At 49.5% G+C, this 119,065-nt stretch overlaps 4 protein-coding genes and 3 long non-coding RNA genes across 9 annotated transcripts; 5 read left to right on the forward strand and 2 right to left on the reverse strand.

The window, feature by feature from the left end:
- Positions 1-8,784: 8,784 nt before the first annotated feature.
- Positions 8,785-13,159, forward strand: LOC144315277 (uncharacterized). Its single transcript, XR_013381025.1, has 2 exons — positions 8,785-9,307; positions 12,878-13,159. It is a non-coding gene; the product is annotated as an uncharacterized LOC144315277 (long non-coding RNA).
- Positions 13,160-20,119: 6,960 nt separating this feature from the next.
- LOC144316426 (uncharacterized) lies at positions 20,120-30,560 on the forward strand. Its single transcript, XR_013382383.1, has 3 exons — positions 20,120-20,554; positions 22,014-22,579; positions 28,357-30,560. It is a non-coding gene; the product is annotated as an uncharacterized LOC144316426 (long non-coding RNA).
- LOC144316425 (uncharacterized) lies at positions 27,868-52,387 on the reverse strand. 2 transcript variants are annotated; one of them, XR_013382382.1, is made up of 4 exons: positions 51,618-52,387; positions 46,823-46,915; positions 41,001-41,101; positions 27,868-28,906 (listed from the first exon to the last, which is right to left on the reverse strand). It is a non-coding gene; the product is annotated as an uncharacterized LOC144316425 (long non-coding RNA). The 2 variants fall into 2 exon arrangements; XR_013382381.1 differs by lacking the exon at positions 51,618-52,387 and having other exon boundaries at positions 46,823-47,385.
- FCAMR (Fc alpha and mu receptor) lies at positions 35,727-45,866 on the forward strand. The gene is made up of 5 exons (XM_077902319.1): positions 35,727-35,784; positions 40,825-41,163; positions 42,030-42,771; positions 43,444-43,559; positions 44,190-45,866. The coding sequence occupies exons 1-5, from the start codon at positions 35,751-35,753 to the stop codon at positions 44,369-44,371; spliced, it is 1,413 nt and encodes a 470-aa protein (XP_077758445.1). The 5' UTR covers positions 35,727-35,750; the 3' UTR covers positions 44,372-45,866.
- Positions 52,388-54,936: 2,549 nt separating the features above from the next.
- PIGR (polymeric immunoglobulin receptor) lies at positions 54,937-72,577 on the forward strand. Its single transcript, XM_077902318.1, has 11 exons — positions 54,937-55,099; positions 61,293-61,389; positions 62,358-62,702; positions 64,069-64,722; positions 65,989-66,321; positions 66,881-67,204; positions 68,288-68,459; positions 68,826-68,947; positions 69,794-69,925; positions 70,054-70,121; positions 71,203-72,577. The coding sequence occupies exons 2-11, from the start codon at positions 61,347-61,349 to the stop codon at positions 71,296-71,298; spliced, it is 2,289 nt and encodes a 762-aa protein (XP_077758444.1). The 5' UTR covers positions 54,937-55,099; positions 61,293-61,346; the 3' UTR covers positions 71,299-72,577.
- A 5,487-nt stretch (positions 72,578-78,064) lies between these two features.
- FCMR (Fc mu receptor) lies at positions 78,065-94,780 on the forward strand. 2 transcript variants are annotated; one of them, XM_077902322.1, is made up of 9 exons: positions 78,065-78,281; positions 83,264-83,389; positions 85,524-85,859; positions 86,585-86,716; positions 87,680-87,902; positions 89,506-89,636; positions 89,955-90,113; positions 90,437-90,489; positions 92,974-94,780. In XM_077902322.1, exons 2-9 carry the CDS (start codon positions 83,368-83,370, stop codon positions 93,148-93,150), a joined length of 1,233 nt encoding a protein of 410 aa, XP_077758448.1. In that variant the 5' UTR covers positions 78,065-78,281; positions 83,264-83,367; the 3' UTR covers positions 93,151-94,780. The 2 variants fall into 2 exon arrangements, with proteins under 2 accessions (XP_077758448.1, XP_077758447.1); XM_077902321.1 differs by lacking the exon at positions 83,264-83,389 and having other exon boundaries at positions 78,067-78,281.
- On the reverse strand, positions 94,499-98,968 carry IL24 (interleukin 24). The gene is made up of 5 exons (XM_077902323.1): positions 98,687-98,968; positions 97,495-97,557; positions 96,513-96,671; positions 95,980-96,054; positions 94,499-95,093 (listed from the first exon to the last, which is right to left on the reverse strand). The coding sequence occupies exons 1-5, from the start codon at positions 98,855-98,857 to the stop codon at positions 95,010-95,012; spliced, it is 552 nt and encodes a 183-aa protein (XP_077758449.1). The 5' UTR covers positions 98,858-98,968; the 3' UTR covers positions 94,499-95,009.
- Between the last annotated feature and the right edge of the window lie 20,097 nt (positions 98,969-119,065).

Consider the following 119,065-nt stretch of genomic DNA (forward strand, 5'->3'; position numbering starts at 1 on the left):
AGTAGGGGGGACACTGGGGTCCATTCTTCTCTGCTCTCCCAACTCCCGGTTGGGCGCATGTGTTGGGTGAATAAGGGAATGCATTCCGGGCCTAAGGAGTAACGGGAGGCCACCTGCCCAAACATCTAGGGGCACCCAGCCCTCTCTGCAACCGCTGCCCTCAGGGAGCAGAGCACATCCCGAACAAGGTGACCATGTGGTCCGAGCTAGAGTGAGGAGACAAAGTCCAGAGGGCCTAGGGTGCCCCCCTGCGCCAGGCTTCCTTTTCAGTCAAGCAAAAACGCTCCTCATGGGGTCCCGCGGCATGACCCTCCAGAGCCTCCCTTGGGCCTTTCTTGTGGGTGCTGCAGCTCCCTGTCTCTCCATCCCTGCTCCCTGTTTCAGCCTCTCTGCCTCCTCCCTCTGCGCCTCTCCGGATTGGAGGCCTGAGTCTGAAACCAGGATCCTCCCAGGCTGGCCTCTCTGACCCTGATCTTCCACGGAGCCCGCCGCCGCAGCTTCCTGGCACCTCCAGGGTGTTCGGGGCTGAGCAGATGTGCACAGACAGATGACAGCAAGCACACCCGTCGAGACACGCCCCCCCCCCTCCGCCCCGGACACCTGTGCGCACCCTTTCCTTAGGCTACTGCTTGGATCCTGGGCATCTCCCTCTGCCTCTCTCTGTGTCTCTCATGCATCAATAAATTAATCTTTAAAAAAATAAAAAATAAACCTTCCTTCTAAAATAAACTCTACACAGTTTCTACAATTACCCTGTCTTCCTGCAATATGTCTGGGAAAGCTTGAGTTCAGTGGTTTGTGCTCAGATAGTTTACGGCAGTTTTGCTTTGTAAGAATTACGTACACTTGAGCAACACAATGGTATTTTATTTTCCTTTGGAGGCTCTGGCACAAATACGTGAAAAGACCTATCCTCCCTGCAGTATATTTTCCGTGAAAAATACATTTGCGAGGCCTTGTGTTGGCCGATCCCAGGCCCCCTCATCCACACGCGTAAAATGCCTGATGTTTTCAAGGTAACCAGCATTCTCTTCATTCTGCGACTGAAGCTGGTGAGCTCCATACCTGTAATTTATTTTTTTTTAAGATTTTATGTATTTATTCATGAGAGAGACAGAGAGAGAGGAGAGACACAGGCAGAGGGAGAAGCAGGCTCCATGCGGGGAGCCCGACGTGGTGCTCGATCCCAGGTCTCCAGGATCCTCTTGGGGCCTGGGCCGAAGGCGGCGCTAAACCACTGAGCCACCCAGGCTGCCCTATACCTGTAATTTAGAACAGAAATGTGCCAGAGACGGGGGATTTAGCAGAGTAGGGAGACAGGCTGAAGAAAATGCAAAAGAAGCATTTTAACATGTCTCTATATTTGGGCGCAGGTAACTCACTATTCACCAACAGCACAATGGATTGAGCTGATCACCTCCTCTGCCAAACAGCAAGAGGAAAAGTAAAAGAAGGGCGGTGAGAGGACCGGAACAATACTTGCCCAGCGCGATGGCTTAAGTAGGGTGGGCGATGAATAAATGAGCAACGGATGGATGGGAAGCGATACATCAGGGGGAGAAATGGTGTGTGACAAAGCAGTTGAGAGCACCGGCTGAGAGAGGGCCGGAGGGGCCCCGACCTCGACCTCTGACGACAACCATCCCGTCCACCAGCCCCGCATAACCTCAGGGAGCAAGACGTGCCCACAGTTACAAGATCATTGGATCCCGAAAGCAGACGAGGGGGTTGGGATTTGTGACTACATCTTACAGATGAGGAAGCTCGTCCATTGGGGAAAAAGAGTCAGCCAGTGACCCAGGGTCCCCGAGCGCTGCTTCCGGGACTAGAACCCCCGTGGGTCACCCGGACGCCCAGGCCAGGTGGCCTGTCCCGCTCTAAGGGCATCTCCCGGGGCTCGCCTTTGAGTCATCTGGCCACGTGGCTCTGCCCTGGACACTTCTCCCGGGCCGGGCCTGGCGCTGCCCCTGACCTCGCGGCCGACCTGCCACCACGCGGGGACCCGGGTGCCGCGGACAGACATGCGTCCTCAGTGTAGCTCGGGAAAGTCTGTCTACACCCAAAGCCGCCGGCCCGGGGCCGCCCTGCCGGGAAGGCCTCCGAACTGGGCTGTCAGAGGCCACCCGCCGGCCTGTGACGCGGAGGAAAGGAGGCCTGCCTGGGAGGCGGACACCTAAGCACTAGCTCTGGTTCTTCTCGAAGGACCTGGGGAGTTACTTCACCTCTTCCACGGCGGCCTCTTCGTGTCTGCCAAACACGGGGAACAGCAGGCCCATCCGAGCCTCCGCGTGCAGGGCCTCCTGGGCACCTGCAAAGGCGCCCTCTCTGCCCTCCTCCCTCCGGCCGTCCCTCCCCCCTGCCTCTTCTTCCTTCCCCTCTGCTGAACTTCTTCTCGCATGACCCTCCCAGAGGATCTTTCTGGAATGCTGCCGGCCTCTGGCTGCTCGTGGAATCACTAGTGTCAAATGGCTTGCCATGGCCAGAGCAGCCAGCTGCCGCTGCGTCCACACAAGACCCTCAGCTCCAGACGCCACCTCCCCCTCCAGGCCTCCTGGCTTGTCCCGCTGCCCTTCCTCCTGCCATCTCTCCCCCCACCATGCCCTCTCCTGCGCCTCCACCGCTGCAGGTATCACCTGCTGCCAGGTGGGTCTCTCCCTTCTCTGATTTTTTTTTTTTAATTTCAAGACTTTATTTACTTATTCATGAGAGACACAGAGACAGAGGCAGAGACGCAGGCAGAGGGAGAAGCAGGCTCCATGCAGGGAGCCTGACGTGGGACTCGATCCTGAGTCTCCAGGATCACGCTCTGGGCCGAAGGCGGCGCTAAACCTCTGAGCCACTCGGGCTGCCCCCTTCTCTGATTTCTTGTTTCATTTACTGTTTACATCAGTTTTCTCGGTTCCAAATCGTGGGAGCAAGTACGTCTTCAGGTTGTCTCTTGGGTCTGTATCTTTTCCTTATCGGCTTTACCGTCTGTCCCTCTAGGGCAGACCAAAGTCACGCTCCTCTCCGGGCTCCCCACCGGCCAGCAGAGCCCAGTGGGAACACGAGATGAGCTCTGGACTCGCGCCTCCAGACCTGGGTCCAAATCCCAGGTCTGGCACTTACGAGCTATGTGATTTAGGGCATCTTGTCTCTTGCAGCTGAAAAATGTATAACTTAGCTTCTTCAACAAAAGGTTGCTTCTTTCAAATGGGTTTGTCCATTGACTATTATTTATTGAGCATCTACTATGTGCCAGGCCTCTGCTTTTTGACACATACAAGCTCATCTTTTTTTCTTTAAGTTCATTTTATTTATTTATTCACGAGAGACACAGAGAGAGAGAGGCAGAGACACAGGCAGAGGGAGGAACAGGCTCCCTGTGGGGAGCCCGATGCAGAACTCGATCCCCAGAACCTAAGTTCACGACCTGAGCCGAAGGCAGACGCTCAACCACTTAGCCCCCCAGGTGCCCACATACATACAAGCTCATCTAATACTATTTCAACCTCATCTCTGGAGCCCCGAATCTTAGCCTAGAGTCCATGGGGATTACCTAAAGGAAGATCGTAAATGAATTTGCATGATGTTTGATGCATAGCAGACGCTCAGCTAGTCGGACTACTAGGTCCTCAATACACTGAGTGTGACTGACTCACTCACAGATGGTGCTGAAGATACAGCAGTGAGCAGGATGGGGTCCCTGTCCTCATGGAACATCCAGTTCAGCCCAGCAAAGGATGAGATGGACATTAATACCTAGTGACAATTGTCTTTAGGAGTATTTCTAGAGCGTGTAAGAGGACGGCCTGTACTGTGAGGGGTACAGTATCGGTGGAGACTTCTCTGAAGAAGATGAGGAGCTCGGATCTGAAGTATTACTTATAAACTTCAGGAAAGAAAGGGAAATGGGCTAAGAGGTGGAGACCGTGGGCCTTCCAGGCGGTGGAAACAGCAGGTGCAAAGATCCTGAGGCAGGAAAGCACATAGCCGGCTCCGGGAACTTGAGCTTAGCTTGGTGAGCAGTGAGGAGAGAGGGGCCAGGCGAGGGTGAAGGCGGGCGTTTCTAGAGCAGAGCCTGGCTGCCATGCTGAGGAACTTGGACTTGATGCCAGAGAGGGGGCCACCAGAGTCTCAGGCCGGGCGGGGGGAGGTGACGCGGTTAGCTTTGCACTTCGAAAGCTCACTCTGGGAGCTGTATGAAGAACGGATAAAAGGGTGAGAGTGGATTCAGGAGAGCAGAACGGAATGAAAGAGACACCAGTGCCTAGACACTGCCCATAAACCCTCCGAAGGGTCTGGGGGTTTAAGATCTGCCTTCAGGGTGTCGCCTTCAGCCCAGGGCATGATCCTGGAGACCCAGGATCGAGTCCCACATCGGGCTCCCTGCGTGGAGCCTGCTTCTCCCTCTGCCTGTGTCTCTGCCTCTCTCTCTTTCTTTCTCTCTCTCTTTCTCTGTCTCTATGAATAAATAAATAAAATCTTAAGAAAAAAAACAAAACACCTGCCTTCAGGGTCTTGAGCGAGCATCCTCACCTTCCTGAAGCACATTTGTCCCAACCATCACCTCTTGCCTCATCCCTACTCTTCCTGGACAGCCTGGTTTAGGGTAGGGGGAAAAAAAACCCGACCAAGAACTGCCAGCACCACCCCATTCTGTTCCGAAGTGTGGGCTAAGCCACAAACTGGTTTGAACCTGTCAGTTCAGAACTGCTGCAAGGCCAAGACCCGTGTGGCCTGGCTCAGAGCCCGACGCATTCCTGCGCCCACACTCACCCTGCGGAGGCCAGGGCAGAGCCAGGGCCCTGCTCCCCCCCTTCCTTTCCCGATGGCTGCCAAGGACTCAGCCTCCGCTTACCTAACCTGAGCCCAGGGCAGGGCCCCATCTCTCCTGGGGGCTGGGCGGCTCTGGAGGCGGGTTAACAGGGAGGTTCCCGGTTGGGGAGGTAGAAATAGGAACAAGGTTCTGGTCCCCGTGGTTCTGCCCACTAAGCACCCACGGTCTGTGCTTCGGGCTTAGTCCCGGCTCCCAGGCCTCAGGCCCAGGTGGTTCTCCCAAGGCCCCATGTTCAATGTTCTCCTGCTCTGCGGGGAGAAATCAGAGTGACCTTTGGCGGGGTCAGGGGAACTGCGATTTTAGAGCTCCGCTCTCTGTCTCCAACCCGGGCAAGTAGCCACGACTTCTCTGGGCTTGGGTTTCTTCAACCGTGAAATGAGGGGCCAATCACTTGGGCTGAGAAAGAAGACCGATGTAAGGGACTCAGAGCAATCCAATCCAATTCCGATCAAAAATACAACACCAGCAAAACAACAGCAGCAGCAACAACAACAACAAACAAACAAAAAAAACAAAAACAACACCAGCTTAAAAAGTATCAATAACGTCAGTAACGACAATCAGAACGATGACCTTTTGTGCCCAGGGACTCATCGACAGCCATCAAAGCCCCGAGGACCCCTCCACTAGATCTCCAGAAGCAGTGACGTTTCACCCCCGTTTCCCTCCAGGCCCTAACCCTAACGCAGTCCAGGCTGGGACAGAGGCTCAGTAGGGAAGCTTCCTCAGGCCTTGGCCTTGAGGGCGACACCTCCTACCTCCCCGCTAAGCCTCTTAGGGAAGCTCCCTCTGACTGCCGTGGGTACTTCCGAGGGAAGGGGTGGAGATAGTCACCAGCTCAGAAAGGGCAGCTGCAGGTGCCCCAGGCAGGACTGAAATAGACACAGGACCCAGAAGATTCCTGGAAGGAGTCAGTGCCAGAGACCTGGCAAGACGAGAGTCCTAAACCAACCAGAGGACAAATACAAAGTAGCGAGGGGTGACTTCCAAGTCCCAGTCTTTCATCCACCCAAGGGGATCCCTCTTCCCTAAGACTTTCAAGAGGTTTTCCATGTCTGACCCCTCGGGGGGCTCTGTCATGGTTAAAAAGTTCATGCATTTCAGCCAAAGGAATGAATCTCTAAGAACACACATACCAGTACCTAATCAGCCAAGACCACCCAGGCACAAAGCTGCCGAGGGACAAAATCACATTTATTGACTCAATGCAGCGAGGGAGAGTATTTCAGAGGAACTGTAGAGTGAAGCTCAGCAAGAGGGAAGAGGAGAGGCATCTTTTGTAAGGTTTGGGTTCCTGCTGAGTCATTTTGAGGAAGGTCTCAGGGAAGTGAGGTTCAGCTCTGAACTGATGGCTGTTTTCAATGCAGGATTAGGATACGTGGAAGTGATTTAGGGATTGGAGGAGTCGAGGGCCGTTGAGCAACTGGGTCTTCCAGCAAAGCAAGTCTGGGAGCATCGAGGGTACGAGAATAGTGGTCCCTCACATGGGGGGGGGGGCTCTATTCATGACATTTCACATCTGCTGCCGGACTTTGGGAGAAGCAATGTTTCTTGTTACTTTTGCAGCTAGGTTTGTTTTTGTTTTTCTGTTTGTTTGTTTGTATCTGTCTGGCCAACCCGACTAAGGGCAAAGCTGCTTTTTATTTTTCATTCTGAGCAGATTTTCACTCTTTCAGTTTAGGACACAGATTTTACTCTTTCACCTACCACCACTGAGCATAGGCCCTTCAGGTTGGGTGGCTATCTGCCCATCTGTCTACTTTCTATCTATAGATCGATCGATTGATCGATCGATCTACCTTCCTGTCTATCGTCATCTATCTAATGTCACAGGATGATTCAGGACTGTGCTTCTGGAGTCAGGCTGTCTGTGTTTATATCCTGGTTCCACTATTTGCTTAGCCCTGAGATCTTTGGCAGTGATTTATTGTCTCCATCTCCCAGTTTTCTCATCTGTAAAGTAGGAAAAAAATTAGAGCGCTTGCCTCTTAGGGTTGTTGTGAAGATTAACAAAATAATACATGTGAAATTCTTAGACCACTGATTGGCCCGTAGTTAGGGCTCAATAAACATGAGTGTTTTTGCTTCTTATTTTTATTTTATTTTATTTATTTATTTTTCTTATTTTTATTTTAAAAGTAACCTAATTTCTGGTTAAAGGTGACAGATTTACTCTACATGTTTTCTCCTCTCCCTTCAAAGATCCCTGCAAATAAGAAGAAGGAATCAGATGTATAAACTCGGAGCAATGAAGATGAATCAGGAAAGGGTCAAGGTCTAGGTAGGAAAAAAAAAAAAAAAGGTCTAGGTAGGGAGAGAGAGGAGGGCCTGACTCTGGGGACAAGGCTCACCCAGGGGGCTACAGTGACCAGGCTCATAGTAACCCCAAATGTGGAGACATGCTGAGGGCAGACAAATCCAGAAATAGGGGAACAAACCAGACCACCTGGCCCATAATGTTAGGGAGTATTTTATTTTTTTGTTTTTGGCAACTACATTGTAATCACAGAAAATGACCAGAGCTCAAAGAAGTAAGTCATTAAGGATGTTATCAATAGTCCTTGCTCAAACCAACACGGTCCAAGAATTTCAAGGCCACAAGCTTTCCAGACAGTTCTCGATAAAAGACTGCCAGTAAAAGCCCCCAGTGGCAACTCATTTGGGACCCCTCTCACTCTAGAGAGCTTTCTTCCCTCCTTCCCTTAATAAGACTTCACTTCACTTCACCCTTTCGTGTCCTCGAGATTCATTCTTTGGCTCCTGGAGACAAGAACCCTGCAACCCTGTAATGCAGAGACCAACAGAGAGGTCATCAGAAGATGGGAGACACCAACAGATATTCGGAAGCAATGAAGAGATGAAGGAGTGACAGTTGATGAAGCAGAGACTAGGAACAGGGTTGGGGGAGTGGGGAGGTTGCGTATCCCAGGAAAATAGAGGAAGGGCTTTCGTGCTCTGCAAAACCCAGTGGATGTGGGCCTAGCAAATGCCAAGGGGAATGAAGCCAGGAGTGAGATCTGGGTTGGAAAGCGGGGCTTTGCTGAAATCCGGTATACAAAGAGAATGCTACCAAAGCTCCAAATACGCAGGAGCCACGCACCAACCTCCCCGGGACCACAGAACAACCAACCGCCACAAATAAAACTCCCAAACAAAACCCAGCATAGGGCTTTTGCTCTTGAGACACTGAATGGTTCCAGGGAAAAGATACTCCCCAAATGGCATTTAGGCGTCAGGGTATCTGCTGGTTCACACCGACCCGTGTGAAGCAAAGCACATACGTGTACACGGGACTCCCTACCTGATGTTTTAAAATATGAGTAGACAACCAAGGATAGATAACCAGATCTTAGGAGAGCCTTTACTGAGAAAGGGAAAGAGAGAGAGAAACGATGGTAAACAAATGGATAATTTAAAGAAGGGAATTTTGGGGACACCCGGGCGGCTCAGCGGTTGAGCCTCTGCCTTCGGCTCAGAGCGTGATCCCGGGGTCCTGGGATCGAGTCCCACATGGGGCTCCCCATGGGGAGCCTGCTTCTCCCTCTGCCTGTGTCCCTCTGCCCCACTTGTGCTCTCTCTCTCTCTCTCTCTCTTTCTCTTCTCTCTCAAAAAAATAACTAAAATCTTAAAAAAAAAAAAAAAAGAAAAAGAAAGAAGAGGAAGAAGAAGAAGTCACTCTCCATCCTCTCCTCTCCCTGTCCCTGGAAATCGCAGATCCACTTTCTGTGTCTGGGGACTCGCCAGTGCTGTACGTTTCATGTAAATGGGATCATATAACATGTAATCTTTTGTGACTGGCTCCTTTCACGTAGCGTAACATTTTCAAGGCTCGTCCATCCGTACAGCACCATACAGCACCACGTCTCGGTGCTTCCTTCTTTCATTGTGTAGATATGCTACATTTTTGTTCACCCATCCATGGCTGATGGGCGATTTTGGTTGTTTCCACTTTTGAACTATTATGAATAATGCTGCTGTGAACATTCATGCAGTTGGGGGGGGGGCTTTTTGTTCATTTGTTTTGTTTGTATTTTGAGGTTTTGGTTTTTTTTTAATTTTTGTTTTTTTGTTTTCTGTTTTTTTTTGTTTTTGATTTTGTATTTGCATGGATCTATGTTTCTATTTTCTTTGAGAACACTAGTAGTGGAAGTGCTGGGTCATATGGTTAAGGTTATGCTTGACTATTTGAGGAACTGCCCTACTCTTTTCCAAGGTGGCTACACCATTTTACATTCCCGCCAGCAATGCCTGATGGTTAAGATGATGTTTTGAGATGCATTCATGACCCCTGTGACTATATAGTTCATCCAGTTTATGGCCACACTACACTTGATGCATTCTATGGTTGAGGGTCATTTGGGTTATTTCCAGTTTTATGCTGTTATATGCAACACTCTCATGAACGCTTTCCTACAGGTCATCTGGTGCACATGCCATGTGTAAGAAGTTTGGAGTCTGTGCCCAGCAGTGGAATTGCTGGGTCATAAGGTATGCACATTTTCAATCTTATTAGATAATTCTGAATTGCTTTCCAGTCTCATTGTAATAAGCATTTCACCCACAGTTTTTAAGAGCTTCTGTTTCTCTCCATCATCTCCAACTCTTGACATCAGATTTTTAAAATCTTGGCTAACCTGTTGAGTATGCAATGTTCTTTCATTGTGGTTTCTTAATTGGCATTTTCCTGATTACTCATCTTACTGAGCACCTTTTTGTGTGTTTGGGGTCCCTTCCAGGTCTCTCCTCCAGTGAAAAGTGAGATGTCCTTTTTTGGTGCTCCTCTTGATTTATTTTTATTTTTCTTATGATTTGTGGGTGTTTTTCCTAAATTCTGCATGCACATTCCTTTGTTACACTTTGTGTTGCAATTGTATTCTCTGACCTGGTGGCTTTTCTTCTCTCTTTACCTCCATAAGCAGTATCAAAGTATTCAACTATATATAGTATGTTAATGTACTTAAATGTATCGACTTTCCCTTTGGTTTGTGATTTATGTAGTTACAAAATAAAACCCTTCTTTCCCTTGAAATCATGATTCTCTTCCACTATAGTTCTTTTAAATGTTTTTTTCTTTTATATTCAAATTTTTAATCCATCTGGAATTTATTTTTGCATATGGTATAAGGAAGGACTTGATTTGCTTTTCCCCATGTAAGTAAATAATCAGCAATACCACGCCTTTCATGTATCAAGTTTTTATCTATGTGTGGGACGGTTTCTGGCATCTCTTATTCTTCTCCACTGATCTGTTTGTCTATCCTCTCGGAATATGACATTTGTGATTACTCCAGCTTTATAATAAATCACAATACCAGAGACAGCATGCTGTCCTACCCTGATCACCAATCCTATGCTTCCTCAGGGAGGGTTTTGAATATTCTTGCCCCTTTGCTCTTGCAAACAGACTTCAGAGTAAGTTGGTCACATTCCACAGAAAACCATGTTATAATTTTTACTGGAATTTCTTTGATTCTACATATAGATCAAGACGGGGAAAATGTACATATTTACAAATTTGACCTTCCTTTCCCACAAACATATGTCTATTTCTTTAAGCCTTCTCCAATATCTTTCAAAAAAGTCATATTCTTTTCTATATTTTCTAAAGAATTGCACATCTTGGAGATCTCTGGGTGGCTCAGCAGTTTAGGGCCTGCCTTCGGCCCAGGGCATGATCCTGGAATCCCAGGATCAAGTCCCACATCAGCCTCCCTGCAGGGAGCCTGCTTCTCCCTCTGTCTCTGTCTCTCTCTCTGTGTCTCTCATGAATAAATAAATAAAATCTTAAAAAAAAAAGACATCTTTAGAGTCTTACATTTTTTTTCTTTTTTGCTGCTTTTGTAAATGAAAATTTGAGATCGTATTTTTCTGTTTAAATTCAAGATTTTATTTGTTTATTTGAGGAAAGAGCATGAGAGAGAAAGAGCCCAAGTGGGAGGGAGGGGCTGCAGGAGAGGGAGAAGCCGACTCCCCGCTGAGCAGGGAGCCCAATGCTTGGCTTAATCCCAGGACCCTGAGATCTTGACCTGAGCCAAAGGCAAACGCTTAACTGCACCCCCAAATTTATTAATTTTTGTGTATTGATTTTAAACTTAGCTATTTTGCTAACCTGTCAGTAATTCTAATAATAAATCTGTAGGTTATTTGGAGTTTCCCATGTTAGTATTCATATCACTGGCAAATAATGAGAATTTTGTTTCATCCTTTTTTCATTCTTATACTTTTTCTCTTTTTTTCCCCTTGCCTTGCCGAGCTGGCTCAGATCTTCCCTGCAATCTTAATTTTGTTCCTGAATTTTAAAGCACTACTTTTAATGTTTCACTAATGATTTACCATGTTAATACTGTAACTGGTTGGTTTTTTAAAATAGATTTCTTTAATCAGGTAAAGAAAATGACTGTTTCTAGTTTACTAGGAGATTGGTTTTAATTTAATTTTTTAATGGATAAATGTCGAATGTCATCTCAAATTTTTTCTAGATCTATTGGGATGAGTATCTCTTTAAATCTCTAATGGGATGAATTATATTAAGATATTTTCCAATATAACTTCTTGCAATCTACTTATATTATTTGAAAAAAAAAAAGACAAAGCTAGATTATGTTTGGAATATTTAACCTAGGCTTTTAAAAAGTTTGTATTCAGGGGCGCCTGAGTGGCTCAGCAGTTGAGCATCTGCCTTTGGCTCAGGTCCTGATCCCAGGGTCCTGGGATTGGGTCCCGCATCCTGCTCCACACAGGGAACCTGCTTCTCCTTCTGCCTGTGTCTCTGCCTCTCTCTGTGTCTCCCATGAATAAATAAATAAAATCTTTTTTTTAAGTTTGTATTCATAAATATGAATACAATAAATATGGCTGATCTTTTTTTCTTTCTCATACTTTTTCTGTATAGTGTGGGGATCCAGCTTCCATTAATCTCATAAAATAAATTTGGGGCGATTGCCTCTCCCAGTATCTTCTTTTAAAGAGTTTGAATACATCTGGATTATCTACCTCTATCTCTTGAATATATGTCAGAACTCACCTTTATAATTGCCTGGGCCCAACATGTTCCTTAGGATTCAATTTCTTTCGCATTTATGAATCTGTTAGAGGCAGTTGCTACCAGTTGCATTTTTCATGCAGAGGCAGTTGTTACCAGTTATGTTTTTCTGGGAGTTTGTCCATTACGCCTAAGAATACAAGTTTATTGACTTCAAATTATTTATAACATTCCTCTATTATCTTTAATCTTGTTACTCTTTTTTCATTCCTGGTATTGTGAGTGCCTCTGTTTTCCTTACTTGCATCATCTTTCCAGAGCTTTGTTAATTACTTTGCTCTTGCTGTCTCTATTTTTTTATTATTTCTATATCAAGTTTTGTTCTTGTCTTCCATTTTCCCCTCTTCACCTTTACTTGGTTTTCTTCTGTGGTTCTTTTTTAATATCTCTAGTTGGATACTTACTCCAGTTTACTTATTTAGTGTTCAGCCATTCTTCTCTTCTAATACAATTGAAGTTTATAAATTTCCCTCAAATGTTAATTTAGTTTTGAAATTTAGTGGTTTTTTTTATCACTTATATTGAAATTTTTTTCTATTTCATCTTATTTCTATTTTAACATTTCTAGTATGTAAGAGATCTGTTTTCAAATTTCCAAATACATGGCTCTAAAAATATGGTATATGGCATATTTTCGTTGCTGAATTTTAACATGATTCTTTTGTGATCAGATGATAAGATCTGTTTGATAGTAATTCTTTGAAATTCATTGAAAAATTGATTTATGATTTACTATGGTGGTCAATTCTTGAAAATTTTTTTAAGTCTGTATTTTAAAAGAGTATGTTTTCTTTCATTAGTATGTATTATATTTAGTATATGTCCATTAGATCAACTTTGTTATCTTATTCATAATGATATTTTTAGAAATGCAAAGACTGGAAAAGTTTACCTATCTAACTTCCTTTGTTAGTAAATGATTAGCAATATGCTAGAGCAAATAAAGGAGTCAGCTAAGACAGAGAAAAACAAGGGACCCAGGAAACAGTCTCTGTCTCAGGCTCTGTCTCTCTCAGGAATGCAGTGACACCCCAGGATGCCGGCTATGCAGCAGGTTCAGGAGCTCCAGGAGGAAGTTTCTGCAAGCACAGGCTTGACCCCCTCCCCCATTCCAAGCAAAGAATTGAGAAATTGTAAATATTTTGGATGGCAATTTTTCAATATGCGTCAAAATCTTTAAAAGTTTCATTTCGTAAAATCATGGGAAGGTGTACAAAGATGATTGAATAAGGATGTTCACTGAATCATTATTTATGTTAAAAAAGTGATTATTAACGAATAAAGGATTGGTTGATGAACTTATAGTCTCTGTATATGATATAATGCTCTGTAACCATCTGAAACGATGTTACAAAAGATGAAATGTCATCAGTAAATAAGTCTGGGTACACCAGCAAACGGAAAAATATGACTTGGGAAAAAAGTGTTTTCAGAAGAGTTTACTTTTGTGGGAAAATACCAGGAGAGATAAGCATTCGGATATTAAAACTGGGTATCTTTATATGGTGGAGTTATAGGTAAATTTTAATTTTCTTATTTAGAAGCTATGAAACTGTATTACAACTTTTACAATAAAATTCTTTTTTTAAAGATTATTTATTCATTTGTTTGTTTATTTATTTATTTATTTATTTATTTATTTATTTATTTATTTTCATGAGAGACACAGAAAAAGAGAGAGAGAGAGAGAGAGAGAGAGGCAGAGACCCAGGCATAGGGAGAAGCAGGTTCCATGCAAGGAGCCGGATGCGGGACTCGATCCCGGATCCCGGGATCACATGCTGAGCCAAAGGCAGATGCTCAACCGCTGAGCCACGGAGGCATCTCAAAATTCTTTTTTTTTTAAATCCATTTTTAAAACAGTAAATAGTTTGTTTCTGTCCCTTCAGCACAATTGTCTTTGGGAATTGATTTTGATGAGTCGAGCCTGTTGGGAGCGGTTGGGGGCTCTCTTACTGTAGATGAGGAACAGGAACAGGGAAAATTGACCAGCAAGGACAGAGCAAAAGGCATTCCACACTGATGAAGTTTTGGATATAGGTAAGGTCCGGAGCCAACCACCAAGAAAAATTCTTGAGACTTCTTTGGTGCAAAATGGTGGTTTTAGTAAAGCCCAGGGACAGGACCCGTGGGCAGGAAGAGCTGCTGCCCCAGGCCTGTGAGGGTGGCTGATTGTAGACCTGGGAGCTGGGAGGGGTCTGGGGATAGCGTACTCTCTAAGGAATTTTGGAAGCAAGGTTTCCAGGACCTTGAGGGGGCTAGCTATGGTTGGGAAAAGGTCACTTATTATTGTTTAATAAAACCCGAGTCTTGAGGCCCTTCAGATGTGCATTGGTGGGCCGTGTGCTGGGGAATGATTGCCAACATGTATCTTGGGGGTTTAGAGATAGTGAAAATTTCTAAAGGAATTTTTATATGTTAAAGTAGACTTACAGGTTCCTGGGGGCTGGGCTATGATTGCCTTCTGCCCTTAGCAAAGTATGAACATCAAGGCAGTTGAGTCCATAGAGGAATGTCCCTCTGCCTGTTTCAGGGACTTGTCCATGTGCTACTGGGCTCGTGCTTTGTCCTCAGCTAGTCCTCTGTTCCCCCATCAACATCACACTAGGAAACGTGGGGACCAGACAAGTTTCTACAGCCAGTGCTCTCTTGACACACAGGACACCTGCCCCTCGGGGGGGCCCTAGTCAGCAAACACTGGTTCTGTGCCATGAAGGAGGAGAGAGAGGTGAGTGTTTGAAACGCACACAAAAGGGCTGATTAAAAAGAGGGGGGGGGGGGAGAAAAAGTGAAACAACTACAAAGATGTGCAGTAATAAATTCAAAATACTATAGGATTGCTTTGATATACTGGCTGAATTATGTAAGTGATAGCGGTGCAGAGTAAATAATCCGAGTTCTGAGAATTTATTGAGAGAAGCTAAGTGAAATGCAGGGAACACGGGCTGGTTCTAGCCAAAAAAAGAAAATCTTTTTAAAGAGTGTGTCATGCTCACTATGCCTGTTAGTTTCTCATTAAGTGTTTGTGGAAGGAAAGAAAGTAGAAAGGGAGGAAGAAGTGGGAGAGAAGGAGGGAGGGATGAAAATAGAAGAGACATTTCAGGAGGAAGATGTGGCTAAGCCGGTGGTTCTCAAAGCATGGTCCTTGGGCACCTGAGTGGCTTTTCTTTAAGCATCTAACTCCTGGTTTCTGCTCAGGTCATGACCTCAGGGTTGTGAGATCGAGTCCACATTGGGTTGAGAGTGCATCCTGCTTAAGCTTCTCTCTCTCCCTTGCCCTCTGCCCCTCCCCCTGCTTGCATGCTCTCTCTCTCTCTCTCTAAAAAAAAAAAAAAAAAAGTGTGGTCCCTAGACCACCACCATGAACACCAACTGGGAACTTGTTAAAAATGTAAATTCTCAGGCCTGGGCCCAGCTCTGTGGTACTGAATCAGAAATCCTTGGGTGGGGCACAGCAATATGTGTTTTAACAAGCCTTCCAGGTGATTCTGATGTAGCTAAAGTTTGAGAACTACTGGGCTAGGCAAAATCTTTGAAGCTGGCATGAGCAGGCTGCAGGTAAGGAGATTCACTTTGTTAGAGCAAAGAAGTCATATAAGGGTTTGTTGGGAGACCAGCTGGAAAATATACAGGAACTCCGTATTTTTGGAGGTAAAATAGATTTTTTTTTCACAAACAACATGGCTCATATTTATGTACAACTAATACAAAGGAAATGTGTTAAAAAAAAAGAATCACCCATCCTCTCTCTTCACCAGCATATCAATTAGCTTAATATTTTTCCTGTTCCTTTATAATGTGTGTAGATATGCATAGATAATGTTTACGCAATGGTAATGAAGTCATACATGCAATTTTGGGGATGTGTCTGCTAGTTTTAGTATTTTGTAGTGGACCGGTGTTTTGATACATTAAGCAATGAGTTTAAACTTTACTGTGGTTTATGCTGTTGTATTTTATATCTTTGCTCTTCCTAGCCTGTCTCTGGGAGGTTGTTAGAGCAGAAACAAATAATAAAATGACCAATCACTGGGTTTAAGATTTCAAAAGTTGAGATCTAGGCCAAAGACAAGAGCATTTGCAAGTATCTACACAGCCACCATCAGTTTTTCTCACCTGAGAGACTTGATGAAGTACTAGGGTTAGGGGGCTAGGGCAGGGCTGCAAAGAATCAGAAGGAATATGCATGTCTTGGGCCCATTCCCCACACTGTCTGCTCCCCCAGGACCTCGTGGATGGGAGCTGAACCACCTTCCTGAAAAGAGCCTGGAGAAGTGGTGAGTGTGGCAGGGATCCTTCCGCATAGCACCACGTGAAAACAGCAGTGGCTGCATGACCCACATCAGGCATGAGGACCCAACACGACTTCTCCAAGCTCCTCGCAGATTCAGAGTCATTTGAATATGGCTAAGACAGAGGCTGACCTGAGGAACCTCTCTGAATTAGGGAACACAGAAAAACCCAAGTCCTGCATGGATCTATGACCAAAGAAGACAGAAGTCGGTGACTATCCCGGTGGGTGCCAAGAAAGGGCAGGTGATAGCAAAGTACCAGGCACAACTACAGGGGAAAAGCAAGCAGTTGGGAGGAAGGGGGGGTGACAACAGGACAAAATTGCCTAATACGTTCCTAAGAGTCCCCAAAATGTTGCCAACCAGGAACGAAGCACTTCATGTGATGCAGGCTTGAGGAGGGACGTAAGTCTTCTGTAGAAGAGTAAAGAAAGTTAGTATTTGGCACACCTGAGTAAGTCCTCTATGATTTGTACTCGCAACAATGATGTACGCTTTTTTTTTCATGTCTTATAACACTGGATAGTAAATTAATGGACTACATCCTCGTCAAGTGACTATACTGTATTTTATTGAAAATTAGGATTGTTTCCATTTTTAACATGATACAAATATGGCACAATGGTTATTCTGCACCATTCATTTGCCACCTACAACGTGCCAGACTCTGGTACTCGGAGATGAGAGGAACACAGTCTCCTTAGTGTCTGATGGGAGAGTCCAACGTGTAAAATGGTCATCCAGCGCAACATGAACGGCATTATAGAAATCGTGTATAACTTGAATCTTCTTTTAAATTATTTCCTTAGAAATGAGACTCCAATATTGACAAGTTGCTTTCCAAAAGACATCAATTTACACTACACCGAAGCAATGCTGGTTTCTGTTATATGCCAAATTCCCTGACATGTTCTAGAAATGTTTTGCAGATTTTGTTTGCCTTTCTATTTATTTACATTGCTGTGGGGGGCAGGGCTGATTTTAAAAAGTATTTTAATTTCTCTTTTCTTATTTTATTTCTTCCATGACTTTAAAGCTTTGAAAAGTACTCCTTCAGAGACATGATAAGTACTCATTTCTATTTTCTGTTAGTTTTAAAACATGATTTGATTTTTCTTCAGTTGTTCAGTTAATCCACCTGGAATGTATTTCAACCATTAATCAGAACAATTGACTTTCTAATTGCTAGCTTAGACTATCATTCCTGTACTTATTATTTGAAGACGTTTATCAAATGCAAAATTCTTACTGCACTGGGATAATATTTTTTGAAATATTATGCCTGGTACTGCCTAGACTCTGATTAGCCTGTGGCTCTCATATATTGGATCAATGGCATCCACAGCTTCATGGAAGGGGAGGGAAGAACCATCAGGAGTAGGGGAGCTACTGTTTGGTGTTCCAGGCTATGTTGAGAAAGTAAAAAAAATTAAAAAACAAAAATGCTGGAGGAGTTTCAGATAGCCTGAGCTTAGAGAGCTGATCAGGGAGCTGATCACAGATCAGAGAGGAACATGGAATAAGATGGTAGTGAAGTTCCCACCACAGAGGAAGGGCTAAGTTCCCCCTGGTGCTGAGAGTGGATTCCGGGTATTAAGAGGGAGGAGAGAGGGTGAAGGGTCACCTGAAATGCTTGACTCCCTTCCTTACCCCAGGATGAAACATTGACAAAAGGTGGGGCTGGCAGGAGGTGAGGAGATAAAATCACAATCAGATCAACTTGGAGAATCTGAGAATTTTAGGGGCTGGCCTTCTGTACAAGCTGGGTGGAGCCTGGGGAAACTACAGGCCTTGCAGAGAAAGGCTTTACTGGTGAGATGCCAGACTGACATGATTCAAGATGGCAGACGTAGCAGGGACTGGGCCAGGCGCCAAGACCCCTACCCCCACAGCAGAGAACACAATATACAGTTTTCTGGCACTCATGAAGAATGGGATAGCTGACAGACCAGAAGAGACCTAGGTTCTGAATCAGGAAACTCTTAATGTGGTCCTCTTGTCACCAGAGGCAATAGCAAGGACTAGGGTGTGGGTGGCAGATGCCACTATGTTGCCCACGGACCAGATCAGGCCAGCTGCACCTTCGTCATCAAGTGGGATGAGGCTCTCAGTGGCAGCTACTGGGGACCAGGGATTAGCTGGACAGTATCATTGCACCCAGTAGTGCTTCCCAGTATCCCAGGAAAGGGTGACCCTTCCCAGCTGTTAGGAGTTTGAAATTTGACTTGACTGCTTTACCCACAGAAGATCTGAAAAGGAGAGAAATCAAGTTACCAATAGTCTTCGGTAAAAGTAGCTTGCCAGTGTCACCTGGTCCCTGCTATCAACAGGAGAAAGGGGAACGCTCTCACACTGTTGGTGGGGGGTGCAAACTGGTGCAGCTGCTCTGGAAAATAGTGTGAAGGGTCTTCAAAAAGTTAAAAATAGAGCTACCCTCCGACCCAGCAATTGCACTCCTAGGTATTCATACAAAGGATATGAGCATAGTGATTTGAAGGGGCACCTGCCCCCCAATGTTTATAGCAGCAATGTCCACAGCAGCCAAAATATGGAAAGAGCCTAGATGTCCAACAGATGAATGGATAAAGAAGATGTGAGCTATATATCTCTCTCACAATGGCATATTACTCAGCCATCAAAAGAATGAAATCTTGCCATATGCAATGATGGAACTAGACGGTATTATGCTAAGCGAAATGAGTCAATCAGCAAGATAAATACCATATGATGTCACTCATATGCGGAACTTAAGAAACAAAACAGATGAACATAGGGGAAGGGAAAGAAAAATAAAATAAGATGAAATCCGAAAGGGAGATAAACCATAAGAGACTCTTAACTCTAGGAAACAACTGAGGTTGTTGGAGGGGAGGGGGGCAGAGGGAGGGGTACCTGGGTGATGGGCATGAAGGAGGGCACGTGATGTCATGAGCACTGGGTGTTATATGCAACCAATGAATCACTAAATTCTATGAATAATGAAATGAAATGAATAATGTAGTATATGTTAACTAAATTGAATTTAAATAAAAAATTTTCAAAAAAAAGTCAGCATCCAGAACAGAATGCAATTATAAAACAAAAATTTTACTGAGTAATATATATATATTGAAATCACCACCACCACCACACCCCGTGCGTGCACACACACACACACCCCCACACAGGAGCCCTTTTCTGGGCCTTTTGTCCCTTTATTGATTTAAAACATATCTTTGAAGTCAGAACAGGACTTTAAGTGTGTTTGAGGCATGCTGTGTCCACAGGCAATGTAGAAGGAGATCTTTTTGCTTTTTCTTTTCTTGGCCCCCTTTTTATTTTTTTTAATTTTTTAAAATGTTTTAATGTTTTTATTTTTATTTTTATTTTTTTGTGTTTTTTTTGTTTTTATTTTTCATGTCTTTATTTTTTTTATTGGAGTTCAATTTGCCAACATATAGCATAACACCCAGTGCCCATCCCATCAAGTGCCCCCTCTCCGTGCCCGTCACCCAGTCACCCCCACCCCCCGCCCACCTCCCTTGCCACCACCCCTTGTTCGTTTTCCAGAGTTAAGAGTCCCCCCCCCTTTTAATAGGTACAGTTGGAAATTCTTTATACTTGGTGTCAGAGGAACACAAAGCTCTTTCATGTGTTGTTAACCTTGCGTGAGGCGAGCGGAGGCCCACGTGGGTAGCAGAGGAAGCCTCAGGCTGGGAGGAAGGGCTGGAAGGTGGGACAGTTTGGGACACACTGCCAGACTGGCCTCGAGAGAACCCTGCAAGGCCTCTTATTCCCTCAACGCCCTGTGTCCCGGGCCGCCTGGGACAAGTCCCCATTTACACTGCTGTCCCAACACAAGAACTAAAAATGCCCACTTTCACTTGCAAGAGTGTGCAGGGCTGAGTGCTCAGCCACGTGGCCGCCCTGGCCGTGGAAACTTCCTGCCACAGGGCGGCAGCATCTGCCCAGACTGGAAAACGTCCTGCGGCTGTGGGGCAGGTCCAGGGTCTGCGGCAAAGAAAGTGGCCCCTTGGGTAACCCAGGGCAGGGCCGTGAAACGGGGGCAGCGTGGCCTGCAAGCACTTGTAAGTCCTTGTCCATCCCCTGCCCCCGGGCAGGTGGCATGACCACGGCTGGCAGCTGTGACAGCCACGGGGGTGTGGGTGGGCAGGAGGCATGCTCTCAGGGTGCCGAATTAGGCCCTGCCTCAAGCATTGCTTGTGCGATCCCCGGAGGGGGGTCCTCTCCCCCAGCAGCTTCTGAGATCTCCACCTACAAAGACACTAGTCCCTGCACTGAAGCTGCAGGTGTCATCAGGCTCGTGAAGAGGTTTATTTTCCAGATGATACATGAAGGGTCCGCCCTCTTCTTTTTTTTTTCTTCCTGTGATGGGGTCGAATTTTGTCTGCATAAAAAGAGGTAGGTTGAAGCCCTAACTCCCGGTACCTCGGAATGGCTTTATTTGAAAATGGGGACATCAAAGATGCCGTTAGTTGGGACGAAGCCGCACAGGTGGAGCGGGCCCTCAGTCCCACTGGGCTGGCGCAGAAGACAAGAGGTCTGAGTTAGGGACCTGCCACCCCAGGTCAAGGAACGCCTGGGGAGGCCAGAAGCTGGGGAAGGCGAGGCTGGATTCTCTTTTAGAGGCTTTGGAGGGGGACACCTGGGTGGCTCAGTGGTTGAGCACCTGCCCCTGGCTCAGGGTGTGATCCACGGTCTCAGAATCGAGTCCCACATCAGGCTCCCTGCCTGGAGCCTGCTTCTCCCTCTGCCTACGTCTCTGCCTCTCTCTCTCTCTTTCTCTTTCATGAATAAGTAAATTAAAAAAAAAAAAAATCTTTAGAGGCTTCAGAGGCCTCCTGGCCTGGCCCACACCCGGCTCTTGCACTTCTAGCCTCAAGAACCATGAGAAAATTGGCTGTGGTTATCTCCTAGTTTCTTTGGGTCAAGAGCCCCGCGTGCGACTTAGCTGAGCTCTGGGCAAGGCCGCAGTCGGGGTGTTGGCCCGGGCTGGGCTCTCCCTGAGAGCTCAGTTGGGGGAAGAAGCATCCACTTTCAAGTTCACACGATTACTGACAGGAGTCAGGCCCTTGTGGGTGGCCGGACCGAGAGCCTCAGTTTCTTGCTGGCTGTAGGTCAGAGGCTGCCCTCGTGGCCTTGCCGCGTGGCCCTCCCCACAGAGCGGCTCGCAGCGTGGCATCTGGCCTCGGTAGAGCCAGCGAGGGAAGCAGTCTCCTTGCCAGATGGGTGTTAGAGAATCTTCCGCATCTTTGTCACGGGAGTGACCTCTCATCACCTTTGCTGTGTTCTATGGGGTAAAAGTAAGTCACAGCTCACCCCACGCTGAAGGAAAGGCAGGAACACACTGAGGTTGGGGGGCCCTGGGGACCATGTTCTACACGGAGGGGGGACACACACTCCTGGGGGCTGGGCTCCTGGACTGAACTTCCAGGAGCTCGTGTCTCTGTGGCTCTCCTTGGTCACTGTCTCCCCAGAAACCCAAAAGATAAAAAATTATGTTTTCCTTCCCATTCCCAAGTGGAGAGCAACTTCCCACTGGGCTGTGGGGTGATCCTCTTCCCAATTTTGCCCATTTCTCCCTGCTGCCATGGTGTAGAAGGAAGCCCCCAGGTCCAGGGGCAGGAGCGGAGTCTGAAAGCTGAAAATGGGCAGATCCGAGGCAAGGATGGGCTGTGTCTGGCCAGAATTTGATGGGTCTTATCTTCCTTTGGGGATGGGGTGAGCCACTGCTCATGCTCCCCCACTTTTCCCTTGCCTCTGCTTCTGGGCCCAAGGTCCGTCCCACTCTATGGCAGCGACAAGGGACAGTGCTGTCCTGATTGTCCATGTCTCGACATTTTCCCTTCCTCCTTTGCAGTTTGGCTGGGGCCACGGAATAATTTAGGCCAAGGACGTTTGGTGGGTGCTCCTGGGATGGGGAATTGAAGAGCCAGCGTGTCTCGTCCATCCCTTTCTGCCCTGAGTCAGCAAGCACGGAGCCCAAGGGCTTGAGAGGGCAGTGCCGCACGCAGGATGGAGGGAGCTGGGTGCCTGAGAGGGGGCTGTCCCGGGGAGAGAGCCCTCTGCCAACCCACACAGAACGTCACTTGCAGGAGAACTACAGTTTGGGTTGCCTGATCAGCCCTCGGGCCAAATGTTGCAAAGAGCAGCTCAGCGAAGCACATTTTGAAACGTCCAGAACTTGCCCTGGGATCAAGACACCTGCTGGGGTCCCTTGGATAATAACAGACTATGGATTGTGCTCTGTGCTGCGTAAGGCCTGTGACCTCGGCGGGGCCACTTAACTTCTGTGCCTCTGCTGCCAAACCTGTCAAACAGGGTCCTGCCAGTACCTTCCCATATGGCTGTTGTGAAGCGTGTGTAAAACCCGCAGAGCAGGCCAACAGTTCCTGGCTCATGGTCTGCGTGACTGGCCACCACCAGGTATGTGCTCCGGACACCAAGGCGGTGCTGCCTTTAACCCTTTCCCCAACCTGTCAGCTCAGATCCCTGGGGGCTTCTCCTTGGCCCAGGTAAAGGACCGGCCCCCGCTTCTGAAACAAGGGCCCACTTACACTCTTCCTTCTTTACCCGACTCCCTTCCTTGCGGGCATTCCTTTCCTTTGCTTAACACTAGAGGGCACGTCATGACTGGCACCATCCAGCTTGGGTTCTCACTCCATCCAGTGACGGTGGCAAGGGTCCAGCAGGTGGCTGAACTTGAGCCTGGAACGTATCCCTCTGAACAAGGAGATGGGCTCCCACCTGTCAGAACAGCCAGCCAACCAGCTAACTATCCGGACCCGTCCTGCCCCACTTGCACTGAGCCCTCTTCTTTTCCTCCTGAGGAGCTATCAACATTTAATTACGTACTTCTTTCTCTGCTGATCAAGTTACTGTTCTTCCTGCACCCCCCACACCCACCAGACTGGAAGCTCCACGAAGGGAGGCACATACCTATCTGGTTCTCTATCCATTTCTGACACCTAGCATTGTGTCTGGTGTACTTATTCTTTAAAAAAAAAAAAAAAAAGATTTGTTCATTTATTTGAGAGAGTGTGTGTGCACAAGCAGAGGGAGGGGCAAAGGGAGAGGGAGAGAGAGAATCCTCGAGCAGACTCCCCGCTGAACCAGGACCCCGATGGGGCTTGATCCCAGACCCCCGAGATCATGACCTGAGTCGAAATCAAGAGTCGGCCACTCACCCAACTGAGCCACTCAGACGCTCCTGGTGTATTTATTCTGGATAAATATTTGAGGACCCATTAAAGTAATCTCTCTATCTCTTCTCATACCCCCCCTCCACCCACCTACCCCACACCCCTGGATGTCAGCCTGACCTGGGCTACTCATCACTATCATCCTAACCTCATCACCTTTGGTAATTGTCACAATTTCCTAACAGGTTTTCATTTTTTCCAGATGTTTAATCTCCAATACATTTTGTCCATTTTATTACCCTGCTCAAGAAACAACTGCTTTCAAGGCATTCCGACAAACAAACTCATCTAGAAGGGAGAAACTTAAGAGAGGGTTTGAACTTCTTTGAGGGCCCAAGATTCTTATTTATATAGTGAGGATAGTCATACTGACTTGAGGGGTCATTGCAATGCTTAAATGAGGTCATGGCAGGCATGGGGGCCAGCAGAAATCAACCTTCAATAAAGAATAAATATTTGCGTCAGTAATAACCCAAAGAAATGAGGACTATTTAGATGAGCAAACGGAAGACTTTACTGGACTAGTTCAAATGCTAATGAAGGAAGGAATAGATTAAATCTTGTATTTTCCTTTCTAGAAAGTGTAAGTATTACCAACTGGTAGGTATTAAAAGTAGTTAGATTTTTCCCAGCTAAGGTTTCCTAAAAATTGGAAATATTTGCAAATGGGTTCGGCTGTGCATGAACTCTGTCACGGGAGGTCATCAACCTGAGGTGGCATGCCTCTCTTTTAAAGATGTCTTGGAAGATATTGTGCATAAAGTAGAGATTTGAGTTAGGTCACTTCTAAGTCTCGCATACACTTTATAATCCAATGATGATTTATGATTCCATGAGAATCCTTTCCTAACTTTTTTTGGTCCATTGAATTCTCTTACTTTTTTGAGGCCTTATTTTTGGGAATATATGTTTGTATGGACATTTGCATTTTCAAGTTCCTTCCACAAGGAGGTAGTAAATTTCTTGAGGACGTACCTTGTATCTGTGCTTTACTACCCTCTCCCCAGTGCACCCAGCATTGTGCTGTATAGTCACTGGGTGCTCAATAAAGAGTAGTCAGAGGGGAAGGGGGAGGCCAGGTGGGTCTTGCTTTTAGGGAGAAAAATCTCCCGTGCTGAAGTAGGTGGGGCTGCAGGATTCCATCCCCTCCTCTGCTTCAAGATAAACCTCAGCTGCATAAATTGAACAGTTAGGAAGGACATAACCCCAGGAACACTGGGGAACCTATGCATCACTTTTTGAAATGCGAAGTGAAGCTTCATCATTTCTTCAGGTATCTTCATGTAGAAGCCATTAAAAAAACTCACATGAATGAAAGATTAAGATCAATGATCTCTGAAGATAAATTACCTCCTCAAATTAAGTTTTTTTTTTCTTTTTTTTACTTAGAGCTAAAAAGGTGATAGTATGAACAAACAGAAATGAAATCCCCCATCATTATGGAGCTTGTCCCACTGCCATAAATCTGGAGGCTAAATACATCCATTTGTTTCGATATAAGTTGCCCTTGAGAACCCCCTTGTTATCAATTCCTGTGGGATTTCAGGCGGTTGGGCAAGTCCCATGATAATCTGTCTGTAACGGAAAGCTGGACCTGCCCTTTCTAGTCCATGCACACGAACAGGCTAAGTCTAAGGGGAATGGAGACATTTGTGGAGGCGATGGGGCCCCAGAACTTGGGATAGGACATCTAGGTGGATGATTTCCTCCCCTCCCCCACCCACAATGTTTAACTCCTAGATTCTTCTAAACTCTGGGCCTGCAGAATTAGCCTGCCTCTCCCTATTAAGAGCTAACACTACTCTTTCTACTCCCACTTCCACCTTGCTTGAAGAAACCTCAACGACCATTCCCCTCCGCCTCCCCTCCTAGTAACTAAGCTTGTTACTAGGCTTAAGTCACAGCATAACCCAACGGGGCTGTTCTGGCCCTGCTAATGGAAGAAGCAAAAGTCAGCTGAGCAAATTGAAAGATCTAATTGGCTTTATTAACGATCCTCGAGCCAGGCAGCATCCCATCCTAGCAGATTTAGAAAGGAGCTCCGAGGAGTTGTACAAAATGGAAGACTTTATAGGCAGGAGGTAGGGCAATGAAGTGATTCTAGCAAAGAGTGAATTGTTTTGCAAGGTCACCTTCCTTTGGGGGAAGGCAGGGGTCTCTCGGGCAGGTTACCTCACTAGTGCTGACCAGGCAATTCTAGATCGACTGATTAAAGGTTTCACTCCTGGAAGAGACTGAAACGAGAATTATTAGGTATTACGTTTTGGTTTGTTGATGTGGGGCTTAGTACAAGTGGCTCCATGTTAGGGCTATTTTTCAAAAGAAATAGACCTCAAGTGAGCTGTAAGTCTACTCAGCAGATGTCAGCAAGAGTCAGAGGAGTTCATATGGACTGGATTCTGAAAATGCTGGATCTAGGGAGGCTGAAGCACAAGATAGAATCGGGAAGAGTATATTGATTAGGGAGCAAATCCAGAGATACAAGTTTTAACACCTGGCGGCGATTCCAGGAAGTATATGACCATGCTATTCAAACGTTTCCTAGAAGTATGGAAAAAGTGATGACCCAAGCTATATGAGGTTGAAATGCCAGAACTGCCCCAGCAGGCAGTGGAGGAAGAAATGAAGAGACTCAGGAATTGAGCATGCTAAGAGTGGATATACCAGAAGACTGGAAGACCTACCAGATAATTCTGTTCTGTCGGAAGGCCTGGGCAATACGTCATTCACAAAGCTAAAAGAAATGAGCTAGTGAGAAGGACACCAGCATTTTCAAAAACTCAATCAAGGCTCTTCTATAAGCCAGGGCTGAAGTTAGGAGAGGTAGGTAGAGAATTTGGCTTAGTGATACCAATGATGATGCTAGGTCCAGATTCAAAAAGACCAAATGGATGCAGTTATTATGATGAGCAAGGGGGTCAGAGCAGTGGCCAAAGGAGCCTGACCCGCAGACAGTAATGGGGGTGATTAAAAGAACACGGCATTCCTAGAGGCAAAATAGACACTCAGCCAATGAAATTGTTTCTTTTAGTTTGTACCGTTAGGAGAAGTTAAGGATGGATGACAAAGAGTCTAAAGACAGTGGCCCCAATAATATGTCATGATCTCTTGCTCATTTGCTGGACCTGAGCCAGTTTTCAGACTCAGGCTCAGCCAGATTCCCAGGAGATGAAACCTTGCAACACCACAGCAAACATACACAGTAATGATTCCATAGGTCCTTTCCAAAGGAATCCACAGTCATTTATTTGGGGACACGTATACTGGTGAAGAGGGACTCCCAAATGTTTGATGTTAGAACACAAGAGTCCAAGCTGACATGATACCCGGAGAACCCAAGGCTCCTCATGACCCCCTATTCTAACTAGTGGGGCTTATGGGGGCCAGGTAATAAATAAAGTCCTGGCCAAGTCTGGCTTACAGTGTGCCCACTGTGTCTGCAGATACATCTAAAGGTAAGCTCTCCAGTCCCCGGAAGTATAATTAGAGTTGACGTGCTTGTTAGTTGGATCATTGGGTCTTAGGCTTGTGTAGCAAGAACTGTTGTAGTGGAGAAGGTCAAGTAGAAGCCTCTGAAACTGCCCCACCCCCAGCCAAGACAATAAATACAAAACAAATCAAATAGTGGGGGGATTGTTGATATTAGTGTCACACCGAGGGACTAAAGGATGCAGAGTAGTAGCTCCCATGATGTCTCATTCAATTCAATAGTTGGCCTCTGCAGAAACCTAGTGGACCCTGGGGGATGACTATAAATTGCTGCGAACCCAACCAAATATTGGCCCCAATTCAAGCCACTGTGTCCATTTATCTATTACAGTAGAAGTGATGTGACCTTGGGGACATAGTATGTAGCCTTGATTTGCTGAGTGCATCCTTCACTATTCCCTTCAGAGAAGGGGAGGAGAAATTATTTGCATGTATAAGGGTAAATGTAAACATATATTTACAATTTCCCAAATCTGTGCTGACTCCCCTGACCTCTGTCATAATATAGTCCGAAGGGATCCGGATCATCGGGGCATCCTGAAGGATGTCACATTTGATCCGTTATTTATGGACGATATTATGCTAATCAGGCCATGTGAGCAAGAAGTGGCTAGCACATCGAAGGACTTAAGACATGCATGCCTCAGGGGATAGGAGGTAAATCTCATGAAGATCAGAGGACTGTCACATCAGTGGTATTTTTAGGGGTCCAGTGATCAGGGTCCTGCCAGGAAACCTCATCCCAAGTAAAAGACAACATATTCCATCTTGCACCTCCCACCACAAGGAAGGAAGCCCAAACTTGGTGAACATCTTTGGCTCTGGAGGCAGCAAACACCACCCTCAGAAATACTGCTCCAGCCCATACCCCAAGTGGCATGAAATGCTTTGTCAACCCTAAAAATAAAATGGCAGGTTATTTTACCAGTAAAATGCATTTTTGGGGGAATAGGAGAGAAATTGCAATTCAAGACAAGCAAACTCTGCCGAACCACAGGCAAGTTCAAAGAGACGGGTGGGGGGTGGGGGAAGGTCAGCTTTTATTAGGTTTCAGGAGGAAATTGGAGAGGCTTGTTTTAAACAAAAGTTCATTGGAGAAGAACAAGTGTTGGAGGTTGTGGCAGGTTCTCATTGCCACACGGGGTGGTTGCTGCATTGTTGCTGGGGCGGGGAGGGATCTTCTTTCTTTTTTACTTAAAAGTAGGAGAGAAACTCCTATGTGGAAAAACGCCTCCCCTCGTCCAGATAATCCTTTATCTTCCTTCCTCGGGCTGCGATGCAGTCAGTGCAGGACAGCGCCCCCCTCAGGGTTTCCTGGCTCCATCTCAAATGAGGAGTTCACAGCTCCTACCTTGGAGCCGGGAGCAGGGCAGGGCCCTGCAGGGCCAGGCTGACCTGTAAGCAGCCTTTTCAGGTCAGAGGTCGGGGTGTTTGGGAACGATGCTGTATGGAGCTCATGGTCAGTCCCAGTGGGAGAATCACAACCTAACTCCCTGGGGTTCTTCTGCGCAGTCCTGCCATCTGCACGGGAGATGGATGTGTCATTGATAAACGACTCCTGGTGTGATACGGGCCCGGCCGAGATATAACACCTGGACGCCGGATCCCAGATGAGTGTGTATCTGGAACTGCCCATCATGAACCAAGGGCTATTATGGCCACGGAGTCATGCAGTCAGGGAGGCCAGCAGCAGCTCATCGTAAATGGGAAGTGGTATGGCTGGGACCGAGGCCATGGGGACGTGGGGCTCCAGCAAGCTGCACGAGCACGTGGGCCGGCCCCTCACTTTGGCTGTCCTGTTGCACGAGCGTCCCCCTCCCTCCATTCATGAAGGGCCACACAGGAGCATACCTGATAAACCACATGGCAGGAGCCAAAACCCAAGCTTCAGTTACAGATGAGTTGGTTCCATATGTAGGTTCACGGCGAACGTGAACGGAGTGGCCCTGAAGAACAGCGGCAAGAGAAAGTCCTTCCAACAGGCAGAACTTTGGGCAGTGTGTCTGATGTCCTACTTTGTGCACAGGGAAAAGCAGCCAGACGTTAGAACATGCACCGAGGCCTGGGTGGAGAGAAAGTGGAAGATTGGTCGGAGGCACGTGGATGCACGTGGGAGTGACATCAGGTGTGAAGCCCTTTGCCTCACATGCTAAATCCCACTGAGAGTGCCCTCTGCGGAGGAAGCAGTCCGTCCCCAAGCAGACAGAGGGCTTGGCTGTCTGACATCAGCCAACTCCAGGCACTGGCCACCGTGGTGCTGGCACAAGGGACATGAGGGAAGTAGCCACAGTCGGAGGGATGGGACCACCATGCCTGGGCTCCCACAAGCAGCATCGGCTCCTCCGAACCCAGGCAAGTTTGGCCTTGTTGCTCATGACCATCCACCCTGCCAGCAAGAGAGCAAACCCCTAGCCCACCGCAGAACACCATCCCTCAGTGGCAAGTTAATTACTGGGGGTCCCTTCCATCCTGCAAGGGCTCATGATTCATGATCACAGGACAGTGTCTATTCCAAAAAGCATCATCATTAAATAATCCCAACTGGTAAGAAATAGATTTGTTTCAGTTCCCAGACTCATCACTCCAGACGGATTGTGCGAGAAGCTGTTGTTGATCACGGTTTCCTGCGGTGATCTATGCCAAGCTCTTGGGCTCTCCTCCTATGAACTATGAAATGATCCCCGGGGATTCTTTCCCCTGCGCTTTTGCCAGCAGTCCGTCCATGAACTTAAACCACTCAGCACTCGCCCGATTGCCTTTGGGATGTCTTCTGGATTTGGAGGGCTGTGAATGTCGCTGGATTGCAATCTTTGCTATCAGCTAAATGATGGTGGACGTTGTAAAAGCCTGCTAATGTCATTATAAAATGATTACTTGTGCTATACAAATACTTTCTTCTCTTATCCTTTGGAAGAGTGACAAGTCTCATAGTTCACCTTCCTCTGTGAATTTCTAAGTGGTCAAGGAGTGGTGGTGGCAATCCAGGTGTTTTTAAACAACGCTTTCTTGGGCATGCAGGACTTGAGTTAGGGAGGGGGGAGAAGGACTGTGTCTCTCCTGCTAATAACTAGGATAGAACAAAGCTTGCAGGGGTACCTGGGTGGCTCAGTTGGTTAAGCATCCGACTCTTGTTTTCAGCTCAGGTCGTGATCTCAGGGTCCTGAGGTCCAGTCCTGCATTAGGCTCTGTGCTGAGCATAGAGTTTGCTTGAGATTTGCCCTCTCCCTCTGCCCCTCCTCCCTCTCTCTCTCTCTCTCTCTCTTTCTAAAATAAATAAATGAAATCTTTTTTAAGATTTTTAAATTTACTTACTCATGAGAGAGAGAGAGGCAGAGACACAGGCAGAGGGAGAAGCAGGCTCCAAGCAGGGAGCCCAACGCGGGACTCGATCCCAGGTCCCCAGGATCACGCCCTGGACTGAAGGTGGCACTAAACCGCTGAGCCACCCGGGCTGCCCAATGAAATCTTTTTTAAAAAACAAAGAACAGAAAAGCTTGCATATGTAGGTAGAGCCAGCTGAAAACTCGGCAGTGATGCAGAAGGAGGAATGTGAGCTTTGAGGACGGCCACCTGGATGCATAAAGCATCTCTACATATTGCTCTTAATTTATTCATTAGAAAACATGTTTTGGAGACGGAAGAGATCAATACAGATTGTGTTATAGCACAAATAGCTTTCCCTGCCTTGGTTAACTTCTTGATTTCTGATTTTTACTTCAGTGCGTCTGTTTAGCAAATGATCCTTTGCTAAATTTGGGATTGGGGGAACTAGGGGAGGGGGGCAGGGAGTGGGCAAAAACACTTCCCATACCTAACATTTGGTCTATGCGTTATTTCGTTTTCTTTCTGGAGTCTGGGACCTGGAATCAGAAGGTCACAGTGTCATAAACCTATATAAAGAGGCTTCCCGTGGCTTGATACTAGGTAAAAAAAAAAAAAAAAAAAAAAAAAATTCAGTTACACTCTCAAGAGGAGTAGCCAGTACAGAGTTTTCTCCCCCATAAAGTTTCAGAGAGGGAGCACTTGGCTCCGGGTCAGGGCTCTGAAAACTGGCCCCAGACTTTACAACTAATTGGGCTTTACTATGGCTTACCTCTCTAGTAATAAAAAAGTCTCCAAAATGTTCAAAAGGAGATAAACTAGACAAAAATATCCTTTAGGCTGTAAAATGTCCGCCTGGTTTATTAAACAATACAATTTGACCATTTTTTATTTTAAAATACAAAATCAATCTGGACATGTCCTTAGAGAAATTGATTTATTTTTCATCTTTCAGATGCCAAAATAATCAAATGGCAAAAAAAAAAAAAAAAGGCAAAAGAAAGAAAGGCAAAAAAGAAGAAAGAAGAAAGTAAAAAAGGAAATAAGCTGCTGAATAGAGGAAAAGCTTCAGAAAGGACTGTTTTTTGAGGCTGTGATCATTAAATGACACCTGCTCTCTGTCGCTATAAACTAATCTATTAATATTATCTATTAATATTATCAGCTGACATTTACTGAGAATTTGCTACACGCAGGGAACTTTAAGTTACGTGGATTGTCACACTTAATCCACAAACTTTATGAGGTAGGTGCTATTATCTCCTGTTTTCAGATGAGGAGAACAAGGGGTAAAAACGGTTAAGTAATCTGACCCATATCACTTTTCCAGTACAAAGTAGGGCTGGGATATTAACTTGGAAGGAGTCTTAACTCCAAAGTCTATGTGATCAACCACACAGTGCTCTACTGCTCCCGGCGGAGCTGGGAATGGAGAATCTAGCTGGGCGTTAACCCTCTCTGCCACCATTCAATTCTGGGGATAAGGGGGGCCATCACGTACAGTTCTTCAGGTTGTGCACTGCGTCAGCATGCCACAGCTAAGGGGATGCCATTTCCATGGTACATGTATTCTAACTTATAGGAGAGGCTACAGGTGTCGATGAAGATCTGGGCCGTCTAACCACGTCCTGGAATAGTGGCACACGCCGCTCCGCACACAGTAACTGGCATACACACGTGCCCAAGACCACCTTGGGCCTGCCACACCCTGGACATCCTACAGTAATGCTTCTTTTCCTCTCTTATTTGCTGTCAGTGACCCAAATCTTACCCACAATCTATCTCCAAACCTGGAAGGGGGAATGCATAGGTAATACGTGCTGCCATCTATGGTCACGGCACAACAATATATCAACTGCCTTGATTTTTCTAAAGAAGTGCCCTTTTTCACTGGCCTACGGGTGCTATGGTGTCCATTAGGGGCCCTGGTGAGAGTCCCTCACTGGAGTCTACAGCACCTCCATCCCTTGGAGCATCTTAGTTGTCATTTTAATGTCAGTTTAAAACCAACAGAGGTGGGATCCCTGGTGGCTCAGCTGTTTAGCTCTTGCCTTCAGCCCAGGGCGTGATCCTGGAGACCTGGGATTGAGTCCTGTGTCGGGCTCCCTGCATGGGGCCTGCTTCTCCCTCTGCCTGTCTCTCTCTCTCTCTCTCTTTCTCTATCATGAATAAATAAAAAATAAAAATAAATAAATAAAACCAACAGAGGTAGGCATTACATCTTTTAAGAGGAAGTGAACCCACCCCTGATGTGTTTTCCAAAGCAACATATTGGGGTGTTTTTAAGCATGTTGTCCTCCTGGATGGGCCACCACTTGTCAGTGCTCTCTTTCCATGGAGCCCGTCTCATTTCCTGTATTGTGCTCGCTCTGGAGCATGAATCGGGGACTACCAGGCACGCAGTTGACCTGGAGCCCGTGACCCAAACTGGCTCTCCCTGGCGGCCGAAGGGGCCAGGCCAGCAGAAGGCCCCCGCTGTCCAGCCAGCCTACAGGGGAATTCCTCTCCCAAATTTTCTCCCCTCCCCAGATTGTTGGTTGCATTACTTATCCTCAAGGGGCCAGTTACACTGGGGCATCCTGAAAGATCAGGATGGGGCCTTGGGCCGGAGGGGTAACGAGAGGTTGGAGAATGTAGATCCTTGACACCACGGTCGCCACCCCTGGAAAAGTTCTGCGAGAGTAAGTGACAGCGAGGACCACAAGGACCAGCTCCTGGCTCCTTCCTAGACCTAGAAGCCAAGGCGCGGGGTGCAGCGACTTGCTGCAGGTGCAGAGCGGCGGGGGGCAGAGAGAGCCCCTCTTGCACTTGGAGCTTCCAGTGCAGCTCCAGCTGCTTTCCAGCCCCCGGTGCTACCTTCTCAGTGTCAAGGTTAAGGAGAAGAAGCTAGACGGTGTTCCAACACCAGCATCTCAAAAAGACAGACAGACAGACAGAGAAGGAGAGTCCGGGTGGATCTTATCTCTGGACTGAGATGGCTGCAGAAGCCTCAGCTAAGCCAGGAGGACAGGTGAGCCTTGGCTTTGTCCCCAGAGGCTGGGGTCCTGTCTCCCCGGGGAGGGGTGGTGACTCGCAGCAGCAAGTCTCACGTGTGCAGTGGGGGCCCTTCCCGGGGCAGGCATGTCCCTCCTGCCTCCCCGCTCTCCTGCTCACCCTGACACGCGACTCCCTGAGTCACATAGGACCCACACACGTCACAAAGAGCTCTGGAGCAGGATGCATTGCTCTAGGTCATTCTATGGTTCGATCAGCCACAGGCAGGGCCAGAGCTCCTGAGTCCTGCTTCTGGGCTGCACTACCCCGACGTGGGCTCCTTGGCTTTCGTGTGGGCTGTCCCCAGGGGCAGGGAACAGGAGATAAGTGGCCTGGGGGGACCGGAGGAGGGGGGCAGTGGGGATTTGGGGCGCAGTCCCCCCCCCCACCCCCCCACCCCCCCCCCCCCCGCCGTGCTGGAGATGGGGTAGATGCTCTTCCCGGCAGGAGAGGACGGGCCCCACCCTGGCCCTCATCCCAATCCCAGCGAGGCCTGCAGCTCCCGGTATTCCGGAGAAAGGCTTTCGGAGGTCACGGGCGGGGCGGGTGCCAGGGGCCTGGGCGCACTTCCTGCAGTGTTCCCCTGCCAGCCTCCAGTCAAGGCCGATAACCCGAGGCCGCTTATCTCGGTCGAGCTTCCTCATTGCCCCTCGGGGCAGGTGCCTTTGCTCCTGAGCCTGGAGATTGCTGCCTCCCCGCACTGGGGGGGGAGGGGGGGCAGACTTTGGCCTCGGCGCGCAGAGTCAGCACCCAACGTGCTAGAAAAACTTCGCCCCCGCGGACCTGGGCTTGGTGGGCGGTAATCAAGCAGCAGATTAGGGCAGCGCACCTGGCAGAGGCCGGCGGGGGAGGCAGGCGGCCAGCAGCCAGCGGGCGGGCGGGGGCCTCTTCCAGGGCCGCCCCCTCGGGGCTCCCTCGGGGCCAGCCCCAGCCCCGGCCTCCAGCGACCCCCCTGCTGTCGCCCCCCACCCCCGCCCCGTCTCCTTAGGGCCTCCCTCCCATTCCCTCTCCTCCCCTACTCCGGCTGGGCCCTGGGGAGGTGACAGTCCCCTGCCCGGGGCCAGACCGCTGACTGTGCACCTGTTCTCAACCTTAGTGAGGTAGGGACGAGAGGGGGAAGGACCCCAGGACAGCCAGCCGGCCTCCCTCCCTCCCTCCCTTCCTCCCTTCCTCTCTCCTTTCTCCCTCCCTCCCTCCCTTCCTCCCCCTTCCTCCCTTCCTCTCTCCTTCCTTCCTCCCCTCCTTTGCTCCTTCCTCCCTTCCTTCCTCTCTCCTCCCTGCCTCCCTCCCTCCCTTCCTTCCTTCCTTCCTTCCTCCCTCCCTTCCTTCCCCCTTCCTCTCTCCTCCCTCCCTCCTTTCCTTTCCTCCTTCCTCCCTTCCTCTCTCCTTCCTCTCTCCTCCCTTCCGTCCTTCCTTCCTTCCTTCCTTCCTTCCTTCCTTCCTCCCTCCCTTCCTTCCCCCTTCCTCTCTCCTCCCTCCTTCCCTTCCTTCCTCCCTTCCTCTCTCCTTTTTCTCTCCTTCCTCCCTCCCTTCCTCCCTTCCTTCCTTCTAGGTCCCAAGAACCGCAGGCAGTACATAGATTTCAAGCACAGATTTGGGATCCGTCAGTTAGCAACCGTGAAAACCCTAGGGGAACACGGATAAAGCAGGCATTTCTAATCAGCACGCGATGAAAGCCGACTGGTGGGGACAGGCAGGGCGTCTGTCGCAGGAGTGGTCAGTCCCGCTCCCGAGAGCCCGCGGTGCCCCCACACCCTGTGGCCTCCTGTCCAGAGCCCTGGGGTAGAGGGGTGACACACACAGGCCCACCCTCGAGTCTCTGGCGGGGGAGATCAGCGTTGGCCAGGGGACAGGGAGGGCTTTCTAGAAGTCCTGGAGAAGAAAGAGAATGAACTAGGGCCCTTGTGCAATTGCTCGTCCCGTGAGCCAATGTTTAAGTCCTTGTGACTGAGCGGAGGCACCCCGCCAGCAAAGCAGCAGCTCCCCTTGAGGGAATCAGCTGTTCTTCGGCCAAAAAGAAGGGGTGGGGGGGGCGGGAACTGCTCGGTCCCTGCACACTGCCCGCGCCCCTGGCACAGTCGAGTTCCAGTTGCACAACGGCCCCCTGACGCACTTGCTCGTTCCCCGGGCCAGGAACCCAGCCTGCCAGGCCCCACCACCCAGCCTGGGTCCAAACTGCAAGCCTGTAGCCTTTCTGCGACACAAGGCTCCCCCGGATTCCCAGCTCCGCCGTGTGGGTGCAGGGGCTGGGATCCTACAGAGGGAGCCCCCCACTCTGCTGAACACAGATACCCCAAGGGCAGGGACACTGGAGCCTGGTGATGGGGCCCTGGGCCAAACACACATGCTTCGGAGCGCGGTGGAGTCCACGTCCTGCGCTTGGTTAGGCATGGCCCACCCAGCACAACACTGCGCGAGCGGACGTCCTGCAGTGAGAGAGGGCTCACCCCAGGTCTCCCTGCTGCTCACCCCAGCTTCTCACTGGTCCCCCTCAGGCTTCTTCAACTATAGTGCTTTCTTTGCAGGTCACCAACCGGAGGGCAGGATGGAAAATGCCCGTCCTCCTCATGGTGTGCCTATTGCAAGGTGAGACCCCAACACAGCCCCGGTTCAGAGCTTACAAAACCAGCCCCGTGGCTTCCAGGCTGCAGGGATGCACGGCGGGCCGCCCAGCTCCCTCGGCAGTCCGGGCCTACCCCTGGCCTTCCCTCCTGGGACCCCAGGCCATGCAAGATCCAGGGGGTGGTCAGGTCTGGCTCCAGGGGGAATGAGACAGGCAAGAGCTCCCCAGAGAGGGCATATGCCTGCTTTGGTCATTTCTAGAATAATCACTGTTTTGACATTTCCCTGTGTCTCTGCTCTCTTCCATTCAAATTGCTGACTGAAAGTCAGCTGCGTTTGCAAGATAACGGGTCCAGGGCATGAAGGCAACAGATGGAAGTTGCGCTGCTTGTTCCCACTCATTTGAAAAACAGGGATCCCTGGGTGGCTCAGCGGTTTGGCGCCTGCCTTTGGCCCAGGGCTTGATCCTGGAGTCCTGGGATCAAGTCCCACGTCAGGCTCCTGGCATGGAGCCTGCTTCTCCCTCTGCCTGTGTCTCTGCCTCTCTCTCTCTCTCTCTCTCTCTCTCTATCATGAATAAATAAATAAAACCTTAAAAAAAAAAAAAAAGAAAAAAGAAAGAAAAACAGCACCAGGCCCAATACTGAGGACTTTGAAATGCAGACCTGCCCTACCCCAAAGTGCTGAGTCTACTAAGAAGCTAGGTGGGTAGATGATATTACATCTCTGCATCCACTGGTTTAGTCAACACACATCCACGGAGGACACGTGGATGACACGCCAGCCACAGCGACAGTGGGGGGAAGACAGCCCTTGCCCTCCGGGTCCTGGCAGGCTGGTGTGGGGAGGCTGGATAGATCAAGGCTCAGATGACACATAGCCCTGTCTCTGTGCTGCGGTATCTAGATTTTTTTTTTTTTTTAGATTTTATTTATTTATTCATGAGAGACACAGAGAGAGAGGCAGAGACACAGGCAGAGGGAGAAGCAGGCTCTCCATGGGGAGCCCGATGTGGGACCCGATCCTGGGACTCCAGGATCACCACGCCCTGAACCAAAGGCAGATGCTCAACTGCTGAGCCTCCCAGGCACCCCTGGTGTCTAGATTTTATTTTAATGGTAATGGGGAACCCTTGAGAAATGTAGTGACTGTTTGCCCAGAGCATCTGGTACCTAGAACCTAGTCCTGAGTACACGCTGAACAAATAACCATTGAATGAATGAATAAAAAAATGCTATGGTAATACAAAAAAAAAGATTAATAATTATGTTTGGCCTATAAACAAATCAGAATTTTCAGGAAACGAAGGTTCATTTTGAGCAAGGACTCTCTGTGATATAATCATACCATCTCTTTATTTCAATCTCCCGTGCGCCCCTTTAAAATTTCTCAGTAGAAAAAAAAATAAATAAATAAAATAAAATATAAAATAAAATAAAATAAAATAAAATAAAATAAAATAAAATAAAATAAAATAAAATAAAATAAAATAAAATTTCTCAGTAGAAGGCAGGCATCCCCCTGCCCCCAAATGAAAACTCAGGCAGGCCCGTGATTTTTCTGCTAACATGTTAACGTAGGTAAGAGTCCTGACTTAATTCCTTTAGGTCTCAAATCTGAATTTGATACTTTAAAGGATGTAGTTAAATGTTTTGGTCAGGACTTCAATCTTTTTTCAAAGACAAGCCCCCTCATCCACCCAAGGCCTGCGGTCAGGAGGCAGTGCAGGGGACGTGGTGACTGTCTGCTCTGTTCCTCTCTCCCCTCTCATCCCCATGTTGGGACCCCAGCAGGGTCACAGGAGCAAAAAGGGAGGAGAGGCAGGAGGCAGGGAGCTCTTACTCCATGGGGTGCGTCCAGCAATCTGGCCTGGCAGGGAGTTTAGAGCTGGCTCTGTCTCTCGTGGGTGCATTTGTGAACTTAGGAGGCCCCCTGATGGTCCATCTCCTCCCTTTGCCCCAGGTTCTGCTTTGACCCCTCCACACAGAAGACCCCATTTCAGATGCCTGTGGAATGGCCCTGTCCCCTCCGGGGCCCACCTCTGGGCCAATGAATCACTCACTCCTTTCTCGCCCCTCTGCCTGATGGAGGAGACATCCATCGCAGGTGCAACCCCTCTCCCTCTGCCCTGCCTCAGACCTCTCCTGCTCTCTCAGACCAAGTCTGTCTCCAATCCCTGGCCTCCCTCCATCTGCCGGCCCCCCCTCGCTCTTTCCCAGGGGGAGCCATAGCCACAGACAACCGCAGGGAAATGATGGGGGAATGAGCGCAGGCACCCCAGGGGGGCACCATATTCATCCTAAAATGCTAGCCCTTTCCTTAATTCCCACAGGTGACTAATAAAAAATTCCAAATTACTTAGAATACCTACCAAATATATTCCAAATTATATATAATATAATATATATACATATACGTTAATTACATATAACTAAGAGCTACTGATCAGTAATCCATAAAACGAGTCTCAAGGGCAAGGACAATTTGGTATTAATAAAAGAAAAAAAATGTTCATTGCGAGAGCTCATTTAGAATTCCTTTTAAAAATATTTTCTTTATTTATTTGACAGAGAGAGAGACAGGGAGGCCATAAGCAGGGGGAGCTGCAGAGGCAGACAGAGAAGCAGGCTCCCTGCTGAGCAGGGTGCCCGACACACGGGGCTCGAACCCAGGATCATGGGGTCATGACCTGAGCTGAAGGCAGACAGACGCTTTACCATCTGGGCCACCAGGCACCCCTCATTAAGGATTCTCAATCAGCTTTCTCCTGAGCAGTCAGACTGCCCCATCCTGTTGACTAATGGGGCAGAGAGCCTCTCGTGTGTGCGCCCCGTAGGTCGTAAGAATTCCCGAAGCTAGAGTGTGAGCACTTACTCAGGGCCCCAACACGCTGTCCCAAGACGGTCCTTGTTTATAATCCTGAAAATTCTCTCAATGATAAATTGCCATTTAGCTTTACTGATCGTGGCCTAGTTGGACGTACGTCACTTAATTAAAACTACAGTGAGAACATTGCTACAGTCGTGGCACGTACGGCCTTGAGTCTCCCTATGATTAGACCTCAAGACATACGCAGCAGGCGGGCCAGCTCCGTGAGCGCGTGCCCTATGCATCACAAGGGCTCCAGCCTCAGAAGACCCCTGGTTTACTGCCCTGCTATTACCATAAAGAACGGGGGTTAATAGCCTCCGAACAGCGGGGTCCTGCATTTTCGTTTTGCACTGGGCTTTGCGATTCTGTAGCCAGTTCTGGCCACAGGATATTATTAAGCTTAGATATTAAACTGAGCCTTCTTGGGGTGCCTGGAGAGCTCAGTTGGTTGAATGTCTACCTTCGACTTGGGTCATGATCTTGGGGTCCCAGGATTGAGCCCCAATTCGGGCTCCCTGCTCAGTGGGGAGCCTACTTCTCCCTCTCTCTCTGCCCTTCCCCCTACTGGTGCCCTCTCTCTCTCTCTCTCTCTGTGTGTGTCAAAGAAATACAATCTTTAAAAACAAACAAAAACTGAACCTTCTTGACTTCAGAGGCCCTAGAGACATAGAACAAATTGATAGATGCCAGGCACCGACATCCCAAAGCAAGATATTTAACCGCCTGTGTAGGATTGTGGGGAGAGATGGCACAGCTGGTTGTGCGAGCAACAGCCCCCCCCCCCCCCCATCTGAGGAATCCTGAGAGGGTGGCCACACTCCCTGTAAGAGCTGTTTTGGAGAGAGATGTCAGCGTGTTGTGCTCTCCTCCACCTGCCCCCTCCCCACCCCCAGGAGACAGACAGGAGGGCTTACTTCCCCCTTCACGTTCAGTCCAGCAAGAGAAGGAAACTTGTAGAAAGCTACGCAACATGCTGTCCCGTGTCCCAGCTTCTCTGGACAGCAGGACAAAACTATGCTTCCTGTGACCAAATGTGGCACCTACGAAAAGAGCTGGTTTGGGGACTCCACCACAAAGGCCCCCCAGAAGGGACCATGACCACAAAAGGAAGGGCGGGTGGCCAGAAGCCATAGGTTTGGTGGAGGTGGAGGAGGCCCAAAGGCCAGCAGGACAGGCACTTCTTGCAAGAAAGGAACAGCAGCCAGAGAGCATGGGAAAGTCTGGGGGAACAAAGTCCCAGGAAGGGCCCTGGACATGCGTGTGCCCAGAGAGCAAGGCGAACAGCCCACAACTCTCCCCCCACCTTCCTCTCTGCCCCTCCGTATGCGATCCCCAAGGGGCCTACACCGCGATTTTGAACAGAGGAAGGAGGAACGCGGAGAGCCTGGAGCTGCAACCGGTCATTGCACTGCCCTGGAGATGCCATTCTCGGCCGGACCAGACTTTTTCCTCTCCGGGTGAGACGACAGAACCTACTGTCCCCAAAAGGATGCCTGAGATGCGTGAAGGAGCAGAGCCAATATGAAGAGACAGTGAAAGGACAAGCTTTGCTTCTGCCCACACCGGGTCAAGTTCGTGCCATTTGGTAGACAGGCCACAGCCTGGGTCAGGCGTGATTTATGCCACTTGCCAGAGCAGACATGGTCCCAGTCTGTGCTTTGATGGGGGCACGTGACGGTGACATTTCTACAGAAGAGTGCCGGGAGCGAACATTTTTCGATCCTGGGTCTGGGGACGGCCCCCCAGGGGGACCGGGATTCTTGTGTGTAGGGCACCCTCCCCTCTCAGAGGAAAGCAGCCCAGCCTCCCTTTCCCGCGTACCCTCTCTCTTCTGCGGTCCAGCAAACCCACCACAGACCTGCACATGTTGACACAGGCTCTGGGTGGACTTGTGTGACCACACCTGGCACCTGGCACAGGACAGGTGCTGGCTAATAGCTGGTAAGAGTATCCTTGCATTTCTGTGTCTCAGATGGGGCCTTGGATGCAGCTCCATTCCATATCTTGGGGTGCTCTGGACCCAGGGGCTAAGCTCTGACATGTCCATATTGATTCTTCTTTCTTCACTTTCATGAGGCCATTTTCCGACCTGTCCCCTCATCCTGGCAGAGCGTGGAGCTCGTGACTCCCCAAACGGTGACCACACTCAACGCCCCCTTTCCTCTGATTTTTTCCCCCTCTCTCTGCCTGCAGCTGCAGGTGCATTGAAGGGCCCGAGGCTGGTGTCCGGGAAGCCTGGGGGAGCAGTCACCATCCGGTGCCACTACGCCCCCTTGACCATCAACATGCACGACAGGAAGTACTGGTGTCGCCTAAGCCCCGTGACACACATCTGCCACACCATCGTGTCCACCACCCACTACACTCACCTGCGCTACCGCGGCCGCGTGGCTCTCGCTGACTTCCCGCGGAGAAGCTTGTTTGTGGTGACGCTGGCCCAGCTGTCCCCAGATGACGTGGGGCGCTACCGCTGTGGCATTGGAAACACGAACAACATGTTCTTCTTTAGCATGAACCTGACCGTCTCTGCAGGTACGCGCTCACGGCTGGCGGGTCAAGTCCGGTGAAGAGAGTGCAGGGAAGGCAGGTGCAGGAGATGCTGCACGGGTCCAAGAGGGCTTTACCCCCCCCCCCGGGGGGGGGTGATGAGGAAAAGCTGGGGGTAAGGCCAGACCTCTAGGAAGCAGGCTTTCATTTCAGAAAAAAAAATCACCTTCAGAAGGAAGGTAGATATTGAGCAACCCTTCCCAGCGGAACGCAGGCGGGCCATCCCACCCGAGCTCCCCCACGGCTCGTGGCAGGCGTATTTGGACAGGACTCGAGAAGGGAGTGAATCGGATAATTTGGCCACTTGGGCTCACGATGTCTCTTTGTTCAGACAAGCAGAGCAGGTGAGACACGAGCACAGAAGAGGCTCTTCCTGAGACCGGGCCCCTGAGCAGACGTCTGGCGCCTCCCAGGTCCATGCTCTGCGTGGAAGGTTCCAGAGAAGTGACCTGGAGCTGGGGACCCAGGGTCCACGGAAGGGCGCCCAGGCAGTGGCAGCCCCAGGGAGGGGGCATGGCAGGGAGGGGGCAGTGCCTGGGACCGCACTTGCCTAAGCATCTGGCGAGAGCCCCACGTGGCGGGCTGGGGCCCAGGGGCTGCCGGACGGCTCGGGAGGGCATGTGTGGGCACCACACGAGGAGGAAGGACCAAAGCACGTCAATGTTTGCAACAGGCTAGAGAAGACACCTGGTTTTCCCTAATTTTTTTATCCTATCCCACATATTGAGCAAAGGCTGTTGCTTCGTGGGGCCGCGTTCCTCGGAGCGAACACGTTAGGCCTGGCGCCCTTTGGTGACTCCTGCGGGTAGCCGGGGTAGCCTTCCCATGGGGTGTCCCCCTGCCGTTCGCAGGCCCTTCCGGCTCCATCCCCACGGCCACTCCGGCTGCCACTGAGCTCGTCACGGGATCCTTTGGAACAGCATCACCAGCGGCCAACGGACGGACCCCAGGAGCCACCCAGACCATAGAAAGACAGGGGACAGGATGGGCCGGAGTCGCTGGGACTCCAGGAACAACAGCTGAGGGAAGGCAGACCCTGGGAACAACAGGGGCAGGAGCTCTAGGGACGGACAGCCAGGGAGCGGCCTCTGTCTGGGCAACGGTCCCTATTCCAGAGAGTCCGGCTTCAGCGATCGGAGGCGTGTCCGACACAACAGAAGATGTTTGGGTGTGGGACCCCAGAGGCTCGGTAGCCAACAGGGCTCGGCCCAGCGAGGAAGCGGGGGAGACAACTACTGAGGCCGATGGAGCAGAGGAAGAAACAGAGAGGGTCAGAACAGCCCCGGATGTAGCTGCGAAGGTCACAGGGACCCGTAGGCCATCAACTCTGGTCTCCGAAAAATGGGTGCAGGGAATCCTTCGAGAAGCAACAACTGTTTCTGAGCCACAAGCTCTGGGCTCCATTGAAGGAACTGCTCCAGCTGCAGGTGTGTGGACCCTGGGCCCCACCAGCAGAGAGATGGCATCCGAGGAAGGAACCACCCAAGGGGACCTAGACAGGCCTGCTGGAGACAGCGATCCCCAAGCCACACCGAGCCAGGCCCCAGCTGCTGGGTCCATGAGGCCCTGGGGCAAGGGGTCCCCCATGAAGAGGTAAACTCCCAGACCCTTGTCTCGGCTGGGGCCCTGCCTCTGCCCCACTTTCCGCATGCTCCTCTGTGGGCTGACCTCTGTGCCCCCCTCCATCTGCTCACTCCTCTTTGTAAGCCCAGGACAGTGAAGGGCAAAGACCATCAAAATCACAGACCCTCCCTTGCCTGTTCAAGGGTCCTTGCTAAGAAACCCCGAGTATTTTCATGTGGTTCTCAAGTAAAATCTAAACATTAGGAAAACAGACTATTTAGGTGGAACCTTTGGGACTTTTTTAAAAGATGAGGAACAAAAAAATCTAGACATGGGAGGTCCTTGCTGAAGCCACAAGGAAAGATTGTGGTGGAGCCAAATGCCCAGGGTAGATTCCCTGACTCACTCAGCTGTTTCCCACTGGGGCGCATGGTGGGGCCCGTACCCAGGCAGGGAAGACAGCAGTGACAGGGATGCAGGGCTTGGGAACCTGAGGGCTGGGTTCTGGTCCCAGCTTTTCTACTAACCTGCTGTGGGAATGAGGGCAGCCCACCTCCCCCACCTCAGCTTCTCACCTGTAAAGTGAGCGGCGAGGGTCAAACGCCGCCCTTCAGTCTCCCGTCCAACTCCAACCTCCACTCCCCTGTGCTCTTTCCACTCCCCCCCCCCCCCCCCCCGACTCACTGGCTACATCTACTCCAGCGCTACTCCAGGAGAGAAAAACAAATCTTGGATCCTGATTCCGGTATCTATGCTGTTCCCCGTTACGCTTGTGGCTCTTGGCCTATTGCAAAAGAAGCTCCGGAGAAAGAGGATGAGTGAGTTGAGTTGCAGTAGCCCCCCGGGGTGGGGGTGGGGGTGCAGGGAGTGCTTGTTCCCATCTGACACCTTGGGACTGGGTGGGGTCAGGGTTGATGCCAGGACCTTTGGATGTAGAAATGCTAAATTCTCGTCTGAGCCACTGAACCACTCCTGGTTTATCAATAAAATGGGGAAATCATCTCTGTACGTATGCCTCAGCGACCTCCCAGGGCTGAAGGAGAAGCTCTTCAGGGGATGGCAAGACACATGCTACTGGTAGGCATGTGTGCCACAAGAGCAAGCAGCAGGGCTGGGATCAGATACGGGAGCAGACAGCACTTGCGTCCCCTACACGGTCTAGCTGGGCATCTCTTCCAGCCCAGTTTTAAATACTCGTAAAAATGAGGGCTCTATGGTGTTTAGCACTTCTGAAGAGAGGGTGAGATTTCTGGGAGCAAGTGCAAGAGGCTAAGTTGATCACACCCAGGACCCCAAAGGTCTGGCCCAACCCCTTTCAATCTAAGGGTTCAATTGCAACTCTTCTGGTGTCAGGAGTTTCCCAAAGTCTGTGGGGGTTGGGGGTTGGGGTTCCCAGGGAATCGAATTCAGTCCCCAGTCCCCTCACAACATCCTCTGTATGTGTGCAGCTCAGGAGACAGAGAGGACTGCAGGGGTCACCTTGATTCAGATGACATATTTCCTGGAACTGAGCCTCCAGCCAGACCAGCTGCCTCTCATAGAAAGGAAGATGCTCCGGGGTGACTGTCCTCCCCAGGCCAGTCTGACAGTCCCGGAGAGGCACCCCGGACCCCGAGGAATAGAAGAGTAAGCTGCTCAGTCACCATGGGAGGAGAACCAGGACCAAACACCGTAACTTCAGCCTTTTCTCATCCTTCCTCCACCTGCATGAAGGGGAGCTAATGGAGCTGGGGCTCCATCTGGGGAGGCAGGGGCTAGCTATCCCTGGGCCTAGGAAGGCAAGCATTTCCCACAGCCAAAGGTGATGCTTGACTCAAAAGAGGCTTCAAGAAAGGATTTATTAAACCCTGGTGGTGGTCCCCAGGGAAAGTGGGATTTCCATACCTGGGGATTTGATAATAGAAGAGGCTGCCAATTGCTGTGACATCTTAGGCATCACTCCTAGCCCTCGCTAGCTGCCCTCTTTCCTGAGGTCTGCTAGCACTCGACCTGCTGCACACATTTAATCATATTCATGTACACGAGGCTGCCTTCTCAAGTACATCCTAAGCTCCTTTAGAGCAGTAATTATGTTGGATCCGCCTCACTATGTCCCCAGACAACTTCCAAGTCAGTGGGGGTCCCAGTAAATATTTGTGACTGGAGGGCTGACCGGAGGGCATGGGCTCAGTGGCCTCTGAGATACTCTGAGCCCCCCACACTTGGAAGTTCCCCTGGTTGACTCCACCAGCAGGTGCTTTCTCCATGGAAACCAAAAAGAACAATCCCTATTCCTCAAATCATTCCTCCCCAGGAGCCCTCACTCACTATGCTCTAGACCTTTGACCCAGGCAAAATTTTCTGGGGTTTTCCTAAATTCATGGATGAGGAGGGTGTTTTTCAGTAGATCCTCACCTTGTTCATAAAGCTCCACTTGTTCAACTGCTTATAAATCTTTGATATCAAGGACTGTTGATAAAGCTGAGACATGGTCATTTTAGGGGGAGGGAGGTGTTAACAGAAAAGGTGGCCAGAAGGAATTTTATGTGGATTCTGCTTTATGACCATTTCATCCCATGCCTATTGGGGAACTTGCCCTCTACCCTTGGTCCCACGGCTCTTTTATTTTGTCAAATCTGTTAATCAGCTGTCTAAGCTTCATGTTTGGGCAAAGCAGCCTTTGAGCCTTGGAAGAGAAAGAGAAGAAAGACTCTGATATCGAGTTCAGAATTGTCGGGTCGACATTTCCAGAAGAATCAGCCCTGCCTCCTCCCATGCTGTCAGCCACAGTAGAAACCCTTCATTAATACCTCCTCACAGCTGGTACCGAGCACAGACACTGTCCACAGAAAATCATGGCAGTTTGGTCTTTAAGGTTGGTGAGAGAGACCCCATTTTTTTGGATAAGGGGTGGGGGGCGTTGAATGTATCTAGCCAAATGGAATTGTAGACTTTCAGAGCTAATAGATCCTTAGAGTCTAGGGGAAGTAACTGAGGCCCTGTGGGGAAAAGAATTTGGTTAAACCCAGTGGGTACTTGAGCAAGGATCAGAAAAGGGACCTCATAACCTTGATCTTGTGCTTTCCTCACTTTGCCATTGCTAAACAGTGTATCGAAGCCAAACTAATAAAAAATAAAAAAAAAAAATCAATGACACCACAGTCATCTTGCTCCAGATCATTTTCATGAACGCTATCGCAGTGACCTACCCGAAAAACCTGCAAGAGGCCGAGATAGGACAGCCACACTACCGCATTCAACCAATGAGGAAGCTGGCCCCGGGGTGTATGTAATACAGCCAAGGTCACTTGGCCCATTAGAGGCAGGGTCAGGCTGAGAACTCAGGCGGTACAGGGTCATTCCACCCAACTAGTGTTTACCAGGGGCGTCCACAGAATGCTAGCTTCTCAAGATTGTGAAGAGGTAAAAAAAAAAAAAAAAAAAAGTTTCGGGAGATCAAACAGGTTTGGGACATGCTTGTTGAACAGTAAAAAGGTTCTTCTGTGTATGATTTTTTTGGAGGCCCTAATACACTAAGGGGCATTGTGACTAGCCCTGGGGTGTGGAGGCACCATGACTGTTTCCCCCGTCTTGGTGGAGCAACCTCACCGGACCGGGTTCCTCAGATCGCTCTGTTTGGGAAAGCTGGATGCACTGAGAGCAGGGGCCTGCAAACTTTTTTGCGTAGAGGACCTGATGGTAAATACTTTAGACTTTGTAGAACAAGCAGCCTCTGTCGCAGCTACGCAGCTCTGCCGACGTAGCACCAAAGCAACCAGGGGCAACACGTGAAGGAAGGACTCTGGCTGGGAGCCAACACGGTTTTACTTACAGAGACAGGTGTCAGGCTGGATCTGGCTCTAGAGCCATGATTTGCCAATCCCGATCCCTGAACTAAGCCACAAGAGCATACAAGACCTTCTGTTCCCGCTCTCATGTCAAGGATCAGACCCCACTCTTCCTCATAAGCTTCCCAGCCTCCCCCTGGCCACCCTTCTCGGGGACCTCTCCTTCCTCCCGAGTCCTGTAACACTTTCTCTTGGGGTCCAGCAGCTAGGGTGCCCTGCCCAACTATCTCATCTTGGGGAAGGAGGGGACCCACCTGGCAAGGGTGTTGCCCAAGTGGCAGGAGTCAGGGGTGACTTCTGGAAGTAGAACCGGCTGCCACGTCAGGGTGCTTTAGGGAAGCTGAGGCCTGCCAGGAGGAAGAGCCAGTACAAGTTCAAAGCGTCAGAGCAGAGCCAAGATTAGTCTCAGGGCCTACGGTTGGGAGCTGGGCAGAGATAAGATGTGAGTCAAACTCTCCCCTGGAAGGAAATGGGGGCAGCCCAAGTCTTTACTGCTCTCCTTTATGGCCTAACTGGTGCCTGGAGTGGGGCAGGAGTCAAACAGACGAAGTAGACCAACTTGGGATTGTCTGTGATTTGTTTTTCATTTTCTTTTTTTTTTTTTTTCATTTTCATTTTTTTATTTTTATTTTTCATTTTCTATCCCCAGCTAGCAGGCTAGTCTCATCACTGTCACGCGGGGCAGGGAAACATCCATCACTAGGTTGCAATGAGAGAAGTCTTTATGGAGATTTCTTTTTTTCTTTTTTCTTTTTTTTTTGAAGGGAATAATTTATTTTTTATTGGTGTTCACTTCGCCAACATACAGAATAACTCCCAGTGCTCATCCCTTCAAATGCCCCCCTCAGTGCCTGTCACCTAGTCACCCCACCCTCCGCCCACCTCCCCTTCCCCCACCCCTAGTTCATTTCCCAGAGTTTGGAGTCTCTCATGTTCTGTCTCCCCTTCTGATATTTCCCACTCATTTTCACTCCTTTCCCCTTTATTCCCTGTCACTATTTTTTATATTCCCCAAATGAATGAAACCATATAATGTTTGTCCTTCTCCATGGAGATTTCTAATCCAAGATGCAGGGAGCACGGACTTTCCTGAGATCGAACAGATCCTCCCTGCAAGGGCGCAACTCTTCATGCTGCGGCTTCTTGCTTTAGCAGCTCCACACAGCAGCCCCTACCCTCGGTTTTCACATTGCATTGGATGCAACATTTCCGTCAGGCAGGTCTGATGATTCTCGCTTTACACATGCAAACACTGAAGCCAGCTACACTCCCAGGGAGAGGGCAAGCCAAGAACTGAACACAAAGCCGTCTACCTCCATGGTTAAATCCTTGACCCCCACACTGCCCTCTTCCTCCGCACTTGGGTCATTGCCCTGGCATCTCATCAGGTCCTTTCCTGTTTAGCGTTCTAGAGCCTTCTTTGTTTTCCTCTGTTAGGCCTGTGTGTAGAAGGTTTTATAATCATTTCCAGTAACTTGTTTTCTTTGGTCACCCAACTGGCTTATTCCTATTCTGGCTAAATGAAGTATAAAAGTTCAGGGAGCTGGAACTGGGAGCTAAATATTTGGTCACTACCCCGAGGTCTCACCGGCCTTGTGCTAATAGAGCTCAGATCCTTAACTCCTTGCGAGGATATCTATCCATCGCAGGTGACCCGGGGCAAATGCTTGACCCCCTCCTCCCCCCCAACTTGTCACTGTTCTCCACTAAGATTTTGGGGGGTTTCTTCCTCTCCTCCAGCAGCCAGTGTGGTCTGGGAAATTCAGAATCAGCTTAAAACCAGTTTCAGTCAGACTCGAAGAAGAAAGTATTTCCATGGAATGATCTGTAATGCACTTCAGCCAAGTAGACGTGAATCGTGTGATTATTTTCCACTGGGATGGATACTCTAGGGCTAAGAGCTTGACAAATGTTGAATGGAAATGGAGATTCGACACACAAGGAAATCTGGCCCTCTGGCAGGGTCCAGCACCACCAAGCTCTCCCCTCCCCAGGAAGGGATGCAACTTGGCTCTCGGGTGCTGGCCTTCTGGCGTGCTCCCTTCACTATCAGCAGGAGGATGAATGGTCACCCCGCTACCTGCTCTCCGAGGGGTCGGCTGAAGCCCAGAAGGGCAGCAGAGAGGCAGGAAGGGACACTATGCCACACTTCTGGAGGCATGTAGAAATCAGGGACACTGAGGCACGAGGCCAGTAGGGCCATTATTTCCCACCCTGGTCCCATTTTATTGAAGACACACATTCCTTGGTTAGCATCTGGCCTCTTCTGTGTTCCACCGTTTCTAACCTCTGTCCGAGTTCCCAACCTTTGCTTATTTGCTGACTTGATCTAGATCTATCAGCTCTGCTCTGAGTCTAGAAGGTCAAAAAAGGGCCACTTCTCTCCCTAATGTTGTAAATTCCTGCCTCCCCAACCCTGAGTATCTTAGCTAAGAGGAGGAGAGCCCGGACTACCATGACCAAAGGCATTTTCCAAGTTGCCCCGCAAGTGTAGACGTTGCACTTTGGACAAGAGAGTTCAGGGAGAGGACATCGGGGAGTTTTGCTTCTTCAGAGCCTGGCATTGGAAGGACAGACTGGTGAGTGAATGCAACGGGCCTAAGCTCTTCATTTTGCCAGCACACTACACCACCTGTGCAGTGCAGACAACTAAAAATTAATCGTGGTATACAGCACCAGAAAAAAGCGGATTGTACACCATTGCACAGATGGGAATGTTAAGGCTCCGATGGGCATGGGCTGCAGGGGATCTCCGAGGATATTTTTCCAGTGGCCGACAGGCAAACGGTGGGCTGAAGGCCAGGCTCGGACCAGGAACAAGGAAACTGCAAGTCCACAGGAGGACCCCAGTGGCTTATGAGAGGGGCTGGGCCCTGTTACCTGACACCCTGCCTGTTGACTTTGGATGTCTGCTCTAAAAATCTTCCTCCTTCCGCCCCTCCCTGGCCAGGGTCTGGAGGTGGGAGAGGCCAAGAGAGCAGTGAGAGCAGTTTGGTAACCTCTGAAAAGATTTGTTCATTTGTTCCTGCCTCTCAGAAGCAGAGAATGAAAGTCTCTGGGGCCCTGGGATTGGCCCCGGGGAAACTGAGACAGCCTTTGGATCACGGCCAATTTTCCAGCCCGGCTTCACTACCCCTTGCTCTTCACAGCAGGTTCCTCGGGGCAAGACACTCCGACTACAGTTTCTGCCTTCATTGCCCCACCACCCAAATGATGAAGACACCCCCCCCTTCCCCGCCCCAGGAGCCTCTGAGGAAATGTTGTTTTCACTCTCTGATTGGGAGTGAACAGAATTAGGGAAACAGGTGAGGGGTTGGACATCTGGGCCACGACACAGGGAGGCAGGTAGTCAGGGAGAACGAGGTGGCTCAGTGAGTGTGCATAGGAGAAAGAAGAGCTCTGAGGCTCTCATGCGTATTTTGTGCAGGAAGCTGCCTTCCCCAACACTCTCCAGTGACCAGAACCACCTTCCTTCCCGCTCTCCACGTATCCACCACCCAGCTGGCCATCCTCCGGCTTGTCCCTCACAGAGGTTGTTCTTGCCATTGACATGACGCTGGCCAGTCACAGATGTCATGCTCCCAGCTCCTTAAGAACAGCCTGGGGAGCCTCTATGAAATCACCCAATAGCCAGGCAAATACAGAGTATTTATAGCTAATCTCCTCCTCCCCACCCCACCTACTCCCTAACAGGGAAGCTCACCTGGGAAGAGGTTCAGGCCTCCGAACATACGTCTGGGCTCGAGAACTCCCCCAAAGCCTACCTGAGCCCAACCAACTAGACTATTGGAGCGCCCACTTCCACAGGGGGACTCCTGGCACGACCACACTAGGACCCACCCTCCCAGCCAGCAGCACTCAGCTAAGCACCAAGGGTAATAGTCCCTATCCCGGGGCTTGTGGTGGTGGGGGAACCGCCCAGGACAGGAAGAGCACATGCTGTGTGCTCTTTATGATTGGTTTGCTGAGGAATGCCGGATTTTGGGGCTGGCTGGCCTGGGATTAAACATTGACTCCAGATGGGGTTAAACATTGACTCAGCCAAAGATCTGCACATGGGAGCAGAGAATGGGCAGTAAACAGCAGTGATAGGCTGCTTCATCTGTCCGCTCTTATCTCGCTGGGCTGGCAAATGCTGCGTTCATAAGCGCCATCCGCAGCGAGGGACACCAGAATGCCAGGAGAGCAGGGGACGTCTGGGGAAGGAGCCCACAGCTTGGGCCTCCCCTTCTCTATGGGGTCAACCCAGGGACTTGGAGCATCCAGCTGATGACACCAGCCCGTAGGGTTGGACCTGCACAGGCCTCTATCCTTGGTCCTCTCCAGTCTTCCCTGAATGCACTGAAGGTGCAAATCGAAGTCTGTTGCCACCTGTGGAAGCACAATTCAAAAGATCCATCTGGAGAGTAGAGGCTTTGGGAAGTGGAAGAAACTTCCTAATGCTGGAGGACCCTGGTGCTTGACCGGTCTATGTCATTGCCTCATCGGGGCAACGTGGGCAAATCATGCCACTTCTCTGCCCTTGGTTCCTCCTCGATCAGCGGGAACCACTCTTTGTTCTGAGAGCGTAGGCTGCCCCATTCGTTTGAAGCTGAATCCTCAGCACCTACGTGATGCCAGCCCCTGCACATAATAAATATACTTAGTATTTGTAACAAATACACAGGGTAAGTGTAATTCGCCCCATTTTATACATGAGAAAACGAAGGTTCAAAGACCCTATGGAACTTGTCGAGGGTCCCCTGGGGCCAGCAGGTGCCAGGGCTTGGATATGAAACTGGCATTCTGGGTCCCGTGAGCTATCCCCAAGCCGGCCTGCCTCTCCATGCTGGCTACCGCCCAGCTGGTGTTGCTCCTTGGCAGCGGTGTGTGGGGTCGTGCCTCCTCAGTTAGAGCATACAGCCTTGGAGAACACGGATGCACACTTCTGGAATCTCCCTGGACCTCACCCAAACTGGTCATGGGCACTGTAGATGCTTGCAGTAGGCTCCAAAGTGGCCCCCCAAAGACACAGTCACCCCCCTGATCCCTGGAATCTGTAAATGTTACCTTATTTGGGAAAAGGGTCTTTGCAGATATGATTCAGTCTAGGGACTTGAGATGAGGAGGTCATCCTGGATTATCCGAATGGACCCTACACACCATCACAGGTGTCCTTGTAAGAGAGAGCAGAGAAACAGCTGAGGCCACACGCGGAAGGCAACGTGAGCACAAGAACAAGACTGGGGTGATACAGCCAGGAGCCAAAGGCTGCCCTGGGGATCCCACAGCAGCCGGAAGCCGGGGGAGGCGGGAGTGGGGATCTTCTCCCCCAGAGCCTCCGGTGGGAGCACAGCTCTGTCCACCTTGATTCTGACTTTGGGTCTCCAGAACCGAGAACACGTTTCTGCGGTTTCAAGCGGCCGGAGCTACAGCGATGTGTTAGAGCAGCCCCGGGAATCAGAGGCCGTGCTCACCCGAGCCCAGACTCCCAGGACTGCAGAAGCCTTGAGGACCACGTGGCCCAGTCCTCCCATTTAGCAGAGGAAACAACTGCAGGCCTAGAGGAGGAAGCAACGTGGCCAAGGTCATTTGGCAAGTCAGAGGCAGAGCCCGAACCGGGACACGTGTGTTCCGAGCCCAGGCCAGTGCTCCTGCTGAGTCCCTTCAGACGAGAAGCCCTAGTTCTCATTATTGGTATATTCTTCTCGTGTTATTATTTCACGGGGGGGGGGGGGGGGGCAGTAAGTTTAAAGCACATGATATGACGCGAGTTTCAGAAGGTGCGATTACTGCTCTCATCGTCGTTAGTGCTGAGCTGGGCCGTGGGCCCCTCCTGGCCAGTCCTTTCCCACGCAGGACAGGGAGGCTGGGGGGTTATGCTTTAGGGCCACCGAGTTCCTGATGGGGAAGCCACAGTGCCAGAGGGGAAGTTGGGGAGCTCCAATCACACCACCAGCATGTGGCTGAGCCCAAAATAAGATGCAGGGTTTCGACTTCCCGACTCTTCCCTAGGTTCTACTTCTGGTTTTCTCTTTGCCCAGAGCTGGATCGGTAGGCCAGGTGGGCTGTGCACACGTGTGTGTGTGCCTGACACGGTCTGCCAAGGCAGTTTTGGGGACTCCTGGGAGCACGCACCGGGACGTGACCTATTCTCCCCAGTACAACACAAAGAACCAGGGGTGGGGGGGATCTGGGGTCTCCAAGGCAGCCAGAGAGGTGACCATTTCCTGGGAGTGCCTCCCCCAGCCCTGCAAGCATTGACCACGTTTCAGCCCTAGCACCCAGGGGGGCCTCCCGTGCCCCCTGCTCCAGTCCACCCGACGAGATCCGAGTCATCCTCTGCTTGGGAAAGTGAGTTAAGGAGAACCAAGAGAACAGCCGGCTACCTGCCGACTGGGTCTGGAAGGAGAGAAGTGCAAGAAGGGGGGCTTGTGGAAGGAGCTGCCACCTGGCAGGCCAGGCTTGCCCGAGCCCCGTGCCCCCACCACCCCCATCTCCCCTCCCACGTGCCCGCTGCTAGGCGCCCCGGAGATAGACTGCCCAGCCACTGCACACCCGGGTGCCCCCCAAGCCCCACAGTGGGGCCTTTCAGGGGTCGGGAGATGGACAGGGGTGGAGGTATCCCGAGTGGTTGGGAGGCGCCAGAGCCAGGGACCTGCGCCTTGCTTGTCCTGCGAGCACGGCCAGGGGTCCACGGTCTTGGCCACTCGCGCTGCTGCTCCACTTACACACGGACGGAGGCCAGGAGGAGCCAGGGGAGCGCGAGGCCTGCTGCACAGGACCCCCCACGGCGTCGGGAGGGTACAGGCCAGCCCCAGGCCCCGGCATCCACCTGAAAGGCAACGGAGGCCTGGGAGATAGCAAAAGTCCTACCCGAAGGAGCCCAGAAGTAGGGACAAGGGCGGCACGGAGTGGACCACAGGGAGTCTCAGGATGAGCGGGGCCCAGGGCCACTGACCAGCAGTCCAAGTCCCATCTCAGAGCACAGGGCTGTTCGTGCCCCAGCAGGAAGCCAGTGTAGAACCGCGACAGAGCCGGGTCAGAATAATGGGACATTCCTTCTTAGAGCCCCGACAGTGACGTAGAGCCACCCCCTTGCCCCTGACCCACTCACCCCAGACTTAACAGAACCAGAGGAGAGAAGGGAGACGAAAGGGAAACTGAGTCCCAGTTGAGACTCAGCTTTAAATCGGGAGTCCGGTGACAACGACCCGGAGCTCATTGAACTGGACCGAGCTTGCCCGGGAGTGACTAAGGAATTTTATTTTCTTACATTAGTCAGATCGTGCGCTGAAGGGTCTGAAATCAAGCTCCATGCTTGAAAATACAATTGCTAGTCCTGCCATCAGCTGTAGGGTTGCAGGTTAACATCCACTCCCGAGGGAGGGGTGAGCTAAAATAAGACCCGGGGCTCTGACCGCCTGTGTTTCTCTGGGACTCTATTTCTCCTTTCCTCCTTCCCCTTCTGGGCTGCGGCCCGCGGGACACTGGAGGGAGAGCCTGGGGCATCCTGCACAGGTAGGATGGGGCGGGACGGTGCGGGAGCTGGTGTGTGGCAAGGGGTGCAGGGGCACACGTGCGTGTGTGTTGGGGAGTGGGCTTCACTGGTGTGACATGGGGCTGCTAAGAGCATCTGGGGCACCTCTGGGAGGCCTAACCGGATCACGTCGGGGAGACAACCGAGGACTCACTGACAGACGGAAGGAGGATCCCCTCCACCCCCTGCCCCAGGTCGGGACACCAACACCGACTTTGCTGTGGCCCAGAGCCCGGGTCCCAAAGGAACTCTAAGGTCCACCATTTGCAGGCGAGCCCAGAAGCAGCCCGTCTCTAACCTGCATAGGGAGCGAAGTGGGAAGAGCCACAGTCCCACGCGTTCCCGGAAGCACTGAGGCTGGTAAAGTGGGGGGCTCTTCAGAAGATGTGTGAAGAGAAGACCTCCTCCGGGCGAAATACCCCAGGAAGTGGAGGGTTCCCGACTTGGTGGGGGGACATGAGGCCAGGGACTGCGAGCCATTCTGCCACCTGTGCCCCATCACCTGCACAGGAACCTCATACCACACCTGGACCAGGGGTTTACATCTAATATCTGGTTACACCCTCGACCTGCAGGTTTGGGATTACTATCCCATTTTTCAGGGAAAAAAAAAACATATATATAAAGGTGACTTGCCTAGGATCTTGCAGCTAGAAAAAGGCGGAATAGGCTCTTCATGCTTGATACTCTGTCTTGCATCCTGCAGTGATGGAGGGTTCCCTGGGAACGGCCTCCCCAAGGTCAAGGGGAGCAAATGGAACCAGTCAGAAAAGCCGAAAGGAAAGGAAAGCAAGGGATCTGTGAGAGTCACGTGGCCCTGGCCGGCCGCCAGGCCTCGGGGAGAGTGTCCCTTTAAGAGCCCAGGTGTGGGTGAAGCCCTGCACACAGTTTCAGTTTTGGCAGCACCATCTGGTGTCCTGCTGGCAACTTTGGGAAAGCCCCAGGCTGTGGACTGGCCAGTGGGCTGCGCCCCCCGAAACCGACTTGCCAGGAGAGGAGAAAGTGGCATAAAGTAAGTGTGGCTGCTCCGGGGTCTGCGAAGGGATGCATCTGGGAAGGGCCTGGGATGGTGGCTTAGGCAACCCTCGGCACTTTGGGGGGCCGCAGCCCGCGTGGCTAAGCGAGCGGTCGGGGAGCAGAGAGTCACCGTCCAGAGGTGAGCAAGGGCGCGCGTGTGCGTGGGACCCCCCACCCCTTCTCTGCAAAGTGTCAGCTGCCGGGAAGGAGGAATGCCCGTGGTCAGCATGTGTAGTCACTTCGTCCCCTGAATTCCTGACTAACTCCTCCGCAGTTCAACCTTGTGACCCTAAGCAAGTCACCCCATCGCTCTCGGAGCCTCAGTTCCTCCATCTGTAAAATGGGGATCCAAATAATACCTCTCACTCCGGTATGCGGGGTTCGCATGAGAAAATAGGTGTCACGTTGCTTTGTAACCTCCGGAGCAAAATGACAATTGTTGGGTGTTTTTCAAGTTAGCTCAGCTACCCCAGGACTCACTGAGCACCAGAGACCTGGATAAGATATTGCATCCCACGTGCCTGGCGCGTAGCAGTTGCCCCTCTGGTCTTGGAGGCTTTCCACCTCTCCTTTCTGGGGAGGGCGCCTGCAACCCCTGTTTCAGGGCCTCAGAGGGGCTCTGGGATCCTTTCCTGTTTGAACCTAGCTTTGTTCCAGTTGATTCCTGCATACGGAGGCATCATAGGCCCCATCATATCGCCCTGCCCTCGCTAGGGTGGGGGAAGGAGGTCCTCCCAGGGTGAGGTGGGTCGAGCCCCTCCCAGGCACATACAGCCTTCTGAGTCCGCTCTCCACCGGCCCCCGACTCTGCAGCCAGGAGGCCCCCCACCCTCCATGCTCCCCCCTTGCCCATCCCGACAGCATCCCCAGCCGGCCATGGGACCCTCAGCCCCAAGTGCAGCGGTTGCACAAGCTCCATTCCCAGCGCCCTCAGCTCCGCTTGGGCAACTGGCCCAGGCCTGGGGCCACCAGAACTGCGGGTGCCATGGCTCTCCCCCTTCACTAGGGGAATGGTGGGTTCTTGAGCTTCTGGAGAGGAGATGTGCCCGTCCATGGGTTAGGGTAGAAGGCAGCCGTCTGCTCCCCCAGAGCCAGCTGTGGATTCTTCATCCATCCAGCCTTCTCCTTGGCCCTGGACGTGGTGATGTAACAGAAAGAGCAATGAACCAGGAGTCAGGAGAGCCACTAGCTCTGTGACCATTGCCGGCCTCTTATCACCTCTAGACCTCTGTGGCTTTATTTTATCGATAGTGTGAAGACCACAAATTCCATGTAGTGAAGTCACGCACCCCAAGCTTTCACAGCTTCACCTCATTCCCACCTGAAACAAATCTAGGAGGTAGGCAAGGCAGGTGTCACAATCCCATCTATAGTTGAAGAAACTAATCCTCCATGGGTGAATGGGTGACTGTGAGTGGTATAAGTTCACCCAGCAAGTATGGAGGTGACATTTTGGTATAACCATTTTGCCATGGTCATGGGGACCTTTTGACATCATGTGAAAAAAAAAAAAAAAAAGACAAAATACCCAACTTAAAAAAAAAAAAAGTAATATTAGCCGTGCATGTACTTGACGGAGACCTTCCTCAGATATGTCTTGCCCTGTCTCTGGGTGGGCTGGGGCTGGGATCCCAAAGTCCCTGGCATTGACCACGTAGGAAGAAGTTTTAGAGGCGATGAGTCCAGTTACAGGAAACAAACATAGCATGCCTCACACGTGGTAGGGGCTACATAAATAGCAGCTATTATTATCTTTTAGGAAGAAATTTCCCTGTTGGCACCTACCTCTGGGTTTAGGTGTCTCTTCACAGGAACTATCTTTCCTGTGAAAAGTGAAGAGGAGAGACCCGGACTAACTTTTCTAAGAGTGGCTTTCTAGCTCCCTCCTCTCCTGAGCGCTTCTTCTCCATTTCAAGACAGCATCGCCTCTACTCTTGGTCCAGAGTACCTGAATTTGAATCCCATGGCAGTCACCTACCAGCTTTGTAACTCTGGGCAGGTTTTTCACTCTGCCTCAATTGTCTCATCAGTGAAAGGGGTTTGCCCATTTCATTCTCTCTCCTTAGGAGGGAGAATAAGTGAGGGAAACAAGGGTGAAGCACGTGAAAATAACTCCATATATGCTAGCTATAATTATATCTCCCGTTTCGAACCTACTCTCCTCTTTCAGACCATGCTGGTCCAATCAGAGTAGCTCACCCCCAGTCCTCAAAGGACACCCACTGAACAGACTTCTATTGTCTTCTCACTCTAGAACAGGGAAAGGAGAAGACCGTGTTGATTTTAGGAGGGAGATGGGAAAGGAACTAACATTTTTTAAGGACTTTGCATATGCTGTTTCATTTAATCCTTATAATGATTCTCTATACCCGGTATAATTGTCTCCAGTTTACAAATGAGGGCTTGAGGCTCACGGAGTTGAAATATCCTGCCCCCAAATCACACAGCCCCCAAGTGAGAGAGCTGTTAACCAAGCCGTGGAGCTAATGCTGTGTGCCACGCTCACGTGCACAGCAACCGTGAAAGTCAAGTGCACAGACCCCCACTCCCTTGTGCTTCAGAGTGATTGTAACCTCCTACAATTGAAGGGCACTTCATGCTATTTAAAGCACTTCCATATGCATATCCCATTATCCCCTCCATATTCCCGCATCCCACAGAAGCCTTTCTCTCTAAAAGATTCAAGAGACCGTGATGCTCATTTTACAGATGAAGGATTTGAGCCAGCATATTTTGCCCAAGTGATACAGCTCTCCTGGGGGCTGTGACAGCTCTCAGGACCTCTGAGTTCTCGTCCATCTTCTAAGCTCCTCTTCATGCAACTCTGCCTTGCATGCCCCAAACCAAGAAGGCATTTGGCAAAGTGAAAGAAATCAGCCCTGACTTTACCCTTCCCACAGACAGGATGGGGATGTAACCATTTCCAATCCTATTTGACTTTGCTGAGCAGCTGGTCGTTGCCAGATGCTCTCATGCAGGCCCCTCAGGGTTGTAGAGGTCGATCTCCGTTGGCCCTGGCTTCCAGGAGCAGGAGCAGACGAGAGAAGTATCTACACATCAGGATGGGATGGAATCAAGAACAGAGTTCTAAATTTTTGCAGAAAGATCGTCTGGAATTCTACGAAGCTTAATCCCAGGGCTTTATGGAGCTGGTATTTCAAATGCTTAATTTATGCTTAAACTTTGCATAAATGCAGGCCACTTTAGACAGGGACCAGACTAGAAAGTCTTGGATCTTTCTAGCTCATACATTCTTCAGGCCCCTTGACTGTTCTCTCTCTATTTTCTTGCCTTCTAGAATTCTTATTCCCTTCCCCCAACATTGCCTTTACTTGGAGAGTCTCCCACACTCTAGGACTTCTATAAATCACATAAACTCTCCTAAGCTCCTATCTGTCATTTCAAGCCTGAGGCCCTTCCAAACCACACAGACTGCTGTCTCTCCCTTAGTGACAATGCAGTTTCTGGGATCACTCTAGTATATGCTCTGCTCCTGCACCCAAGGGAGATAGAAGGGATAGTCCCAAATGGACTCAGGCAGTGCCTCTCCTAGAAGTAGGCAGACACCTCTCAGTCCAGGCCAAGGAAAGCCCCATCCCCAGCCAGGCCAGTCACTCCCCACTCCTCTGAGCTCCAAACTTCTTGCTCCTCCAAGCTCACACTCACAGGAAGTCACCAGAAACTGCCAACTTGGCTTCAGTCTCTGTAGTACACGCTTTCTGTCCTCCCTCAAGCCTGTGGGGCTGTGAGAACCTTGACTGACCCTCTGCTCTGTACCAAACAGATGAAAAGCTCAGAGTGGCTAAAGGCCATGTGGTCCACCAGCAGCCATGCTAAGCCCTAGTCCAGGAGATCCCTCTCCCTCTGAATAAAAATGGAAACTATAGATTCGATGGACAAAGTTTTGGATCCCAAGCTAGTAGAGCTGAAGTTCAGTCACTCTAATAATGGAAGGGGAATCAGCTAGATTAGTTTTTTAAGGTAACAAATTCTGTTCTCCAGCATAGCTTACAACTCTGTCCCAATCCACAATTGTGTAGACATGTTATAAATATGTCAGAGATAGTAACTTGGGAACACGAGAATGATTTACAATATCCCATCTAGCTGGGAAAAAGAACAACTCCGGTTATGAGGACAAGAAAAAGTGCCTCCATGCATGATACCCTAGCCTATGTAGATTCCCCAAAGGACAGGTCCCTCTGCTCATCTAAGTAACCCAATTCTGCTGTGAGTCTTGGGGCCAAAAATCTCTCCAACCTTTAGTTCTTCCATCTACAACATGAAGATAATTATATCTACCTCTTGGGTTGCTGTGATGATGGATGAAGTCATAAAAGAAAAGCAATTAGCAAAGCCAAATGGTGCCATAGTAGGTGCCCAATAAATTTTATGCTCTTTCCTTAAGCAAATTATTTAAACCAGCTCCAACCACCATGGACCCTGGGACATGAATTTCCCAGGTTTGAGAGAAAATTCTGGTTTGGAGAGGAAGGGATCTCTAATGATACTCAAGTCCCAGGGTCCTTTCAGAGAAACAGAGAAACTATGCTTCAAGTTTGACTTTGAACAGAGTCCTGAGAGTGGGGGCGCCCTCGCTCTCCCATCATCTCCCCTGTGATTATACTGTGTTCCTCACCAAAGTCATTCTCTGCCTGCTTTGCCTTCCCAGCTGTGCACACCTGATGCTCTTGTCCCTGGCCTGAGGCTGTGCAAAGGGTTATGGGTCCGTGTGCGTATCCTCTCCCCAGGTGGACATTCCCAGCCATTTAAGCAGGTCACAAATGGAGGAAGCCTGGGCCAGAAGTTGTGGCCTGCCCCCCACTTGGGAAAAGCAGGCATCTGCCTCTCAATAACTGCAAGCAAATCACTTTTATCAATCCAGACGAGGTACTGCATCCCTCAGCTCAGCCCATGGGAAGACCTATTCTTGTCTCAGAGAAATATTAAGGAGCTTGCTTATCTAAAGGTGAGAAGAGGAACCAGAACTAAGGAAAGCACTTCTGGCTTGACTCTTAAAAGCAAGTGGCATTTTGTCATTGCCCTCAAGGCCAGTGCAAACTGCAGGTGGTAATTTCCCTGGGTCTCTGCAGCCGGCCCATTCCAAGCCTTCCAGAGGAGACAGACTTCTCAGCCTTCTGACATCTGGTCCCACCTGGAAGTCTCTCTCATGGTGACCCGTAGTGTCCCCTCAGATGGTTTCCCTAGCCAGCATCTCCCGAGTGTATCCAGTTTGGAGCTGATGCTGGCATTTGGCTAAGAACCTACCCTAGAAGTTAATCATTGGCCTCGAATGAAAGGTCCGGGGCAATTAACTAGAATCAAGAAAACGTCAGGCTGCCACCTGACACCCATATCTGTGCCCTCCTTCCCTAACCCACACTCCTTATTCTTCCAAAGAACTGGAGAAACAGAATGCCTTTATCTGCACAAGGAAATAAAAAGGTTCCTTGCTGGGGAATTCCCCCACGGAAAAGAAATAACCAAGACAAACAGCTCTATTGCCTTTGGCTCAAGCAAATGAAGGGAGTCTCTGGGGGCGGGAGCAGGGGTGAGGGTGGTAAGGGGAAGCTGGGAGATCACTCCCTGAGCTTCCTAGTGCTTAGAGCTTCCTTATCTTTATAGGTCCTCATTACTGCCCCGTGCTTGTTGACATGGTTTTCTCCCTTAATGCTCTCATTGTCAAGTCCACTCCAAGGTTAAAGCCTACTGAAGTCCGTGGGAAAGTGGCGTTCCTCTGTCCCCCTCTTTCCTCCTCTGGGCTGCAGTGAGGCCGATCCCTGGGACCCTCAGACTGCACCCCCTGCCCCAGCTGAAACAGAGAGATGGGGCCACTTGTGGCTATAACCATTCATCCAGTGAGCTATTCCTGAGATCTTACAGATCTTGCCTAGGACCATGCCTCCCAGATGGGGACATAGGAAAAATGGCACCTGTGTCCTTACCCCAAAAGGAACGTGCAGCTTAGTTGAGAAGACAAATATCGACACATAACTATTAAGGAATAAAAAGCACTGTGGGATAATGGGACTTGGAAGTGTAATGGGAAAGGCGGAGCCATTCATTCTTTCAAAAGGATTTATGTCAGTTACTGGAGGTACAACACCAAACAGGTGTTACAGGAACTCGACGGCCTAATTGGCCTTGGAAAATACAAGATTGTCATCTTTTGTATTGTTGTCTTTCAGCTTCCCACAAAGAAGTTGACCTGAGTGGCACAGCCCCCTCAGGAGCCACTAGCGATGAGGCCCCTCTTCCTCGCCTGCCTGCTGGCTGTCTTTCCAGGTGCGTCTTTCAGGCCCTGGCCCAACCCTCCAGGACCCAGTTCCCTGGGAACACTGAAATCATGCCTATACCCAGAGATGTCACTCTCAAAACTTGCACTCCCTTGAGGAGGAGTCACACAGACGATGCAGAAAGGTCACGTCTCAAAAAAACCCACAATGACCAAGTGTTGGGGGTCTGGAACAGGAATGGCAATTCCTCATTTCAAGGCCAGGAGTCTTCACCAGGTCTTCCCCAGGAGGGTGGAAAAAAAAACCTTGACCTCGAACCAGACATCCCTATAAGTTGCTCTGGGGTTTTGAGGAAATGACTTATCCTTCTTGGCTGTCAATATTTTAATCTGGGAAAAGAAAAAGAGAAAAGAACCTACAAAATGTTTTTGGAAATATAAGAAAATAGGGACCCCTGAGTGACTCAATGGTTGAGCATCTGCCTTAGCTCAGGGCGTGATCCCGGGGTCCTGGAATCGAGTCCCATATCGGGCTTCCTGCAGGGGGCCTGCTTCCCCCTCTGCCTATGCCTCTGCCTCTTTCTCTGTGTGTCTCTAAGAAAGAAAGAATGAAAGAAAGAAAAAAGAAAGAAAGAAAGAAAGAAAGAAAGAAAGAAAGAAAGAAAGAAAGAAAGAAAGAAAAAATAGCAAATGCAATGGGGTAGTCCCCACAAAGTGCCCTTTTTTTAATGAACAAGGATATCACTAAATAAGTTTGCTGTTCCATTGTCCTTAAAATGGTGATCTTTAATGTGTTACAGTTAGAGTTTAATAATGATTAATCAACCATTTTACCCAATTGCAGCAAATCATGTAGCGTTGTCTAGTAGCAGTTGTCCCACTGTAGAACACAGCAAATAATCCACAGAAGGCACATGTGCTGGGGGGAATATTCATCTCCTGGGGCAGGCTATCTGGATCTTTTCAGTAGGCTTTACCTCCCAGGGCCTCAGAAAACCTCTGTCTTTTGTCCCCACAGTGGTCTCCACGAAGAGTCCCATATTCGGTCCCCAGGAAGTGAACATTGTGGAAGGTGGCTCAGCATCCATCACATGCTACTATCCAGCCACCTCTGTCAACCGGCATACCCGGAAGTACTGGTGCCGGCAGGGAGCCAAGGGCCGCTGCACAACCCTCATCTCTTCGGACGGCTACGTCTCCAAGGACTACGAGGGCAGAGCCAACATCACCAACTTCCCAGACAGCAGCACATTTGTGATGAACATTGACCACCTCACCCAGAATGACTCTGGGCGCTATAAGTGTGGTCTGGGCATTAACAGCCGAGGCTTGTCCTTTGATGTGAGCCTGGATGTCAGCAAGGGTAAGAATCCAGGTTCCCTGGACTCCTCTGGAAGAGTGAGAGGGACTCATCTCAGTTGCAATGGGAGGGCTTGAGGAAGAATTTCCTGAGAGGGAAGAGTGTCTGGCACGGGGTAGGGAAGGCTGTGAGTTCTTTTCCCAGAGGCAAGGACTCTTCATAATAGAACCTGGAAATGAGACAGATGGGACCTCCTTGGGGGTGATGGGTACACTTTCTAGGTCTTCAAGGCCTATAACATCGTAGGGTTTTACCAAGGCAGTAGCTTAGAAGAGCATCAGGAGGACAAGTTCTCTCACTGTGTTTGCTGTAGGTGTGGCAAGAGGTCTTTGAGCTGAGGGAGACAGAAAAGGCAGGGAGAGATTTATAGAGATCCTCAAATTCCTGCCATTAGTGCACCCTTCAGATTAAGACCTTAGGTCACCAGAAGGCTTCTTACGAAATGCATTTTTTTAAAAACCTGGTACCCATTAGGCCATCAACACCCTCAGCATAAATTAAATGATCAGTTCCTAAGGAGTGGTCCACTGAACAAGCCTATTCTAGTTGAGGAAAAAGAAAAATAAGAAGATCTTTCTGACAAGTGTTCAACAACACAGGGCATTTTAGATAATCAAGGGAAATTAAGAGAGAAAGAGGTCTTAAGAGAAGAAAATTGGAAGGATACTCAAAGATATGTTTTATTCCTTTGGGATATGCCCAGTGTTATCTGTGAACTGAATAAAGAGTTCATTCAGGTGGTCATGGAGAGTCATAAAAAGGAAGAATTTTAAGAGCTGAGGAGAGCTTGGAATTGACCCTATACAGGATGCTTGGAAGAACGCTGGGGACAATGAATATACAGCATCTGATTAAACACTTTAAGTGGCAGAAATTCATTACTTTACAAAGCAGCTCATTCCATGTCTGGATGGTTGTAAATTTTAGAAATTTCTATCACAATGTACTGAAATCCATCACCCTATATGAACATCCATTCTGTGTAATTTCAACACACATTAATTTGGGCACCTACTTTGTATTAGCATCATGCCTGGCACTGCAGGGGAGTCAAACTTGTGTAAAGCGTGTCTTTGCTCTCAAGGGACTGCCAGACTGTGGGGAACATAATTAACTATATGCGAGATCAGATTGTAATAAGAGATACAGATATAAGTGTCATGAGAGCCCAGAGGAAGAAGAGACTAGTGTCAGCTTGTGGGGGGGCTTCACGGAGGAGACAGCAATAAGGCTGGGTCTTGGAAGACATATTCTGACAGTGTCCCTCTGGCAAGGAGGGCAATGAAGGTGATAGGCACACCCAGACCTCCACTGGGAATACTGAGCTGCCCTGTGTTGCAAGAAAGTGAAATCACCCCTTATCTTGCAGGTCCTGGGCCCCTAGGTGACACTGAAGTCTACACAGCTGACTTGGGTGGCACAGTGACCATCAACTGCCCTTTCAAGCCTGAAAATTCTGAGAAGAAGAAGTCTGTGTGTAAGAAGACAGACAAGGGCTGTGTCACAGTCATTGACTCCACTGGAGAAGTCAACTCTGACTATGGTGGCAGAATAGAGCTTGAAATTATGGGCACCGACCAATTAGCATTCAGCTTCATTATCAAGCAAGTCCAGCTCAGTGATGCTGGGAGGTACGTCTGCCAGATTGGGGAAGATACCATTGGTGAGAAGAGCAACGTTGACCTCCAAGTGCTGAAGCCTGAGCCTAACCTGCTTTATGGAGATCTGAGGGGCTCCGTGATCTTTGACTGTGCCCTGGGCTCCGACGTGGAAAATATGGCCAAATTTCTGTGCCGGATGAGCAATGAGGAAGCCTGCGATGTGGTCATCAACACCCTGGGGAAGAAGGATCGGTCTTTTGAGGGCAGGATCCTGCTCATTCCCAAGAACAAGCGCTCCTTCAGCGTGCATATCACCAACCTGAGGAAAGAGGATGCAGGGAACTACCTGTGTGGTGCCCATTCTGATGGCGAGCCTCAAAAAGGCTCACCCATCCAGGCCTGGCAACTCTTTGTCAATGAAGGTGAGACCTGAGACGGGGAGGGGAAGAGGGGAGTCAGCCCAGCAGGTGGGTGCCTGGCTCACACCCTGTGAGTCTATCCAATATCCAACAGTCGCCAATGTCATCTGCTCCCCATCGAGCCTTAAACTACATGCTATGTGGACAGCTGGACAGGAGAGCAAGAAAACACAGTCTCAGCCTTGCATTATTTACTAATTCTTCTCTGTCAAAGGTCTTTTGATGGCTGTCCTTGATTAATGAGAAGGAAAGGGACACTCCTCATTGAGGCAAGGCTGCAGGTTGTTTGGGGCTCAGAGAGCCACTATGAGGACTTAGCATGGAATCCCAGTGCCATGGCAGAGCTTGCAAGGGCCACCTGTCCCTTCTCCCTGTCTTTTGAGCAGGATGGCACCTCATCCCTCACATTCGAATGGGAGAAAGTTTGGCTTATCTTGGTCTTAGCGCTCTCCCAGGAAGGCAATGCCCCAGCCTCTAACTTTCCCTTTCAACATCTCACAGGGGTATTTGTTATTCCACCACCTGGCCTACTCAGCTCTAGTTTGGCAAGCCAGCAAGGTGGTGAAGTCATTGGATCCCTGCTGCCCTCACCTGGGAGCACCCTGCATAGTTACCCTCATGAGAAACAGCAAACCAGTACTTGCAGTTGATTGTCACTTGTGACTTTTTGCTTAAGGGGCTCCCATTCCTTGCTCGTCACTTGTATATCTAGCTTGATCCTCACCACATTCCTCAGCATCTTCAGTCATCCAGTGCTCCCACCGGATGTCAGCTTTAGTTTTTTGGAGAATGGCCATCTTTTTTTCTGAGATGGCCCTCGGGGTCTTCAGCAAGTAAAGCTTCTGTGCTACACAGTTTATATTTTAAATCGCACCAAATCGTAAATGTATTTTCTTAATTTGGAGAAAAACCATCTGGTCATTGTTACGGGATGAGCTAATAAACAGCCAAAAACTTAGATAGAGAGAGATTTTATAAGAAGCCCAAAGAGAAGAACTGATGGTCTCTCCTTAAACTCCTCCCATTCTCTGCACAGAATAAGGTGGGGAGAGGAAACAAGAGACCCAGACGAGTGGTGAAGGTCACTGGAGTCTGGTTGCACGTCTCCAGCTCCAGGCTCTGTGACATTAGGAAATTCCTTCTCATTTTCTGAGCAGAATGAGGCAAATAATCGACCCCTGACTCTCCACCCTCGCAGAGACCATGGGGGGGGGAGGCGGCCTATACCATGTTGGTAATGTTCCATTCCATCTCTGCCTGTACTCCTAGAGACCGTAATTCCTCCTAGCCCCTCTGTGGTGAAAGGTGTGGTCGGAGGCTCTGTGGCGGTGTTCTGTCCCTACAAGCCTAAGGAAACAAACAGCCTGAAGTACTGGTGTCGCTGGGAAGACACTCAAAATGGTCTCTGCCGATCTCTGGTGGAGAGTGATGGGGGGGTTACGGAGCAGTACGAGGGCAGGCTCGCACTGCATGAAGAGCCAGGCAATGGCACCTACACGGTCATCCTCAACCAGCTCACCGCCAACGATGCTGGCTTCTACTGGTGTCTGACCAACGGCGATACTCACTGGAGGTCCATGGTGAAGCTCCAGGTCGTCGAAGGTAAGAGCTGAACTGGGCCAAGGGAAGGGGGGTGGGCAGCCCTAGGACCTACCAGTCAGAAGTGACATCTCCCTCAACCACCTTCTTCCCATCTCACTGATGGGACAGACCTCAGGAGAGGGCCCACCTGTCGACATATGTTTTCATGACTGTAACAGGTACCCTTTCCCATGCACACCCCGCGCTCTCCGAACTACCACATGTTGCACCTTTTATTATCAAAAACATTGGCCTCTTTTACAGTATATGTGCCACCAGCTGAAGCAGAGTACAGATCTTTGTATTGAGTCTAGAAGAGAAGAACAAGGAAAGCAAACTGAGGTCAATGTGCGAGAGTCTAGATTAGTGTGTTAGTCTGGATTCATGCATGAGGGTCATCAATAATAATTATTATGTGGGCACATAATTACATTCTTTATGCATCCAGTATAATGTATTTATTTATAATGCTATCCAGAGAGGAAATAGGCCATGGACAAAGGTCCCCGCCATACCCACTTTCCTGCAGTATCACCAATGCCAACTTGTGTGCCTATCTCTTTCTCCCTCCCTGCTCTAGGAGAACCGAGCCTCAAGGTGCCCAACAATGTCACTGCTTTGGTGGGAGAGACTTTGAAGCTCCCCTGCCACTTCCCATGCAAATATTACTCCTATGAGAAATACTGGTGCAAATGGAGTAACAAAGATTGCAAAATCCTGCCCAGCCAAGGCGAAGGGCCCAGCGACGCCTTTGTGAACTGTGACCAGAATAGCCAGATCGTTTCTCTGTCTTTGGACCCAGTCTCCAAGGAGGATGAAGGCTGGTACTGGTGTGGAGTGAAGAACGGCCTCCGATACGGAGAGACCATGGCTGTCTACGTGGCAGTCAAGGAGAAGGTAAAAGGTAAGTCTCTGAAGACAAGATGGTCTGTGCTCCCCAGGACACCAGAGCAGCCTCCTACCTACCAGCTATTCCAACGGAGGTGGCTCCCAGGTTTGGCTACAAGAAACTGGAAGCAGGGGGAGACTTATCCTCTATCTAGTCTCATTTACCCTATATAAGGAGCATCTGAAATAAACGTACAAACCAAAAAAAAAAAAAAAAAATGGGCTTGCCGTACAACCTCAGCTTCAAGACAAATCCAATGGTTGCCCCTTCAAGCTATTTTGAAGCCCTTTCTATAAAAGAAATCTTCTACACAGTGGAATTTCAAAGTCATTATCCCATGCACTATACTCTGCCAAAGCCTACTCTCAAAAAAGGGCCAGATATCTTCATGTATAAGATCTGATGAGACGGGGATCCCTGGGTGGCGCAGCGGTTTGGCGCCTGCCTTTGGCCCAGGGCGTGATCCTGGAGACCCAGGATCGAATCCCACGTCAGGCTCCCGGTGCATGGAGCCTGCTTCTCCCTCTGCCTGTGTCTCTGCCTCTCTCTCTCTCTCTGTGTGACTATCATAAATAAATAAAATTAAAAAAAAAAAAAAAGATCTGATGAGAAAATTAAGGCAACTTCTTCTAGCATGTTTGCATTTTAAGGCTCTTTTTAATACGTCGCATGAAATGTTTTATCCCTATAGGGTATGATTAGTCCCTCTAGAAATCCTACTGTGTCTGGGTCCCACTGGTCTGGTTCACCGAGGGGCCCATTGCCAAGCTACCAGCGGGGGGCAGCATGACTGCACTCAGCCCTGCCATCAGGAGACCCGGGGGCAGGATTTCAAAAACAGAAAAATCTCCCTGTCTCCAAATGATGGGTCAGCCCTTAGGCAGAGCCGGATCTATGCCGTGGAGCCTTATAGACGGAAGTGAATTTGGTGCGAATGGGACAGAGGCCATCTGTTTCTAGTTCTCCTGGACTCTAAGAGCCTCGAGACCTCACCCTGGCACGGTGATTGCTAATGAAATCCCTCTCCTCGGATTCCCTAACCTCAAGGAGTGAAAACAGAGAAAGAACAATAATCCAGCCCGCCTTGTCTTTTTCCAGGGTCCCAAGATGTCAGCCAGGTGAATGCTGCTCCTGGTGAGGAGGCGGTAGAGTCAAATGTCCGGAAGGTTGAGAGCAAAGTCGTTCAGAATCCCAGGCTTTTGGTGGACAACGTAGCAGTGGAGACTGGAGACGCTGCTGGTGGGAACAGAGCATCCGTAGACACCAGCAGGTGAGAGAGAACCTCCCAGAGGAGGGGGGCCTGAGGTTGGGCCGTGGGGACCACAGAGGAGAGCCTGTGTGCCTCTCACTGGTGGGGCAGCCCTCACTGCCTCGGTGTGTGCGCAGGAGGGGCCGGTGGTGCTCTCTACCCTTCTCCTGCGGCCTAGGTGGTGTCCACCGTTCAGTTCAATTTCCCAGGCCTGAGACGCAGAGAAGGCCCAGTCCCCACCTTTGCCATGTCTGGAAAGTCTCCTTTCAAGAGGAGAGCTGGGGGCTGTATCAAGAGGAGGGAACGGAAGCTAGTGGGACCCAACCTGCTGGCACATCCTGGGACCCCAGGCTTCCCTTCCAGTGACTAACTCAGTCCCTTTTCCAGCTCCGCAGGACAAAGCGGGAGCTCCAAAGTGCTTCTCTCCACCCTGGTGCCCCTGGGCCTGGTGCTGGCAGTGGGGGCCGTGGTAGTGGCAGTGCTCAGAGCGCGGCATAGGAAGAATGTCGGTGAGTACCCGGGATGCCCTTGCCCCACCCTCCATCTCCAGTCCTGAGCCTTTGGGCCTCACCGGGGTGCTTAGCTGCCTTCAGCGTGGGGCTGCCACGGTCCCTGAGAAAGCGTTCTGGGAAAGTGGGGTGGGCAAAGATGAGCTCGTACTCGAAATTCACATTAAGCGCTGCTCTCTCTGGAAGGCCACCTGTAATGGCTCAGGGCCCACGTTCAGAGGCCAGGAGGAGGAACTCAGGATGCAGGGGGAATGACGCTTCTGGCCTACTTTGAGAACTGGCTGGCCGTGTGACTTCGGGTATCCCCACTTCATGCCTCAGTTTCCCCAGGACTTGGGGTAATAATAGTAATAAGTGCCTCACAGGGCTGATGCAAGGACAGAAGGAAGCACTATGCTTTGAAAGGTCAGGGGTTGTTGGGGTGCCTGGGTGATTCAGTCGGTTGTGCATCTGACTCTTGGTTTCAGCTCGGGTCATGATCTCAGGGTCATGGGGTTGAGCCCCACATTGGGCATCACTCTTGGCTTCTCTCCCTTTCTCTCACTTTTCCTCTGCCCCATCGCCTTCCCATGCTCTCTCTCTCAATAAATAAGTAAATAAATATATCTTTAAAAAAAAATAAAGAAAAGAGAAAGAAAGGTCAGGGGTTGTTGAGTCTTGATTCTCCGTGAGAAGGGAAGGGTGAAGGAGACTCTGATCATTTCCATTCTGCTCTGGGTCGGAGTCAGAGATGAGAGACCTGCCGTGCTGCCCCCTCCAGCTATGCTGCGGGGCTCCCTCAGAGGCAGCACATCCTGCCCGCCTATGTCCTCTGTCCCTCCGCCAACTCCTCTTTCTCCTGGACAGACCGGATTTCGATTAGAAGCTACAGGACCGACATTAGCATGTCAGACTTTGAGAACTCCAGGGATTTTGGTGCCAATGACAACATGGGAGCCTCTCAAGTCATTCAGGAGACAACTCTCGAAGGACATGATGGTAGGTCTCTCACTCAGGGGAATGCCTCACCACACCCCTCCCTGGGAGAGCAAGAGTTAGACCTGACCCTGCCTCTGGGGTGGGAATATAAGGCCAGTGAAGGCTAATCTCCCCACCTTGCTCCTCAGAGTGCAGTGCTGCCACCACCACCACCGAGAAGACCATGGAGTCTGAAGAACCCAAGAAGGCAAAACGAGTAAGAGTGAGGAGGGGGAGGGAGGCCTCATTGTGTGACAAGGAAGTGCAACATGAGGGACAGCAGTTAGACTTCAGAAGAAACTACCTCAACGTGGGTGGGGGCTGATGTCAGAATAGGGAAGGTAGTGGAAATCGTGCTCGGGAGAACTTTTGGAGGACAAGATGTGTCTTATTGCTTGTGGCACCTGTGTGGTTGAGGCAGGGGGAGGGGGTGAGCTGATGGGCTGCGAACACGTGGGAGGCAGCGAGGCTGAGGGTTAAGAAGAAAGTGCATAGACGCTTGCAGACACAGGGTGGGAAAGGTCAAATGTCAAATGCTGGTGATTAGGTGGATCCTTCTCCTGGACTGCGGAGGGAACCGGTGCACTTGACGCCACCCAGCCTCCCTTGAGCATTTGCTCAGGACCAGCCTTCTGCTTGGGTTTGAAAGACATTTGCTGGCACTGGGCAATTTGGTAGTCACCAGAAGCCCTTCCCCGCCCCAACCAAGTGCCATATAACTCGCAATCCTACCAGAAGTGACTCCTGGCACTGGGTCACATATCACCCTCCTCCTACCCCCTGTGCCTCCTTAATCCCAGGGTGTTAATGCTTGCTATCATATCCACTCTCCCTGGAAGCAGCAGAGCCCCCCAAATCTGGAACAAGTAGGGGATTAAGCTGGTCCTGGAGATGGCTTTCCCCTCCAGCTCTGTGTCGTTGCCAAGCTCCATCTCGGAGCAGGTGGTAAAAGAAAAACATGAACCAATGTGGCTAACACCAGTCTAGAGCACCTCGCTTGTGGACTGTGTGGGCAGAGCTTCCGGGGACAGGCCCAAGCAACAGAGGTGGTTCCACTCTACGTGTCAGAAGACGGTAGTGAGACAAGGGGAGATATTTTTAGAAACTGTAACTTTCCGCTTCTCAAAATTAGTCCTTGGTGAGCACAGAGAACTAGAATGAGAGCAATAGGGCAACACAGGCTTGGAGTGCTTAGGCCAAGATTACGGATGCAGGATATTTAGTGCCTACCCTCCCTCCCACCCCCACCCCCTGAGCCAGTGTCCCAAACACTGACTCCTGTCCTGTTGCCCCCTTAGTCCTCCAAGGAGGAAGCCGACATGGCCTACACCGCCTTCTTGCTCCAGACCAACAACATGGCTGCCGACGTCCAGGAGGGCCACGGGGAAGCCTAGGCGCCCGCCAGCTGCTCTGTCCTCTCCCACCACTCATGACAATCGCCTTCAGAATCATATTGATCCTCAGGGGACCTCAGCTCCAGGGGGCTTCACTGCACTCACACTCCACTTTCCTACCTGCGCTCAGAGGATTTGCTGGTCCCTACTCAGTTAGTACTCAAACCTGGCCTAACTGTTCCTGGTGGGGTTGAGGGGTCCAGAGGGGTTCCCTCTGCAGCTTCTTTTACCAAGAGAACCCAAGATATAGGAGAATTAAGATCTTAGAGGCACCTTTCAGAAAAAAGAGATCACATGGGTGGGGAGCTAAGTTCAGAAAGAAGGCTTTTCTGCACATTTCTAATGGGATCCTCAACGGGATTGTCCTCTCCACTCCACCCTTCCTTCTCTCCATCTCCCCCTCCCTTCCATCTTCTCTTCTTTCCTCCCTTCCATCTTTTCCTTCTTTCTCTTCTTTTTCCTTCAAATACATATTTGGATACGCACTAGAATCAAGGTGCTCTTCTAGACACTGGGACACAGACCACAGACCCAGCCAACAGCCTTTAGGTAAACACCACTGAATCCTCGGAAGCTGCAGTTCTTCTCAGTATAGTTATACTCACCAAGGCCTGAAATCCTCACCAGGGACACTCACCTCCGCCCATAGTGGGAGAAATCATAACCTGTCTGGAGTCCTAGGGCCTGAGGGATCATGTAACATGGGCATACACACAAGGAATCATAAACACATATGCTAACCACTTCACAGCAGACAAAATTGAGGTCCTGAGAGGTGGAGAGGTTTGCTCGAAGGTACCATGTATCATAAACTAGTGTCAAAACCAGGGGTGGCGTCTCCTGTCCTCTTGGCCAGGAATCTCTCTACAAGAGCCCCTGCACTCCTGATGGAGGCAGAGTTTTAGAATAATGAGGAGGAAGAGGAAGAGAAAAACATAATGGAGACTGGTCTTTCACATGCCCTACTCCCCCCCCGGGGAGGAGGACTCTTTTCCCTTTCTGTCACTCAGATGACCCAAAAGAGTGTTTGGCCACTCTTTTATACACTTACGTGGATAAGCCACTTATGTGAAGCCACTTATGCCAAGAGTTTCCAAGCAAAGGGAAGGAAAGGAGGTGTTTGATGATGCCAGGGAGGGGCTGATCTCCAAAGAGCTAAGGTTTAAGGTCTTTTCCCCTCTGAGCTCTGTACTTCCACCAGCACCTACCAGCTGACAGTTGCTTACAAATCAAAAATGTGACTTCATTGATAATTAAAGACCGTGATTGCCACCAAGAAGGCTCAGACTGCATTTGTCCCCATACCTTCCATTTCCCAGACAACCCCTTCAGAGTATTTTGCTTTGGTCCCACTTTTAGGCCCCCCATGCTGTGGCCCTTAGTCAAAGTTCCCCCCACCTCCAATGCTGGGCTGAGGGAGGCTAGCAGACTGCCTACAACTGGGACCAAGATGATCTTCAATAAAAGAAGTGTTTGGGGTCTCCACCAATGGTCAGGACCTTAAAGTTCTGTGTTACAGAATGTAATACACCAAAAGCAAATGTAACTGTGCTTCTCTTTGGCATTAAAAAAAAAAAATCTTTGCTAAGCATCCATGGAATACTTGACCTTGAATCTCATAACTTCCTGGGGTACCCTCCCAGATGGAGAGGCTATTAATAAAAAATCAAGTAACCAAATGAGTCAACTCCCTCCATAGAAATATTAACTAGAAGCTAGTTAAATGATAACCAAGCTTTTAGAACAGTCAACCCAAAGTGTCTTGGGGAACAGCAATTACATAAAGGACCCCCATGTCCGCAAGGCCATTCCTAGGTTCTGGCACTGCACCTTGTCATGTCCTGTAAGCCCCAACCCCGTGCCAGACTCATCCTCAGGGCCTCTGTACATGAGAATTCCCTCTGGGAGAAAGTTCTTTTCAGGCTTCTATCCTGCCTGATGTGGGGCAGAAACTTTACTTCCACATTGATCTCGAACATACTGCCTCAGACACGCTGTGCTTCTAAGCCTGCCCCTGACAAGACTCAGATTTCAGATTCCTCCTTGGTCCCCCCTCCTGCTCTACCAACTGCAGTTCCTGGGCTTGATTCCCGGACCATGACCTCATTCAGAGCCTTCGGCTCCACCCCGACCCAGAGAGGTGGTCGTCAGAAATGTTTATTTCTCTGTTCTCTGTAATGGCGATAGACCATCATTCCATATAATAATGGACCATCATTCCAGAAGAACAAAACTACAAGGTCCATCAGAACCTATCACTCCTTTCTCCCCTGGAAGCTGCTCCCCGACCTGCAAAGCGTCATGCCTGGGGCAGAAGTATTAAGATGCAGCGCCCGTATTAATGCCAATAACCCACAAGCCAATCCTGAGCTCACATAGCCTATCCCAGTCCCTAGAATCAAAGGCCAAGAAATGCCACTAAAGCCATAGACAATCTTACATGATTCTGAATTGATATTATAAATAGGTGATAGCAGTATAATCACATACTACCCCAAGTCCACCTTAAATCTTTTCATGAAGAAGGGAGCTGGTCTGTAGTTGAAATGGGATATCTCATAGGTTAAAAAGTCACTAGTTTGGGGGAATGTATTGATTTCCGAGGGTGGCTGTAACCGAGTACCATGAACTGGGTGGCTTAATATAACCGTAATTTAGTGTCTGACCATCCTGGAGGTTTGAAGCCTGAAATCAAGATGTCTGCAGGGTTGAGCCCTTTGGGAGATGTGAGGGGGAATCTGAGGAGGCTCGGCCTCTCTCCTGGCTTCCAGGGGCCGCCAGCAATCCTCAGAGATCCTTGGCTCACAGTTGCACTGCTCCAACCTCTGCCCCATCCCCCCTTGGCCTTCTCCCACTGTGTTTCTCTGTGTCTTCACGTGGTGTAGTGTCCTGCAAGGACCCTTGTCATTGGATTTGGGACCCACCCAAATCCAGTTTGGCCTCATCTTAATGAATTCCCTCTGCAAAGTGCCCATTTCTAAATAAGGTCATATTCAGAGATTCCAGTGGGTGTACATTTTGAGGGACACTATTCAGCCCAGTGCTGGGGAATAACAATCAACTGCGGGATTAATGATAAACCAAATAGCAGCGATCGGTATCCAGCAAACACTCAGAAAACCACTGAAATATTTCTGATGATAAAAAAAAAAACCTCAAGTCCTTGAATTATCTTGATTTTTTTTTCTTTTCAAAAATCTTTTATGTAATATAATGATTCCATAATACTAAGACCCAATAGTGGCTGAAATATCTGCTGATAGTCGTTGGTTTGGGTGTGTAAAGATGTATACGTCGTTTGTCCAAGACTTTCCCAAGAGTCAGGACCGAACATTTCTCTTCAGGAGAGGAGACAGCAGAGAGGAGCTGACTGTGGGAAGGTCTTGAAGCTGGTCCCCAAGGCAGAGAAATAAGGACAGTCCTCCCACCCCACCCCATCAACTTCTCTGAAATGATGAACTCTACAGGGGAGTCTTACACAATAAAAATTACATAAGGGATCACCTCAGAAAGACCACATATCTGAGGAGACAGGGGGCACACCAAGAGAAGTGACGTAAAACTGAGACCTCTGGCGCCCAGCTGGCCGGGGGAGCTGAAACGGTAGGAGAAGGAAGATGGCACTGTAAGATTCCACGAGTGGAAATGTCCCTCATAAGGCTGATTTTTAAAAAATGGGCAGCCAATCCACCCTCACTAGAGTCAAAAGTCTTTGATTAGATGTGTGGAGGGGAATACTCTAAATTCCAGATTTTTCTTATAAGTCACATTAAAATTCATGCCAAATCCTACGGATCAGGGTTCTAACCTTAGAGTACCAACAGAAGTAGAGCCATATTCAGGGCAGAAGTCTTACCACTTGTTGTACCACAAAGCCAGGAGTAGGCTAGCAGTAAAGTGAACCTTCCCGAAGCCCCGTTCCTGCAGAGTGGCTCACAGGCAAGCCTGTGGTCCAAGTTCTCGGAAAGCGGGAACGACAGGATGCCTGAGCCAGGTACCTCTACCCGAGTGGGCTCTCTGGTGAGTCCAGCAGGCGGGGGTGGGGGTGGGGGTGGAGGTTCTCACAGTCTGTCTTTGGGGAGAGCAGTGTTGGGTCATGGGGAGGGCCACCTAGGATCTCAGCGCTCAGTCTGGAAAGGCCCAGGAGGCGGCTGTTCGAAGTCTGGTGACGTAGGAGGTCAAAGTCAGGTGATGCTACAACCAAGCACAACCCATAAGGACAACGTCCACCGTCACGACAGGGCTGCTCTCCACGGCACTCACCCTACCTTCCGGGCATCGTGCGAGACCCTCTGTGGTGCTTCCCTCGGGCAATCTCACAGCAACCTCGTGAGAAGTAGTTTTCTCGGGCAGCCCGGGTGGCTCAGTGGTTTAGTGCCGCCTTCGGCCCAGGGAGTGATCCTGGAGACCCGGGATCGAGTCCCCCATCGGGCTCCCTGCATGGAGCCTGCTTCTCCCTCTGCCTGTGTCTCTGCCTCTCTCTCTCTCTCTCTCTCTCTCTGTGTCTCTCATGAATAAATAAATAAATAATCTTATAAAAAAAACAGTAGTTTTCTTCTCCCACCTGTGATATAGGGAGGATGATAAAACCCAAGTTATTATGGGGACTAAGTGCATTTACCTGGAGGACTTAGAACAGCTCCCGGGGTACCTGGTGTCATTTGTGCTATCCACCTGCCTGTCATTACACTCGGGATTTTCCCCCTGGGGTTCATCCCCTCTGGTGCAGCACCGGCCCCAGAAGACATTAGGCCAACGAGTTCCCGGCGTGCTCCGGCCTCTCACCCTCTCCGGGGAGTGGAACTCAGGGCACTGGGGTCAGAAGGGAGACATGAAATTTCGGTGGAGGAAGCCAGGAGAGGGGGGAGAGGATGAAGACAGCAAAGGTCTCGGGCTCTGAGGTTAGCCAGGGGCCCGCCTCCCCCTGGGGCCCAGGCCCGGTGACCCTGGGGTCATGCCTGGGGATGCTAGGGACAGGGCCGCCCGGGGCCCGAATTCTGATTCCTCAGACTCCAAACATTCACAGTCGCACCTCACGCGCCACACACCTATCCCTGCGCCACACACCACACACCCGCACACTAACATATCACACATGACGCGTTCCCGGGCCGACCCTCGCTGCGTCCCACATGGCGTGTCCTTCACGCTCAGTCACACGCGCACAGTCATATGTCCCTCGTCACTCACACGCCACACCCGCACACTCTTAGACACTCACAACCACACAACACACACACACGCCGCACACATTCTTACGCCCACTGGCACACCTATGGCACATTCACTCATGGATTCTCTCTCCCTCCAGAGGCGGTCGCAGGCCTGGAGCCCAGCAGGTGGCAGATGTCCACTGTGGGACAGCTGTCGGGGATTTGGAAGAGCCCTGCAAGTAGGGAAAGGTGGAGGCTGACCAGAACCGAGACCTCTGGTGGTCACTCACCCTGACCAGGCCTCAGGCCTGCCCCCTCCACCTTGGGCCACTTGGTGGTTGGAGGAAATCAGGACGACCTCAGCTCTGGGCTGCTGGAAACCCAGGTGGGGGTGGGCAGGGCAGGGCAGGGCAGGGCAGGGCAGGCTGCCCGCCCCCACACACGTTTCCTCTGCACCTGCTCTGGGCCTCACACGCTACTTGTACTGCGGATGTTGTCGTTTTATGTTTTGGAGAGCATGTGACAAATCCGGCGTGGGGGGGCCGGCGGGCAGCAGTGGGCGCAGGACCACCGAGAGCTTTCCCAGGAAGGGGGTGGAAAGGGCCTCCGGCCTCCACGGGCTCAGAGGCTGCCGTGCCTGGAGGCGTGGACGCTGGGAAGCCACCTGATATGTAACCGTCAGGAATGGAGCCCGGGGGATCTCCTGATAAGGAATAGCCCCGTGCGGCTCCACGTGAAAGGGCCCTTCAAGCACTTCCATGACCATGGCCTCCGCTGGGCCTCCCGGGAGCCCTGGGACGTCCGGGAAACTAAGGCCCGAAGCTAGCAAGCACCGAGTCAGGACCAGAACCCACACAATCTGACTGGAACCCAAAGCTCTTCCTGTGATACCTCACGACCGACCGCCTCAGCATTTGTTTCTTCTCCGTCAGTCACTGGGCCTGCCCCGTGGACCGTCAGGGGCTTGAAGGCCGTCTCTGCCAGGCTGCCTGTGACCCTAAGCACTGTCGCATCATCTCCTGCACGGACCTGTGGGCACTGGGCGGTGGCCTGGGCGCCTGCCAGAGGGCAACACCTTTAGGGCACAGCTGGGGGAGATGGGAGGTGGTTGATATGAGGTGCTGGGGAAACTGGGGTTAATTAAGACTCCAGGACCAATGGGTGGGGATGTTATTCCCATCTAGTCCCACGTTCATTTTTTAGATAAAGGGACCTAGGCTTAGAGAAAGGGAGGGAATTCCTCAAAACCTGTGGTTAGTAGTCCCACGTAGCAGGTTCTCAAAATAATCCATCAAAGAAATTCAAGGGCTACCCCCAGCATCTTGTGGCTTCAGGCCTGAGCCTCTATCCACCCGGTCTTCCTCAGATGGAGAAAATTGGTGACAGGTCTCTTTCGTCCTGAAGACAGGGATAGAGCAAGTGACGCGAGCTCACAAGTTAGCGAATCTACATAAAGAAAAAGTGCCCAAGGCAAAGAAATATCATACCTGAGAGTTTCTAATGGTTTTTAGGAGCTGCCTAGAAGCCCTTTGAACCCTGGTGACCCGTTTGCACTCAACATAACATGTTTTCTTAATTCCTAACTTCCGCTGTGGTTTGCTGCGATTTTCTTTTTTAGTCTAAGACAAGAGAGCAAACAAGACAAGTTGTCATTTCCTCATTTTCAAGCCTTGCTCCTCGTGAGGCCAGAGATCTCTTTCAAGCTCCAGATTGTAAAGGTTTCCTGGGTGAGCAGGGGGTCTCTGTTCCCATCTCCAGGGGCTCTTGGATGGGACCTTGCTCTGGAAGGAGCCATGGACCTCTGGCTTTGGTCACTTTGCTTCTTGCCAGGTAAGTGCCACGGGAAAGCACTGTGCACGGTTTATGAGGCTCGAATTTGGCCACAGGTAGGGGAGTTGCGGGCCATCTCTGGCTCTGACGTCCCTGGACAGATTTAGTGGCAGACCAGTGGCAGACCAGACTAGGATGGGATCTGGATAGAGACCACGTGAAGTTTGGGGAGCCTCCCCCGTTCTCTGCTAGAGCCCCTCTCTCCACTCCAGACACATCTCCTGCGGGGCGATGTTGACTCATGAGGGCTGAAGGTGTCACCTCTTCTAGACATCTTAGCCTGATAATAGGGGATCTTAAGGCAAGTGCCTCCAAATTCCTTTCTTCCTACCTCTACCTTCTCTTTCTTTGAATCTCTTTTGCTGCTGGTTTTCAACTTCAGCTTTTTTTTTTTTTTTAAAGATTTTATTTATTTATTCCTGAGAGATACAGAGAGAGACAGAGACATGGGCAGAGGGAGATGCAGGCTCCCTGCAAGGAACCCAGTGTGGGACTTGATCCCGGGACCCAAGGAGGCAGAGGCTCCACCACTGAGACACCCGGGCGTCCCACAGCTTCACCTTTAAATGAAGACTCCCTCTCCCATTCAGTAACCCTCATCCGTTCCCCAAGTTCCATACCACTTTACAGCTGTCTTCTGGGAACTTCCATTTCTATGTTCCACCAAGATAGGAAATGCAACATGCCTAAAATCTCACTTCAAATTCCTATCCATCTTAACTATCTCTAATATCAGCTGAAAAATGCCAGAATATTTTTTTAATGTTTTTTTTAAATTTTAAATTCCATTAATTAACATATAATGTATTATTGGTTTCAGAGGTAGAGGTCAGTGACTCACCAGTCTTACATAACACCCAGTGCTCATGACATCACAGGGTCTCCTTAATGCCCATCACCCACTTACCCCATCCCCTCACGCCCCTTCTCTCCAGCGACCCTCAGTTTATTTCCTATAGCTAAGAGTCTCTTATAGTTTGTCTCCTTCTCTGATTTCGTCTTGTTTTATTTTTCCCTCCTTTTCCTTATGCTCTTCTGTTTTATTTCTCAAATTCCACATATGAGGGGCACCTGGGTGCCTCAGTCAGTTAAGTGGCTGCCTCCAGCTCAGGTCATGATCCCGAAGTCCTGGGATCAAGCCCCACATCAGGCTCCCTGCTCAGTGGAAGCCTGCTTCTCCCTCTCCGTCTGCTTGCCACTCCCCCTACCTGTGCTCTCTCTTTCTCTGTCAAATAAATAAAATGTTTAAAAAAATTTCCACATACAAGTAAAATCATATGATAATTGTCTTTCTCTGACTGACTTATTTCCCTTAGCATAGTACCCTCTAGTTCCATCCATGTCATTGCAAATGGCAAGTTTTCATTTTTTTGATGGCTGAGTAGTATTCCATTCACCATGTCTCCCCATTTATCCCCACCCAGACTGTGACCCAATCAATGGCCAATTCATGTAGTTTCTGGGTTAGCATTACCAGAATGAGCAGCAGTGGCAGTCTCCCCTCAAGGGAATGGAAAGGAAAAGAACAGTCATCCCCACTTCCTCCAACCTGACCCACCTGTGGCTCCAGCTTACGCTTTCTAATGCTTGACTCTGATCGCAGGACTGCCCTTCCCAGCAACCTTCAGTGGCTCCCACTGCCTACAAACTCCTCCTTTGTGCTCCTCATTTACCCTCCGACCTTACCACCCTCCCCTGCACTTTCTTAACCTCCAGCCAAAGAGGACTTCTCCTTGAACATGTGCTAGGACATTCTTGCCACCGTGTTTTTACTCATGCCATTCCTTCTGCTAGGAACATCCTTCCTCTCATCGCCACCTTTTATCCTTGAAAGTCCACCTCAGCCTCCACCTCCTTCTCATACACTTTCCAGAGCCCTATCTTCTGAATCCCCGTAGTGGGCCTCATTCTGCCTTATGTTGTGATTTGGCATCTGTTCATCTTGTTGATTAAACGATAAGCTCCTTGAGGGTCAAAATTATTTTTTAATTCTATTTGCTTTCTTCCTGATGTCTTGAATATGGAATAAAGTCAAATATTTGTTGAGTGGAAGATTAAAAATCCCTAAAAGACCAAGGAAATGCAGCTTTAACGAAATGTCAGACTGAGAGGTGGTAGTAGGGCTCATGTGAACCCAGTGGATGGTTAACTAAACATAGGCCTGAGAGGAGAGAGGGGTTGGTGGGGGTCAAAGACTCTAGGAATGAAGAGTACTTAAATTGTACCACCGCAGTCTGTCCTGAGCAATACCTCCATTCTAGCTGGGCCAGAGGGATCCTTGGTCTAGGTCTGGTCCGTCTCCATTTGTAGCCTTTCCCACAGGGTGAGGAGTTCACAGGCCCAAGGAGATTGTCCACTTTGAGCCTGCACCCATGTCCCCTCTTCTAGACCTCAAGTTTCTTGTCCAAATGACTATGGGCCCACTTTTAATGACTGTGCGACCTCTATCCCAGGTCTTCTATCCTAGAATTCTAATTCTATAAAAGGGTGGCCACAGGTGATCATTTGGAATAAGATGGGTGGAGCTAATACATGTTAGCTGGGTTATCTGCTGTGTGCGTACCAGGATCCTTGTGGTGTGGGCAGGAGGTGGTGCTGAGAAAAGAAGGCAGAGGGGACAGAGGCTAGGAACAGGAAATATTCTTCCCACCTAGAAATGATTTGGAGTGGACATCTAAAAAGTGTGTGAATTTGCCAAGACAGGGCATAGAACACATTTTATTCAACAGTTCATTAACTTGGTTTATAACTTTAAAATACTTACATGTCTGATGTTTGGGCCTTTACCTGTATTTCTGCCCCAGCTTGTACCAATTTGGGGGGTGGTCCTGGTTCCCAGGGCCCAGTGCATGGGGCCCAAGCCGTAGACCACATTGGCTGCAGCCCTAGATGAAGCTCCATAATAAAGCAAGGCAGTGTTACGTGGTGTGGACTTTCAAATCTTTTTTTTACCTTGACTCAAAAAATGATAATACATACACTTGATGTTGTGACCCGGTCTGTGCATGTGTGCATGCGTGTGCACGCGCATCCACACACACACACAATCCTAAAATTTATTCTTGATTCTTTAATACGATATGGGAATGAGTTTTGGACTTTAGCAGTTGGATGGATGCTGGTGTTATCCCCTGAAATAGGAAGAGCTTAGAAGGAACAGGTTTTGGAAGAGAAACCAAGAATTCTTCTTTTTTGTTTGTCTATTTGTTTTGCCTTCGTGAGTTTGAAATATATCTTACATGTTCAAGTCGAGTCTAAGTGGAGCTATCAGAAAGGTGATTCCAGAGCTCAGAGGTACAGACAAGACTGGAGAAAAATATTCTGGTGAAATCTATGTAGAGTTGGCATTAAAGCCATGGGAGTAAACGAGCTAGTGCAGGAGGAGGAAGGGAAGATGCAGGTGAGAACAGGCCCAAGTTCCAGGCCCTGGGGCAGCCCAACATTGAGAGGCGGATAGAGAAGGAGAAGAAAAGACTGTGGCATCAGGGAAGCCACAAGAAGCAAGCATTTCAAGCAGTTCCCTCAGATGTTGCCAAGAGGGCACGTCAATGACTTGCCACCAAATGTGGCCACAAGGAAATTTCTGCTGACCTTGACCAGCCATCCTAGTGGAATGTTGGAGACAAAACTCTGACAGGTGTAGGGTGAAGAGGAAGTGGGAGGTGTGCAGGTGGATTCCATGATCACAATGACGCGTTTGGGAGAGCGAACAGAGGAGGGGAGAACAGCAGCTGAAGGGAAGGCAAAAAGTAAGAGGAGGGCTTTTTCAATATGCGCAACATCAGAGCAAGCGCGTAGGCCACAGCCGTGCAGGCAGAGAGGAGACCACTGGTACACGGAGGAGAAAGGGACGGCGGCGCAGGAGAAGGTCTAAAGAATGTGACTCAGGACAGACTCGGGTCGCAGAAGGAAGGACTGCCTTTGGGGGGAGAGGGGACACTCCGTTTCTTGTGACAGGACAAAGAGCAGACAGCCGGCCTAGACACACGTGTTGGCATATGTGGGGGTGGGAAGTTGGGGAGGACGTTTCTCATTCTTTTTTAGAAATTCACACTCCATGTGATAAACTTAAAAACCTCAAGCTAACTTCCTTCTTCCAGAAATAATTCTGCTCTAAGTTGACAGGGTTCTCATCTCCTGGAAAAACCATCGCTACATAGAATCCAAAGCCCAGTCTCCAGAGCACCACCCCAGCCAAGGCCTGTGGGCATTTGCCATGATTCTCATTATGGAAATATGGAAATTTTGTGGTTTTCCCTATGTTCCAAATATATATCTTTATATCCAATTACGTACTGAGAGTGACTTTTTAAACGGCATGTATCCCTGTCCCCTACCATCATCATGGAAAACCAAGTCACCAATTTAGAGATTAATGTCACTTACATTACAATAGCCTCTCTAAAATACCAATAGTAAGCAGGGTGGGTCCTTTGGGTATCTCTCCCACCCCGCCCTTTAGTCCCCAGAATCATTTGGAGCTAATAACCACATAGTTCAGAATTGCAAAAATTCAAGGGTACCTGGGATGCTTATTTTAAGGAAGGCACGTGATGTCCTGAGCACTGGGTGTTACGTAAGACTGTTTTCACTGACCTCTAGCTCTGAAACCAATGATACATTTTATGTCAATTAATTGAATTCAAATAAAATAAAATAAAATACATGAAATGCAGGTCCACAGGCCCCACCCTACTTGGATGTAACCACCTTGCCAAAAGGGAAGATCAAGCCATCTGTAGCCTAGTGAGTTCCTCCCACATGAATCTTGAGCACACTGTGCATTAAGTTCCAAACCAGGAGATATTCTCACTTTTCTCTCTTTGGGAAATCTGCTTTTCTGAGCGTTGGGTATGGGTTAGAAGGTGCCACGAACTCCAAGGAGAGCTGGGGTCTGATCATTTCGTATCCCGCCAACTCGTGCTTCCTTGGGGCCAGAGCTCAGTGTACCCAGCAGCTTTTCTTGTGTTTCATCCATTCAGAGTTTGCACAGTCTGGCTGCTTCAGTGAACTACCATAGACAGCGTGACTTCAACAGTAGGTATTTCTTTCTTCCAGTCCTGGAAACTAGAAGCCCAAGATCAAGATGCCAGCAAATATTGCACTTGGTGAGGGTCCTCTTCCTGGCTTATAGACAGCCACTGTCTCCCTGGGTGCTCGCGTGGCCTCTTCTTGTGTACAAGGAGGGAATGAGGACATGAATCCCATTATGAGGGCTCCACGAACCTCATCTAACCCTGATTATTTCCCAAAGGCTCCACCTCCTACCACCACCACATTGAGGGGTAGGGCTTCAACACCTTTGACGGAGGGTCTGGGTCAGCCAGGGCTTTACCAGATCATCCCTGAGCAGAGTGAGGTCACTGAGGTGTCTGTATAGGTGGACACCCCTCGCTCCCCTGCTCCATCTCACCCCTGCCCACACAGTAGCATCTTGCACTTGGGAAAGTGGTATTTACTCCCCTTGCTGGCGGAGTTGGTCTAAAAATACATGTTCACTGGCAGGTGCACGGCCTTGCACCCAGGTGTGGGCTGTCTGGACGCACAGGGTAATTCCCCCACCCCCTGGATTGCGTCTTTGTCTTTTGAATGGGTCACGCTCTACCCATGAGGCTGCCTCACACACCTCAGTTTCTAACAGATTAGAAGCAGCGTTGGATTATGCATGTGAAGGCTCCCGTGTCAGCTATTTCGTGTCCGGTGGCCCCTCTGCTCCTCCCTACCACGTTAACACCAGCTACACTCTGAGATTTGAACGTGCCCCAGCAAATGCTCCCTTCACGGCCCCTCTGCCCTGGCCCGCCCACGGCCGTTCCTACCTCTTCACTGCTGCCCACACGTCCTCCTCTCCCCAGACGTCCTCCTCAGCTCTCTCTGCTCACCCGGGAGCCTCAGGCTCTGCTTCTCTCCTTGACTGTCCTCATCTCTCTAAACTCGTTGGAGCTATGCTCAATGTGTGGTCAGTGAATGAATTTCAAGACATTTGTTGGCTCCTCTTTGCCACCACCCCCCCCATGCCATGTTCTTTCTCATATCCCAGCCTCTTTGGGGGCCGTACTCACTGCCCAGAAGAGTCTTTCCTCCTCCACTCAAGTCCCCGGGCCTCACTCCAACACACACATGTCACCCCATGCTCCTCTTCCCAGAAATATGTGGACACTGATTGGGACCCACTTAGGTGATAGTTAATCATACTTGGACTTACCTTCTTCTCCAGCTGACTCAACCGCATTAGACCTGCCTTTTCTCAGCCAAAGCGTGAGCTTTTTGATTTCAGGGGCTCATGAACCATGCATTTATTCCTCCCTGCTTCACACCCTCCCTAGCACACATGCAGTATGCGTACACCCATGCACACATGCACGCACTCACACACACCCTTGTGTTCCCTACTTCAGTGAGGATGACCATAGTTCTCTCCACTGCCCTCCACACTCAGGGCACAACTGAGACATCACTTCTTCCAGAAACCCTTCCTCAGACTGCACTATTCCTCTGCAACAACCTGGTCCTGGGGTCTCTGCTGTTTCCAAGGAACACTGTGTATCTCTGTCGTGGAATTTATTACCCTGTGCTGTGTGACTGTTCACTTCTGTCACCTGCTAAATGATTTATTATGTGCAAGGCAGGGATGCCAGCTACCTTCCTGCCACATGAAAGGCACTCAATAAATGCTTTTTTTTTTTTTAATGACTTAAAAAAATAAAATCCGAGGCTGAACAGTCATTTTGGCTGAGTGGATCTGAGCAAAATAAAGCTAGATAGAAAACCTCTTGCAGCAAAACAGCACTGTGCCTCCCAACACCACACTGAAGTCACTTGGGTGCTATGTGCTGTTTGGGGCCACCATGGCACAGCATCTCATCCTGGGGTGGGCCAGGAGGTTTGACTATATTCTTAGGGGGTTGGTGTCTGGGATCTTATGGGTTTGGGTCTGAATGAAGTTGAGGGTTAGGTTAAGGCTTGGGCTGGGAGAGGTCTGGCTGGGTCAGGCTTGGGCAAAAGGGACCAGGGCATAGAGCCGGGCTGAGGGTACATGTAGGGTTAGGGATGAGAGGGGGGCAGAGGATGAGGCAAGGGCAAGAGAGCAGGAGGGGGCCGAGGCTGAGGGCTCATTGAGGCTTGGGGTGATGATGGAGCTGGGGCTGGAGCTGGGGAGGAGTGTGGGGCTGGGCTGGGGCCTGGAGTTGGGGATGTGGTTGGGCCTGCGGCTTCCTCTACACGAACTCCCTCTCCCTGCAGTGGCTGGGGCTCTGAGGATCCTCCCAGAAGTAAAGATGGAGGGAATGCTTGGTGGATCCATTACCATTGAGTGCCCACTTCCCCAAATGCACGTGAGGCTCTATCTGTGCCGGGAAATAGCCGAATCCGGAGTATGTGCCACCGTGGTATCCAACAAGAACTTCGTCAAGGAAGAGTACAAGCACCGAGTCACCCTGAAGCCTTGTCCAGATAGGAAGCTGTTCCTAGTAGAGGTCACCGAGCTGACCAAGAGTGACAGTGGCATCTATGCCTGTGGAACCGGCATGAACACAGACCGGGGCAAGACCCAACAAGTCACCCTGAGTGTCCACAGTGGTAGGTACCCCCGGCTCAGTGCTCCCAGCAAATGTCCCCACCTGGGAAGGCTGGCACAGCCCTCAAAGTAGAGCAGTCCCCAGACTGTCCTGCTACCGCCATGTCAGCCAGTCCAAAGATGATCGGGATTTATAGAGTTGAAACCTCACAGTCCCCAAAATTTCCTATCCAAACCATAGGAAAGGAACAAGACAAGCGCTCTCCTAGTGTTGTTCCGGATCCACCCTACCCAAGGTCTGAGGGCACTGGGGGCTTTAGATCGAGGAGAGGCTCCGAGACAGGAGGAAATCGGAAGCAAAAGGGCATAATTGTCCTACATAGTTGTCCCGTGAGAAATATCAGGGATTTCAAGTCACATTTGTAGACCAGACTTGGCACTTGATAATCTGATCCTTTCCATATATCTTCTTCCAAATCCCATCTTTCTCCCTGCCTCCACTGACTTTCCAACTCCTAGGCAGCACCAAGTCAACAACCTAGAATCCCAGTGGCCTCTGGTGCCAAGGTTGACCGAGGGGGTGGAAGGTATCATGAAAGAGCCTATCATTCAGGGAAGTCTCCAGCCCATGGCTTATTCGGCTCTTCCTGCTGGACTCTGCCCCCAGCCCCTCGTCCGCCTCACCGCCATCCACCCTGGCTGAGCCCGCTTCCACTCCTACCAACGTCCCTTTCCCAGGCCTGTTCTCGGAACCCACCAGTGTTTCCCCCTCCCCTTGCCTCCACAGAGTATGACCTATTCTGGGAAGAGGAGCCGATGCCTGAGCCTCCAAGTTGGTTTCATAAATTCCTACACATGCCGATGCCCCCTTGGTTCAAGATGCCCCCACCTCCCAGTTCTTTCGAATTCATCCCTAAAGGTCAGTTCAACCGAAGCCAGGGTAGGAGAGGGGGAGGGAGAGATGACGTGGCATTGTGGCAGTGGAGGAGGGGGGATGTGTTCAGTTCGCGGAGTGGTTGCAGAGCACAGGTGAGTCTCAGATGGGTATTTCCCTGTCCTGGGAGAGGGTACCTCTCTGAGATTAGTGTCCTATGTGCTTCCCGCCCACCTTTAAAGCCTGGTCAGGACTAGTTGCAGGACTGAACACATCACCACCAGGTGGCACCACAAGGAATGAAGTTCATGCTTCATTCACAAAATCTTAGGTCTCTATGAATGACCTGTGGAAACCCAGACTGGGCCGACCTCTTCCAGCCAGAGTCCCTCATGCCTCCTGCCCATAGGGTTGTCTACGTTTGCTGGAATACGGTGATTTTAACAATTCTGTTTTGCAATAAAAAGACCGATGACCTTACCAAGGGTACTTTTACATCCTACATTCTTTTTCTGTCTTAAACGCATTTTGACAGGCAACTATCTCCATCATATCCTCCCGTCTATCTTGTGAGGGTAGATACATTAATTGAACAATTGTCACACTAGAGGACTCTGCTGAGTGCCAAGAGGGATAGTGTAACCGAGCATCCCATATACCCACGGTTATGACTGTCAGGCGTGGGATGAAGGAGAATAGCCAAGCACACACATACAGCATAAAGCAGAGGAGGGATGGAACTACAAATAGGGTTTTCTCCATGCTCAGAGGAGGACAAGCTCCTCTGCCTGGGAGGTCAGAGAAGGCCTCTTGGAGGCAATGGCATTTGAAGCAAATATACATAGAATTTACTTGGTGTAGAGAACGTATTGAGAAGGCATTTCAGGCCGTGAGGACAGTCTAGGTGAAGGGAAAGAGTGTGTTCCAGAAAGGGAGGGTGACCCAATCCTGCTGGAGACTACAGAGTGTGTGGAGGGAAGGTCACTTTTTCCCTGTTATCTCCTGCAGTGGTAACACCAGCTCCAAGGACTGAGGCCCCTCCAGCAGTTCACTCCTCCCCCCCGATCCCAATCTCTCACCACCTTCGAGTTTCCAGAGCATCTTCAGTAGCAGCTTCCAAGCCCCCAACCCTCCTGCCCTCCACCATAGCCTCAAAGACCTCAGCTCCGGAGGCACTGCCGAGGCCCCAGACGGCCAGCTACAACTACCACACCAGGCTTCACAGGCAGAGGTAAGAGGTCTCCACCCATCCAGGAAGGGCCAGAGGTCAGGCAAAGGAGTCTAGAGTTAGAAGATCCCCTGAAGTCTTCCTGCAACGCCCGCCATCCCAGACCCTTCTTGGCTCCAGGCCACTGTGGACTCTACTACCCATGAGTGTAGCACGTTACCTCGGTCGTCCAATGACAAGAATACACTTGTCCATGCCCAGCAGGAGATCCTGTAGAAATGAGACCCGAATCTTTAAGTCCCTCAGCATTCATTCAGATCTGCCTTGAGGGAGAATCTAAATAAAAATAAAAACCAACGACGAAACTATTAACCATTAAAATCCACTTCACCTGTTTTCTTTCACTTTTTCAGTGTGGCTATTAGGAAATTTAAATTGCATCTGTGACCTAGTGTTTCTACTGAACAGCAGCACTGGCCTCAAGGCTGGGGCACACCCAGGAAAGTGCTGCAATGGACCCCCAGGGGGCAGCATTGGCCCAGTCTCCAAAGAAAACCTATAATAATTGGAATTATTTTTGCCTAAGCAAAGACAAGCATGTTAGCAAGAAAAGAGACCTCCAACGTCATTTGGGTTTTAGAGGTGAGGAACTGAGGTCATGAGAACTACGTGGCCTATATAGAACCAGGACTCCTGACTCCTAGTTCAGTAGACTGCACCAGAATCCAAGTCAATTCAACCAACATTTTTTTAATTAATTAATTTATTTATTTGAGAGAGAGAGAGCACAAACGGAGGAGCAGAAAGATAGGGAGACAGACTCTCAGGCAGACTCCCTGCTGAGCGTGGAGCCTGACATGGGGCTCGATCAAGTTCACGACCCTGAGATCATGACCTGAGTTGAAACCAACCGTGGGACCCTTGGGTGCCCCTCAACCAATGTTTGCTTAGTTTCTACTACCTGCCAGGCATCGTGTTCCATCCTGAAAGTGTAAGAAAGATGAAAACATGCCATAACCAGGTCTGATCTTACTAAGGCCAGTCTGACTGTGATGAGGGTGGTAGCTGGTATAAACACAAGAACTGAGGACAGTGAGAGAAAAAAAAATGGATTCTAGTTTGTCATGATTGCAAAGAAAAGAGAACTGATGTACTGAGGTTTCAACCTGTAGAGCAAATAGACGGAAGACCTTCTAAGATGAGGGCACCCCATGAGAGAAACATCTTTTTCCACGGTTATAAGAAACTTAATTTGTTTAGTCTTTGCACTAATCTTGTAAGAAAAGTGAGATGCAAACAATCAGAAGGGGAACTGACATCCGATTGCCGCCTGGACCAGGTGCTTTCACTTCTTTATATCTACAATTTTGTTTTGCCCTTTAACAGTTCTGTGAAATAGGTTTTACTACACCCATCCCTGGAGATGAGGTTCGGAGACGTCCGGGGACTGATTCAAGGTCACACAGCCAGTAGACAGCTGAACCTGAATCTGAATCCAGGTTTCGTGACTCCGTAGACAAGGCTCTTTGGGGGAGAGGGGGAGGTTTTGTTAGCCAAGGGACAGACCTGTGAGCCATCTCCAAAACAGCTGGCTACCCAGGAGTGCTGCCTTAAACCTCCCTCCTCCCAGACCTCATCTTCCCTCTCGCTCTGCTTCCATCCTCAGGGCCTTCCACCAGGACCCCGTGCCTGGGTTGGAAGACCAAGGATTTCACATCCTGGTCCCCACCACCCTGGCCCTCATCCTGCTGGCACTGCTGGGGCTGCTGATGAAAAGGGTCATTCAGAGGAGGAAAGGTGAGCGGCTCCGGGCTCGGGGAGGGCCCAGAACATTCGGACTCCGCTGGACCCCCCCTCCCCCTTGCAGGGGACACTCGGGAGCTTCAGCTGAGCAGCCTGGGGCAGGAGGAACGTGGGAGGGGGTGCGTGATCTGGAGATGGGGGCCAGGAGGGCGCCTGGCTCCGCCGGCCTGCAGAGGGCGGCAGGGCTGGCCTTACACCCTCCGAGCACCTCCTCTGCAGACCCGGCCGGGCCGGGGAGGGAGCCCCGAGGGCGGGCGCGGTGGCCGCGGGCCCCTGACGCCGTTCTCCTCTCGCCCCGGCTTCCCGGGGCAGCCCTCTCCAGGCGGGCCCGCCGCGCGGCCGTGAGGATGCGCGCCCTCGAGGCGTCCCAGCGGCCTCCGCCGCATCGGCCCCGCGGGTCGCAGCCGCCGCGCTCGCAGAACAACATCTACACCGCCTGCCCGCGGCGCGCTCGAGCGGCGGACGCGGAGGGTGAGCTGCGCGCTGGGCGCGCCCCCGGGGACGGCGGGGCGGGGGCGGGGGCGGGGCCGGGGCCTGGCGGGGCTCGGCTGGGGGCGGGGCCGGGGCGGGGCCGGGGCGGGCAGGACCCGCGGGCGCGCTGCAGCCGCAGAAACCCGCGCCTCCAGGATCGCCCCGCGCCTGGGCGCCAGCTCGACCTTCCCTGGGCTTCCGGGGGGCCGGGGCCGTGCCGGGGAGGGGGCGGGGCCAGGGCCGGGCGGGGGCGGGGCCAGGGCCGGGCGGGGGCGGGGCGTACCCGAGGCCACGCCCTCACCTCCGTCTCCGCGTCCCCTTAGGCGTCCCTCCTCTCCCAGGCTCCCGACCCTCGGCGCCACCTGTCGCTCCGCAGGTAAGCTCCGCCCCGCCCCTGATTGGCAGCCGCGGCGCCAGACCTGGGTGGGGAGGGTGGGGAGGACGGGGAGGGTGGGGGGGCGGGGGCGGCCTGTTAGCCGGAGGGCGGGGCTGTCCCAGCAGCTCCAGTCTGGGAAGAGGTGGCGTCAGTTTCCCCGGGCTGCCCCGCGATTGTAATAGGGCTTCGCTACCGGCTTCCGGGGGCAGGTGGGGTGAGCGCGCGCTCAGCGGGGCGATGGATGGCAACTCTACAGACAAGCACTGGCGCACGAGAGAGCTGCGATCGCCAGGGCCTTGAGGGATTGGAATCTACCCAGTTTCATCTTAATAGGAGGGAGAACTTTCTAGTAAGCCCTGCAGGACGAGAGGAGGTAGTTTGCCCATCACTGGAGTTTGCAGGAAGCCTGGCCTAGAGGATGACTTGGCAGATAGATGTCAAGATGTAGATAGGATTCAAGGCTTGGGTGAGGAGGAGTCCCTGGAAATGTAGGAATGGACATAGGGAGCTCCTGTTCCTATCAATGGCCGTTGGCACATGGGTAAAAAGTACTCAAACTGTTCATTCATCTCTGTTGATCCAAATTATGAAGAGAATGTATTTTATTCTCTAAAGTAGCCCACAGTAGATAAACACTACTACTACTCTTGCCTCAGGAACTGGGAAAAAACTAAGTGTGGCAAATGTTCCGGTTTCATTTAGGGCGTAGACTAAGCTAATGCACCAGACCCTAAGCCACAGAGCTCACAACACGGAAGCCTGTTTCCCTCCCAAGGTAAAGCAGGGGGCCAGGAAGAGATGGAGGAAGCCACCAGGTCACCCAGGGACTCAAACACCTTGTCTGGTTGCTCTACTGTCCCCTGGAGTCTTGCCTGGTCCACCGTCCATACTCAATCACCAACATCCATGTCTACATTCCAGCCCATAAGAGAAAGAGAGAGGGACCGTAGACCATAACCCCGAGGTTTCACACATCACTTCCAGTCACGTCCTACTGGCCATGACTTAGTCATGCAACCACACCTATCTTCAAGGGAGGCTGAGAAATGGAGTCCCTAACCCGGCCATGGTGTGCCTTATTAAAAAGAGACTGTGATCCCCAGTAACAAGTAACAGCTCTGCCACAGTCACCGCCAGCTTCTTGACCGTGTCCTCCCGCGCCCCTGCCAGAGGAGGTTCATGGCAGCGTAGGCGTGGCCCACAGCACCCTCTACCTCTACACCAGCCCTTTCCCCTTGAACCTCCCTGCAGCCGCACACACCCTCGCCTGAGCCTGTACCTCGCTCAAATCTTACTCTTCCTCCCTGCTTGAAACTCTCATTCCCACTATTAGCGGCAAAAGTCTTGATGGAACCAGTCCACCACAAGGTGTGGATGGTTAATGCCTCGATATTTTAGCCTTCACAGGGAGCATCTTGATTTTTCAAGCAGGATAAATTAATCTTAAATGATGAAGTGTAACAAGCAGTAGAAGATATATACATATATATACATATATATGTATATAGTTTTAAGATTTTATTTATTTATTTGAGACAGAGAGAGAGAAGCACGAGCTGGGTGAGGGGAAGAGGGGAGGAGGGAGAAGCAGACTCCCCATGGAGCAGGGAGCCTGATGCAGGACTCAATCCCAGGACCCTGGGATCATGACCTGAGCTGAGGGCAGGCACTTAATGGACTGAGCCACCCAGGCACCCAGAGATGTGTTTTTGAAGCAAATTGCAGCTCATTCCCTCTCTGGCAAAGTTCACAAAGTAATAGCTGCTTTCCATGGCTGAGCACTTCCCGAGTGCTCACTGTGCTCATGGGGCTGGACTTCTGTCCTCAGCTCTTGTGTTTCAATAGGGCGACTCTCCCCACTGAAGCCTTTCTTGGGTGGATGCCATAATAACTGTGCAGTGTTGGAGTCAGGGCACAGCCCCATCCTCCCAAGAACTGACCCTTCCCGAGCCAGATGATCCTGCGGTTTCCTTCCGGGGAGGAGGAGCACCACTGTGCTCAAGTGGCCTACCGCCTCCCTCCCCTTCACTACCCAGCCCCTTCCTGGAATGTACGGTTATGCCACATCACAACTTCTCTGAGTCCTCACAGAGGTGCAGGGGATGACTCACCCTGCTTCTGAATAACTCCCTAAGAAGATGCATATTTATTCCACAAGTCACACCAACCATCTAATCCCAGAGGGGAAACTCCTCTGGCAGCTGAGTCTCCTTCAGCCCCATGCTCAGCCACGTGACTTTAGCTGGAGCCCCATTTAAGGCATTTCCTGCCCACACTAGATCTAAGCGTTTTCCAGTTATCTGGAGTGAGACCCCACCCTGAAACTGCCCAAGTGAGAGACACTTCTGCATCTCTGCCTTCTAGAAATCAGCAAGCCCGCACTTACCCCGCGCCCCCCCACCATTGCCCACTGTGGAAATCTATCTGGAGAGATACGAAAATCACCCTCCCCAGATCCAGTGACACTTCTTTGGTTGTTCCCAGGCATCTGAAGTTCTCTGGCTCCACGCCCCGTCTCTGAAGACCAGCTGTGACTATGTGAGCTGCTACCGTGAGCCTGCTGCCAACGCGGAGGACACAGATTCGGATGACTATGTCAATATTCCTTACCTGACTCACCTATCCAGCTGTCCCCCTGGGCCCAGACCTTGGTGCCAATGAGCCCTATCTAGCTGCTTGTTTCCAATACTTGCTCTGTTTTCAGAGCCCTCATTACCTCCTGCACCAGCCTCAAGTCTTGTTCCTGTCTCTTCAGAGAATAGCTCAGTAGCCCCCTCCCAGCTCTTCTTGCGCACCTCTGCAGCCACCCTGTGGTTTTCAGGTGGGCTCTGGGCATGCAGAGCATTTGTCTTGGTTGCACCAGCTTCCTCTCCAAGCCGTGGAATCTGCAGAGCGTCTTTGATCACAGGATCTTTACTGCCATGGCTCCGGACTCATGGCATCAGGCTGGAGCATAGGCATGGCTGTGGCTTTGGGAGACTTTCTCAGGCTTGGGCGTCACACCAGTGGAAGGCTCTTGGACCTCGTAGTGAGGGATGCCTCAGTCCTGTGAGTTACGAAAGGGTCAGGTATGAAATGCCCCTGCTCCTTTGCCCTGATCTTGAGGCAGCCTCTTACTAGTGAGCTTCTGTACATCTTGAGTCCGATGGTGAGGACGTTTTCTCCTGATGTGATGAAATGTAAATTTTCAGAACCACGCTTGTTAGTGTTAGTGATCATATGTATACATGTCCCTAAATTCTCTTTACTGTCTCCCTCCCTTGATGCACATAAGTACCCTGACCCGTGTGTCTCCCCTGTTTTAAAAATAGCATAGTTTGTGTCATCTCTTTATTTTTCTTCCATGGCTTAGCACTAACTTTGTGTACCTATCTGAATGTTGGTCTGTTTTGGTCACCCCAAACTATTACATCTCTGCTTCAGAAATGCCCCCTCATTTCTTTGCCATGTAACCTGTGCCAAGGTAGGGGAGGAAAGTGGCTTCTTGGAGGGCCAGGTGCTCTGTAATAGCACTTATGTCATGAAAGGAGAGAGATTGGCCCTCCACCATATACTTTCTCATCAGTTTTCTGGGCCAGGGCAGAGGCAGACATTGCATCTCTGGACTAAAGTCAACTACAAAGTCCATTCAGAGCTTGAGACTAGAGAACACCCAGTCTTGCTGTTGAGAAGAAGACCTTTCCTGGATGCATAACTCAGCCTTACTGGGCACTTGTCCACACTTAGAAAGAAGAGGCTGCCAGAAATGAGTCTCCTGCCTTTTATTAGCAGAGAGATTGGACAGTCCATCCAGGTATGATGACACCACCAGCAGTGTCAACTTGACAATGGCACCCTCTCAAGTGGCTGATAAGAATGTATAGTGTAAGAGAGGAGGGGCCCCAATGAGAAGGGATGATGGAAATGGGGTGGGGAGAAATGAAATGTTTAGTGAGGCTGCATTGTGCTGGGCACTTAGCCTGCGTTGTATCTTCTATCATTTACCTTTCAAACTGATGCCCCTCACCTCCACCCCAATGCTCTGTTCCTACAGATCTCGTGGCAGTATGGTTTCTAGCCCATGAAGTTCAACCTCGTATCCCAGCACCCCCTCATTGATCCTCAATAATTCAAATACAGACAAAAAACCCAGTTTATTAAGCATTTACTGAGCACTCATCCACTGTCCCACACGGTGTCAAGCATTGTGGAGAATAAAAAAGAAGCATGGGGCACTGTCCCTGCTGCCTACACAGAATTTACGATGTGACAAATAAATATGACATCAGTTAAAACACTGACAGGAATTAAATAGAGTGGTAATAAATACAGAAATCTACCTTGTAGATCATTCACAGCATCTAAGAGAACCTTCCGTGATTGTCTTTGGGGCCATTTAAAGAATGAAGTCTTTGAGGACAAGCCTAGCCAAGAATGAAATCCATCATCAAGGGTGTGCAGTGCCCATAGAACATCACAAGAAGGGATACGGCACGTTGGAAATGACGTGGAGATCAAGGAGGGTATCCTGGTCCTGGCATTCAGAACTCGTAGAATTTCTCCATCCAGGTCAAGAGAATGTCGACTTCTCCAAAGGCTTTGGTCTGGGCTGCTTGTATGTCCAACTAAAGAGAAAGGAGAGCTGACGATCTACCATATTAGCCACAAGAATAGGTTTCCTTCCCACCCACCACTCCTGGAGCTGGCTCACCTCTGGGATGGCCTCTGAGGAGCTCACCCACCTACCCTGGTTCCTTCACAGAGGTGGGGGGAAGCACTGAGGACCAATGGACCAGTGAGTAGCAGTGGGTAAGGAGCAAGGGAAAAGCATCTGGAGTTCCCGATAACAAGAACTATAAAATCCCAGTGCAGGTTGGATTTGGCCAACTCCTGAGTCTACTATGCAGATGATGAAACTGAGGTCCAGTTGGCCCCCTTCCTCTATATATGATTACCCTTTACCATTTATTTTTAGACTGATATATCTGATCAAAATCGTATATATTTTTGTGGGGGGAGTCTGGGGATGAAGTTTGGGTTTTCTTTGTTGGCTTTCTTTGGGGAAACAGTAATGTATTTTCCCATGCCTTTTTTTTTTTTTTTTCCTCACAAACTGGACCATATGAGCATAATGGAAAATTCTGCAGTTATGTAGTACGTGTTTGGGGCCGGGGGCCTACTTCAGACTCCAGCTGCCCAGCTCAAGTATTTGTAAAACTTTCACAGGGAAAGTCCTTAATAATGAAATCATCTTGCAGGGAAATATAGAAGCATTTTAATGTGAAAACTGGCACAAAAATGGACCAAGTTGTTTGTGGAGCTTGTGCAAAGTGTATGATAATTAATGCAAATATACCTGTGCTTGTGCAAAATTAGGTGGCTCTTGGGCATGCCTGCTGGAGTGACCTGCCGTGAATTCTGCAGGCACCCTCGTGTGATGGCACCCTCATGTGGTGGTTCAGGCTAATCTACTGGTGGAGAGGCAAGCTCTCCAATCCTGGCCTTGATTACCTGTTTAAATGCCCTCTGAAACAGCAGAAATCGCCTGCGTGCACTCTCGCTGATAGAAAACATCTCATTTTCCTGCTGGATAATAGAAAAAAATTGTGCCAAAGGTTGGGTAGCAGCAGAGGCAAGCACCCCCCGCCCCCCCGCCCCCAGTGATGCCAGAGGGCTTCCCAGGGCCAGCTCTGAATCCCACATTCTCAAGGGAACCGCTGCTGAACCCCCACCGGTGGTGGGGGCTGACTTCTTTAATTTTCACAGTAATCTTGCCACGTATGGGTGATTATCTACATTTTATAGGTAAAAAAACTGAAGTTCAGAGAGGTTGACTGTCTTGCGAGGCATTATCCAGCTGGTTAGATGCAGGCCTGACCTTGAATCCAGAGCTGCTAGCGTCCAGAGCCTGTGCTCTTTCCCATGACAGCACTGAATCCCCTTCATGGAATAAAAACCAGGACTGGATAAGGGGAGGGAGAGGGCGTCTCCCCAAAACACACCGCTTCCCGTGGGCTCCCCGGTAGCAGCATTGTTCTACTCACGCTGGGTTGTAGTTTTGATGCGATGACAAAAAAGTTGTTGGCCAGAGTAGAGAATGACCTCCGGATCCTGACGTCAGCTGCCTCATCCAGGTAGTTTTTGAAAACGGTGTTCAAGTAGAACTTCAGCAGGGCACGGATGAGGTAACAGCTCTCGGCATCCTGGGGAGGGTCTGGGTTACTGCGGAGTCAAGCCCTGTGCCCACCCTGGCCCCAGATGGACAGCCCACATGCCCCACGAGGCGAGATAAGCACATAGAGAAAGAGATCTCCCAGGAGATGTTGAGCAGCATTTGATCCGAAGGGAGCATTTGATCGTGGTGGGGGGTGGGGGGGGCAAGCAGAGGGGCACCTGTGGTTTATGAGAGGAACCACTGACCCAGGGAGGAGGGACGCACAGCCAGCCAGTGGCAGATGCAGACCTAGGCCCCAGGAGTCCTGACTCCCCATCTGCTTAGTCTTCTTTCCCTACACCACATGGCCTCTCTGATAGCTATTGGGGTTGGCGGGTGGTGGTGATGGAGCCTGAAAAGTACCCGACACTTGGTGGCTCAGAGCTGAGAGTCTAGGGAAAGAACTGGAAATAGAAATGAGAAATGCAAACTAACACCCTGGAACACAGTGATTGTACTCGAGCCCCCGTGAGCACCGGTGAACCTCAGTGCCTTGCAGGGATCAAGGCTCGGTGCATATGCTCGCTGACTGCCTAGCTGGGTGAGGGGAAGGCACAACGGGTGAGGAAGAAGGATGGGAACCAACCAAAGAGACCTAAGCAGATGTGGAATCCTGGCAAGTCTGGATAAATGGAGAAAAAGATGCTTATGAGCCCTAATCCCCACCACCTTCCATGCCACGTAGCCCAGGCACTGGGGTGACGACCCAGACCTCGGCCTGGGCAGAAGTGGTCTCTGTCAACCTCCCCTAGACCACCCGTAGAAGACAGGCCACCAGAGAGAGGCATCGTCCTTCCCCGACGTCTGATTACCGAGACATCCTGCAGAACCTCCTTCCGTAGCAGCCGGACACTGGTGATGTTATCCTTAGCTTGCTTTGGGGACAGAGAGCAAAGATGTGTCCAGCTTGAGGGGCAGCACAGAGACCCACCTTGCAAACACACGCTGACCCCCAGATCCATGCAGTCTGAGATCTCAGAGGCCAGAGGAACCAAGGGAGGACCCAGGAAAGGCTGAGCGGAGATAGCCTGTGGGGTGAGGGCACCGCTTTCCAGCCAGAAATCACTCCCCTTAACCCTCGGGGGCAGATGGAATCCCAGGAGCTCTCAGAGCCTTGGTCGGGGACCTGTTTGGTTCCCCTGGTCAGGAGGGGGCAAGCCTCTTGGGTTTAAGAACGAACGGGGGCAATGTTCTGCCTTCATATTCCGTGGGGGTTGGCTTGGGGTGGGGGCTGCACCTCTCAGCTGCCTCTTGCCCTTGGAGCTTCCTCTGCAACCAGCCACATCCTCCAATTCTCAGATTATAATCAAAGCATCCTCATGAGAAGGGAGCTTTCGAGCTCGTCCTCCCTCCCCACAACGTGTCACCAAGGAAGGTGATGGGGGGCAGGTACTGTGCCTGGTTTCAAGGTCAAGGTCGCACCGGCTGTCCTGTCCCCAGTCCAGCGCTCTCCCCTCCTCCAGGCTACCTCACCGCACTCCCTCTTTCTGCCCCAAATCTGAGTCCTTGTTGAAGGAGTGCGCTTGCCAGTGGGAGTACTGGGTCACCACTTTCAGGACCCGGAGAGATTCACAGTCACATTCCGCCACCTGAGCCTCAGCCATTCTTTTTACCATTAGCCGACGCCTTGGCAGGTGAGAGCAGCTGAGCAGGAGCCTGGCCAAGCCGGTGCTGAAAACCCCAGCGGGTCTTAAAGCAGTTCCCACGACTTGCAGTTGGTGGAGCCCCATGTCCCCTCTGGGATGTAGATGAAGCCCTGGGGAATCAGGCCCCCTCTGTATTCCCCTCGGGCTAATTTATTTCCCTAGAGATTGACCACATCCTGCTGAGCCTCATGTGCAAGAGGGAATGGGTCCTTGTGATGCCTCGGACTTTATAAAGTTATCATATAGGAACATAATGAGCAAGGGGCGAAGGGCTCTATCATCATACAATACTATCCCGCACCCACGGGAACCCCCACAGCCGGGCCCAGAACGACACTCTGGGCAGAACGTCACTCACCACAGTGTCCTTCACGGTCCAGAAGGCCTCCCGCAGTTCCCGGAGAGCTACTCCCTGCACTCGGCAGGGTCCGAACCTGAACTCCTGGCCCTGGACCCCCGGCCCCTGGCTCCGGAGAAGCAGGATCAGACTCAGGCCGAGGAGGGCAGTTGTCCGCCCCGGAGAGCCCATCTGCCGCCAAGGAACGCCCGGGACGACCCTGCTGCAAGAAAGGGAGGCATCCCACTGAGGTAGGTCCTCTGCTCCTGCAGGGGCATGTCCAGGATCACGCTCCTCCACTCTCCTCGGCCACCTTCGGGGACACAGGTGCAAAGGCTGAGACCGGAGTAGGTTCCCAGTGGTGGAATATTGCTGACGGGTGGCCTTGCTGGGGAGGGGGGGCTGGGGGGCCCATGGCTGTCTGCCCCTCCATCCCACACCCGCGGCTCTCGCTCTCTCTCTGCCCTTCCCCACCAGGCCTGCCCAACACCCCCTTGCTTGCTCCATGACAGCTCTCTCCGGCCACCAACTGGAGTGTAAGCAAGAAGAGTGAAGACATGGGGCGGAGGCTGAAGTGTAAAAGAGCATGTGTAGAACAGCCTCTACACTCCGGAGGTTAGGGACCCTCACTAGGCGTTTGCTAGTCTGAGCCCTACCCTGAGGTCCCCAGGCACGCTCACTTGCTCACTCGGGCAGGTCTTTGCTCCTGCCCGGGGAGAGGACCCTCCTGACTCCTCATCTCCGGGGAGCCCAGGGATTAATCCTGGCCCCCAGGGAGGGGCCCAGACAGTAGGTTAGGGTCGCAGGCTCACTGTGCCTCCACAGCTGACCGACTCACCCCTTTCCAGGTAAGCGTACAAGAGGGAGGGATCAGGTTTCCAGGTGAATCAGCTTCAAAACCTCCCACTAAAGCACCAGTGGGATGACTGAGGAGCCCCAAGCCGGGGGACGGGAACCCATCATCTATTTGTCATACCCGCGGGCAGACAGTTTCTTCTCCCTTCTTTCTTTGTCCTTTGCTTTTCTTCCTCCCTTCTTTCCTCTCCGTTGTCTCTCTCCCTCCCCTTCTTCCTTACTTCCTTCTGCAGACACTTAAGAACCTCTGTCTCTCTGGGCACGGGTCTCACACCTGTAGCCACCCGTTGCAGCCTTAGGCTGGGAAGGAGACTGTCTCTAGAGTGACCGCCACCCCGTGGCCCAGAGGGGCCCAGGGCGAGCGCCCGAGGTCCTCTATCGGCCTTCCTGCCGTGCAGCCCAGATCCTTCTTGGTGTCCAAGCGGAGAGCCCAGCTCCTCATCCATTCCCCAGGCTCCCGGGCCTGAGGACGCGGTGGCCCAGTGCTCCAGAGCGAAGCACCCCTGAATCGCCCGTCACTCACCTCAGGCCCCAGCAGTGATGCTTGAGGGCGCTCTGTTCAGGGGTGCCTGGTTCCTGGTACAGGGGCGGGGGGGGGGCCAAGTTGGACAGGCGCCCCCCAAGGTTTGCTGCCCAGGGGAGTCCCCGTGGGCGGAAGGTTCTCCCGGCACTGTTGCAAAAGTTCAAGGTGTGCAGGCGGGCCAGGCTTTGTGGGGATCATATATATGGGGGCTGGGGGAGGGGCAGAGGGAGGGGGAGGTGGAGAAAGGGAAATTGGTCATGCTTTCCCACAGCATTACTTCACTGCCTACTCACCGTTCACTGAGGTGAGCTGAGGCCTTGGGCTGAGCGCTGGCTGTGACCGGGAGCAAGTGCCCCGGCTGCCCTGAGCCTCGGGCTTTGCACCTATGAAACTCAAACAGACCAACAGACGACCTGCCCCCCCGCCCCCCCCGCCCCAGGGCAGGTGCGAGGAGCAGATGGGAAAGCGCATCGTCGGAGTGCTTTGGGAACTCTACACACGTGCAAGCGCATCACTGCTGTGTGGAGTATCCTGGCCTCCTTTTTTTATTTTCATAATATATATTTTTTAAATTTTATTTATTTATTCATGACAGAGAGAGAGACAGAGAGAGAGAGGCAGAGACACAGGCAGAGGGAGAGGGAGAAGCAGGCGCAGGGAGCCAGACGTGGGACTCGATCCCAGGTCTCCAGGATCACACCCCGGACTGAAGGTGATGCCAAACCACTGGGCCACCGGGGCTGCCCCATACCCCGGTCTCCTTATTGCAAAATCACTCAATGATTATGCCCTACTGGTGCTGGGACAGTGACCTGGACACCGAGGCTGCCCACACACACTTCTGTGATGGTTCGGGGCCAGGAATGGTGGCGTGTCCCCTCGCACACAGCCACCAATGGCCGTGTCTCCAGTGCAGGGAGAATGAGGCAGTGTGTGCATGGCCAGGCCGGGAAGGCAGAAGGACCCCGGGGCCTGGAGGCCTAGCCTCGGCCTTGCTGCTTGGCGGGGGATCCCCGAGGGATGCGGCCTGTCAGGAGCCAGTGCAGCGGACAAACCCCAGCATGTGTGCAGCCGGCCAGGCGCTCGGGCTTCGGGCCGCCTACAGCATGGAGGGTAGGCCCAAGCAGTGCTCCCAAAGCAGGTCGCACAGCACGTGGGCTGAGGGACGAGCGATTTCGTAGGTAGGAGATTCCAGAAGGCTGGCATGTGCCAGCACCCCACTTGGAAACACGTAATGCTCCCAGGAATGATGAAGACTGAGAAGTCCCCCGAGGGCCAGGGGGGTGGGGACATGGCTTTATGTGACTTTGTTAATGCAGCATTTCCCATGAGTATGACCATGTCCCTGGGACACATTGTGGGAAACGCTGGACCCTGAATCAGAGATTGACAAGCTGTGGGCCAAGAAAAGGCTAAGGATGGCTTACCCTGTGACCTGAGGATGGTTTTTATATTTGCTAATGACAAAAAAAAAAAAATCAGAAACCGAAAAGTACATGAAATTTAAATGTCAGTGTCCATGAATACAGTTTCTCCGGGGCACAGCCACACCCAGCCTGTTTAATATTGTGTATGGGCGCTCTTGTGCTATGATGACAGAGACCAGTACTCATGGCAGAGACCCTCTGGCCCACAAAGCCCAAAATATTTACCCTCTGCCCTTTACAGAGAGGGGCTGCTGAGCCCCGCTCCGAATTACCCTCCTGCACAAACATCTGGGTTCAGGTAGACTGTGATGTGAGGGGTGGGAGAAGGAAGACCAGGGGACCCTGGAAGGACTCGGCCCTTCCCCATCTCTCCGGCTGGCAGGCCCTTCTCATCCTCTGGGGCACCAGCACCACTGCCCTTCATCACTCATTCATTCACTGGCATTCGTTCCCTTAGGCAGACAAACTGCTCGCCGCAGTCCCCTGGCCAGCACCTGGCCCTGCTGCCTCGGCCTGCGTGAGGGCCCAGCTGGAGTCCTTCGCTCCTGCAGAACCTACGTGTTGCCCTCCAGTCCATGGCAGGGGCCCACACCACACCCTTTCCTCCCCCTTGGGGATCCAGGGCATTACTAAAAATCCCCAAGTACTACGGGAAGAAGATGCCCAGAGGGCATTCATGAGACAAAAAGAACATGGGCTAAGAATGTGGCAGCAAGGGGGGGATGGGGAGGAGGGACGGAGACGACTGGAGAGACAGCTGAGGCAGGAAGCTGAGAGGGAAAGTGAGCCCCAGGGCAGCTGCGGTGCTAGACAGCTGCCTACTGATAGGCAGGAGGGCAGAGGAATGAGCTGTTAGCAGGGCAGGCTAGAACAGAGGCATGAGGTCATGCTAGAGCTCAAGAGGTTCCAGGACATCCCCCCGGGGTCACCTGTAGCTCCTTCTGTCTAAGGGAAAGATAATACAAGTCAGATATTCCAGGCAAACATGCGCCTGAGCTCAACATAGCACAATTCCCTGGAAGAGAGGGCGAGGGAGAACTCAAGGACTCGGCCCAGCAACAACTGAGATTGCGGGATATAAGCACCAGGCTGGCCCCCAGGCAGACTCAGGTTCAAGACGTGACTGAGCTGCCTTGAGCTGTCTGCATCTTAGCCTCCTTATCTATAGAGTCAAGTCTCATAGGGTCACGAGACGCAATGATGTAGGGCCTGTTACTCCAAGTGTGGTCCGTGGACCAGGGCAACAGCAATATCTGGGAGCTCATTGGAAATGCAGACTCTCAAACCCTTCCCCCAAAACTGCTGAGCCAGCACGTGCATTTTAAGAAACTCCAAGGGGATTCTGAAGTATAGTAAAGTTTGAGAAAACACACGGGACACAACCCAGGGTCTTTGACGTGGTAAATGCATAACAAATTAGGGCTTCAAGGGTAAGCGGAAGGACCGGAACAGTGATTCTCCATGGGGCAGTTCTATCCCTAGGGGACATGCGACAATGTCTGGAGACACTTTGGGTCGTCCTCACTGGGCGGTGTGGGAGGTGGAGGTGCTATAGATGTGGCATAGAATGGGTCAGGGCTGTTGCTGAACATCCTACAGCACGCAGGACAGCCCCTCATCACCAAAAAAGGAGGTGACCCCTAAATTCCAACAGTGCTGAGGCTAAGAAGCCCTGAGCTAGAGGCAAGTAGTGGCTGTGGGGGAAAGAGCTAGAATAGCACCAAAGTAGGACAAGAAGGGAGCCCTTACTGGGGCAGGGGCAGTGGACAGATAACATGGGCAGGAGTGGGAAAAGCAACATGGCAACTTGGAAGGCAGAGCCCAAATGCTCCTGGCAGCGAGGAGATGGGCAAGGGCTGGCCCACCCCACTGGCTCACCCATGGGGAAGCTCCAAGTCTCTGACTTCAAGGGCAGAGAAAACGGGGCTGGTCCTTCGGTCTGTATGCACATATTTCTACCCAAACTCCATCCTAGACCAGACTAAGACCAGAGGTTCTTCTAATATCTCTAAACTCCATGCTCTCTGGAACTTGGGGGATTTCCTTTACAAAAATATGGGGCGGGACAAAAGCTCCCCTGAGAATAAACTTTGATTTACAAGGCCACTCCCCCCCCCCCAAAAAATATTCTTTATTAGATTTAGGGGGTTTATGCTTTCCATCCCATACCACCTGTCATGTATAACTCTCTACAGAATTTCAGTTTTACGTTTGAGAAATAAATCTACTCCTACTCCCATATCTCCTATAAATTCCCCTAAACCTACAGGGAGAGAAGGGGCCTGAATCAGGATGGAGAAGGGTCCCATCTCCACTCTCAGGTGAAGCAGTAAAGGGCTCACTCTTAGAACTGAATACCTCCTCTTTCTGATGGATGGAAATGCCCTGCAGGAGAGAAGCAATAAGCCCATTAACTAGGATTTCCTGATAGCCAAGAGATAAAAGAAAGTTACATCATCATTTTTCTTCCAGCAAATTTAATCTTCTCTCTAAAAATGATTTTATCTCCCTATTTGGCTAGGAAACTTATGCGGTAATAGATGTGGGTTACCGGGGCCTTTTGTCAGCCTTTTCCCTGTCTTCCCTGCACACCATTCCCAGGAGCAGAGATGACACGTGCTTGTATCTACTGGTTGGCCCCTGGGGCTGGCCCTCGGCCATTCTACCTTGGTGTAGTAAATGGTTTCTTGTTCCAGCCGTTTCAAAAGATGAAAGTAAAAACAAACAAATTCTTTTTACATCCGTACGGCATGCTTAGATAATACAAAACACTTCCAAGGAAACGTTCCCCTTTGATAGGCACCATGACCTTTTGGGATAAGGAGGACAGATATTATTTCTTTGCAGATTAGAAAGCTGAGAGTCAGAAGAGTCCAGTGATTTTTCTCTCGGGTACATAAATCGATAATAGAACCAGAACTGGAGGGCAGGTCCTCTGGCTTTGAGTCGAGTACTCGTTGCCCTTTCTGTGCCACTTCTCGATCATGCAAATGAGCATTCATTTACTGAACAAATATTTCCTAAGCACTACTGAGTGCCAGAAGAGCCTATCCAAAAAAAAAAAAAAAAAAAGAGTTACTGTATTTTACATTTCTGTAAAAATGTCCAGAAAAGACAAACCTATACAGACAGAAGATAGAGTTGTGGTTGCCTAGGGCTTGGAGTCAGGATCTGGGTGGGTAAGGAGGTTTGGGTGTGACTGCTAATGAGTTTAAGGTTTCTTTTGGAGGCTTAAGAAAATATTCTAAAATTAGATTATGGTGATGCACTCTTTGAACATACTAAAAGCTATTAAATTGGACGCTTTAAGCCGGAGAACTCTATGGTGTGTAAACTATGTCTCAATAAAGCTGTGAAGAAACCAACTGAGATGCAGTCCTCTGGGTTCCAGTGCATCGGTAAAGTGGAGATACACTTGCAAACAGATAAATTGTCACACTATGTCTTGCAAGGTGCCCTTAACAGAAGGTTAGGTGGCTCATGGGGACATGGAAGTTGGACAGAAGCGCCCCTGGTCTTGGGACAGGGCTGGAAGGGGTAAAGAGGCTTTGCGGTTGAGGTGATGTTTGATCTGAGGCTTGAAGCCTGAGCTGGAGTTTATCAGCAAAAACGAAAGGAGGGCACCTGCCCGAGACCACTGTGACCCTCACAAATTCCATGGCCATCCAACTACTGAAGGGGACCAAGAAAAAGAAGGATCTGGAAGCTGCTAGAAGAGGGACCATCACTGATTGCTCTTTTGCTTAATGATTCATGGAAACCAGTGGAGAACAGCAATTTAAATACAAGTTAGGAGCCTAAAAAGAGACCTAGGGTGCTGCTGATCCCTCAGAGCTGCAGGCAGGAATGGAGGCACGGGAAGAGCCAGGGTCCTCATTTTCTAAGCAAAGCCTTTGGCCAATCACAGGAAACAGAAACACAGGAGACACCCAGTTCCGAGAAGTGCCCCTGCTCCGCAGAAGCCAGGCTCCTATACCCTCCCACAGCCCGCAAGGCACTAGGTTTGAGTCCCAGAGACATGAATATTTTAAGTACAGGACAGTATACAGGTTGGGAAAAATGATAGTTATAGTTTCCTGTGTGGATCCAGGATTGTGGCCTGTTTTCCTGTGTCACTCTGTCTCTCACATATCCCAGATTGCTTTTCCTAACGGAGATTTTTTTTCTTTTTCTTTTATTTATTTTTATTTTTATTTTTTTAGATTTTTCCTTTTTAATGGAAAGAAGGAAAGGAGGGAGGGAAGGGAAAAAGAAAGGGAGGAAGTGGAAGGAGTCTTACAGACTCTTGTCTCATCCTTTGAAACAGAATGCATGCTACTCTAGAAGAAAATTCTTTTTTTTTAAGTTTATTTCATTGTATATTTTTTTATTGGAGTTTGATTTGCCAACATGTAGCATAACACCCAGTGCTCATCCCATCAAGTGCCCCCCTTAGTGCCCCCCTAGTGCCCATCATGCAGTCACCCCAATCCCCCACCAAATCCATTTCTATCACCCCATTTTTATTGGGGTTCAATTTGCCAACATATAGCATATCACCCAGTGATCATTCCATCAAGTGCCTCTCTCAGTGCCCGTCACCCAGTCACCCCAACTCCCCTCCCACCTTCCATTCCACCAGCCTTCTTCATTTCCCAGAGTTAGGGGTCTCTCATGTTCTGTCATCCTCACTGATATTTCCCATTTTCTCTCCTTTCCCCTTTATTCCCTTTCACCATTTTTTATATTCCCCAAATGAACGAGACCATGTAAAATTCTAAATTTTACATTTTAAATTTAAATTTTACATTTTAAATTTAAATTTAAATTTTAGAAGAAAATTCTAAATGCACAACTCAAGTGTATTACCCCTCACCCATCAAATCATCTTTGGTTTCTGGGGAGAAAACTCTCCCTTCCTCACTTCCACTCATCACTTTTCTGTTTCTGTACCCCAGCAGTGCCCAGCTCAGAGCCCTCTACTTATCGGGTGGTCAGTAAATGTGTTTGCTCTCTAAACAATTGTTGATTTCAAAATTGGGTAAATGGAATACACCTGAGGGGGGGATAAAGTGAATTAAACTGATTTTTGCTTTTGTGTGATTCTTAATTGATTATTTATGGGTAAAATCTATGTAGTGGCATGCTGTTCGGCCACTAATAATTTCTATTTGAATTCTTAAAAAAGATTATAGCCTTTTAGAATTAAAAAGCAGGTTACAGAATGATATATGCAGTATGATCCCGTTTTTATGCCAAAAAGAATGGGCGTATATGTTGAAAATGATGAAGAACTACACATGCCAAGATGTTAACCAAATTATCTCTGCGTGGTAAGAGAAGGGGTGTTTCCCTCCTCTATAGCCTTTCTTCATTTTCCAACCTTCTATATGTTGAATATAAGCACAAGTTTCTTTAAAAGTTATTTTTAATTTGGGGGACCTGGGTGGCTAAGTTGGGTAAGTGTCTGGTTCTTGGTTTCAGCTCAGGTCGTGATCTTGCCACCATGGGATCAAGCCCCACATCAGGCTCTGTGCTTCACATGGAGTCTGCTTCGACTTCTCTCTCCCTGTCCCTCCCACTCACTCTCTCACTCTCTCTCCATCTCTCTCACACATACATAAATAAAATCTTTCTTAAAAGTTATTTTTAATTTAAGTAAACCGTTGGTTTCACCACTGCTCACTGAAGATGACCGAGATTCCCTGACCTGGAAAGGTGCAGACCTTGTCCATTCATTTTCCCAGCTTTCTTTCTTCCCACACCTCCGCACAACGTGCTCCCAGCCCAGCTGAGCCGCTCCTCTCCACCTCCTGCCTCTACCAATCTGTTCACAATCTGGGGTGTCCTTACCACCTGCCAAACGCTAACCACCCCCTATCGCCTTGACATAGAAGGATGGTCACGGTATATTTTTGATTGTCAAAAGAAGGTTGCACATATGTGCGCAGGTATATAGCCATATATATGTATATATCCATATAGGTGTGCACAACACACGCACACACACACACACTGTGAAGGGGTAAGATTACAGGCTGAGTGGAGTTTTATTTTTATCTTTAAACTATTTGGTGTAATTGGCATAACTGATAAATCCCTATTACTTTTGCATTTAAAATTTTACCTGCTCTTCGAGTTCTCTTCCTTCAAACCATTTCTGAAAGCTGCAAAGAATTTCTATCTCCCCTGAGCACTGCAGCAATTTGAACCTTTTTTTTTGTGGAACGGAATCCCCTTCCCTCCTGCCCGCCCCCCCGCCCCCGCCTCCTGGATTAAGATCTCGGGAGGGCAAAGGGATAGATATTGTCTCTTTATCTTTCCTTTACGCTGTTCAGCATAGAAAAATAGGTTATTGACTAAATAAGTAGTAAGATACTCACTAGGAAAGTGTTCAGAATGATTGGAAAGCTGCATTTTGCTGGGTTAATCTCAGCACACGAATTAAGATTTTCAATCTCTGAAGGTGCTCTACACCCACTTTAAAGTATGGCAGACACTGAAGTTCCTCCTCACATTTACAGCTTCCCTCGTCCCACGCCGTGGGAAAATCACACTTCCCCGCCCCAGTGGAGTTAGATGGGCCATGTGACTATTTTGAAGTGGAAGAGACATGTCGTTTCGGGTGGAAGAATGAAAAGCCAGTGCGTACTTCTCCATGCTCTCACGTCCTGCTTGTGTTAAGATAGTGTTACAGGATAGAAGTGTCTCCTTCAGCCTGGGCCCCTGAGCATCCATGAAGGACAGAGCCTCTTGCCGACATGTCTTGTGTGAAATAAATGAGAAATCACTTTTGTTGCATTAAGCCACCGAGAGAGATGAAGATATTGCTTATTTTTGCAGCACAACGTGGCCTAACCTGGCTAATGTTAGAGGGGAGAAGAATGTAAATATTTTTAAAGACCCTTTCAACTCTCAGAAAATGAATTTAGAGCCTGATTTAGGGAAAAATCGTTAGTCTTAGATGCTACTTAGACAGCTCGTTATAAGTCAGAGATTCTCAAAAACCATTCTTTGATGGAAAGCACAGCTTTCTCCTGAAGCACAATGCAAGCAAGGCACTCAGCAGGTTCTGGCATGATGCTCACCACTTTGGGATCCAGCAACTGGCTGCTCATTTAGGAGTCACACCATGGGACAGCAGCTCCAGAATGCAAGATGGATGGAAGAACCCTGACAGTCTCCCTGCAAGAGAGAGCCTCGTGCTCCTGGCAGGAGTGATGGAGAGGACCCTTCTACTGGGAAGCACCAGTAAAAAGTTTTGGATAAGCCAACACACACACAGACACATGCTTCTACCCACATACTTACTACTTGGTTTTTAAAACTGGCAAAGAAAGGCAGGTCTGAGCTTGCCCCAGAATATGAGAAATTAGAGATTGTGGCCTTGAAAAGCCTTGCATACGGTGCTTGAAGTGCAAAATGACTTGGGTTCTTAAACCCAAATTTTTTTTCTAAGATTTTATTCATTCATTCATGAGAGACATAGAGAGAGAGGCAGAAACATAGGCAGAGGGAGAAGCAAGCTGCGAGGAGCCCGATGTGGGAGCCCGATGTGGGACTCGATCCCAGGACCCCCATTGAGCCACTCAGGAGCCCCATAAATCCCAAATGTTTTGCATGTGGTTCCTTATTTCCAGCCTTTCCCCACAGATAAATGGTCAAATCCAGGGAATCATCAGAGTCAAAGGACGGGTGAAGAGTGGTTACTGCTTCCAGCAACAGTGGGTGGGGCTCATTGTCCATTCTGTCTTCAACTTCCGAAAAATATCCTCTTAGAAAATGTATTACTCATGAAAATGAGGAGAGGGTATTTCCCTCCGTGGACTATTTCCTGCCTGGAAAAGTCATCATGACTTTTCCCAAGCCAGAGAGTCCTAGAAGAAAGGAGATGTGATGGATCTAATTGCTTGATCCTGGTTGAACGAATTCCTTTTTCTCCCACACTAAAATAACAGTAAAAATAACCTGGGATAGCATAACCTAAATGCTCATGTTTCATTAGCCTGTGATTAAAAATCAGAAATTAAATATCTCAAAGTTCTGTGGTCCCATGGACTCATGTAAACATAGCAGGCTGTTATAGAGTTCTACTCTGCAGAGTGTTTTGAGAATTCCCAAAGGAGTGTGTCTCAGAGCCCCGTCCATGCACCAGTCTGGACCAGCAGGGCTGGCCGAGCCCGCTATTGTAAGCTCCAGCTGCTGCCTCAGTGATGGTGAGAATGGGATTCTCCTCACCAGCTTCTCAGCACCAGTTTGTTCCAGCCAAAAAATGTCACAGGGTCTCATCCCCCCCCCCTCCACACACACATAGGGTGTTGAGCCCAAAGTGTTACAGAGTTCAGTAAGACAACTTTCCCAATTGATATTGCAAGTCCTTCTTGGCCACCTAACCAGGACACCTGCCGGGATGATTGGTTCGGGGACAACTTCTGGTAGCATGGGACTGGAATTCATCACTTCTTTGTGCTGGGGGTTGGGGGGTAGGTCTCAGCTCTAGTCCAATAAGCCAGCCTATTGTGTTGTGCCTTATGAAGAACTTCCACAATTTGATATTTACGAAAACCCTGTGGGACAGAGCAAATATTTATCCACTTTATGGATTAGAAAGCCAAGACCAAGAGAAGTTTAGTGATCTGCCTAAGCTCATAGGGCTAGAAAATGGAGCTATCTAAACTTGACCCCAGGATTCTGACTCCAAGCACTAGCTGTGTGGCCTTGGATAAATAAATCTCTTAGTTCTGGGGTGCCTGGGTGGCTCAATCAGTTAAGCTTCTGCCTTTGGCTCAGGTCATGGGCCCAGGGAGCTGGGATTGAGCCCCATGTCAGGCTCCCTGCTCAGTGGGGAGCTTGCTTCTCCCCTACCTCTGCCACTCCCCTGCTTGTGCGCCCGCTCTCTCTTTCTCTCTGTCAAATAAATAAATAAATAAATAAATAAATAAATAAAATCTTTTAAAAAAAGTTCTTAGTTCCTCTGTTCTTCAGTTTCCTCCTCTACGAAGGGAGACTAACAACGCACCTCTAAGTATTTGTGAAGGTTAAATGAGAAAGTACATGCAAAACACATAGAAGAGAGAGCCCGACACATTAGTAAGCACAGGAAAGAGTTAGCTGCTGTTAAACTATTACTAATATTATTTTTATATATTGCCATGACACACTTAATGCCTTTTATTAATAAAAAGTTGCTTGAGACAGCTACAAATAGCTTGTCACCCTTTATCTATATTCTCTTTCATTTAGGAAGAATAAAAATAGGGCTTATCATAGTACCTCCTATAGAAATGGGAGAATAGACTGTGGCTAATCCCAGTGTCTATCATCTGCTCAGGATGTCTGCAGAGTTACTTGAAAATGATAATGGTTCAGCCCCAAGAGAAGTCATATGAGAATATTATATAAAAACCTCAAGACCAGAACTTGTGGAGTGGGCTCTTTTTTTGATTAACATTTATAATGAAAGCAAATGGGAACTAAGTCATTTCCTGATAAGCCAGATCATCTTGTCCTAGAATCATGATGCCTTAAATAACTATTCGTACTTTCTGCTAAAGTTTGTTGATCTGAAGATGTTTTTATTTCATGTTTATTTTTAAAACAAGAGCTTTATTGAGATGTAATTCACATACCATAAAATTCACCCTTTAAAAGTGGTCTCGGGTAGGGCGCCTGGGTGGCTCAGTCAGTTAAGTGTCTGCTTTCTGCTCGGGTCATGATCCCGGGGGTCCTGGGATTGAGCCTGCATTGGGCTCCCTGCTCAGTGGGGGGGCTGCTTCTCCCTCTCCCTCTGCCCCTCCCCCTGCTCATGCACGCTCTTTCTCTCTAATAAATAAATAAAATCTGAAAAAAAATTCTATAAAAATGGTCTTGGATATATTCCCAGAGTTGTGCAACCAGCACTGTTATCTAATTCCAGAACATTTTCATTACCCTAAAAAGCAAACCTCCTACCCATTCTCAGTCACTCCCCATTCCCCGGCCAGTAGTCCCTGGAAACCACTGGTTTATTTTCTTTCCCCGTGAGTTTGCCTATTCCCAACATTTCCAGGCATTGTATTTGAAAAATTATCATTTCAAGCCTAGAATATCATTTTCCTATGAGGTGAATTTATATTTGCTTCTGAAAGGAGAGCAGGGGATTAGTTATCTCAGATTACTTTAATTACTTTAATTGCTCAGATGACTTTGATAGACTGAGATGATTCAAAGCTGATTTTTCTGTCTCTGTTAGGGCCAGTCTATGGAATACCATGATTCCTAGGGGCAGCCCTTTGGGATCTCAACCCCAAGCTTGCCAGGGAGTTAGTAGGGCTCCTCTTCAGCAGGCCCCGAGTGCCTACTGTTGTGGTCTTGATCCTGTAAATTTCTGTTAAATTCTACACATCTTCTCAGCCTCCCAATCTTTCCTTAACCTTTCTCAATTTAGATGATTCCCTGAGGGAAAAGCCATCCCCAGTGGCGGGCCCAGCACCGACTGGATTTCCGTCTCCCACGTCTTGGCTCTAATTCTGTCTACCTTGTTATCTCTCCAAGACCTTCAGTTTTTGTTCCCATATTTCCTGATTTTTCCAATTTTTTCTTGGATTCTTCTCAGTGAGAAGTTTCATCTAGAAGCCAACAGCTATTTCCTCCTTCATGCAGAACAGATGAAAAGCAAGATACTTCCACATATTCGCCACCCCCTGACAGCTTCGGGAAAGTCTCTGGGCTCTGCCATTGGGAGGAGAGACACCCCCACCGTGCAGAGTCTGTGAGGGTTCAATGAGATAACGTAGACCAAGTGCTCAGTGAGTTTGTAATAATCGTTTCCCAATTTGTTCCAGCCTGCATAAAGTGCAGAGCCAATTTTTAATCCTTCTAGCAATTTATGATTCACACTCTTATGATACATCCTTAGCTTAGGAAAAATCTTAGCTCACCTTCATTGCATTGTCTGCCTTCCACATGTTTCATCCATTTTCCTTAAATCTTGGGTGGCATGTATCTTTATAAGCCGCTCTAAATCACTTTAGTAGAAGGAGGAACAAAAGTAAGTAAATAAGAGAAGTTAAATAAGGGCATTTTAACTGCTATATGCTCTACATGCAGAAGGAAATAATGATATCAGCGCGAGATTGAACCAGTTGCCTGGGGTAGCAGGATTTTGAAGTCCTTTGTCTTCTCATGCCACTTGCTGACATCCTTGCTCATCCTTCAAGGTCTAACTCAAGAATCTCTCTTTCGAAGAGCCTTCTCTGGTCTCTCTACACAAGTTTCTTTCTTTAACCATATTGGGTCATATATTGCTGGACAGTGACTTACCTTACCAACCTCGCTCTTCTTATACACCTGTAACCTCCACAGCGCCTACAAAGAGAAACTGCCTCACGTTGAATTATTTTGTAACAGCTTTACTGATATGCAGGAAACTGCATATATTTAAAATGTACAATTTGGTAAGTTGTGGCATATGCACACTTCTGTAAAACCATCACCACCACCAAGATAACAAACATATCCACCACATTAACCATTCACTTATTGGTGGACATTTAGGTTGTTTCAAAATTTTATTTAAAAGAGAGCTGCTACAAGCATTCATGTACAAGTCTTTATAGGGGTACATGATTTTTATGCTTTTCTTTTTCTTTTTTTTTTTTTTTCTCTTGGGTAAATACACAGAGGTGGAATGGCTAGGTCATATGGCAAATATTTGCACACATTTTTACAAACTGCTGAACTGTTTTCAAAGTGGTTTTATCATTTTACAACCCCAGCAGCAGCATATACAATTGCTTCATTTCCTCCACATCCTCGCCAACACCTGGTGTGGCCAATCTTTATACTTTTAGCTGTTCTAGTTTGTATGATGTGGTATCTCATTGTGGTTTTAATTTGCATTTACTTAATGTCAAATGACGTTGAGCGTCTTTGTTTTGTTTTGTTTACCTTCTTTGGTGTCTGCTCAAATTTTTTGCTTATTTTTTTAATAGATTGTATCTTTGGATCTATGGTCCGTTTTGAGTTAGTTTTTATATACCGAGTAAGGTAAGGGATCCAAGTTCATTTTTTTCCATACAATATCCAATTATTCTAGCATCATTTCCTAAAAGGACTATTCTATCTCCACTGAGCTACCTCTATAACTTTGCTGAAAAATTCATTGCCCACAAATATGTGGGTCTTTTCTAGACCTTCTTTTCTGTTCCATCAATCTATTTTTACACCAACACCAAACTGTCTTAATTGCCATTGCTTTAGATAAATCTTGAAATTAGATTATATACCCTCCAATTTTGTTCTTCTCTTTCAGAAAGCTATATTTGGTCTATTGTATTTTAGTAGGAATTTTAATGTGAATCTATCGATTTCTACCTTTAAAAAAAGGCTGCTGAAAATTTCATAGTGATTACATTAAATTCATAGATAATATTGGGAGAATTGACATCTTAATAATTTTGAGACTTCCAATACTTGAGTATATCTTCCCATTACTTAGATCATCTTTTATTTCTCCCAGCAATGGTTTGTAGCTTTTAATGCAGAAATCTTTTTTTAAAGATATATTTATTTATTCATTTATTTATTTGAGGGAGAGAGCAAGTACAAGGGAGGAGGGGGAGAGGGAGAGAATCTTCAAGCAGACTCCCCACTGAGCACAGAGCCTGATCCAGTTCTCCATCTCATGACCCTGAGATCATGACCTGAATCGAAACCAAGAGTCAGACACTTAACCAATTGAGCCACCCAGGTGCCACAGTGAAGAAAAGTGAAGAAATCTTTTACATTTTTAGCCTGATTTATCCCCAAGCATTTCAAAATCTTTTATGCTTTTTTTTTTTAATTTTTATTTATTTATGATAGGCACACAGAGAGAGAGAGGAGAGAGGCAGAGACACAGGCAGAGGGAGAAGCAGGCTCCACGCACCGGGAGCCTGACGTGGGATTCGATCCCGGGTCTCCAGGATCGCGCCCTGGGCCAAAGGCAGGCGCTAAACCGCTGCGCCACCCAGGGATCCCGTCTTTTATGCTTTTGTCAAGAGTGTGTATGTATGTAAATGTGTGCATCATATACACACATCTATATTATTTATGTATATCATTTGCTTATATTATTATTATTTGTATTGCAATAATATATATATATATTATTACAAGTTCCAATTGTGTGTTACTGGTATATAGAAACACTACTGATCTTATTTTCTGCTACCAAATAAAACTTTCTTTTTAGTTCTAGGAGCTTTCTATAGATTCAATCAGATATTGAACTCAGACAAGCACATCATCTATGCATAAAGACAATTTTACTTCATTTCTATGGATGACTTATTTCTTCTTGAATTGAGCTAAGGTTTAATAACGTTCGAATTACATGGACCTGAGTTTTAATGCCAACTCTGCCATAACTCACTGCGTAACCTTTGACAAATTGCTTTCCCTCTCTGAACCCCAGTCACCCTTAAAATGATCTATGTTCTCTTCACTTCTAACATTCAGTGAAACAAAGGATGCTTTCTGAAAGGTATTAGCATTCTAGTTGTAATCCACGGCTTCCTGCCTCCAGGCCTCTGAGTCCTACCTTCTTCCCGTTAAGCAATTGACTCATCCTGCTCAGTACAGTTGAGTTGAACTGGAGAGTGTCACCTCTTCTCCTCCCAACCTTCCAGTGAAATATGGGAGTGGTTGTATTCAGTCATCCTTTTACCATTTGCCCTGCTGCCTCCTATCGGCAAGGGAGCAGGGGGGGTTATCTGTGTTCTGGCAAAAGCCAAAGCATTTAACTCAGGGGAAAAAAAAAATCAAGTTGAGAGTCATATATATAGAAAAAGTAATTTCATTTGGTATTTTTAAAAATATTGCCATTACACACATTCTATCTTTTTGCTTTTGAATAAAGTCTTTAAAATGTAATGTTACACTGAGATAGAGTAGGCTAAAAAGCTGAAAAGACACAGTCCTGTCCTTCAGAGAACTTGAGTCCAGCAGGACAATGGTCCATTCCTTCACCATCTTTTTGAGAGAGGGATATAGGCAGACAAAATCACATTGGACTATGCTGGTGAAAGCCTGGACCCTTAAAATTAAGGATTTTGGGCAACCCCAAATGATGATGAGAATGAGAGATATAGTGGACATTTGTATTCTTTTGAGTTACTCTCCATCCAGATCTCATTTCTAGGCTTGGGAGCTAGCTTTCATTCTGAGAAGGAGCCCACCTCCCACCAGAGAGAAGGCTTGTCCAACCTTCCTGGCATCTAGCACCCTCTAGGCCTGCCAATCAGATGCGCTTACCCCAAATTCTGAATCCAAACCTGGTGATGTGGGAACCATGCAAACTCCTTCTGGCAACAGAAGTCAGCAGCAGCTACATCTGATCCCCCAAGTTAGTTGTAGCACATCTGGTTTCTAGAATTCAGAATTACCTGTTTCTACACTTTCATTTTACAAATATAGTGTGGAATAAACTAAGACCAACCAAATGAGAACAAGCAAAGGCTATTTAATCAGAGCTTGTTACCGTAAAGAAGTCAGCTACTGTCACTTGTGTTCTGGCACAGATTTAAGGCCTCGAAGGAGTGCAAAAGTTTTATAGTGGACCACAGGGAAGTCTTTGGGTTTGCCTTGATTGGCATGGGGAAGCTGTCAGTGGGCTCACTAGAAGCAGGGCATCCTGTGCGATTGGTTAGGAGGGCATATTTGGCTTTTCTGGTTCATGCTAAGTTGAAAATTGGAACAAAATATAGGGAATCAGTCAGTTATCAATCAAATCCTGGACACGAAGGGGCCAATTGCTACAGGGGTTACTGTTTGGCTTCCTGGCTCGTTGCTGCATAGCAGTCTGACTTCATACAAATCCAACTTATAGATAGCAGACTGGCTTCCTGGGCTGGGCACTGTGGGCAATGAGCTGGTTTACGGGGCTGCAGATTGTAGATCAGAATTCTATTTTTATATATGGTCTAGCCACTGACCATATTCAATCTCTCAGCAGAAACTGAGACCCAAAAGGACAGAGTAACCAGAACTGATAGGTCAACATGAGGTTGGGCACATTTATCTTGTGACCTCCAAAGGCACTTACGCTCTGCTTGTTGAGGAGACAAGGTTTAGACCATGGGAAAATGATGTCATTTCCCATGATGCTCAACAATGATGCTCAACATAGATGTCATAGAGAGTAGTTGCACCAAGAAATTAGAGTTAGCACTACAGCTTGGAAGGAAGGCTCATCACCTTCTTCTCAAGGCAGAACCTCCCCTATAGCCAGAGCTTCTGTTGATCAAGGACTGTCTATATCCTGGACGTTCTGTCCAGCTGGTGAGGTAAAGTGGTTGGATGCATGGTTCTCCAGTCTGCCTACTGTGTTCATATTTTACCTCAATTATTGTAAGCTGCGTGAACTTAAACAAGATGCTTCACCTTTCTGCTCTTCAGCTTCATCATATGTAAAATGGGGAATAATCAACTATCTCATCATGCTTTTATGCAAATTAAATGAGTGGGTACTTATAACACACTTAGAGCAATAGCTAATATATAATAAGTGCTTGTTCAAGTTAGCTATGACAATCTTGTTTAGTGTTTACATCAACCCAGTGTAGTAAGTAGTATAACCTGCATTTTGCAGATGAAGAAGCTAAGGATAGTTACGTCACTTGCCCAAGATAGTGATTGTCAAAGTCAGGATTTTTATTCATGTCTCAATGAAGTCATCACACATTTTTCCTTCCTGCCGTATCTCTGAACACAAGATTCCATTGTTGGAAAAGCAAAAGGCAGAGTAGAAAACGTATAGGGCTGTGGTATCAGGGTGCCCACCTTCAACTCTTGCTTCTGCCCCCTTACACAAATTACTTGCCATCTCTGAACACTTTGTCCCTTGCAAATTGGTAATAATACTACTTATTACAGGGTTGTCTTGAGGATTGAATAATATAATATATGTGAAGTTCTCAATACAGTGCCTGACACATGATGAGTACTTAATACATGACAATAATCATTTTAATAATTGGAGTTGGAAGTGACAATCATAAACCATTCTTTAGAGTCTGTCCCTTACCAGCCCCACCTTTATGAAGTTTTTCCTTTGCCCATAACCTGACTTGACCTCTCCACTGCTGAATTCCCTGTTGTTGGTACAATGATATGACAGGTCAAGCAATGACTTGGAGGAAGAGATGGGTCCTGCTGGGGAGAGGAATCAATAGGCAAAGAGGTAACAAGTCATTGCTAACACAGTAACGTGTAGTCCCAAAAGGCCCAGGCTTCTCATGGCTCAGATTTCCAGAAGAGTCAGAAATGTTTCCCAGGAAACAAATGGATGAATTTTATCCTTAGCTGTGGGATCAACCTGTAACACACCCTTCTGGAATACTCATACCCTTCAAAGATAAAACCAGCCTCCTCATTGCTATCCAATGTCTTTTGGAGGTAGTTGTTCCAATTTTAACACTGAGTTCATTAAGATTGGCTCCTCAACTATTCCCTGAGAGTTGAAGCTAAGTTGTTTTTCAGACTGGTCAGAGAAAACCATGAGACGTGTAGCTGGAAAATATGATAGAAGATAGATGGTAAATATTTGATAGTAAATGAGTGATAATTATGTGGAATATGAAAGCAGAATATGTCTTATTTTCAAAGGAGAATAAAAAACCATGTCTTCCATCAACCTGAAAGGTAGGCATTATCCTGTCTTCCAGAGGAAGAACCCAAATTTCAAAAAGGTTAAGTTTTACATCCAAAATCACTCAGGTAATGAGGGTTGAGTCATGATTTGGATCCAAGAAAAAAGATCTGGGAAAAATATACCTAAATATTTAAGAGTGGATAATAAGTGATCTAAATTTTCTTCTTTATATTCCTTTGTGTTTTTCAAATTTTCTCTTTTGGGTAATTGTTACTTGTATAATGAAAAAAGAAATTAATAAAGTCATTTAAACTTCATCAAGGCCCAAACTGAGGACTGAGAACAGAAACCAGAGGCAGTGGGGGGAGCCAGCTTTGGGAGCCAGGGCATCAGCATTAGTCTGCTGTTCACGAAGTTGGGAAAACTAAACTGCTAAGTCGGGGGGTTTGGGTCAGAGTGCAGTGGGGAGGAAGGAGGCAAAGAGCCCATGCCAGAAGAGCTCAGGGAAGCTCAACATGAAACGGGCCTGAAGAGAGAACACCGGCTTAATAGACGGTCACAAAGACTCGATCCAGAAACAACCTAGACCCTGGAGCTGGCCAGAATAGAAAGTAGAAAAGCCCAACGTAGGCAAGGCCCAGAAACTACACTTTGCATCTGCGTATTTTTAACCTTTATAATAGAGCTTTCTGTCTGTTGTAATTCATGTTGCAATCAAGTGTCTGATTACAAAAGTGAGAAAGAACAAGAGGTCAAAAAGGACAGTGCTCAAAGCCAACAAGGATAAAGCAGGGATGACTGAAGCTCTTCACTTGGTCACAGTCCCTTTATGTGGACAAAGGGGCAGAGTCGTGGGGTCAGAGATGTGGGTCAACTAAGACACAGAATTGGGAATGCGTTCAGTAAGAGAGAAAAGAGGTTCCCATTGGCATCGTTCTTCCCCAGAGAAGCCAGAAGTCCCTAGGTAATGAGATTCAAGGTCTCCCCACCATTGTTTTTGTTCC

The sequence above is a fragment of the Canis aureus genome, chromosome 6 (assembly GCF_053574225.1).
Source record: "Canis aureus isolate CA01 chromosome 6, VMU_Caureus_v.1.0, whole genome shotgun sequence".
Taxonomy (NCBI): Eukaryota; Metazoa; Chordata; class Mammalia; order Carnivora; family Canidae; genus Canis; species Canis aureus.

What these genes read in the sequence shown, in the direction of transcription:
- FCAMR (XM_077902319.1), top strand. Translation starts at nt 35,751, where the DNA reads ATGCCCGTCCTCCTCATGGTGTGCCTATTGCAAG. An exon ending in GAACCTGACCGTCTCTGCAG is followed by an intron (nt 41,164 to 42,029) that starts GTACGCGCTCAC and finishes TGCCGTTCGCAG; the next exon opens with GCCCTTCCGGCTCCATCCCC. An exon ending in GCTCCGGAGAAAGAGGATGA is followed by an intron (nt 43,560 to 44,189) that starts GTGAGTTGAGTT and finishes GTATGTGTGCAG; the next exon opens with CTCAGGAGACAGAGAGGACT.
- PIGR (XM_077902318.1), top strand. Translation starts at nt 61,347, where the DNA reads ATGAGGCCCCTCTTCCTCGCCTGCCTGCTGGCTGTCTTTCCAG. An exon ending in GAGCCTGGATGTCAGCAAGG is followed by an intron (nt 62,703 to 64,068) that starts GTAAGAATCCAG and finishes CTTATCTTGCAG; the next exon opens with GTCCTGGGCCCCTAGGTGAC. An exon ending in GAAGCTCCAGGTCGTCGAAG is followed by an intron (nt 66,322 to 66,880) that starts GTAAGAGCTGAA and finishes TCCCTGCTCTAG; the next exon opens with GAGAACCGAGCCTCAAGGTG.
- FCMR (XM_077902321.1), top strand. Translation starts at nt 78,245, where the DNA reads ATGGACCTCTGGCTTTGGTCACTTTGCTTCTTGCCAG. An exon ending in GTCACTTTGCTTCTTGCCAG is followed by an intron (nt 78,282 to 85,523) that starts GTAAGTGCCACG and finishes CTCTCCCTGCAG; the next exon opens with TGGCTGGGGCTCTGAGGATC. An exon ending in GGTCATTCAGAGGAGGAAAG is followed by an intron (nt 89,637 to 89,954) that starts GTGAGCGGCTCC and finishes TTCCCGGGGCAG; the next exon opens with CCCTCTCCAGGCGGGCCCGC.
- IL24 (XM_077902323.1), bottom strand. Translation starts at nt 98,857, where the DNA reads ATGGGCTCTCCGGGGCGGACAACTGCCCTCCTCGGCCTGAGTCTGATC. An exon ending in GGACCGTGAAGGACACTGTG is followed by an intron (nt 97,558 to 98,686) that starts GTGAGTGACGTT and finishes CTGTCCCCAAAG; the next exon opens with CAAGCTAAGGATAACATCAC. An exon ending in CATCAAAACTACAACCCAGC is followed by an intron (nt 96,055 to 96,512) that starts GTGAGTAGAACA and finishes TCTATTATCCAG; the next exon opens with CAGGAAAATGAGATGTTTTC.